The sequence below is a fragment of the Choloepus didactylus genome, chromosome 1, assembly GCF_015220235.1.
Source record: "Choloepus didactylus isolate mChoDid1 chromosome 1, mChoDid1.pri, whole genome shotgun sequence".
NCBI classification, from domain to species: Eukaryota; Metazoa; Chordata; class Mammalia; order Pilosa; family Megalonychidae; genus Choloepus; species Choloepus didactylus.
Genome location: NC_051307.1, coordinates 81,168,830 through 81,313,008, shown reverse-complemented (window position 1 = coordinate 81,313,008; position 144,179 = coordinate 81,168,830). Strand labels below are relative to the sequence as shown.

General features: G+C 37.9%; 1 pseudogene; it reads right to left on the bottom strand.

Annotated features, from left to right (window-relative positions):
* Positions 1-5,311: 5,311 nt before the first annotated feature.
* Positions 5,312-5,999, bottom strand: LOC119517117 (annotated as a pseudogene).
* Positions 6,000-144,179: the final 138,180 nt, after the last annotated feature.

Here is a 144,179-nt window from a genome sequence, read left to right as displayed (position 1 = left end):
TAATTATTTCTTGCAATAACTGCATACAGTGTTTGAGCTCTGCTTCTAATTTTAAAGTAAATGATGATAATGTTATATTGTTCTCTAGAGAGCAAAGCAAAGGAATGTAGTTAATTTTAGTACCAACATTTCCTTATTTTTTCTTTTCTTCCTGTGGTTCACCTCCTCAAGTAACATCTCAGCTACTCAGAAGTAGCACTTTGACTTATGAATCTACTTCTGATCTTTCAAAAGATCAATAAATCATAAATCTCTACATTAGCCTTTTTTTTTAATCCTTTCAAGTGAATGGAAATTGAAGCCAAACTCTGTTTGCAAGCATAAGCATTTTTGGAAGGTGAGAGGAAAGGAGCTGCTCAGTGTTAGATCTTACACAGTTAAACAACCTGCCACCTTGGCACAGGACACAGGGAAAATATTTCTTGCATTGGAACAGTTCATTTCCAACGTCATTGTCTTCTTCAGCCACACAGTGCCCAAACCCCCTCCACCAGGAGAGTCCTGGCCCCCTCACATAGCATAGAGCTCTATCACATTAAACCACTTTTAATCTCATAACTTATTTCTGGGCTCACTTACATACATGCAAAAGTGGTTTCTGTCCCAGGCAGGCATTCTGAGGTCTGATTCCTCTGTCCCTGAACATCAGACACTCTTGTCAATGAAGAGCCTCCAGAGGAATCATGTAGATCAACAGTCTCGGAAATTCCACTTTTATCTCAGTCGATTATCATGTGTGTTTTTTTTTTCTGTCAGCCCAGAGAGATGACAGTTAAGGAAAATGTAAAGTTAATGCTTATGGAAAATCAACTTAAAAACAGTTGAGTTTTTGGTAGTAAAAAGACACGTTTCTACCACTGTTTTCTCTCACGCCAAAGACCATAGAGGTTCCAGCAAATGTCGCTGGAAAATAAAATTCTCTTACATGATCTCATTTTTCTTTTGTCTTTTATTATGAAATACGGAATATGTTGTACTAGAACACTTGACTTCTCTCTCTTACTGCCAAAGCTCTGAAGCTTGGGACCTGTGTTAATTGTCTTCACATTTCTGCCTTCTCACTACCTGCAGTCTGTCCCTACCCCTTCCATGTGTGGAATTCTTTCTCAAGTGGCACCCATGACCTCCTATTTGTCAAATCCAATCTCTCCTTAGCCTTCATCCTCCTGACTCTTTATGGCTTCTGACACTCTTGAGCATCTGCTCCTTCTTAAAACTTGGTCTTCTCTTGGTTTCCATGACACTATACTCCCTTGTTCTCAAGCCTTGATGACTGTTTTTGCTTTATCTTCTTTGCTGGCTTTTCTTACTCCTTTCATGACCTAACTGAGGGTTCTCGCCAAAGCTATTGTCTTGGCCTTCTACTCTTCTTTATCTGCACTTTTATCATTGTTCCAGTTTGCTAATGCTGCCCATTATGCAAAATACCAGAAACGGATTGGCTTTTATAAGAGGGGGTTATTTGGTTACAAAGTTACAGTCTTAAGGTCATAAAGTGTCCAACAACAGGGTACCTTCACTGAAGGATGGCCACTGGCATCTGGAAAACCTGTTAGCTTGGAAAGCATATGGCTGGCATCTGCTTGCTCCCAGCTTCTGTATCAAGAAAGAGTTCCCCAAAGTGTTTCTCTTGGGGTATTTTGTCCTCTCTTAGCTGCAGCTGCTCTTCAAAATGTCACTCTCAGCTGTTCTCCAAAATGTCACTCTTAGCTGCTCTGAGCTCTGTCTGTCTGTGGACTCCTTTATACTACTCCAGTGATCCAATTAACACCCTCCCTGAATGGGCAGGGTAACACCTCCATGGAAATTATCCAATCAAAAGTCTCACTCACAGCTGATTGAGTCACATCTCCATGGAAACAATCAAAGAATTCCAAACTAATCAACACTAATACATCTGTCCCCACAAGATTGCATCAAAGAACATGGCGTTTTCTGGGGGACATAATATTTACAAACCAGTACAATCATCTTCTCCATCTTCAACTGACATCTCTTTATCTAGTCCCTAAATGCCAAATCAAACTACAGTATCTTAATTCACACTATGTACAGATCATATGGACTTGTATAACCTGACACCAACATTTCAAATTGATCTTAACTTCAATGAACTCAAACATTTCCTATTCATTTTCCCTTCTTTCCTCCCACTTGGGTACAATTCTTCATCTCCAACAGTCACTACCCACCCAAAACCAACCTACCAAACAATCTTGGCCAACTCCAGAGCATCCTGAAAATTGCCTCAGTTTAAGAACTTCTATGGCACTTTAGTGTCTGCTGCATTAAATGCAAACTCCTGTGCAAGGCTTTCAAAGTTTTCCACATACAACATTAATCTATCTAAATTTGGTTCCTATGACTCTCCAATAGGGGCCATCAGTGCTGGTCAAGAAAATTTCTTCACTCTGGACGTGTTCCTCCATCCTCCCCCCGCAGCAGTTCTACCTCTTCACTGTCTACCACTTGCCTCTGGGTAGAATGACATCTCTCAACTGATGTGCATAATCAATGAATCTATTGGCTAATTCTAACTTCTTGTAAGACACAAAGTTGTATGGCAACTAAGTAGACCCTGGCAATAATCAGCAGTTTTATAGACAGGCAGCATGTCCTCTATATGTAGTTAGAATCCATCAGAGTTGTGTTGAAACACCTGTTCTGCTAATTGCTAATGGTGTGAACTTGGGCTAGTTACTCTAAGCACCTGATTCTTCATCCGTAAAATGGGAATAATATACTGCCTACCTCATAGGGTCATTTTGAGGAATACATGAAATAATGCAAGTGAATCATTTAGTGCAGAGCCTGCCCCTTAATAAGTGCTCAATAAAGTTAGCTATTATCATTATAAAATGTCTCTGTCTTCACCCTGCTGAACCCAATTTCATAATTTGTTCAACACAACAATAAGAATGTATTGAAGACTGAAAATGTGCTAATACTTCATAATAATGAGTTGCTGGAGACTGAAGGGACATAAGGGGACATGGTAGCAGGCAGATGATAGCACCATGAAGTGAAGTCCTCTCTCTCTATTGCTCACCATGTGTCCAAGGTGGAGCATAGTGATTAGAACACGGATGGCTCTTCATACGTATGTGTTGGAAGAACTATACAACATCCTCAAATTTGGAATTTGAATGTAAGACATATTGAATTCCTCAAGTGAAGGCTTCCATTTAGTTAAGTTTCTGCAAAGCCAAGAAGACACCATTGAGAAACTGTTCTTGAACTCTTCCACATTATAGAAATACAAAGAGCTCCTTCCAACAGGTGACTGAGAGAATAGGAGGAATCATCGTGTTTATGGTTTGGTATCTTAATTTACCAGCTCTGCTTCCATCTTCCACTGCATAAATGATAAGCAGTTCTCCTTGAAAATAGTACAGCATCAATGCTTTTTAAATGATTATTAGTTTCAAGTAATCACTTTAAAAAGGACATTATGCTGACATAGAAATGTGATTGATTAAAAAAGTAAATGAATCCATACCACCCCATATATATTGAAATATCTTTTACTTGGAAATTGAGAAAATAATAGATGCCTTTTGCTTTTCTAATTGCATGCAGCCAGCATGCATTTCATAGGCATATAAGAAGGTCTGGTCCTTAGATAGAATTGTGACTTGAAACAAGTTTTGCTGATACCCTCCACATTTCTTTCTGGGTCCTTATCCCACATCTTAAACTCAACTCTCCATCTCACTATTTCATCTATTTCATTCAAAGGTGCAGCACTCAGGCAGGCAAAAATAAAAGCCCACCAATAGGGTGCCACATGCAGGACCACCCTCCTCCAAAATGTATCAGGGTTCAAGACCTCACTTTCTTTCCTTCCTGTTCTATCATGGCAAAACTCTTTAAACTGGGGTATGAATGACTGAGATGCTCAGTACTCTCAGAGGGGCATCTGTTTTTTTTTTTTTTTAAAAAAAAAAAACCTCTGCAATTGTTAGTTTATTAGTATTATCCAGGACTCAGATGTTCAGTATTCCTCCTGCAACCGTACATAAACAAATGCAATGAAAAGAATCCGAAAGTCAAATAATGTAACAAAACAGTACTCCATCACAAAATTGTGTAAAATTACAAGTATACTATTTTAACACACTGAGAGAACAGTACTCTCAAAAACCACAAAGTTGCCAAATTGTTCCCTAAGTTGCTAAGCAGCAAAAATGATCCCAGTGAATTCATTTGGGTTTTATAAAGAAAAAATGAATTCAGATTAATTGCGTAACAGGTACGGAGATGCAAAGTTCAAGAGTCTTCTTTCCTCGGGTCTATTTCATTCATAAAGGGGCAAATCACAATATATGAAAACATACCCTACCTTAAATATGGCACCATCATTTCAAAAGCTGGCCCAATTAAGTAAAAAATATTTAATTATAACAGAGAATCTCAAGTTATATTTACAGCCAGCACTTTCATAGAGCCCTCGGTGGCACTAACCTCAACAAAGGTTAGCATGGCAGTCTTGCATTTTAAGCTCACGCTTTTGGGGATACATTCTCAGATCTTCTTTAACGTGGGAACTACAACTATAACTGCCATTACGTGGTAATGGGAGTTAAAGACTTGTAGAATCCTCACGTGAAGTTTGGAATATACCTTTCTATTAGTCCTTTAAGGACAGACTTACGGAAGGTTTGACTAATAATCCCATCCTGTGAGTAGATTGGTTACTCTACACTTTGTAAATGTGGTAACTGTGCTATTCAAAGTTTCATTTCAACTTATCTAGGTTTCTGAGTTTCAGCTATGGATAAAAACTGTTACAATTCAATTTTATTACCCCCATCACTAGTATGCAGATGAAATCTTATCAGTGAGCTATATGAAAAGATGAACAGTCATACTATCATGTGATTCAAAATGGGCAAAAGCAAAAGACTAGCTTCCCCTAAAGAAGAATAATTTCAGACCTATGAAAAGGACAATAATACTAATAAAAAATTGTTTTTACTTAGAAGCATTCAGAATTTCAACAAAACAACTGCAATTTTATTTTTTGCAATTACAGAGGGGCATTCAGTTAACAGAACAATAATTATTTCAGATAAGCTGCATCAGGGAAAACTGAAGATGAAGAAACTGCCATCCCCGTATGTAACTAACTTGTGCTGTGCACCAACAAAAACCTCCTTTAAATTTCCATGCCAATTTACAACCTCCATACTGTACCAGGCAAGGTTAGTGGCTATCTAAAGACACAGTTGGTAGTGTGTTAACAATATAAAAAATGACACTTACAGCTTTAAAACAAATCTTACACAGCCTTACATTTCAATTTTTTTCTTTAGAAGGAGTGAGTTGTGTACAGGGGGTTTAAATGTTTTATAGACAAGAAAAAAAAAACTTCACTAGAACCAACGTATTCATCATAGTCATCTTCTTCTTGGTTTTCCTCCTCCTCCTCATCTCCTCTTCCTTCTCCTCCTTTCTTCTTGCTTTTCACAGCCTTGATGACTCCTTTTTTTTTTTTTTTTTTTTTTCCACACAAGGCTTTCCTTTAGCCCAGTATACAGTAATAGCCTTTTCATATTTCTCCTTCAGCTTATCAGCCTTCTTTTCACAACGCTGCTTGTCATCTGCACATCTCTCCCAGTTTCTTTGCAACATCGCCAATGGATAAGGCCAGGATGTTTGCCTTTGATTTTTGGGCAATACTCAGAACAAAACAAGAAAAAGGCCAAAGGAGGCCTCTTGGGCACATTGGGTTCCTTGAACTACTTTTTTGTTTCTCCTTTAGGAGGAATATAGGTTTTCATTTCTCTTTCATAAAGGGCCTTGTCTGCCTTGGCCATGTTTTCAAATTTTCCTTTCTGTTTAGCAGACATGGTCTTCTACCTCTCTGAGCACTTCTTAGAAAACTGAAAAGTTGACTGAAGCATCCGGGTGCTGCTTCTTGTGCTCCTTCTTGTTTGCACCAAGAACGCATATGATGATATTTTGCCTCTGGGCTTCTTAGGGTCGCCTTTGCCCATGTCTAGTTATTTTTCATCTGCGAGGCACAGTCACCCAGCACCTGTCTGGCTCACATCCACCATGGCACTGTCTCTGCGGAGCTCAGTGTACTGCAATGGCTGCGAGAGCAGAAGCTAGATGCAGCCTCGCATCTGCTTTTAATATATGGGCTGATTAACACACCTTGAACCTCTGATTTTCGAGCTGTCAGGATCTTACATTTGGATATCTCCTATAAAGCCTTCATAGTCAAATGATTCTTTAAAACTTAAAGATCAAAAGGAGGAGGTTCATGAACTCTCCTCCACTTTACCTATGCCTTGAATGGTAAGCAGATAATAACATTTTGTTTGGAGTCATTGTGGTGCCCCATTGCAGTGTTGGTGATCACTACTATAAACCACCCTCCTCTGCCACCGTCAGGGCACGGCAGTACATGCCATCCTGCTTTGTCTGTCCAATTTCATATGGGTTTCTGTTTTCAGGGAACTCTTCCAATACTATTATGCATAATTATTTTAAAAAATTATAAGACCCATCCCTTCCCTCAAGAAGGGTTAGTTAATTTTCCACTATCATTGTTCTAGGACAGGGTTTAGCAAACATTTTTTTAAAGGGTCCAGATAGTATATATTTTAGGCTTTGCAGAAAAAATCAAGGATATGATGTAGGTACTTAGATAACAAGAGAGAGAACACATTTCCATTCATTTTTTATTCATGCAATTAAAAACTTAATTGATGAATGCTAAAATTTGAATTTCATGTGATTTTTATGTGTCACAGAATATTATTCTTCTTTTGATTTCTTCCCAACCATCTAAAAATGTAAAAAACATTCTTAGCTTGTGGGCAATATAAAAACAGAGAGGGGAAGGGGAAGATCAGATCTGGCCTATGGACATAGTTTGTGGACATGTGTTTTAGGAAATAGATGGCAAAATTCATTAATCCAGGTGCTACTCTTCAAAAGGAAATAAAGCTATCGAATATCTTTGAATTGGGTACTCATGATCTGCTAGGCTCAGTAGATAACACACAGGTTATATTGGCCAGGATTCTCTTGAGTTCTTGCAAGTCACAAAAGCCTAACTTAAATAAGAGGAGTCAAAAAATGGAAGGTGTTGACTAAGTTAAGAGGGGCAGTACCAGCACTGATATTAGGGATGGCATCAAGTGGGACCTAAAACAATGTCAGGATTTTTTATCCCAGTCTTCTCTCAGATTTTCTCTGAGTGCAGATTTCATTTTCTGATACTGAAGATGGGTCTTTTCAACATGGTGTTGAATGTAGCTACAGGCAGCTTTAGGCTCATGTAATTCCAGCTGACCCATTAAAAAGGACAGGTTCACTACCTCAGGTTCAGTATATAAAATCCCAGGAGGATCTCTGTAGCAGATGCTGTCAATGCTTCAAACATATTCCCCTTAGGGTGAGGTCCATTTGCATGCACACATCCTCCAGCGTGCTGTCACTTTCCCAACAGCCCGCACCTGCATCTCTTTGTCAGTGGACTTGCCCTCTGGCAGGTGGAATATACTTGGCCTGCACACATAGATTGGCAGAAGTGCCTGGAAATCTATGTCCCTGGCAGATAGTCTTTAGACAATGACTGACACGTGTGGAACTAAACTATAGCTCCCTTATTCAACACTGAGATGCAACCTACACAGTTTTCTGTTTTTCCTATGGGACTGAGCCAAAAGCATCTGTGCAGAAAAGAACCTGTTTCTAGGGTTGGCCCTTGGGTGGTCACTGGGAACTTGGGTGTCAGGAGGGTTCCCTCCATTCCCTGATAAGAGTAGCTCGCTCACTGTGCCTCAGCTATTTGTACAAACAATCTGGTTGCTGCCGAACCCCTGCTTTCCTTCTGGGAGACTGGAATTTTTATACATGCTAGGCACAGGGTGCCTATGTGACCAGCCCTCAGTGCAAACCCTGGAAACTCAGAGTCTAGTGAGCTTCCCAGGTTGGCAACATTTCATATGTGTTGTCACAATTCATTACTGGAGGAGTTAAGTGTGTCTTATGTGACTCCACTGGGAGAAGACTTGGAATCTTGTTCCTGGTTTTCTCCAGGCTGTTCCCTATGTTCCTTCCCTCTTTGCTGGTTTTGCTTTGTATCCTTTTGCTATAATAAATCACAACCACGAGTATGACTATATGTTGAGAATGGCTAGTCCTTCCAGTGAACTGTTGAACTGCAGGTGGTCTTGGAGACCCTGGCACAGAGTCCTTCATGGGACTCTGATGCTGCTGCTCCCTTCCGTGGCTTTCTTTCCTTCCCAGGATCACTTCCACATTCTTCAACTCTCCTCTAGAATTTTTTGGGAACATTTCCTAATAAATTACTTTCATGCCACTCCTCATCTCAGGGACCACTTCTGAAGAACCCAATCTAAGATGGAGTCTGATTGTCCTGAGCCTTAACTAATTACTGTGATAGGAAAATGAGGTATTATAATTGTCTAAATCTTGACCAATTGCTCATTTCCATAGCCAGGGATAAAGGGTCTTAACCAGAAGCAGGAGGAAAGTGCCGGACAAACACAAATAGTAGATAAACCACAGATAATGTGACCTTTTCCTTCAGATCTAAAGGCATATGTGGTGACGTAACATATTCTTGAGGGAATATTTTCATCTGAAAATTCCTCACCTTCTTCTGAATTGTCATTTTTCACAAAGTGATAATTTATTACTTTACCAGCTATGGTATACACAATTAAAAATAATCAAGGCCTTGGAGAAATGAAGATGCTTGTCCCTTAGCAAATCTCACTCAGAGCTAAGGGACATGCTCTCACAGCGCTTCAGCCCTAACTCAAGTCCGTGCCTTGGAAAAATGATAAATTACTTTATATCACAAAATTTCAACTGAAACTCTGAACATTAAATCCAAAGACATATCAGATCTTACTTATCCAGCTAAAATTCTATCATGAGTTTACTGATCATCAAAAAACAGTAATTAGGTGAAATTTCATGCCCGCCCCATATCCATAAGCATTTTCTCAATAGCAGTTTCCCTTTGGTCCTCCAACAATCCATTCCAGGAACATCTGCCTTTGTTTTGTTTTGTTTTGTTTTGTTTTCCAACTAGGATTTCTTATACCCTTTTTAAAAATATGTATGATCATGAAAGAAATACATTAACACTGTAAACATTTCAAAAGAACAAGTATGTGTAAAGTGAAAGTAAAAGTCACCCATAATCTCACCTACTAGAGATAAGCAGTGTTAAGGTGTTTTAATGAATATATATGTATTTGCTTATTTGAAAAAAAGATCATAGCTACTAGCACTAACTTGTTAGTCACTTTTTCCCAATTTAAAAAATGTGTTATGAGCATTTCCCTAGGTCATAAAAATTTCAAAGAAATCCACCTCATTCTTTATAATGGCCACAAATTATTCCATGGTATGATCATCATCATTCATTTAACTAATTAATAATGGGTATTTAGGTGGTTTCTAATTTTTCTCTACCCAAACAACTCTGCAGCAAATACCACTATATATATTTATTTAAGGAATTTATATAAGGATAAATTCCTACATATTGATTGACTGAATCAAAGGATATGTACATTTAAATTTTTGAAAATCATCTCCAAATAGGCTTTGAGGAGGCCAGGCCCATTTTAGAGTACCAGAGTACCAATTTCCTTGTACCTTTACTGAAACTTAGTGTTTTGGGGTCTCTCAAAACTTTTTCAACCTGATAAGTAAAAAATATCTTATAGATAAGATTTGCATGTTTTGATTATTAGTGATTTTGAGCATCTTTTCAAAGGTTTATTGTTCATTGGTCTTCTTTAATATAGTGTTGTTTCATGAAATTTTCCCATTTTAAAATTAAGCTGTTCATTTTTTGCTAATAGAGTACTTCATATATTTTGTATGTTAACCCTTTACCTGTCAAATATTGCACAATATTTTTCCTATTTTCATTTTTCCTTTATTTTTTAATGCTGTTTTTATTCTGTTATCCAATTTGTTCATTTTTCTTACTTTGCTGTCATGTTAATAATAGTCTCCCCCAACCCCACGTTATAAATAGTTTCCCATTTTTATAACAAAGCCGGTACAATGCATGTATCTTTCTTTGCATGACTTTATTTCTTCTTTGAAGCTTCATCTTTAAAATGTGTCCCTTATCGTTAAATCCCACTTAATTATCACTTAGTCTAGCTATGTATGTTTCTTTTCCTTTTATCTTTGCTCAAACCTCCATTCTCATAAATTCCTTATCTGAATTTCACCTAATTTACCTAATTGGTCCCTCTCTATCCATCTAAGGCTTAGGGGAGCCAGCATGCTTTTTCAAGTGCAGATTCATTAGTTACATGCAGAGGATGAGTTCTGCCCTTTTCACATAATGCTTTCCTTTCCAACTAAATTAATGGGTTCCATGTTACCTGCCCAATCACACAAAAATTCCATTTTGCACTGATGTCTCTAGGTTTTATTTTTAATGAATCAGGTATGCCAAAAATGGAGGCACTGTCCTCTGTCTCCATTTCCCTCTTTACCTCAAGTAGGTTTCTCCTCCTGGCTTCCTGACTTCTATTAATGTTATCTAGTTTCTCATGCTTAAAGCTGTAAACATATCTTTGTCAGCTGTCTCTCCAAACTTCCATGCCTCGGCAATATCAAATCATCCCCCAAGTCCCGCACAATATCCCTTATCTTCATATCCACATTTTTATCCAATAATTCAGGTTCTCATCACTCATCCCTGAACTAGTACAAAAATCTAATGTCTACTATTCAGTTTATCCTACAACACGGATATAGATTGAGCCTTCTAAATTACAGCTTGGAAACTTCCAGTGGTTCCTCATTGCCAAAAAATAAAGTACAAATAGCTTACCTGGGCATTCCAGACAGTGGGTTCTTAGTCTTGGGTCCCTGAGGTAAAGACCAGAATGCATATAGTTATTTTTGAAACATTTCCTAAAGAACATAACTGTGATCTGAGAAGAGTGAAACCAGAAAGGAGGAATGCCAATTTAAGAACATGTTATTGAGTTGGTTACTGCTGTGGGCAACCGGGGCTTGCTCCTCTTGGGGCTCTCTGAGACGCCATGGAGAATAGGTCAGAGAAATCACAGAAATGTCTGTGATGGGCTAAAGTGTTGGCTATTTGTCTACCAACTCCCATTCTCTCATCTCCCACTGGTCAAGGGTTGCCCCATAGCATCATAATGGCTGAGCAGGTTCTGCAGGCAGTCCCATGAGGCATAGGAAACCCATGTTCATAATCTCTGCAGCGAGCAAAATGGGCTATCAGAGGGGGTTGTCCTATTCAGGACAGAAAAGTGTTGAAAAATTTTCCTAGGGCAAAATTTGATTTTTTCCTGGCCACTTTCATGACTGAACATATGGAGCTTATTTTATCGATGCTGGTGGGGTTCTTATAAGAGAGAGGGAGCACAAGAGAAGAAAGAGATGTGGGTAATGAGACGAGAAAAGATATGTTTTATTAGAAATGCCACAGGGAAGTTCAGATGGTGATGCTCATCTGGCAGGTTGAAATTAGGGCTTATGAACATGGTGTGACCTAGAACCAAAAATTAGGAGACCATCTGCAAGTATGTCTTTAAAAAAAGTCAGAAACATGGTTGAGATTATCAATGGAAATTGGAAGGAAAAGGAAGAAGCCAAATTTAAAAGTTATCTAAGTAACATTTATATTTAGAGTTTGGAAAGATGAAATACCAGGGAATGAGTCATAAGATAGATGAAAGAACTAGGGAAATCAAAAGAATATTGGTCACAGAAGTCAAGACAAAAAAGAATATTAAGAAGGAAGAGGCCAAGAATGTCAAAATTCTGCAAAGCTGCAGAGAGGCAAAAAAAAACTGAGTGTAAATAATTTTGCAGTTGTAGGTTGTCTATGCTGGTAAAACAAGTGGGGGTTGTTGAAGCAAATAACCTGATGACTCCATAAAATACTTACTGAATGCCTACCAAGTACTCAGCACTGTGCTACCTGTAACTTGATGCATCCTCTTAAGAAGTTTATATTGTATTTGGGAATGTAAGACTAGAACATAAGAAATCAAGTAACAATATACTAAAATTAAGTAATGTCTACTTAATATTTTATGGATTTAAAGAAAGTTGGTTGCATAGTGTCTAGTGTATAAAAGCTCCATAATTTTAAAGTACATTTGTATTTTGAGATAACTATAGATTCACATGCATTTGTGAGAAATCATGCAGAGATCCCATGTACCTTTTACTCAGGGTAAAACATCTTGCAAAATTATAATACATCTTGCAAAATTATAGTACAACAGCACAACTAGGATATTAACCTTGATACAATGTGCTGGTTTGCATATTTATGTCCCGCAGAAAATGCCTTATTATTTAATGCATTCTTGTGGGGGCAGACATATTAGCGTGGATTGGGTTGGAACCTATCGGTTCAGTGTACATGGAGATGTGACCCACCCAACTGTAGGTGATAACTCTGATTGGATAATTTCCATGGAGGCATGACCCCACCCATTCAGCATTAGCCTTATTTAGTTTACTGGAGCACTATATAAGCTCAGACAGAAGTTGCTCACAGTTAGCTGGAGCTGAGACAAACGCCAGCCACATGCCTTTCTAGCTAACAGAGGTTTTCTGGATGCCAATGGCATTTCTCCATTGAAGGTACCCTTTGCTGATGGACACTTTATGGCCTTAAGACTGTAACTGTGTAACCAAATAAACCCCCTTTTATAAATGCCAATCCATCTCTGGTGTTTTGCATTCCAGCAGCATTAGCAAACCAGAACAGATTTTGGTACCAGAGAAGTGAGGTGCTTTTGCTGCTGAGTTTGCAAATACCAAACATGTTAGAACAGCTTTTTAAATGGATAAGGGGAATATTCTGGAAGAATTGTGAGGAGCTTGACAGAAAAGGCCTAAACTGCTTTGAAGAGACTGTTTGTGGAAATACGGACTCTAAAGATACTTCTGAAGAGGACTTGAGCAGAAATGATGAATATGTTGTGAACTGGAAGAAAGGTGATCCTTGTTTTAAAGTGGCAGAGAATTTGGCAAAATTGAGTCCTGGTGTCAGATGGAAGGAAGAATTTGGGAGCGACAAGCTGGGATACTTGGCTGATGAGATTTTGAAACTAAAAGTTGTGGATATAGCATGGCTTCTCCTTGCAGCTTATAATAAAATTCAAGAGGACAGAGATAAGCTGAGAAATGAACTCTTGTATACAAAGAAACCAGAAACTGATAGTTTGGAAAATTCCAGGCTTCCAAAAATTGAGACCTCAGAAGCTATAGCCCCATGTGAGGATTTAACCAAACATGGAACCCAACCACCATTTCAGTAGAAGCCAAGATTGGTGATGACATTATCCAGAAAGGATTTGCGGAAAGTCCTATTGTCTGACGGCTTTGACCCCTGTGTGCTTCATGCGAAGCCAACAGAATTTTTGCGAGAGCTTTATAGATGGAGCTGCTGCTGTTCTGGACTAGAGGAGACAGACAAGGAACAAACTGAAGGAAAATCTTCTTCAAAGACAGAAACATGGAGGTTGAGGTCTGGAGTCAAGAGGTCTTGGGCTGGGAGAATGGAGTGGTCCACAGGAATGGAAAGGGTGAGTTTGCCCCAGAGGTCAAGGGTGGGCCTCCCACCTCGGTGCACAGGAAGAGTTTTGCCAACCCAGGCCTCAAAGAGGGTTGAGCACATTCCCAAGGAACTGGGGAGAGCCTGGCTGCCACCCCCCTGTTCTGAAGGGGTTGAGTGTGTGCCCCAGAGCTGGAAGAGAATCTGGGTGCTATCCTGATGTTTGAGGAGAGTGGGGCTGAGCAGGTGGTCTCCCCAACCTGTGGATATGTTGGAGTACTCACCCTAGTGTTTGGAGAGAAAAGGGCTGCCACAAAAGACTTGGAAAGGGTTGGACGCCCACCCTCTCAAGCCCCAAGAATACAACATCATTCTGTGAATGACTCTCAGACTTTGAAATCTAATGGAGTTTGCCCTGCAGGTTTTAGGAACTGTTTTGGTCCCTTATATCCTGTTTTCCTTTCAGTTTCCTCTTATGGCAATGGGAATGTTTACCCTATGACTGTCCCTCCTCTGTATATTGGAAGCAGATAACTTGTTCTAAGTTTCACATGTACCGAGCCAGAAGGTAATTTTGCTTTTGACAGGTCATGCTTGTAACTGATTTTGATGGGATCTTGTACTTACCTATTGTTACCGAAATGATTTCAGTTTTTGTGATAGTGTGATGGGATGAATGTATTTTGTATTTGGAAAGAATATGTTTTTCTAGTGTCCAGGGAGTGGAATGTGCCAGTTTGTATATTTATGTCCCCCAGAAAAAGCCATATTCTTTAATGCATTCTTGTGGGGGCAGACATATTAGCGTGGATTGGGTTGGAACCTATTGGTTCGGTGTCCATGGAGTTGTGACCCACCCAACTGTAGGTGATAACGCTGATTGGATACTTTCCATGAGGCATGGCCCTGCCCATTCAGTGAGGGCCTTGTTTAGTTTACAGGAGCACTATATAAGCTCAGACAGAAGGAGCTCACAGCTAGCTGGAGCTGAGACAGACATTTTGAAGATGGCCATTGGAAGCTGATGCAGACATTTTGGAGAACACCATTTTGAAACACAACCTGGGAGCAAGCAGATGCCAGCCACATGCCTTCCCAGCTAACAGAGGTTTTCTGGATGCCAGTGGCCTTTCTACAGTGAAGGTACTTTCTTGATGGACACTTTATGGCCTTAATACTGTAACTGTGTAACCAAATAAACCCCCTTTTATAAAAGCCAATCCATTTCTGGTGTTTTGCATCCCAGCAGCATTAGCAAATGAGAACATACAATAAAGATACAAAATTTTCCACAAGGATCCTCATTTTGCCCTTTTATTGCCACACACACTTCTCTCCTGAACCCACTACCTACTTAACCCCTGGCAACCACTATTCTCGTCTCCATTTCTATAATTTTGTCATTTTGAGAATGTTATAGCAATGGAATCATATAGTATGTACCCTTTGAGGACTGGCTTTTATCACTCAGCATAATTCCCTACAAATATTTCTGGGTTGTTGTATGTATCAATAGTGTATTGCTTTTTATTGCTGTGTAGTATTCTATGGTATGAATGTACCACATGTTGTTTAACCATTCATCTGCTGAAGGGCATCTAGGTTGTTTCCATTTTTTGTCTACTATGAATAAAGCTCCAATAAACATTCTTGTATAAGTTTTATATGAACGTAAGTCTTCATTTCTCTATGATAAATGTTCAGGTGCACAACTGCTGTGTTCTAAGGTAGAAGCATGTTTAGTATTTTAAGAAACTGCCAAGGTGATTAGCTTTTTTTACATTCCCAAAAGCAATGTACAAGTGATCCAGTTTCTCATATGAGAGAATATGTTGACAATAATTTGTATTTTAGTCATTCTGGTATGTATGTAATTATATCTCATGATTTTAATTTGCATTTTTCTAGTGGCTAACAATGTTGAATGTCTTTTCATATGCTTAGTCGACATTTGAAAAATCTTGTTCTGTGAAATGTCCTTTCATGTCTTTTGCTCATGTACTAATTGAATTATTTGCTTTCATACTGTTGAGTTTTGAAGATTCTTTATATATTCTAAATATTAGTCCTTCATTGGATATATGGTGTACAAATAGTTTCTCCCACTCTGCAGCTTGCTTTTATATCCTCTAAACGGTAGCCTTTGTAGAGCAAAACTTTTAATTTGATAAAGTACAATTTGTAGATTTTTTCCTAAGAATTCTTTGCCTACCCCTAGATCCTGAAGATTTTCTTGTAAGTTTATTTCTAAAAGTTTTATGGTTTTATGTTTAGTATTTAACTCCATGCTCCTTTTTTATGTCAAAAAAAGCTTTGAATATCATTTTTTCTTGTCCTTCAATTTTTTATTAGAGAAGTTGTAGGTTCTCAGAAGAATCATGCAGAAAATACAGAGTTCCCATATAGCACATGGCTTTCCCTATTATTAACACTTCACATTATTATAGTACTTCAGTTACAATTGATGAAACAATAGTTTACATTATGGTACACTGTGTTATACAGATCTATGTTTTTGTTTTGTTTTGTTTTGTTTTTAACTTTTATGCTGGTAAGATATATACAACCTAAATTGTCCCACGTTAACCACTTTCAAATATACAACAAGTGGTGGTAATTACATTCACAATGTTGTGCTACCATCACCACCATCCATTTCCAGAAGTTTTCCATCACCCCAAACAGAAATTCTATATGAATTAAACATTAACCCCAAATTCCCTATTCTCTCTCCAGCCCTTGGTAAACTGTATTCTAGTTTCTGACTCTATAAATTTGCTTATGCTAATTATTTCATATCAGTGAAGTCATACAATATTTGTCCCTTTGTGTCTGGATCATTTCACTCAACCTGATGTCTTCAGGATTCATCCATGCTGTTGAATGTATTAGAACTTCCTTACTTTTATGGCTGAATAATATTCCACTATATGTATTTACCACATTTTGTATGTCCATTCATCTCTTGAAAGACATTTGGTTTGCTACCATCTTGTGGCAATTGTGAATTATGCTGTTGTGACCATCAGTGTACAAATATCTCTTGGAGTTCCTGCTTTAATTCTTTTGGGTGCATACCAAAAAGGGAGAGTGTCAGGTAATATGGTAATTCTATACTTAACTTTCTATACTTAACTTTAATTCTATACTTAACTTTCTTTTTACCCCATTATCTGTTTCTTCTCCTTTGGGACACCCATAATGTGTATTTTGCTTTGCTTGATGTTGTCCCACAGGCATCTTAGTCTCTGCTCACTTTTTTAAACTCTTTTTTTTTCTCTGTTCCTTAGCCTGAATCATATCAATTACGTTATCTTCAGTTCACTGATTCTTTCTTTTGCCAGCTCCAATCTTCTATTGAACACTCCAGGGAATTTTTTATATCTCTATTGAGATTCTCATATTGTTTGTTCACTGTCTCCCTCATATCCTTCAGTTTTTCTCCATGTTTTCCTTTATCACCTTGAGCATATTTTTTAAAGCTTTTGTTTGGTTTGTCCAAAGTCTGGTCTTTTTCATTTATGGTTCTAGATAGTTTTCTTGTTCCTTTGTATATGCCATAATTTCCTGTTTCCTTGCACACTATATGTTTTAATATTTTAAGTGTTAACTCTGGAATTTAGTGCCCAACCTGTCTTTTTCTTAAATTTGTATCCATCTAGTGATACCTCAGAGATTTCTTTGAGTGCCAGGAGTTAATAAAAACAAACATACCAATGCAACAACACCTTCCATGGTTGTGGTGGTTTGAAGCTGTAGTACCTTAGAAAAGCATGTTCTCAATCCATTCCTGTGGGTGTGAACCCATTGTAAGCAGGACCTTTTGATGAAGCACTGCAGTTAAGGTGTGACCCACCTCAATCAGGATGGGTCTTAATCCTATTACTGGAGTTCTTTTATAGGAGAATGAAATTCAGACAAAAAGCAAGCCACAGAAGGAAGCAGCTGAAATCAATGAACCTGGGGGAGAGGGAGAGACCAGGAGACACTGCTGTGTGCCTTGCCATGTGACAGAGGAGCCAAGGTTCACCAGCAGCCAGTCTTTGGGAAGAAAGCATCATCTTGATAATGCCTTGATTTGGACATTTTCCTGGCCTCAAAATCATGGGAAAATAAATTTCCATTATTTAACCTGATCCATTTCATGGTATTTGCTTTAAGCAGCCTAGAAACTAAAACAATGGTCTTTAAAAATGGGCTCTGCCTTGTTTGGTGCTCTCCTTCAGAGTTTTGCCCTCCCATGAAGAGGGTCAACCTGAGATGAATGTGAAGTGCAGTGTCTTCCCTGTCTGATCTGAGCCTGCATGGAGCCAAGGGGTTCAAAGGCCCTCTCTACTGTCTTTGAAATAGACACTTACTCCCTCTGGGTGCTCTATTGTATGACTTAATTTAAGTAATCTTTTGCCCAATGCTGCTTCAGTTTAATTGTTTCTTATGATACTTTTGTTGCCTGCAAGCTGTTTCTCTGCCCTTAGGGCATATTCAAGGAAGGTGAACCAGAGACAAATTTCGTGGTTCAGTCTTTTAGGTTTTCTACCAATTAACTGGCACAGACACACAGGCACTCCAGTGTGTTTGTTGGGATTACTCTGCTCCCTCTGGAACAGGGTCAGGGACTCACAATGTGAGTGTAGACTGGCTCCACACTGCATCAGGGAGGGGCCAAGGGAGGGGCTATCAAGGGCATCTCAAGCTTTGCCCGCCATTTATCAGGCCTCTTTTTCTTGATTCAGCACTTGTCCAGTTACTACAATCCTTTTTGAGGAAGACGACTTTGCCAGCTTTTGCTAGTTGTTCAATGATCCTGTTGGGGGACAGCACCTTAGGACACCTGATGACACCTTCTTGGTCGACTGGACTAATTTTTTTACTCTTAAATGATGGAACAGATAAATGTTTGGCCAGAGCAGTAATAATAGCATTGTATTTTGTGATTACAGTATATGGATAAGTGAAATGAATGATAGTAATTTTATAATGGGAGGTAGGTGGTATTGAGAATACTCTGAATAAGTAGATTGTTATTTAAAACTGAACTTAGATTTGTTAATGTGTATTGTAGATTCTCGGGTAATCATTTAAAAAATTTTACAAGAAGTATAATCAATATGGTAAGAGAGAAGAGGTAATGAAATCATATAAAATGCTCAATTAAAACCAAAGCAGGCAGTAAAAGAGGAGAAGAAAGCAATAGAAACAAAGAAAAAATGCAAATAATAGAAAACAGTTACAAACATTCCAGATATCAACCTAACTATGTTAATAAGCACTTTAAATGTGAATGGTCTAAATATAACTATTAAAAGACAGAGATTGTTCAAGTATTTTAAAAGCAAGGCCTAACTATATGTTGTCTATATATACATATACTACTTATACTACATATACTACTCACTTAAATATGAAGACACAGGTTAAAAGAAAAATAGTGGAGAAATATCTAGTAAAAATAAAGTAAGACTGGCTATATTAATTTCAGATAAAGCAGACTTCAGAACAAGAAAAATTATCAGAGATGAAGAGGGAGATTACATAATGATAAAGAGATCTATTTTCCAAGAAGACAACAATCCTCAGTGCATATTCATCTAACAACACAGCATTAAAATATGTGAGGCAGATATTCTCACAAACATTGAGGACTGACAATTTGGTATGCCAGGTCCTTGATCTTGGGGCTCGCCCTTATGAGGCTTGCTACTGAAAAGGAGAGGCTAAGCCTACTTATAATTGTGCCTAAGAGTCTCTCCTGAAGAACTTCTTTGTTGCCCAGATGTGGCCTCTCTCTCTACCTAAGCCTAATCAGCACGTGAACTCACTGCCCTCCCCCTACATGGGACCTGACTCCCAAGAGGTGTAAAAATCCTTGGCAACACAGGTTATGACTTCTGGGGATGAGTCTGGACCCAGCATCAGGGGATTGAGAAAATCTTCTTGACCTAAAGGGGGAAGTGAAATGAAACAAAATAAAGTTTCAGTGGCTGAGAGATTTTAAATGGAGTTGAGAGGTCACTCTGGAAGGCATTCCTATGCACTATATAGATATCCCTTTTTAGGTTTTAGAGTATTGGAATAACTAAAAGGAAACTGTCAAACTGCAACCCAGTAGCCTTGATTCTTGAAGACAATTGTATAACTATGAAGATTACATGGTATGACAGTGTGATTGTGAAAAACTTGTAGTTCACACTCCCTTTATCCAGTGTATGGATGGATGAGTATAAAAATGGGGACAAAAACTAAATGAAAAATAGGGTGGGATGGGGGTCATAGAATGATTTGGGTGTTCTTTTTTACTTTAACTTTTTATTCTTATTTTTATTCTTTTTGGTGCAAGAAAAATGTTCAAAAATTGCAGTGATGAATGCACAACTGTATGACAGTAGTGTGAACAGTTGATTATATACCATGGATGATTGTATGGTATGTGAATATATCTCAATAAAACTGAATTTAAAAAATTAATATATCTAATGAAGTAAAATTTCCAGCTGTCTCATAAATTGCATAAATTTTTGTTTTACTTTGTAAAAAAAAAAAAATGTGAGGCAAAAACAGATAGAAATGCAAGGAGAAAAAGACAAATCCACTATCATATCTAAAGACGTCAATGTCCCTTTCAGTAATTGATATATCAAGCAGGCAGAAAATCAGTAAGGATAGATTTGACCTGAAGAGTACTATCAATCAACTTGATCTAATTGATGGTTTAGACTCTTCTATCCAACAACAGCAGAATACACATTCTTCTTAAGCTCACATGGAATATTTACCCAAATAGACTACATTATGGTCCATAAAACAAACCTCAACCAATCTACAATAAGAGAAATCATATAAGGTATGATCTCAGACCACAATAGAGTTAAACTAGAAATTGATAAGAGAAAGATAGCTGGAAATTCCCAAAATATTGGGTATTAAACAACACACCTCCAAATAACACATAATTCAAAGAAGAATTCTCAAGAGAAATTTAAGAAGTACTTTGAAATAAATGAAAATAAAGCTTATTAAAAGTTGTAGGATGCAGTGAAAACCATGCATAGAGGAAAACTTATAGTATTAAATACATCTATTATAAAAGAATAAATACCTAAAATCAATAATCTAAACTTCCACCTTAAGAAACATAAAGAACAGCAATTTAAGACTTCCTGGGAAGATGGTGGAATAGGGAGCTCCAGGACTCAGTCCTTCCACAAAACAACTATTAAACAGGCAGAAACTGTCTGACACAACTATTCTGAAACCACAGAGGCCAGAAGAGCACTGTACAGCATGGAGGGAGGAGCAGGAGGAAGAGGCTGATAAATTATGGCAGAGAACTGTAAACTGCTCTCTCTGTGTGGTGGCTACTGGGCCCATTGCACATTCTCACAGCAGGCTACCATGAGGTCCAGTCCCTAGCTGGCTACTTGTGACAGAAAGGGACATAAAAATCCTTTTCCCCAAGAACAGGGGTAGACAGAGACAATCACCTATCATGGCTTTCAACTAGTGAGCTCAGATCACTGGGTCCTGATTCTGAGGGAAGCTTTTGTTTTAACCCACCCCAGACAAAGGTGGTGGCAGCCATTGTTTCCATCTTCCCTGACAGGGATAGAGGCAGAGGATATTGAAAGATGCAGCACTTCCTCAGGGCCATGGGGGACAGTTAACTGAAAGGATGCATTTTCTGGCAGAGCAGGAAAGCTCAGATTTGGGAAGCCATAAGAGAAACTTTGGGGACCCTTCCTGACCCCCTCCATGGGACACTTTGTTGCTGTTCTGTGCCCCCTTCATAGGTATTTTGCTCTGATTTTGCGAGGAAAGACCAACATAGGAAAGTCCTCCACAAGGTGACCTTCTTACAAGTATTAGTCCTCCAGGTGAAAGCATCATGAAACAATGAAAGGGGAGTAAAAAGCTGTAGAGGCAGACAGTCTGGGGAAAAGGACTACTGGCTTCAAATACCCTGGAGAGGGATGTTTGTTCCCTGGAAAATATAAGGAACACAAAACAGGATAACTCTAAAATAACTAACAAGCAAAAGCCCAGGGCAATACAGAGGTCCTGAAAGACAGGAAAATCCCTGCATACTGCATTCATCTTGGCCAGACCTTCCTGATGGAGAGCTAAAGCTCAAGAAAATCTTTTTATTATCCCCAGCTGTTTACAAAACTAAAAAAACAGACATCCCAGTGAGTAAATCCCAGAGTCAACATTTTAAAATATTTAAATGTACAGTGTGCAACAAAAGACCACAAGACAAACAAAGAAATAGGAAGTGATGTTCCATCTAAAGGAAGAGGATAAAAATACAGAAAACACCAAAAAAGATAATGTGAAAGTGGACATATCATACAAAGACTCAAAAAAATGATCTTTCAGTTCTTCAGATTGAAAGGTAAGGACACTGACAGTGCTTCATAGCAGCATGAAGAAATTAAGACCTGCCATAAAGGAAACCATTTGGGTAATTATAAATACCAGTATTATTGTATTGCATTGTTTGGTATGTAACACCACTTCTTACTTCCTACAGATGGTAAAATGTAAATGCATTAAAAGTAAGGATTAAACTCTCCAGTCAAAAGGCAGAGATTGGCAGAATGGATAAAAAAAAGCATGACCCAACTATATGTTATCTCCAAGAGACTCACCTTAAAGTCAGTTATACAAATTGGTTTGAGGGTGAAAGAATGGAAAAAAAATATACTATGCAAGTACTAACTGAAAGAGAACTGGGGTGTCTATACCAATATCAGATAAAATAGTATTTAAGTCAAAAAAGTTATGAGTGACAAAGATGGTCATTACATACTGATAAAGGGAACAATTCAACAGGAAGAGTTAACAATTCTAAATATATACCCCTAAAAGCAGAGCCCCAAAATATATCCAGCAAATACTGACAACTTTAAGGGAAAAATTGGTAGTTCTACATTAATAGTAGGAGATTTTAATGGATGAAACATCTGGCCAGATCAATAAGGAAGAATAGGACTTGAAAGATACCCTAAACAAACTAGACCTAACAAATATATATAGAACACTGCACCTAACTAAAGCAGAATACACATTCTTCTTGAATGCTTACGGATCATCCCACATGGATAGGCCATATGTTAAGTCACAAAACAAGTCTCGATAAATTAAAAAATGTTGATATCATACATTGTATATTCTCTGACCACAATAGAATGAAGCTGGAAATCAATAACAGAGGGGGAAATGGATAATTCACAAATCATGGGAATTAAATAACATATTCCTAAACAAAAAAAATGGCTTAAAGAGGAAATCAGAAGCAAAATTAGGAAATAACTTGAGGTGAATGAAAATGAAAATAGAAAATACCAAGATTAATGGGATGTAATGAAGGTAGGGCTGACAGGGAAATTTTGGCTCTAAATGCTTACATTAAAAAAGAAGAAAGACTTCAAATCAGTGACCTAACCTCCAAACTGGGAGAACTAGAAAAAGAAGGGCAAACTAAACCCAGAGTGAGTAAGGGAAGGAAAAAATAAAGATTAGAGAGGAGATAAATGAAATAGAAAACTAAAAAAAAAAAAAAAAAAAAAAAATCAACAAAACCAAAATTTGATCCTTTGAGATCAATAAAATCAACAAGCCATTAGCTAAACTGGAAAAGAAAAATGAGAGGATAAAAGTAACAAAAAGCAGAAATGAAAAGGGATGCATATCTACCAAACCTCACTGAAATAAAAAGTACTATAAGTGGATACCATGAACTACTGTATGACAATAAATTAGATAACTTCGATGAAATAGACAAATTCTTAGAAAAACACAAACTACCTACATTGACTCAAGAAGAAATAGAAGATTGCAGCAAACAAATTACTAGCAAAGAGATTGAGTCAGTATTCAAAAACTTCCCAATAAAGAAAAGCCCAGGACCAGATGACTTCACAGGGGAATTCTACCAAACATTCCAAGGGAACTTAATTCAAATTCTGCTCAAATTCTTACCAAAAACTGAAGATGAGGGAACACTCCCTACCTCATTCTATGAGGCCAACATCACCCACATACCAAAGCTGGATAATGATACTACAAGAAAAGAAAACTACAGACCAATATCTCTTAAGAATATAGATGCACAAATCCTTAACAAGATACTAGCAAATGGAATCCAACAGCATATTAAAATAATTATTCATCATGATCAAGTGGTATTTATCCCTCTTATGCAAGGTTGGTTCCACATAAAATCAGTTAATGTAATACACCACATTAACAGAATGAAGGAAAAAATACCACATGATCATCTCAATCAATGCAGAAAAAGCTTTTGACAAAATGCAACACCGTTGCTTTATAAAAACACTTAGAATACAAGGATAGAAGGAAACTTCCTTAACATTATATAGGGCATATATAAAAAGCCCACAGCTAGCATCCTACTTAATGGTGAAAGACTGAAAGCTTTATCTCTGAGATCATGAACAAGGCAAGCATGCCCACTGTCACCATTGTTATTCCACATTGTACTGGAAGTTTCTGCTAGAGCAATTAGGCAAGAAAAAGAAATAAAAGGCATCCAAATTGGAAAGGAAAAGTAAAACTTTCCATGTTTGCAGATGACATGTTTCCATTTATGGAAAATTCTGAAATATTCACAATAAAGCTCCCAGAGCTAATAAATGAAACAAATATCTATGAATAAATCTAGCCAAGGGTATAAAGGACTTGTACACAGAAAACTACAAAACATTGCTAACAGAAATTAAAGAAGACCTAAACAAATGGAAGGATTTTCTGTGTTCCTGGATTGGAAGACTAAATATTGTTATGATGTCAGTCCTACCCAGTGCAATTTATAGGTTCAAGGCAATGCCAATCCAAATTCCAACAATCTTCTTTGCAGAAATGGAAAAGTCAATAGTCAAATTTATATGGAAGGGTAGGGGACCAGAATAGCTAAAGCCATCTTGAAAAGAAGAATGAAGTTGGGGGACTCACACTTCCTGATCTGAAAATTTATTACAAAGTCATAGGAATCAAAGCAGCATGGTACTGGCACAAGGACAGACATACAGACCAAAGGACCAGAACTGAGAGCTCAGAAAACCCTCACTTTTATGGCCAACTGATTTTTAACAAAGTGGCAAATACCACTCATTTGGAAAAGAAGCCTCTTCAACAAATGGTGCTATGAAATCTGGATCTCTATTTGTAAAAGAAAAAAAAAAAAAGAAAGAAGGAAAGAAGAGGAACCTTACTTCATACCATACACAAAAATTCAACTCAAAATGGACTGAAGACCTTCATATAAGAGCTAGAAGTATCAAAATCCTATAAGAAAACATAGGGAAGCACTTCAGGATCTTGTGTTTGGCAATGGTTTCTTAGACTTTACATGTCAAGCACAAACAACAAAAGAAAAAATATAGATAAATGGGACCTCATTAAAATTAAAAACTTTGGTGCAAAGAACTTTATCACGAAAGTAAAAAGACAACCTTCTTGGTTTGGTTTAAATTTATGTTCTTTTTTCTCATTATTTTTATTATTAGAGAAGTTGTGGGTTTTCAGAACAATCATGGGTGAAAAACGTGGGTGAAAATATTTGGAAATCGCATATCCAATAAAGGATTAATATTACATATATGAAAGAAATCCTTTAACTTAACAAAAAAGACAAATAACCTAATTTTAAAATGGGCCAAAGACTTGAACAGGCATATCTCCAAATAAGATATACAATTGACCAGAAAACACATGAAAAAATGCTCAACATCATTGCAAATCAAAACCATAATAAGATGTCATTTCACACCCACCAGAATAGTTAATGTTGAGAAAAAAGGAAAATAACAAGTGTTAGAGAGGACATGGATAAATAGGAACACTTATTCATTGCTGGTGGCAATGTAAAATTCTGCAGATCCTGTGGAAAACAATTTGGCAGTTCCCCAGAAAGGTAAGCATAGAATTACCATATGACCCAACAATCCCGCAAGTAGGTATATATCCAAATGTATTGAAAGCAGGAACTTTCTGCACACTGATGCCCATAGCTACATTATTCACAATTGCCAAAAGGTGGAAGCAACCCAAACATACATCAACCAATGAATGGATAAACAAAATGTCACATATACATACAATGGGATATCATTCAGCCTTAAAAATGAATGAAGTCCTGATACATGTGGCAATATGGATGATATTGTCTAGGTTCAACCTAGAAGACATCATGCTGAGTGAATAAGCCAGACACAAAAGGAAAAAATACTTTAGGATCTCACTTATTTGAAATAATTGCAGTAAGTAAACTCATAGAGTCTGAAACTAGAATATAGTTTACCAGAGGATGGGGTAGGGATAAGGAATGGAAAGTTAAGGCTTAAAATGTACAGGGTTCCTATTTGGAATGATGGAAATGTTTTGGTAAAGGATGGTAGTGATGGTGGCACAATGTCATGAACACAATTAACAGCACTGAAATACATACCTGAATATAATTAAAAGGGGAAATATTAGAAAATAAAATTAATATTAGAAAATGTTTTTTTAAATCCATGGAACTACACTATCCAAACTGTGAACCCTAAGCCAAACCATGTACTTTAAGTAATAGTACAATTATAAAAATGCGCTATCATCAATTTTAACAAATGTTCCACACCAATGCAATATGTTGGTAGTGGAGTGGTATATAGGAAACCTGCATTTTATGCATAATTGTTCTGAAAACCCACAACTTCTCTAATAATAAAATAATGAGAAAAAAGAACATAAATTTAAACCAAATGCAAGCAAAAGAAAAGAAATAATAAAAATTAGAATGGTATTAAATGACATTGAAAACAATATGGATACTTTGACAAAATTAAAAGCTGGTTATTTGAAAAGATCGATAATATTGATAGACATCTAACTTGGATAAAAAGAAAAAAATGAGAGAAGACACAAATTACCAATATAAAAGAGGGATCATCACTACTGATTCCACTGATATTACAAGGATAATAAAAGAATATTATGAATAACTCTTTGCCCAAAATTTGATAACTTAGGTGAAAAGGACCAATTCCTTGAAAGACACAAACTACCAAAACTCACACAAAGAGAAACTGATCTTAATAGGTATATGTATTAAAGATATTGAATCAATAATTAATAACCTTCCAAAAAAGAAAACATTAAGCCCAGATAGTCTCACTAGTAAATTCCACCAGACATGTAAGGAAGAAATGAAACCAATTCTCCTCATTCTTTTCAAAAAAGAAAGAAGCAGAGAGAATACTTACAAATTCATTCTATTCTATGAGGCCACCATTATCCTACTATAAAATCCAGATAAAGAACTTAACCAGAAATGAAAACTACAGACAAATATTTCTCATGAACATAGATGCAAATGTCCTCAACAAAATATTGGCAAATTGAATCCAACAATGTAGAAAAAGAATATTACACCAAAACTAAGTATAATTTATTCCAGAGATGCAAGCTTGGGTCAACATTCAAAAATCAATTAATGTAACCCACCACATCAATAGGCTAAAGATGAAAAATCATATCATCATATTTTTTAATATAGAAAAGGCATTTCATCAAATCCAACATCCATTCATGACAAAAAACTCTCAGAATAGTAGAAATAGAGGGGTAATTTCCTCAATTTGATAAGAAACACCTACAGAAAACTTACAGCCAACATCATACTTGATTTGAGAGAGTGAATACTTTCCCCCTAAGATCAAGAACAAGGCAAAGATGTTCCCTTTCACCACTCTTACTCAACATCATACTGGGAAATCCTAGCTATTCCAATAATACAAGAAAAAGATATTAAAGGTATTTAAATTTTGAAGAAAAAAATAAAAGTTGCAGGATACAAGGTTAATATTAAAAGTCAATTGATTTCCTACAAACCAGCAATAAACAATTGGAATTTGAAATTAAAACACAATTCCATTTATAATACCACCAAAATAATGAAATATTTAGGTAGAAATCTACAAAATTTGTATGAGATCTATATGCAGAAACTAAAAAACTCTGATGAAAGGAATCAAAGATCTAAATGAGGGATATTTCATATTCATAGATTGAGAGATTTAATATTGTTAAGATGTCAATTCTTCCCAACTGGTGTAGATTTAATGCAATCCCAATCAAAATCCCAGCAAGATATTTTGGAGACATCAACAAATTTATTCTAAAATTTATACGGAAAGGCAAATGGTCAAGAATAGCCAACAGAATACTGAAGACCGGATGGCTGACCCTATCCAACTTCAAGACTTACTTACTGTAAGACTACAGCAATCAAGACAGTGGTATTGTAATACTGTTGAAAGTATAGACATGTAGATCAATGGAACAGAATAGGGAGCCCAGAAATAGATCCACACAAATATGGTCAACTGATCTTTGATGAACACAGAAAAGCAAATCAATGGAGACAGGATAATCTATTAAAAACACATTGTTGCAACAATTGGGTGTCTGTATACAAAAAAAATGAATGAAGACACAGTCTTTACATCTTTCACAGAAATTAACTAAAAATGGATCATAGGCCTAAATGTAAACTGCAAAAAACTATAAAATTTCTAGAAGATAATGCAGGAGAAAATCTGGGTAACCTTGGGTTTGGCAATGAGTTTTGAGCTACAACACCAAAAGCATGTTCCTCAAAAAAAAAAAAAGATAATTTGGGCATTATTAAAATTAAAAACTGTTAATTAAAATAAACACTGTTCTGTTACCCTGCAAAAGACAATGTTAAGAGAATGAAAAGACAAGCCACACATTGGAAGACAATATTTTCAAAGCCCACATTTGATAAAGGAGTTGTATCCAAAATATACAAAGAACTCTTAAAATTCAATGATAAGAAAACAAACAACCCAATTAAAAATGGACAAAAGATCTTTACAGACACCTAATCAAAGAGGGCATACAAATGGAAAAGATTCACATGAAAAGATGCTCAACATCATATGTTATTAGGAAATTGCAAATTAAAACAATAATGAAATACCACTACACATTTATTACAGTGACTAAAATAAAATCTGATAATACCAAATGTGGACTAAGGTATTGAACAACAGAAAATATCATTCATTGCTAGAAGAAATACAAAAGTTTACTGTCACTTTGGAAGTTACTTCAGCAGTTTTTTTACAAAGTTTTAAACAGTCTTAATTTAGCAATCACATTCCTAGATATTTACATAACAGTTTTGAAAACTTATTATGTCCACATAACAACCTGTATGTGAATGTTAATGGCAGTTTTTTTAAATAAGAACTGGAGGCAACCAAGATGCCCTTCAAAAGGTGAATAAATAAACTACTGTTGTACGTACATATAGTGGAGTATTATTCAACAATGAAAAGAAATAGCTATCAAGCCATTAAAAGGCATGAATGAAACTTAAATATGTATTGTTAAGTGAAAGAAGTCTTTCTGGAAAAGCTACTTACTAAAGATTCCAAATATTTAACATTTTAGAAAAAGCGAAACTATAGATAGTAAAACCATCAGTGGTTGCCAGGAGTTCAGGGAGAGGGATGAAGAGACAAATAAGTGAGACACAGGATTTTTACGATAGTGAAACTATTCTATGTGATACTGTTATGGCAGATGCAAGGCAAAACCCACAGAACTTGAGAGCATGAAGAGTGACTTTAATTTATGCAAATGTAAAGAAATCATTTAGGAGATCAGGGGATCTCAAGAAGGAATGTGCTCTGTGATAAGAGACTCTAACTGTATTACAAATGTATGAAACAACCTCGCCGAAGGGGGTGGGAGGAAAAGTTGCTGACCTGAGTAACTTTGGAAACAAGTGGAATCTAAGACTAAAGCCAAAAAAGACTGCATTTAAGAACTGTACTCTAGTTATAAAGTTGTTTCCCTTACAGACATGAGTTAACAATTTTGAAACCACTCTACACATATACTGGAATTGAGTAATTAAATAAACGAATGGTGGACAGTGAAAGTGAGGTCTTTCACAGTTGAGAAAAAGTGGGGATTTACAGATAAGCAAGAGAGGATGCTAAAATGATCTATGTGATAACGGTATAGAGTTGGAGACATAATTATGAACTCACGTTTAACTTAATATAGATACATATGGATATGTTAAGATACACACATACATTTCTTGCTATGTCAGCTGAGAGGACAATGACACCCCAGTAGCAACAAGCGCACCTAGCTCCCAAGGCTCCTTGGAGAAATGAATCCTTCTAGGATTGGAGCAGGGAATATACATGATAAACCTGAACATTTAATAGGACCAGGGAGTAAAGAAGTGGTCAAACAAACAAAGCAAAAACAAATCTACATTGATGAGGGTATATCAAAGAGACATAGGAACCAACTGAAAGAGCTCCAAATGGCCAAATCTGGAACAATTTGAACAATAAAATAAAGTAACATTGAACTATAACCCAAAGTATAAGATAAATATCCATGAGTCCATACTGATGTAAATGAATGATTGAATAAATAAACAAACAGGGAGAAGAGACAAATCTCCCTTGCAGAAGAATTCCAACTAATGTATATAGATACTCCACCCTCAAGGAGAGGAACCACAAATCTCCACTCCTAAGTCTGTCTAAAGAATACAGGACAGTACATCAGACATAACAATGCCTTATGAAGATAAACCTGACAAACACTACCTCAGCCAGGTGCTCAAAGTCAACATCAACAGTGTTAAATCATGTTAACATTTTGTATCCTTTGTATGATGTGATGAAAATTACCCTTTACCTCTGTGGTTTTCCTCCCCAAAACCCATCAGTCTAATCATGAAGAAAAAAAAAAAAAAAACAGGTTAATTCCGATAGTGTGGCATACTATAAAAACTTGACCAGTACGCCTCTAAATTGTCAAGGTTACCAAAAACAATGAAAGTCTGAGAAATTGTAACAGCCAAAAGGAGCATAAGGAGACATGAAAACTAAACGGAATGTGGCACCGTGGGTGAGATCCTGGAACAGAAAAGGACATTAGGAAAAAATTAAGGAAATATGCATAAAATATAGACTTCAGTTAATAATACTGTATCAGTGCCGGCTCTTGAATTTTGGCAAACATACTATACTAATGGAATGTGTTAATAATAGGGAAAATTGAACATGGGGTATATGGGAAATCTCTTAAACCCCAGGACCAGTTTTGATGAAGAAAAGTCCTGTGTAGTAAAATAAACAGAAATGGATTTTTACCCAACTGTGCAAATCTTTGAATGCCTAATTTAGAAGTTTGGTCTTTTATCGAGAATTATAGTATTTATATTGCCAATTGATGCTCTCTAATACAAACAGATTAATAAAAATTTTTGTTGTGACTCAAATTTGGGACATCAAAAGAACATTATTGAATATAGAGTTATATCCTGGATTAGACTAAATAAATGGCTTATATTTTGGAGTGGATTAAAGAGATTTCTTTTTCCTCCAAAGTTAAAGGGAAAAAATTGCTTCTTAAGTTTTGGAAATCAAAATTAAATTTTGCAAACTACTATAAAGTCATATCAAGTAGTGTGTTCTATTACTAATATTTCATTTGTTTATCTGTACACTATAGTAAGAATATAATGTCTTTTTAATGAAACATCAGTCTAGCAAGGTATTATCCCAATTTCTCTTACTAAAAAAAACAAAAAAATAAAAAATACCAAACAATTTCCAAATGTTTACATATTATCTGGAAAAACAGTTACCATGGAAGTGATTATATAATGACTCACAACAGGACTTTCAAACATCTGGTTAAAGCACAGGTTTGAAGTCAGACAGAGGTGAGTTCTTAGACCTGGCTCTGCCTGTGTGACCTTGAGTGAGTTACTTAACCTATTTGCATCCCTTTTTCTCTTCTATAAATTGGCGATCATAGATTTTCCCTTAGTTTTCTAATAAAATTTAAATGAGAAAATATATATCTAGTACCACTGCATTTCAGGCACATGGTAAACCTTCAATAATGTCAGGTATTATTATTTTAAAATAATAATTATCAAGGCACCTCATTAAAGCCCTAAAATATTATTTACTATTTTTTACCATGTCCTTGTAAAAGTCATGGGTGATGACACTACCACATTTTATAAGCCCACTCGGGAAAGCTTTGCACATCTCAAGGCCTCAGCCAGGATTCTTGGATGGCCTCCTTTTCAGCTGGTCTTTATGATAAATAAAGGAATGCAACACTATTCTCTCCCATCTCATCCTGAAACTAAGACGCTGCTGCTGGATCTGCCTTACAAGATATAGTGTGAAGTGCAATTAATTAAGGAAAGGTTAAATGTACATTTGATTCCGAAAATATAAGGTGATAAAGTCCAAACTTGTTTTCAAAATGCAGCACCCCAGAAATAATGAAACCATGAGTGGTGTGAATGGAAGGAAATATCACACTAGATGATTCCCCACAGTCTTTGCCATTTTTTTGCCCAGGGAAAGATCGGGTTTCCAGAACCTGTGAATAAAACTGGAAAATCAATAAGAGAAGCATATATAGAACTGGAGGCATATTTACACCCTCTTTTTTAAATTTTTAATTTTTATTATTTAATGCAGTTTTATTGAGATATATTCACACACCGTACAAACCATCCAAAGTATATAATCACTGGCTCACAGTATCATCACACAGTTGTGCATACAACCCCATGATCCATTTTAGAATATTTTCATTACTTCAGAAAAGAAATAAAAATAAAAAAGAAGACCCAAATCCTCCCATACCCCTTTTACCCCCCCCATTTTTTTCTAATTAGAGAAGTTGTGAGTTTACAGAACAACCTTGCATTAAATACATGAGTCCCATACACATTCCCACCACCACCACTTGGATCAGTGGGGAAACTTTGTTACAATTGATGATAGCACCTTTTTTTGTAATTCTACTATTTTTTTTTAACAGTAGTTACATTTGTTACAATTGGTGAAAGATTATTAAAGTAGTACTATTAACTATTCTCCATAGTTTACATAGGGGTATTTTTTTCCCCATATTTCCAGACTATTATTATTCTACTCCCTTCCCCCTTTTATTGAGCATTTGAAATTCAGATTCTTTTCATCAAACACTTGGAAGATATTTGGTTCTTATAAAGCAGTGACAAACTCTGGGTTAGCATTTCTGGAAATGTATGTTTTCCATTTTTACTTACAGAGTGTCAACTGTACTTTAATCTTAGAAATGCATAGGAGCATGACTCTTTAGTGATGGGTCCGGAATACAAACATATTTGGTGGAAGCATAGACACAATAAAATAAGAGAAAAAATGAAGATGGATTCATATGTTAACTAAAGGAGTGAGAGGAGAATAGAGAAAAAATAGAGAAAAAATTGAAATGTATGAGACAATTATCTTTAAAAAAGGTAATTAAAGAGATACAACAAAAGTAAGAGTATGTAACAAAAGGCTTGACCTTGCCTGAGAGCTTGAGCACATATGTGTTGTGAGACATAAAATACCAGAGAGAGAAAAGAGGGTATGTGTGAATGGATACTGCATTCTTAAAATTGAAACAATAAATTATACCTGGGATGTCCCCAGAGACCTATAAATAGGAAACTGAAAGCATTTCCTTCTATTTATTTTATAAGTATAATAAACTTTATCAGCTTTTAGTATTGGAAACTTTTGTAATATTTATAGGCTGCTTACTTTCGATGTTATTCAGGAGATAGTATCAGGAGGCTAATGAAAAAGAAAATTGGGGTGAGGTTAGGGGACGTTTTCCTCTTGTCCAACAATCAAGATTTATCACAAGGATTTATCATTTTGCTTCCAGGCCCATTCACCAGTGCCAATATTAGGTACCCCATCTAGCCTGTGATATAATTGGGTTGGCCCCAGACACACTGCTTTCTGGCTCTATAGAAGGTCATTATAGATAGTCTCTTTGCACCAACACAAATAACAGCTGTGCTCTCAGCCTCCAATGAGGAAAAATTAATAGAGGAAAGACAGAGCAGAAAAGTGACTTGAGGTGACTCTTATGTTACACGTGGCCAGATCAATAAGGAAAGATTCTTCACAAAACCACCATCTATCAGCAGCTTTCAACTACTTGTCAATGGTAGCAATTGATGTGTTCTTGACCTTAAAAGCATACAGGTTTTATACTTAGAAGTGGTAAAGGACAGTTCACACAGGACTTAAATTTCTTTGTGTCATGCAAATCTCAAGTTGTGGCTCAAGGACCATAAATTTAAAAGCTAGGCACTCTCAAATAATAGTTACAAAATTCTTCCTAGTTCCCCCACATCTCTGTTTTCTCAAAAATGTTCTTGCCAAATACCAGGTACTTATGTGGCTTTCATAGATTCCCCCAAACATTTCAGGGGCTATATGGGTAGTGGCTCTTTCTACCCCTGAATCTTTAGAGAAACTTGTACAGATTGGTCGGCTATTTTCAGGTTTTCACCCATCAATGCTCTCTTGCTATTTTTTATCCCTATATCAAAATTGCTTTACAATTTTGTCTCAAGTTTTCTCTAAATCTGTCTCAAAATACCAATTGCTAATATTTTAATAAAGAAGAGTGTTTTAATAGATTTAGGAAATTCAAAACAATAGAAAACAACTTTTGTTTTAATTTTTTATAAAACTGCCAGGAATTTATAAAAAACAATTTGAAATGACACTTTAAAGTCTCATGTTCTTTGATAATCTGATTTGCAGAGAGTTAAGATTAAGCATAAAACAAAGAAAAGAGACTGTATCAGCATAAATAATAAATATGAATCCAATCATAAATCCAATCATGAGACTGAATCCAATGATGAGACAATTACAGAAGGAATCGATACAGAAACCTGACTTGATGCATGGAAAACATCTGGCAAGGACACGATGTACAACAAGCACACAGCCAGTGGTCAAACACAGGTCAGTTAATCTGTATAGGGGCAAAGATTGTACATGGCAGTTGTATAAGTAACTGTATTTCATACCTAAATCTTTTCTATGGTTTCCCAAATCTCACAACCTGGAGGAGAGACAGGCTATGCTGTTAGCCAGAGTAATGATTCCTAAAATCCTAGAAGGCAAGGACCAAGTCTGTGAAATACTCTTGTACCGCACCTAGAATTGCAATGAGAGAAATATATTTAATGGCATTTGTTTTGATCTCACTTTTGCTTTTTTGTTGTCTTTTTATTTTTGACAAACCACTGTCCATATTATCCCCCAGGGTCCACTTAAATAAAACAACTTGAGTAATGGTGAGAGTAGGAGATGCTGTTGTGTTCCCCACTCTTCTAGACCCATTGTGAGAACAGATCCCAGATCTCTGGCACATTGCAGAGTCCTCAAAACCCCCAGAAATTAGTATCTGTATTGGAATTTGGATCAGCTGTTATGCAGACTATTGAATTGGAGGGAAATCCCATTCATGCTTCTGCAGATCCCAGTCAGTCCTGGGAAGTCCACGGAGTCTGGGTTTGTTTAATTTCCCACTAGCATGAATGCTCCCAGAGGACTGAGATGTTTATGCTTTGTTCGGTGCTGTATGCCCAGTGCCTTGTGCTCAATAAATATTTGTTGAATAAATGAATAAACCCCACGAAATTTCTAGGATTTTATTAGAAGATTTACTTATGTCTCAGTTTCCTAGGGATCCTCAGAAGGCCCCAAGGTCATAGGGATGACAGGGTTGGGAAGGGAGTATCAGCGGGTGAAGCACTTACATGACTGGGTGAGTAGCAGGCATTATTAAGGATTCTGTAACAATATTACAGGTCCCTGGGAAGTAACAAACTGTATATATTTAATATATTATTAAATTTTGGTCCATATTGCATTTTATTCTCTTTTAGCTTTTGGCTAGGAAAGAACAAAGAGGGTACAATTTAGCAGGCTATAAGGAATAGCAAGGCATATAAAAAACAGTTCAGAAGTTCATTTTATGTTTTTTTTGTGATTGATAATATTAATAGATCTAAATAGTAGAGATGGTTTCAATGAAGCATCTTTTTGATGTGTGTCCGGCTTTCCCTGTAAAGTTATTTTGTTTTTGTCTTATTTTTATTTTCCCATTGTTAAAGACCACTGTTACTAAAATTACAACAGGCTGGGTCAAATTCAAATAAAGTAAATTCAATCAAATGTCACCAACACAGACTCTAAATCTGTGTAACTGAATGGAGAAAACTGTCTCTTGTTTGGGACTGATACTCCAAATGTAGCCATTATTACAAAGCCCTTAGCCATTTCATCTATCTGATAAAGTCTTCCTATTGAAACAGCAGCCACGAGCTGAATACTTCTTAGTGGTACCTGGTAGCTGTTCTCAGTCTGAAGGTTATCATGTTTTTCTTTTCATCTTGAAGCAGATGTGCTATTCCAATGAGATTCTTTGATCATCCATAAACCCATGTGGAGAACACAAAAGCATCCCCCAATCAACCTTTGTGATCTGAGACATACCAGCCCATCATAATCTAGCTGAGTGACACAAGACGTGTCAAAGTATTAACGATTCCAAGTTTGGAGTACACTTCATTGCAAGGAGAACTGATCTCCAGACATCTGCTCTTTTCAGTACAACTTTGACTCATGAGGGTTCCATACAGCTGGTGACATCACAGTGGAAAATGAGCACTCAGGAATATACAGGTCTTCAATGTACTCTCTTGGATCAACCTTAAATGTTATGAAACAAACAGTCCATTTGACTTTTCACCACATACATAGGCACAAAGTACAATGTTTTCATTACTGAAGGTCTATACATGTAAATTCTAAGTACTTTATGTAAGTTACTATACATAAATTTAAAGCATGTATAATAGGCTTATGGCTTTTTAACCACCACAATCAACACTGGATTACATTAAAGATGATTGTTATCTGATGATCTAATTAGGAAACATGAGATTTTTAAAAAAGTCTCTCTCTCTCTATTTGGTCATATACATATGAATATAAGACTGTTTAAGTCTATGGAGTTTAGATGATAAGTATCATCAAATATCCTGCAATAGGAAAAATAAAGAATGAGCCCCAATGTAAACAGCATTTAATTGGAATGAGGCTAACTTAATAAAACTGATAAATTCAGAAAGAAAGTTAAATAATTGCTTATTTGATGCTAAACAACAATTTAGAAGCAACTAGGTATTTGTATAAATTTTTCCTAATAAGATTTGCATCTAGTAATCCAAACATTTGACTTTTGAATTACATATTAGCATTTTAATAGTGATGGCTATCCTTGTTTGACAGTATGTAAGCAACAGCGAAGACCCCAAAAGGATCAGAACTTTGAGGCCAACAGGAAGTCGGGAAGAAATTGATCAGCAGGGAGGATGTTCAGGGTTCTCCACTCGGTGTTCTGCCTGCCCCATGGGAACTTTGTGTGGTTCTTCCCATCAGAGTTCCCTAGACACATGTGGTTCTTTGCCACGAAGCGTATAGCATTCTCATTTCCACCTCAGAGCATTATATTAGATGAGATCCTAGGGAGGACTTGGGAGTCTGGGGCCATTTTGGCTGAGGGAAATTGCAAATGCAGCTCCCAAGTCACATTTTGGAAGGAATGTCTCAGTCCATTTTATTAAGCAAAATTTCCCTTTCATCTATAAGTGATTAAATAAACATCCAAACAGTTGTACCTTTCTTTTGGCCCAGATAAGTCCACTATTTCTTTATACTCAATTTCTACAGTCCCAGGAAATCACTTCACCTAATCTTCAATTCTGTCTCCTCTCACCCAGCCTTTTTAAAGTGTTTGTTAGAACTGCCAAAGTAACTTTTTCAATTACTCTAACAATTATTTGCCATATTCCCAAGAAGAAGAAATGAAAGATGTATTTTAGAAGCCAGTGAGTATAGCAGGAAGATGCAGGAAGCTTTGCCATTTTTTATTTATTATTTGTGAAATAGCCACTTAGTGCAGAAACAGACTTAGAAAGGGGCATAAATCTTAGTCAAGAAGCTAATGACCTATGTCAGACAGACAGAGCAATTTAGACATAAAATACATTTGCAAAAAGGAGGATCTTACAACTCAGGTTGGAGTGGTGCCTTGGATTCCTTTCATTTTGGGAGGGATAGGAGAGGAAATACTTTACTGATGGAGAATCAATGTAGCTATTCACCAAGGAAATGAAGAATTGAGTTATCTAGAAAGACTGGAAACTCCTTGATGAATTTATGCATTTATTTGATTCATAAAATTTATCACAATTTTCCTGGTGATATGGTGATCATATCTTATCTCCCTACCCTGCTCCAGGGTACCCACCTTATATGTTGATCTTTCTAAAGGCAAGGACCAGTTCTTAGTCCTGTTGGAGTATATGGTACATAGTAGGCGCTCAGTAAATGCTTGTTGAATGAGTTCTTTCAAGGAAAATATGTGCTTGGAGAGACATGGAAAGTTCTGAACAATTAAAAGAAATTGATAAGGGGACAGGCTTAAGCAAGCAGAGTTAGATATCCTATGGAGAGGAAGCTAGCAAGGAGAAACCCAGCAAGGCACAAGGTAAGGAGGTGTTGCTCTATGCCTTCAAAATGTAATTTCCCTTGCCATATTTTTTTTTTTAATTCAGTTTTATTGAAATATATTCACAAACCATACAGTCATCCATGGTATACAATCAACTGTTCACAGTATGATCATATAGTTATGCGTTCATCACCACAATCTATTTCTGAACATTTTCTCCCTTGCCATATTTTGAAAAGATTTCAACAAAAATCGAAATTGCTTTTCAGTGATTATGTTGACACTGACTTGGAGTTCCTCATAAAGTTGGGATTGGACATGAACCATCCTGTTTTATTTGGGTCATGCATATACAATTAATTTACATTCTGAATGTTTCTTATTTTAAAGGTTATGTGATGAGATCCGAATAGCTACAGAAATATTTCCCCATTTCATGATCCAATAAGAATAGGATTGTATATGGTTCACCCCTGGGCAGATTATGAACAACAGGAGCCAGATTGGAGATGGGTGGGAAGAAGAGTTGCCAGGAGAGAAGAGAGGGCATAAAAAAGGAAAATGAAACAAAAATAGAAATAAAATTTTCTCTCTTCTCAGTGGTTCTCTATGCTAGCTATTCAGGTAGAAATTCAGCATAAGGAGCTAAGGCATGTGTCTAAATTACATGTTTAGCTCTTCTGTGATACACTAACACATCCAGATCCCTGCATACAAATTGAATGCAAACCGTTAGCCAGACTTCATTTGTTTTCTGGGGTGAACTCACAAATTAGGCTCTAGAGGTATATTTGTCTGTACTTTTATTCCTACCCTCAGAATAGACCAGAAAGCATAAGCAGCCTAAGGTATCCACAGCTAGATTGGGTATAAAGAGAAGGACATAATGATGACTAGAACAAAAGAGTCCCAGTAGTGGGAAGCAAGGTAGAATTGGATTGATTTCACTGGGGACTCACTGCTGGGCAAACATGTTAGCAACTTATCTTGTCTATTTCCTACAGTCCCATTTTTTAGAACTCTGGATTTGAAACCTGAATCTGTCTTCCAAGCCACCTGTCCGACTAATTTGCTGTATGAGGCAAGAAGCTAATTTGTAAAAATCCATCTGTATTTTAATAGTATGTCAAGGGAATTTTGGCTTACTGGGATACCAAATTCAGGTTCTCCTCAACAGGATTTTGACTAGAAATAACACCGTAACCATAGAAACACCCATTCAATGAATGGTCATGGGAGAAACTGCATCACAATACCATTCAGAAAAGAAAAAAGCAGGGAATTCCCTGCCAAATTTGATATAGAGAAGGATTTTTTTCAGCACAAAAGCACTCAGGAAAGTGCTTAGATAGAGGTTGTGGGTTTTTCTTTTCTGACCCTCACAACTAGACATCTTTCTACCTTTCATTCATTCAAGAAATATGTTTTGAATAGCAACCACATCCTGTTCTAGGCACTGCAGTAAACAAAGTAGACCAAGTCTCCATTGTCTAGTGAGGAGAAAAAAACTATAAATAAACACTTAGTATGTGAGGACAGGTTTGATACAAAGAAAAATAAAACAGGATAAGGTGATAGAGCATTGTGGTATTTCAAGGGGATGCTATTTATAACAGATGAAGTGAAAAGACCACTATAAAAAAGTGACATTTAAGCTACCTGAAGGAAGTGGGGAAACAAATCAAGCAGATTTCTAAGAGAAGGCATTCTGAGAAGGGGGAGCAGCACGTGCAAAGGCCCTGCAGTGGGTGTTGGAGCAAGTGAGGAGGCCTGTGATCCTGGAGGAGAGTAAATGAGGGTGAGAGAGTTGGTGGGCCATACAAAGGGCTTGGATTTTTACTTTGAGTTATAAAGGAATCCTTTGGAGAGATTAACCAGGAGTGTAATATGATCTGTCTTGAGTTTCAGAAAGATTATACCGGGTGTTTTGCAGAGACTAAATTGTAATGGGGATAACATGGGAAGCAAGAAGACCAGTTAGGGAGGCCGTTTCAAGAATCCAGGCAAGAGACAATGATGGCTTGGGGCAGGATGCTAATAGTAAACAAAGTGAGTAGTAGTAGGATTCTCAGTATGTTTTGAAGGCAGAGCTGCCAGAATTTGCCAATGAATCCAATGATGGTGTGAGAAAAAGAGAGGAGTCAAAGATGACCACAAGGTTTTCACCTAAGACACTGGAAGTTTAGAGTTACTATTTACTAAAACCAGGGAAGAAAACAAAGAGCAAGTTACTTTGGGTGAGGGGGACAGTGCCAAGTGAAGAATTAGGAGGTTGATTTAGACCAGTTACCTTCGACATGTGTATTAAATACCCAAGAGGAGAGAAAGAGTAGGTAGTTAGATATACAAGTCTGGAATTTAAGTGAAAGGCTGGAGCTAGAGATTAAAATTCAGGGGTCTTCAGCCTATGGATGATACTTAAAGTCCTGGGCTTAAATGAGATTGCCTAGGGAGGGCATGTTTAAGGCACATTTAGGAAGCTGTAACACTTAAGGGGACAACACCAAAGGAAGATCACTCTAAACATTTCATGGGATTTTCAATCAGGAGACCATAGTTCAAGGTCAAGTTCTATCATTTACTATCAGTGTATTCGTAATCTTGAGCAAGTCTATTAACCTTGATTTGCTCACCTGTGAAGGAGACTAATAATAATACTTTTCTGTGTCACAGTATTGTTTCAATAATCAAATGACATTCTGTATATTATTATTCATCTGCTACCTCCAAGTGGTAACCCCCAGAAATCCTGATTAACTGGGGAACCCTATTAGCTGGAGCTCTGTAACAATTCAGTGCATTTCATGATCATGTAAAAATACATATATACATGCACTTAAGTTGCATTTTATTTATTCATTGCTTTTAATTTTCCTTCCCCTATAGACCAGTGGCCTGTTCTTTGCACTAAATCTCTTCATATATATATCTCTTACTACAGCCTTAAATTGAATGAATTAATCTATAATGGTGAAATCTCAGACCATGTAGAAAGCATTGGAGGCATTAATTTGAAGACTTTCCTATTCTTCCTCAAATCATGCCCCAAATGTGATCTGTCAATGGATGAAAAGCACCTCTAAATTTGGTGGATGTAGCACTTCAGGCTAATAAGACATTATTGAAAAGTCTGTGCATAAATACAATACTAATTACCAACTATTTCCACTTTGTGATGCTAAATCATCTAGTATTGTAACTGGAAAAGACCTCCAACCCTGATACTCCCATTTCATTGTACGCATACCTCCATAACATCAATGCATACACATTCTTATTTCTTTCCACCCTAAACTATAAGTTCCTTGAGGGCAAGGACTAAGGTTTTTGTTTTACATTGTTTTGTTTTTCAATCCTCATCTTCCCAGTGACTGGCGCAGTTAATTATTGGCACGCAAATAAATAAATATTGATCAAATAAATTAATTTGCTCATTTTTTTTTGAGAGAAATGTTGAAGCTTAGAGAAGTAAAAGTACTACTGTTTTCCATAACATTGATAATATTTTGGATAAATACAGTAACTCTCTTCCCTGGCGCTTGTGACAGCCCTTGATGTGTCAACATGTCCAGACTACACTCTCCAGTTATTCAATTAAACACTAATCTAGGTGTTCTGTGAAAGTATTTTGTAGATGTGGTTAAATCCCATAATCAGTTGACTTTAAATAAGGGAGATAATCCTAAATAATCTGAGTGGGCCAGATTCGATCAGTTGACAGTCCTTAAAGCAGAGCTAAGACTTTCCTGATGAAGAAGAAATTCTGATTGTGGACACAGCTTCAGCCCATGCTCAAAAGTTACAGCCTGCCCTTCCTGACAGCCTGCCTTACCAATTTTGGACTTGCCTGGCCCATCTCTACCATCACATAAGCCAATTCTTTGCACTAAATCTCTTAATATATATATATCTCCTACTGGTTCTTCTCTGGTTGAATCCTGACTAATACCGTGCTGAGTTAAACTCTTTCAGTGTGAGCTACCAAAGGGAAATAAATATCATCAGTCACACATTAGAAATAACACTGACTCTTGTAGCCCACTCCTATTTTTTTAGACAAATATAAAATATGAAGTCAGAAAGAAAATCCAGCCATACCCTTGCAAATTACATGATTGATTACATGTACATTTAATAAGAAAGTCATGGGATAAGAGTGAAGTTTTTAAAACTGAAAACAGCAATGTCTCATTGTGAAAGAATCATCTTAATAACGGAAGACACAATTAGTGGTCTAGATTGTGTGAGTTATATCTTGTGGGACACTTACCTGCTCCCTCCCCCCAATATAGGATGCATAAGGAAGATTGGTCAGGGATAGAGAAAGAAAGCCTAGGCAGGTGTGAAGACTGGCGGATGCAATAGAGAGAACAATGGATTAGCAGCAAGAAAACTTGGGTTCTTACCCTGGCTTCTATTTCAGTTAGGTTCTTTCGATCACAAGGGAAAGGGTCACACTCAAATTATCTGGAGGAGAGAGGAGTTTGCTCTGACATCCAGGGCATTACTGGAACTGGAACCAGAACTGGAGAGATGGCAGCTTCAGGGAGTCCCTTTGATACCTGCTGCCTCTCTCAAGGACTGTTTGAATCTCTTTCTCAACGGGCCACTGCTCCCAGGTATTTCTTTATTTGTTAGTCTGTTTTGTAGACTTGAGTTTAAAATACTCTGAGTCTCTGCTTTCATTGCCAAGGATCTGTCTACCTCTGGGTTCACTGTGTAGTCTCTTTCAACTCTGCTTTCGCTATTAACTCTCCCATTCTCATATTTCCTAATTCAAATTCTGAAAAGAGAGAAGAGAGGGAATATGTTGGCCCAATATGCAGAAAGAGTTATTGATGTTAAAGGTTTTAATATAGATGATTGATCACCCACCCCACTCAAAAACAGCTGTGATTAGGAAGGTTAAAGGGGAAAACCCGCAGCCAAGGGCTATTGCTATCTAATATTTCTGAGCATTAGCAGTTTGACATTCCCTCAGCCGCTGGTTCTGAAACATTTGGCTGGGGGGAGGGGGCCCTTTTCTTATCTCTGGCCCATCCGTCTCTCTGTTGTCAGCCACTCTTTTCTCACCTACTCATATATCAATATGCCAAGAGTCTGTCCTGGTTCTTAGTCTCCTTTTAGAGAGATTCTTGAACAGACTTCAGGGTAATCAAAAGAAGCTCTTAAAACCATATGTGTACCAAGCATTACCTGAAAAAATACTTGTACTTCATTTCCAACACATATATTTTGTTTCAAACATATTATGGTTTTGCTATTGTCATTAAAATGTTGATGTTAAAAAGGGTCCTGCAAATGTAAAATTATTGAAAAGTTTATACATTTCCATTGTAATATCCTCATTCCCAATTCCATCTACCATCTGCATACTAGTGACTTCCAAATCTATACCCCATTTGTGAAATAAATATTAAAGAAAAAGTAGTATGTGCCAACAACAGACTATTGATTAGGGTTACCACAGTGGATACAATGTAATCTCTCCCTTAAGGAGCTCACAGACAAGTGGATAGAGTGACAGTAAACAACCAATTGTAGTAGAGTGTGGTAAGTCCCTAAATAGAAGGAAATATAGAAAGCTATAAGTATCAAAAAAACTTAAGGACTTGGATCATGGAGAACTTCTGAGGAAAAATGATAGCCAGGTGACATCCAAAGGATGAGCAGCTATTGGTAAGGCTGGTAGTTTTCAACCATCATTGGGTTTCAGAAGCATTAGGGAGCCTTTGAAAAATATAGACATTTGGGGCCCATACCCACAGATTCTGATTCCATTGTTCTGGGTGCTTTCCTAGCATTGTTAATTTTTGAAATCTCCCTAAATGATTCTAACTGGCAGCAAACGTTGAGAAGCACTGGCTTAGGTGAGGCTGAGGAGAATGGGGAAGGACCTCTGTGCAGAGTTATTAGCATGTACAAAAGCATGGAAGCAGGGAGAGAACTTATTTTACATCTAGTTGCTTTGAAAACAGAATCTGAGGCAGATATATGCATGCAGGTGGTTTATTAGGGACTGTTCTCAGGAACAGCAGCTGTAAAGGAATAAGAGAAACAGGATTGGGTAGAGGGAGAAACTCAACTGCAATGCAGTTGCAACAGGGACCTCAGACAGATGGGATCTCTGGAGCTGCGATATTCATTCAGATTTGTCTACATCAAGGCAAGAAGCCTGGATCTTTGTACTCCTGCATCAACAAGTTATCAGATGTGAACTGCCCCTAAGAGAGGGTGTAATCTCAAGCAAGTCACCTCCCTTAAGCCAAGCAAAATTACCAGAGATTTCCGGTAGATCATTTAAGCATCAAATTCATTCTTCCTGGCCCTGATTGCATAACAGCAACCCTACCTCTGTTCATGAATATCAGGATCAACTGTCCCTGGTAACACTATTTCCTTTGCTGGCTTGCTGGACTCTGGGCATAGGATATCTTAAGTGATCCTGCAGTAGCCATTGCTTAAAGTTTAGTGGGGTTCTTACTGGGTCTCCTGGTAAAATCATTCCCATTTTAGGATCCAGGACCTGGTCTAGAACCCACAGAGCCTAAACATGCATGGTTGAGAAAAATACATTCCTCAATTGAGTTACAGGGAGTGATGCTAAGTGAGGACATCCTGAACTCATTGGGGTGCACAGCACCATGTAATCATCTTTTACTTAAGGTAAATACTGCAGTCTGAAACATGGCACCTGATTCTTGCAGGGTATCATCTGCAAGCCAGCACCTCAGCTAAAGTCAATAAGTGGTTCTCACTCACCCTGGTCTCTGGTAGGGAGAGGGTCTGCTGAGAATTAAAGACAATGCACCTCTTTATGCTGCTGGGGAGCTGCATGCTGACAAGCACTACCTACTGGGCAAGATAGGAAAGGCACAGAGTCTAGAGGCATCACAGGAAAGTCTGACAGTCTGCTGGGTCTCATCCTCAAGGAAACTACATACTGATTACACCCTCCTCCTGGGATCTTGGCTTGTGTTGTCTTGGAAAATCTGATGGGGTAATTAAGGAAACCAGATGCCAAGACAGCAAAAAATTACAAGTCACACTAGGAAAAACAAAGATATGGCCCAATCAAAGGAAAGAACTTACACTTCAAATGAGATACAGGAGTTGAAACAATTAATTAAAGATGTTCACACTAATTATGCTGTTCTAATTTGTTAATGCTGCTGGAATGCAAAACACCAGAAATGGATTGGCTTTTATAAAAGGGGGTTTATTTGATTATTCAGTTACAGTCTTAAGGCCATAAAGTGTCCAAGGTAAGTCATCAACAATCGGGTACCTTCACTGGAGGATGGCCAATGGCATCTGGAAAACCTCTGTTAGCTGGGAAGGAACATGGCCAGTGTCTGCTTCAAGTTCTGGTTTCAAAATGGCTTTCTCCCAGGACGTTCCTCTCTAGGCCTCAGCTCCTCAAAAATGTCATTCTTAGTTGCTCTTGGGGTGTTTGTCTTCTCTTAGCTTCTCTGGAGCAAAAGTCTGCTTTCAAAGGCCATCTCCAAAATGTCTCTGTAAGCTGAAGCTCCTCTCTCAGTTTCTGTGCATTCTTCAAAGTGTCCCTCTTGGCTGTAGCAAGCTGGCTCCTTCTGTCTGAGCTTATATAGTGCCCCAGTAATCAAGGCCCATGCTGAATGGGTGGGGCCACACCTCCTTGGAAATTATCTCATCAGAGTTATCACCTACAGTTGGGTGGGGCACATCTCCATGGAAACACCAAAGAATTCCAATCTAATCAGCACTAAAATGTCTGCCCCACAAGATTGTATCACAGAATATGGCTTTTTCTGGGGGACATAATACATTCAAACCAGCACATATGCTAGATCAATTCAAAAATCAAATCAATCAGTTGAGGGAAGATATTGCAAAAGAGATGAAGGATATAAAGAAAACATTGGGTGAACATAAGGAAGGACTCAAAAGTTTGAAAAAACAATTGGCAGAACTTATGGGAATGAAAGGCACAATAGAAGAGATGAAAAACACAACAGAGACATATAACAGCAGATGTGACAAGGCAGAAGAAAGATTCATGAACTAGAGGACAGGACATCTGAAATCCTACACACAAAAGAACAGATAGGGAAAAGAATGGAAAAATATGAACAGGGTCTCAGGAAATTGATTGACAACATGAAGTGCATGAATATACATGTCATGGGTGTCCCAGAAGGAGAAGAGAGGGGAAAAGGGGAAGAAAGAATAATGGAAGAAATAATTATGGAAAATTTTCCATCTCTTATGAAAGACATAAAATTACAGATCCGAGAAGTGCAGCATACCCCAAATAGAATAACTCCAAGATATTTAATAATCAGATTATCAAATGTCAAAGATAAAGAGAAAATTCTGAAAGCAGCAAGAGAAAACAAATCCATCACACACAGGGGAAACTCAATAAGACTGTGTATAAATTTCTCAGTAGAAACTATGGAGGCAAAAACACAGTGGTATGATACATGTAAGATACTGAAAGAGAAAAACTGCCAACCAAGAATTCTATATCCAGCAAAGCTGTCCTTCAAAAGTGAGGGAGAATTTAAAATATTTTCAGACAGAAACAGAGAGTTTGTGAACCAGATACTTGCTTTACAAGAAATGCTAAAGGGAGCACTATAGGCAGATAGGAAAAGACAAGAGAGAGGTCTGGAGAAGAACATAGAAATGAAGACTATCAATAAGGGTAAAAAGAGAGAGAGAGAAAAAATAAGATATGACATATAAAATCAAAAAGACAAAATGGTAGGAAGTAAACATTAGGTTGAGTGTAATTAGCTAGAAACAAAAAGACAGATACTATATGGTCTCACTAATATGAACTAACATTGATGAGTGAACTTGGAGAGTTAAAGTTGAGAACACAGGTTATCAGGAGATAGAAAAAAGTTACAGATTGGGCATTTTATGCTGAAGGAGTACAGAAAGTTTAACAGGATTGATCGTATAGCTCCAGAAATGGATAGCACAATACTGTGTGATTGTAGCACAATACTGTAAGTACTCTTAACAAACATAAGTGTGAGTATGGTTGAAAGAGAAAGGCTAGGCACATATATGACACCAGAAGGAAAGAGAAGATAAAGACTGGAATTGTATAACTTAGGAAAACCTAGAGTGGTCAGTGATGGTGATCAAATGTACAAATATAGGAATGTTTTTATATGAGGGAGAACAAATGAATGTCAACATTGCAAGGTGTTGAAAATTGTGTGGTATATGGGAAAAATACAATCAATGCAAACTAGAGTCTATAGGTAACAGTAACATTGTAAGATGCTTTCATTAACTGTAACAATGGCAATATACCAAAGCTAAATGTCTGTAATAGGGGGATATTAGGGAGTGGTATGGGATTCTTGGTGGTGGTGTCATCTGACCTTTTCAGTGTATTTCATTTTATTTTATTTTAATTTTTCTTTTTTTTATTCTTCATTTTTTTTTCTCCTCTTCCTCTTTCTTTGCAGAAGAAAGGGAAATGGTGGTGAATGTATAACTGTGATTTTACCAGAAATCTTTGATTGTTTATTTAGGATCAATTGTATAGTATGTGAATAAAATGGTTTAAAAAATAAACAGAGGGATGCAAGTGCTGGAGAAAATGTGGAGAGAGGTATATACCTACTCCCTTTTGGTGGGGAAGTAGAATGGCACAGTCCCTCTGGAGGGCAGTGTGCTTGCTGCACAGGAAGCTAAGTATGGAGTTGCCATATGGTCCTGAAACCCTGTTATTGGGTATATACTTGGACGAACTGAGAGCAGGGACATGAAGTAACATTTGCATACTGTGTTTATGGTGGCAGTATGCATGATTTTCAATGGGTGGAGGGGGCCTAAGGGTACATTGACTGATAAACGGAATGGTGAACTGTGGCGTATACGTACAATGGAATACTGAGTGGCAGCTAGAAGAAATGAAGTTGTGAGGCATGCAACTAGGTGAACAGAACTTGAGGACAGTATGTTGAGTGAAATAAGCCAGAAATGAAAAGGCAAACATTATAATGCCTCACTAATGTGGACTAACTATAATGTGCAAACTCTGAGAATTGAATCTGAGAGCATAGGTTATCAGGAGAAGGCTTATTGTAAAGGTTCCTAGATTGTAATCTGTTACAGCAGTCATATCTATTCATAAGTTGTAACAGCTATTTCTAAATTCTGAGATGCTGAGCTGTATGTGTGTAATCTGGTCAGTCGTTGGAGGCGGGGAGTGGAGTCAATGCATGACTTCCAGGGAAGATGGGTGTGCTGGTTTGAATGTATTATGTCCCCCCAAATGCCATATCTTTGATGTAATCTTGTGTGGGGAGACATATTAGTGTTGATTAGATTGTAATTCCTCGAGTATTTCCATGGAGATGCGCCCCACCCAACTGTGGGTGATGACTCTGATTTGATAGTTTCCATGGAGGTGTGACCCCACCCATTCAGGGTTAGTCTGAATTAGTTCACTGGAGCACTATATAAGCTCAGACAGAAGGAGCCAGCTTGCTACAGCCAAGAGGGACACTTTGAAGAAAACACAGGAGCTACAGATGAGAGACAGTTTGAAGATGGCCATTGAAAGCAGACTTTTGCTCTGGAGAAGCTAAGAGAGGACAAATGCCCCAAGAGCAACTGAGAGTGACATTTTGAAGAGGAGCTGTGGCCAGGAGCGGAACATACTGAGAGAAAGCCATTTTGAAACTGAGAGGAGAGACAGCTGAGGAGATCAGGCAAAGGCATTTATTCTGAGAGTGGAAAGGAGCCCACCTGGACAGCACACAAAGTGGTGTCTGCACCAGCCATGGCAGGGAGAATGCACTATACACGTGTGGGAACCTGTGGAGGGAGGAGGAGGAGGAAGAAAAGTTTGCAGCAAAGAGTTTTTTAGTTGACATCAGTCCTGGATGGGGGTGTTAATCTCTTATTACCGGGGGCTGGTTTTTGCTCAAGGCCTCAGAGGCTGCTGCTGCACTCTGCATTTCTTGAGGAGGCTGGACTTATCAGAAACCAGAACTTGGAACAGACACCAGCCATGTGCCTTCCCAGCTAACGGAGGTTTTCTGGACGCTATTAGCCATCCTCCAGTGAAGTTACCCGATTGCTGATGTGTTACCTTGGACACTTTATGACCTTAAGATTGTAACTGTGTAACCAAATAAATCCCCCTTATAAAAGCCAATCCATTTCTGGTGTTTTGCATTCTGGCAGCATTAGCAAACTAGAACAATGGGGGAGTAGGGAGCTCCAGGACTCACTCCTCCTCCAAAATCACCTATTGGACAGGCAGAAAATGTCTAAAACAACTATTCTGGGGCTTCAGAGGCCAGGGGAGCACAATAATGGATGACATCAACTGGCTGAGTTGTTTGGTCTGCTTGGCTGCTTAGTACCTTTCTCTCGGTGAGTGCTCTCTAGTGGGCATTATCATAAGATATAAAGACATTCAGACTGTATGCCCACTGATACAGGTCATGGACATGCTGTTTTCCCAAATCTCCTTTTCCTGATTTTCAACCTTTCACTTTCCGTGCCCCCAAATAACCAATCAAGCAACAGATCACTTCCAGTAAGTTTCCTATTTATTTTTTTTATCTCTAGCCATTTCTTTTTTCCCTAAAAAGTGGAAAAAGAGGTGTGATTGTGTGATGCTCTGATCATTGGGAAATTCCCTTCATTGTTACCTCTCAGAGAGACCCCTGAATGGGGCAGCAGCAGAGCAATGTCAGTTTGAACTCAAATACAGAGTGCATTTGTCAGGTTTCTCTGGGGAAACAGAACCAAGAATCAAGAGGAGACATCAATAAGAGATTTATTATAGGAATTGGCTCATGTGACTGTGGGGATGGGCAAGTTCCAATTCCATAGGGCAGACTACAAGCTGGGAATTCCAGTGAAGGTTTTCAATGAATTCCCCAGGAGAAGCTGGCTGGCTGAAGAAGAGATGGAAATTCTCCCTTCTGACTGCTGAATCATCACTTTTCCTTTTAAGGCCTTCAACTGATTGGACGAGACTTCTCTCATTGTTGAAGGCTATTTTCTTAGTTAATTATAAATGAAATCAGCTGGAAATGCAATCATCTTACTGATGATTTAAATCTATGAACTATCCTCAAAGCAACAATCCAGCCAGTGCTTGCTTGACCAGACAACTGGACACCATAACCTAGCCAAGCTGACATGTGAACTTAACCATCACGCAGAGCCAACCCATCCATGAACTAGGCTTGTCCTTTTCCTTTATATCAGTTGGTCAAAAGGAACCTCTCTGTGGTCATAGTTGTGAGCTAAGGGAGGGGTACCATTCTAACAGTGGTATATGGCATGCAGGTCTATACAACCTGCCACTTGCTTATTTATGCCCTCTGGCTCTGCATATTCCCAGTCCTGTATAACACTCCCATTTTACAATGGATTGCTATTGGTTCAGCTTGACCTTATAACTTGGTGGGTCTAAAAGACCCCAGTTCATGATGGGTAGTTCTGGCTGCATGGTCAGTTAATGTTTTATGTCAGAAGTTTTTTTCTTTACCAGGGCCTCAATCTCAAAAGAAAGATCTGTGTGCTATACCATGGGATCTACTATAGTATGTGTTTTTGTGGAACTTTAAGTAGTTCAGTGGGATTAAAGTATAGAGTGTTTAAAAAAAAGGGGGGGGGTAGTATATGATCAGGCCAGATGGATAAGCATAAACCAGATCAGGAAGGGTCTTTATCTTGCAATGACAATCTCCAAAGGCTAGCAATGCCTAATATGTATGTAGAGATATGTGCAAGAGAAAGTTCTTGATATAGAGTTATCTTCTGTGTAAGACAGAGTTGAGGGTCATTAAGGAAGGCCAGATTACCTGAGTTTTAATTCCAGCTGCATCCTTACTTGAGGTGGGAATTTACCCATATTACCTAGAGTCTTCTGAACCTGTTTCCTCATCTATAAAACCCTCAGAATGTTGTGTTGAGGAACAAATGGGTGATTCATACAAAACATTTAAGTAGAGCTTGGTACACTGTAAGTATCCAATAAATGTTATCTATCCTTATCATTAGCATATAAATGGGAATTGAAGAATGGATGAAAGGATTATACAGAATTTATAAAGAGAAAAAATGGTGGGAACAGGCCTGCTTATTAATAATACATCAGGGAAAGAGAGTGGAATAGAGATCGGGAAAAAGTCTTGAAGAAAAATTGGAGACTAGATTCTTCCCCTGGGTTTCTAACCCTTTTTTTGTATTTTTCCTGGGTGTATCCTATCCACATGGATGTTCAAGAGGAACCTGAACCTCATTAACAATGCATCCAAATTCATTACCTTTCTCCAGAAACTTATTACTTCCCCTGTATTCTCCACCTTTGTGAATGACACTTTCACCTTCCTAGGCACACAAGTCAGCTCCAGACTCATATTTTAGAGATACTTCCTAAGACCTAAGAATTAAGCTTATAAGTTTTTAGCCTCATCTGCACTGCCTTCCCAACCTTATCAACCACCAAGTCATGTTATCCCACCTCCGAAATATTTTACAGAACTTTTACTTGCTCCCTATCACCTTTAGCTTTGACCATTAGCTAGTTTCTTTTCCAAAACCTTCACCTTGTCTAGCACTGCCAATATTATGCTTTTTTAAAGTGTTTATGTTGTGTACATTTATAAATAATCATGTCATGCCCATGCTTAAAACTCCTCAGTGGCTTTCCACTGAGTTGGTGTTTCTTTGTGGCTTGCAAGGACCTTGATAACCCATCATCCATAAGCCTGTGGAGCTGTACTCATGCCATCACGTCACAGTCACCGTATCCAAGCACATGCAACTATTGCAGTTGCCCAAAGTAGTTACAGCTCCCCTAACTTTATTTCACCTCTGTAGCCTTGTAGAAGCTATTCCCTCTCCTTAGAACACTCTTTTTCTCTCTTGTGCAGCTGGTAAAGTCCTACTTATTTTTTAAATTTCAGCTTCAGCTTAACTCCTAGACAGATGGGCTTTGATTTCCTCTACTCTTACCACACAGATAGCACATTTGGCTTTTTGTTGATTCCTTGCCTCTCTTAACAGAAACTTTAAAAACAATTCTGTGTGTACTTTCTTATAACAAAAGGAATATACATTCATTGTAGAAAATCCACAACTGAACTACCCAATACAGGAACCACTAGCCATATGTGGCTATTTAGCACTTGAAATGAGGCTACTTTGAATTAAGATGTGCCATGAGGAGAAAATATACATCATATTTCAAAGTTATAGAATAATAAAAAGAGTGTAAACAGATCATTAATAATGTTTACATTGATTACATGGATAAATAATAGTATTTGGGGTTAAATACAATATAAAAATTAATTTCTTATTTTTAGTTTTTAAAATATAGCCACTAGAAAATTTAAAGTTACTTATATATGGCTTGTATTATATTTATACTGGACAGTGAGAAGAAACAAATCTTCAAAAAGAAGAAAATAAAAATAATTTATAATTATACCACTTTAAAATGATTACTATTGATATTTCAGTACAGATATTTACAATGTTTTTGGTTATGTTGTATGTACTGTTTTGTACTTTTTTACCTCATCTATCACTGATACTTTTCTATGTCATTATAATTTATTAGTATTCCATCACATACATGGTACTTAACTGATCACTGTCGTTTCTAAAAAAGTTCCCAGATGACCACTTATGACACTATCTGTGCTTGTTTTCTATCTCCTTGACTAGACTATGAGCCCCTTAAGAGCAAAAATTGTCTGGTTTGCATATCTTAAGCATCTATTAAGGTATAGTCCAACAAATATACAATCAATGAAAGAATGAATGAATCAGTTGAATCAACTACATCACAAGAATATTATGTGATTACAACTAGAACATATACATATATAATATTATATTGTTATTATAATGAAAAGATGCTCCCCAACTCTGTGCATTATGATCATAACCCATTCCTTCTTCAATGAAAACTGTTCCTCCTAAGCATATTGCTATAACATATAAGTGCAATTATCAGAGCTGGGCTAGCAGTTGTCTGACAAACAATAGAAACTTATAGGAAAAGTAAATTGATAGATGCAGAGCTGGAAAGCAATATATATCATCTTCTATTTGAACTGGCAGTGGCATGACATTAGGGAAAAAATAATTCATTCCTACGGAGGCGGACCTGAGGCTAAGAACCCTGGAAAATAGAGCACGTAGCATATCCCAGGGAGAGCTGTCAAAAAGATCAGATTTGGAGAGTGAAAAGAAGAAAGTTTCAACAAGAAGTCAAAGACCTATGCCTGACAATTACTGTGCTGGTTTGAATCTGTTATGTCCCCCCACAAAAGCCATATTCTTTAATGCAATCTTTTTTTTAAATTCAATTTTATTGAGATATATTCACATACCATGCAGTCATACAAAATGTAAATTCAGTTGTTCACAGTAGCATTATATAGTTGTGTGTTCATCACCAAAATTAATCTTTGAACATTTTCATTACCACACACACAAAAATAATAAGAATAAAAATTAAAGTGAAAAAGAACAATTAAAATAAAAAAGAACACTGGGTGCCCTTTTTTTTTTTGCCCCCATTTTTCTACTCATCCATCAATATAATACAATCTTGTGGGGGTAGGTTTATTAGTTTGTTGATTAGGGTGGAACTTTGAGTGTTTCCATGGAGATGTGACTCATCCAACTGTGGGTTATAACTCTGATTGAATTATTTCCATGGAGGTGTGGCCCCACCCATTCAGGGTGGGTCTTGATTAGTTCACTGGACTATTTAAGAAAGAAGCTAAGGGCCGACACAGCCCCAGATTCTTGCTGACATTTTAGAGATGCTTGGAGATGCTGACAGAAGGATGTTTAGAGATGCCACGCTAAGATATGAAGCCCAGAGTTCACCCTGAAGCAGCTAACAGAGGACTCCCAGACACTTAGAGAGAAATGCCCTGGGAGAAAGAAGCAAGGATGCACAGGAGCTGGGAGAGAGGAGCCCAGAGATGTTTTGGAGAAAGCCATTTTGAAACACAACCCAGGAGCAAAGGACCAGCAGACACCAGCCACATGCCTTCCCAGCTGACAGAGGTGTTCCAGACACCATCAGCTGTTCTTCAGTGAAGGTATCCTCTTGTTGATGCCTTAGTTTGGACACTTTTATTGGCCTTAGGACTGTAAATTTGTAACCAAATAGACCCCCTTTATTAAAGCCAATCCATTTCTGGTATTTTGCCTAAAGGCAGTCTTAATGAACCAGGACACTTACCAAGAACAATTTACTGGTGACTCAGCAGTGTGATCCCAGGGCCTGCTACAGAGCCCAGAACATAGTGGGTGCTACATGACTATGCATTGCTTGAATGAATTAATACATATATTACTCAAAAGATTTTAAGTTCCATGTGAAAAGGACCAAGTCCACCTTGCAAAGGGCAGGGTCCCAGTGATTTGCATGGTCCCTAGCACATAACATGGGCTCACTATAACAGATGGAATAAATGAATGAATAAATGAAACACATAAAGGTAAAGATAGAAAAAAGGGAAGGAAGAAGGGAGGGAAGGAAGTGGGAGAGGGAAGGGGGGTTTGGATTAAGCCATGACACCCTAAATTACAAATTAAAGATAGGAACCTATAATTTAATTAGTTACATTGTGTATTTAAAATTTTTTTAATTAGAGAAATTGGTTTGTAGAAAAATCGTGTAGAAAATACAGCATTCCCGGCAAGATGGCAGACTGGTGAGCTGTATGTTTTAGTTACTCCTCCAGGAAAGTAGGTAAAAAGCCAGGAACTGCGTGGACTGGACACCACAGAGCAATCTGTCTTTGGGCATACTTCATACAACACTCATGAAAACGTGGAACTGCTGAGATCAGCGAAATCTGTAAGTTTTTGCGGCCAGGGGACCCGCGCCCCTCCCTGCCAGGCTCAGTCCCGGGGGAGGAGGGGCTGTCAGCTCCAGGAAGGAGAAGGGAGAATTGCAGTGGCTGCTCTTACCGGAAACTCATTCTACTGATTCAAACTCCAACCATAGATAGACTGAGGCCAGACACCAGAGACTCTGAGAGCAGCCAGCCCAGCAGAGAGGAGACAGGCATAGAAAAAAAACAACACGAAAAACTCCAAAATAAAAGCAGAGGATTTTTGGAGTTCTGGTGAACACAGAAAGGGGAAGGGCGGAGATCAGGCCTTGAGGCGCATATGCAAATCCCGAAGCAAGGCTGATCTCTCTGCCCTGGGCACTTTTCCTTAATGGCCCTGGTTGCTTTGTCTATTAGCATTTCAATAACCCATTAGATCTCTGAGGAGGGCCGTTTTTTTTTTTTTTTTTTTTTTTTTTTAAATCCTTTTTGCTTTTTCTAAAACAATTACTCTAAGAAGCTCAATACAGAAAGCTTCAAAGAATTGAAATTTGGGCACGTCAAGTCAAGAGCAGAACTAAGAGAGCTCTGAGACTAAAGGCAATAATCCAGTGGCTGAGAAAATTCACTAAACAACACAACTTCCCAAGAAAAGGGGGGTGTCCGCTCACAGCCACCATCCTGGTGGACAGGAAACACTCCTGCCCATCGCCAGCCCCATAGCCCAGAGCTGCCCCAGACAACCCAGTGTGACGGAAGTGCTTCAAATAACAGGCACACACCACAAAACTGGGCGTGGACATTAGCCTTCCCTGCAACCTCAGCTGAATGTCCCAGAGCTGGGAAGGGGGAGCAGTGTGAATTAACAGAGCCCCATTCAGCCATCACTTGAGCAGACTGGGAGCCTCCCAACACAGCCCAGCAGCCCAGAACTGCCCTGGGGGGACGGCACTCACCTGTGACATAGCACAGTCATCCCTCAACAGAGGACCCGGGGTGCACAGCCTGGAAGAGGGGCCCACTTGCAAGTCTCAGGAGCCATACGCCAATACCAAAGACTTGTGGGTCAGTGGCAGAGACAAACTGTGGCAGGACTGAACTGAAGGATTAGACTATTGCAGTAGCTTTAAAACTCTAGGATCATCAGGGAGATTTGATTGTTAGGGCCACCCCCCCTCCCCGACTGCCCAGAAACACGCCCCACATACAGGGCAGGCAACACCAACTACACACGCAAGCTTGGTACACCAATTGGGCCCCACAAGACTCACTCCCCCACTCACCAAAAAGGCTAAGCAGGGGAGATCTGGCTTGTGGAGAACAGGTGTCTCGTGGACGCCACCTGCTGGTTAGTTAGAGAAAGTGTACTCCACGAAGCTGTAGATCTGATAAATTAGAGATAAGGACTTCAACTGGTCTACAAACCCTAAAAGAACCCTATCAAGGTCAGCAAATGCCACGAGGCCAAAAACAACAGAAAATTATAAAGCATATGAAAAAACCAGACGATATGGATAACCCAAGCCCAAGCACCCAAATCAAAAGACCAGAAGAGACACACCTAGAGCAGCTACTCAAAGAACTAAAGATGAACAATGAGACCCTAGTACGGGATATGAAGGAAATCAAGAAGACCCTAGAAGAGCATAAAGAAGACATTGCAAGACTAAATAAAAAAATGGATGATCTTATGGAAATTAAAGAAACTGTTGACCAAATTAAAAAGATTCTGGACACTCATAGTACAAGACTAGAGGAAGTTGAACAACGAATCAGTGACCTGGAAGATGACAGAATGGAAAATGAAAACATAAAAGAAAGAATGGGGAAAAAAATTGAAAAACTCGAAATGGACATCAGGGATATGATAGATAATATGAAACGTCCGAATATAAGACTCATTGGTGTCCCAGAAGGGGAAGAAAAGGGTAAAGGTCTAGGAAGAGTATTCAAAGAAATTGTTGGGGAAAACTTCCCAAATCTTCTAAACAACATAAATACACAAATCATAAATGCTCAGCGAACTCCAAATAGAATAAATCCAAAAAAACCCACTCCGAGACATATACTGATCACACTGTCAAACATAGAAGAGAAGGAGCAAGTTCTGAAAGCAGCAAGAGAAAAGCAATTCACCACATACAAAGGAAACAGCATAAGACTAAGTAGTGACTACTCAGCAGCCACCATGGAGGCGAGAAGGCAGTGGCATGATATATTTAAAATTCTGAGTGAGAGGAATTTCCAGCCAAGAATACTTTATCCAGCAAAGCTCTCCTTCAAATTTGAGGGAGAGCTTAAATTTTTCACAGACAAAGAAATGCTGAGAGAATTTGCTAACAAGAGACCTGCCCTACTGGAGATACTAAAGGGAGCCCTACAGACAGAGAAACAAAGACAGGACAGAGAGACTTGGAGAAAGGTTCAGTACTAAAGAGATTCGGTATGGGTACAATAAAGGATATTAATAGAGAGAGGGAAAAATATGGCAAACATAATCCAAAGGATAAGATGGCCGATTCAAGAAATGCCTTCACGGTTTTAACGTTGAATGTAAATGGATTAAACTCCCCAATTAAAAGATATAGATTCGCAGAATGGATCAAAAAAAATGAACCATCAATATGTTGCATACAAGAGACTCATCTTAGACACAGGGACACAAAGAAACTGAAAGTGAAAGGATGGAAAAAAATATTTCATGCAAGCTACAGCCAAAAGAAAGCAGGTGTAGCAATATTAATCTCAGATAAAATAGACTTCAAATGCAGGGATGTTTTGAGAGACAAAGAAGGCCACTACATACTAATAAAAGGGGCAATTCAGCAAGAAGAAATAACAATCGTAAATGTCTATGCACCCAATCAAGGTGCCACAAAATACATGAGAGAAACATTGGCAAAACTAAAGGAAGCAATTGATGTTTCCACAATAATTGTGGGAGACTTCAACACATCACTCTCTCCTATAGATAGATCAACCAGACAGAAGACCAATAAGGAAATTGAAAACCTAAACAATCTGATAAATGAATTAGATTTAACAGACATCTACAGGACATTACATCCCAAATCACCAGGATACACATACTTTTCTAGTGCTCACGGAACTTTCTCCAGAATAGATCATATGCTGGGACATAAAACAAGCCTCAATAAATTTAAAAAGATTGAAATTATTCAAAGCACATTCTCTGACCACAATGGAATACAATTAGAAGTCAATAACCATCAGAGACTTAGAAAATTCACAAATACCTGGAGGTTAAACAACACACTCCTAAACAATCAGTGGGTTAAAGAAGAAATAGCAAGAGAAATTGCTAAATATATAGAGACGAATGAAAATGAGAACACAACATACCAAAACCTATGGGATGCAGCAAAAGCAGTGCTAAGGGGGAAATTTATAGCACTAAACGCATATATTAAAAAGGAAGAAAGAGCCAAAATCAAAGAACTAATGGATCAACTGAAGAAGCTAGAAAATGAACAGCAAACCAATCCTAAACCAAGTACAAGAAAAGAAATAACAAGGATTAAAGCAGAAATAAATGACATAGAGAACAAAAAAACAATAGAAAGGATAAATATCACCAAAAGTTGGTTCTTTGAGAAGATCAACAAGATTGACAAGCCCCTAGCTAGACTGACAAAATCAAAAAGAGAGAAGACCCATATAAACAAAATAATGAATGAAAAAGGTGACATAACTGCAGATCCTGAAGAAATTAAAAAAATTATAAGAGGATATTATGAACAACTGTATGGCAACAAACTGGATAATGTAGAAGAAATGGACAATTTCCTGGAAACATATGAACAACCTAGACTGACCAGAGAAGAAATAGAAGACCTCAACCAACCCATCACAAGCAAAGAGATCCAATCAGTCATCAAAAATCTTCCCACAAATAAATGCCCAGGGCCAGATGGCTTCACAGGGGAATTCTACCAAACTTTCCAGAAAGAACTGACACCAATCTTACTCAAACTCTTTCAAAACATTGAAAAAAATGGAACACTACCTAATTCATTTTATGAAGCTAACATCAATCTAATACCAAAACCAGGCCAAGATGCTACAAAAAAGGAAAACTACCGGCCAATCTCCCTAATGAATATAGATGCAAAAATCCTCAACAAAATACTTGCAAATCGAATCCAAAGACACATTAAAAAAATCATACACCATGACCAAGTGGGGTTCATTCCAGGCATGCAAGGATGGTTCAACATAAGAAAAACAATCAATGTATTACAACACATTAAAAACTCGAAAGGGAAAAATCAATTGATCATCTCAATAGATGCTGAAAAAGCATTTGACAAAATCCAACATCCGTTTTTGATAAAAACATTTCAAAAGGTAGGAATTGAAGGAAACTTCCTCAACATGATAAAGAGCATATATGAAAAACCCACAGCCAGCATAGTACTCAATGGTGAGAGACTGAAAGCCTTCCCTCTAAGATCAGGAACAAGACAAGGATGCCCGCTGTCACCACTGTTATTCAACATTGTGCTGGAAGTGCTAGCCAGGGCAATCCGGCAAGACAAAGAAATAAAAGGCATCCAAATTGGAAAAGAAGAAGTAAAACTGTCATTGTTTGCAGATGATATGATCTTATATCTAGAAAACCCTGAGAAATCAACGATACACCTACTAGAGCTAATAAACAAATTTAGCAAAGTAGCGGGATACAAGATTAATGCACATAAGTCAGTAATGTTTCTATATGCTAGAAATGAACAAACTGAAGAGACACTCAAGAAAAAGATACCATTTTCAATAGCAACTAAAAAAATCAAGTACCTAGGAATAAACTTAACCAAAGATGTAAAAGACCTATACAAAGAAAACTACATAACTCTACTAAAAGAAATAGAAGGGGACCTTAAAAGATGGAAAAATATTCCATGTTCATGGATAGGAAGGCTAAATGTCATTAAGATGTCAATTCTACCCAAACTCATCTACAGATTCAATGCAATCCCAATCAAAATTCCAACAACCTACTTTGCAGACTTGGAAAAGCTAGTTATCAAATTTATTTGGAAAGGGAAGATGCCTCGAATTGCTAAAGACACTTTAAAAAAGAAAAACGAAGTGGGAGGACTTACACTCCCTGACTTTGAAGCTTATTATAAAGCCACAGTTGCCAAAACAGCATGGTACTGGCACAAAGATAGACATATAGATCAATGGAATCGAATTGAGAATTCAGAGATAGACCCTCAGATCTATGGCCGACTGATCTTTGATAAGGCCCCCAAAGTCACCGAACTGAGCCATAATGGTCTTTTCAACAAATGGGGCTGGGAGAGTTGGATATCCATATCCAAAAGAATGAAAGAGGACCCCTACCTCACCCCCTACACAAAAATTAACTCAAAATGGACCAAAGATCTCAATATAAAAGAAAGTACCATTAAACTCCTAGAAGATAATGTAGGAAAACATCTTCAAGACCTTGTATTAGGAGGCCACTTCCTAGACTTTACACCCAAAGCACTAGCAACAAAAGAGAAAATAGATAAATGGGAACTCCTCAAGCTTAGAAGTTTCTGCACCTCAAAGGAATTTCTCAAAAAGGTAAAGAGGCAGCCAACTCAATGGGAAAAAATTTTTGGAAACCATGTATCTGACAAAAGACTGATATCTTGCATATACAAAGAAATCCTACAACTCAATGACAATAGTACAGACAGCCCAATTATAAAATGGGCAAAAGATATGAAAAGACAGTTCTCTGAAGAGGAAATACAAATGGCCAAGAAACACATGAAAAAATGTTCAGCTTCACTAGCTATTAGAGAGATGCAAATTAAGACCACAATGAGATACCATCTAACACCGGTTAGAATGGCTGCCATTAAACAAACAGGAAACTACAAATGCTGGAGGGGATGTGGAGAAATTGGAACTCTTATTCATTGTTGGTGGGACTGTATAATGGTTCAGCCACTCTGGAAGTCAGTCTGGCAGTTCCTTAGAAAACTAGAGATAGAGCTACCATTCGATCCAGCGATTGCACTTCTCGGGATATACCCGGAAGATCGGAAAGCAGTGACACGAACAGATATCTGCACGCCAATGTTCATAGCAGCATTATTCACAATTGCCAAGAGATGGAAACAACCCAAATGTCCATCAACAGATGAGTGGACAAATAAAATGTGGTATATACACACGATGGAATACTACGCGGCAGTAAGAAGGAACGATCTGGTGAAACATATGACAACATGGATGAACCTTGAAGACATAATGCTGAGCGAAATAAGCCAGGCACAAAAAGAGAAATATTATATGCTACCACTAATGTGAACTTTGAAAAATGTAAAACAAATGGTTTATAATGTAGAATGTAGGGGAACTAGCAGTAGAGAGCAATTAAGGAAGGGGGAACAATAATCCAAGAAGAACAGATAAGCTATTTAACGTTCTGGGGATGCCCAGAAATGACTATGGTCTGTTAATTTCTGATGGATGTAGTAGGAACAAGTTCACTGAAATGTTGCTATAGTATGTAACTTTCTTGGGGTAAAGTAGGAACATGTTGGAAGTTAAGCAGTTATCTTAGGTTAGTTGTCTTTTTCTTACTCCCTTGCTATGGTCTCTTTGAAATGTTCTTTTATTGTATGTTTGTTTTCTTTTTAACTTTTTTTTTCATACAGTTGATTTGAAAAAAGAAGGGAATGTTAAAAAAAAAAAAAAAGAAAAAAGACAAACAAGGAAAAAAAAAAAACAAAACAAAAACGATGTAGTGCCCCCTTGAGGAGCCTGTGGAGAATGCAGGGGTATTCGCCTACCCCACCTCCATGGTTGCTAACATGACCACAGACATAGGGGACTGGTGGTTTGATGGGTTGAGCCCTCTACCATAAGTTTTACCCTTGGGAAGACGGTTGCTGCAAAGGAGAGGCTAGGCCTCCCTGTATTTGTGCCTAAGAGTCTCCTCCTGAATGCCTCTTTGTTGCTCAGATGTGGCCCTCTCTCTCTGGCTAAGCCAACTTGAAAGGTGAAATCACTGCCCTCCCCCCTACGTGGGATCAGACACCCAGGGAAGTGAATCTCCCTGGCAACGTGGAATATGACTCCCGGGGAGGAATGTAGACCCGGCATCGTGGGATGGAGAACATCTTCTTGACCAAAAGGGGGATGTGAAAGGAAATGAAATAAGCTTCAGTGGCAGAGAGATTCCAAAACGAGCCGAGAGATCACTCTGGTGGGCACTCTTACGCACACTTCAGACAACCTTTTTTAGGTTCTAAAGAATTGGGGTAGCTGGTGGTGGATACCTGAAACTATTAAACTACAACCCAGAACCCATGAATCTCGAAGACAGTTGTATAAAAATGTAGCTTATGAGGGGTGACAGTGGGATTGGGAATGCCATAAGGACCAAACTCCACTTTGTCTAGTTTATGGATCGATGTGTAGAAAAGTAGGGGAAGCAAACAAACAGACAAAGGTACCTAGTGTTCTTTTTTACTTCAATTGCTCTTTTTCACTCTAATTATTATTCTTGTTATTTTTGTGTGTGTGCTAATGAAGGTGTCAGGGATTGATTTAGGTGATGAATGTACAACTATGTAATGGTACTGTAAACAATCGAAAGTACAATTTGTTTTGTATGACTGCGTGGTATGTGAATGTATCTCAATAAAATGATGATTAAAAAAAAAAAAAAAAAAAGAAAATACAGCATTCCCATATAGCACTGCTCCCCATTGTTAACACTTTGATTAGTGTTGCCCCTTTGTTAGAGCTGATGAAAAACTATTATAATTGTACTATTAACTATAGTCCATAGTTTACATTAAGGTCTGTTTTTTCCCCAGATACCACCCTATTATTAACACCTGGCATTAGTGTGGCACATTTGTTATAATTAATGAAAGAATATTTTCATAATTGCATTATTAACCATATATCCTGATTTTACCATGGATTATCTCACACCGTGGTGGAGTAACTTGTATTCTGCAGAGGTGCAGGAGTATGTGGGTGGTCTGATCTGAGGAAGATAGGTACAGGAGATTAATTGCACAAGTTCAAAGTTGTGCAGTCTGAAAATTGGTCCACTTGATCATTATGCAAGGTGAATACTATGTGAGGAGCTATTCTTTTATTTGCCGTTTTGTCTGGCTTTGGTTAAACTCACAGTTGCCCAAAAGTTGCTTGAGTGGCACAACAAGAAACTCACATGGACACTGAGGGATATTTTGAATTTTTGAGGAAAAGAGCAATATGTGACATCTGTCAGACACGAGCAAACTACCAGCTCTAGATAGTTCACAGTTTCAATGTTAGATTTTGCCACGTTGACTTTTGACACTAACAGAGCTTTGCAAAGCTGGGTGATGAAGAGCAAGCACAGTATGCAAATCAGTGTGGAACAGGAAATGAAGATAGCAATGTCCAACCTGAATGCGAGAACAGTGAGGCTGTGCAGAGCCCAACAGGACCATACATCCCATTGATAAGTAATTGTAGCTATTTAAGAATTAAATAGAAACATTGCTTTTCTTTCCATTTTAGTGTACTGCTTTTACAAATACCCATTAAGTTTTTAGGCCATAAATACTTAATTGTTTGGACCTCAGTACTTAATAAACCAAACAGTTAGGTATTCCCTATGGCCAGGGGGCACTGAAAATCATACTGTGACACAGAGAGTTTGGGAAATTCTGGATTAAGTTCTTTAAATGGTAGATTTTCAAGTCAGGACTCCTCAATGAAGGGGGGATGTGAAGACAATTTGAAAGGATTTCAATGGTGAGATTCCTCAATGATTAAGGTTATCTGGTCAAAAGTGAAAAAAAGGGAATTTTTCATTCCACTCCCTTATATCCAAATATCCCAGCTGGTATCAATCCTTTCCCCTTGTGGCATTTTCCATCTTTCCCTTTGTTGTAATTTTCTACTGTATATTTTAACTATATTTAAGTACCTATGCTGTTATTCTTGCAGGTAGAGCTTGGACTTTATTCACCTGGGTATTCTCTTAGTACCCAGCACTTAGTGCATGCTTGGGGAATGGAAAAAGGCAAAGGGATAGTCTCATAGTGGTCTCCGGGCTCTGTGATTGACACTTATACCAGAAATCATGACCAGCTATTCTTCATTTATTGTGAGAACAGACCCAGAAAAAAATAGATGTAAAGGAGTTGCTTAAAGGATTTGGTTCAGATAAAACAATTTCCTGACCACCAGAATGGTTCCCTAGGGAAGATTTTATAAACTGTTTTAAAAACAGTGTGGATTTTCAGCTGTGTTGAATGGTTTCAGTAGGGTACCACCTTATTCTGTTGGAAAGGCCAGGTGCAAATTAGAGCACTCTGAAATCTTTAAACCTCTATATGGTATGCTTTAATTTCTGGCATTGTTCTCAAGTCAACCAAAAGATTAATCCAGAACTGACCAAACTTCTACCCCTATTTATCCTTTATAAGGACCTATGAAATAAGGGCATATGTGGTGGGAGGGAGCTATTATTATATTACTATTTCCTTTCACAGTTGGAAAATTGAAGGCTGTTAAGCTTCTTGGCTGAGATCCCACAGCAGGATGGAGCCAGGACACACAACTCAGATCCTTGAACTCCTCGTGCCACTGGGCTCTGTAGCCACCAAGCTCATAGCATACTGGGACAAAAACAGGACACGATACAAAATGATAATCCTGTAACAGATGAAAGGAATCTTCAAGGTCATCTTTCTGGAATTATTGTTCAGGGACCAGGCCCCAGGTGTTGAGAAGAACAGTCATTACAAGCTTTATTTAGAAGAATGCAACAGGGATGCATTATCAGGTGACAAGGTGATGAGGTGGAGGACAGGACTGCACCTCAGCTCTGAGGTCAGCTCAAATCGAAGGGAGGTGACATGTTTGATTCTGTGGTGGGAGCAGAGAATCCTCAGTGGCTTCTCTCCAGAGTGAGGAAATTAGAGCTAAGGAGCTTCCAGTCTAAGGCAGCAACCTCTCTCCTGGGTCTTAAATTTTCCTGCTTTTTTGTGGCCTCTTTTTATGTAACTGTCATTTTAGGAAGGAAGGGTGGAAAAGCAGTCGTGGAAATCCCAGGTGTGTTAGATAATCTACAGATAAAACATAGATGGAAAAAGTGTAGGCATACACTAGTCCCGTGGGGGGAAGGGAGAGATTCACTGGAAAGTTGGATTGGCTGGAGGGACAAGGCAAAGGAAGGAGGAGGGATGTGACTGGCAGCAGCTATCAAACAGAAAGATTTATCTGTTTGCTTAGAACTGAGAAAGGAGGCAAGGTAAAAAAGGAAAGCTTGATAAATATAAATGTCAGCTACAAGCTTGATCTATAGAACAGAGAAAATAACCTTCAATAATTTTTTTTAAATAGTCACCAAGGCCTTTTATTGCCAGCAAGTTTTTTATTTTTGTTTTTGTTCTCCTAATTTCTCTATTTGGAGTGGAGAACTTGGAAAATGCTATGAATCAGAGCTTCCCTTTTAGGAGCACACTGCTAATAAGAATCATCTGGAGAGTTTGTTGAATTTTCAGATTTCTGGATCCATATACAAGGATTCTAATCCAATAGGTCTGGAGTGGGATGCAGAACTAGGCCATTTTTGTGAACTCCCTAGGTGACACTCATGTGAATGCTCCAAGGATCATATTTGGGAAACACAGTTCTACACAGTGTCCACCCCAACCTTAACCTGCTAGTCCAGGCTATCCAGAAAAAATAAATAGATGTTTGCTTGGCTGATCCAAATAAGAAACCCGGATAATAAGAGTAGGAGCAGTATAGACACTTCTCCTTTTCGCTTGAGGAGTTCTTCTAATCCAGGGATCTACATAGGATGGCAGAAGAGTTGCTTTAGTTTCCTTGAATGCTCAAGTAAATTCCATACAATGGGTTGACTTCAACAATGGGAATTTGTTAGCTCATGGTGTTGAGGCTAAGCAAAGTCCAAATCAATCCATCACCAAGGCAATGCTTTCTTCACAAAGACTGGTGTTCTAGGGGTGGCTTGTCAGTGATCTTTGATCCTGAGCTCCTCTGTCATGTAGCAATGCACATGGTGGCCTCTCCTGGCCTCTCCCAGGCTCTCTCTTCTTTTCCAGCTTCCCTTGACCTTCAGTTTCTTGCTTCCTGTGACTCTCTCTCTGCCTGAATTTTGTTCTTCTTACAAAGGACTCCAGTAATGGGATTAAGACCCATCCTGATTGAGATGGACCACACCTTACCTAAAAGTCCTACTTACACGAAAGCATAGGTTATCAGGAGAGAGAAAGAGGGGACAGAATGGGCAATCGTTGTTTACGGAGTACAGAATGTTCAATAAAGTTGACTGTAAAGGTCCGGAAATGAATGGTACAATACTGGGTGAGGGTAGCACAATACTGTAAGTGTAATTAACAAAGCTGAGTGTGAGTATGGTCGAAAAAGGAAAGCTAGAGTTGTGTATGTCACCAGAAGGAAAACTAGAGGATAAAAACCAGACTGTATAACTTAGCAAAATCTAGAGTGACAACGATGGTGGTTAACTGTATAAATATCAGAAAGTTCTTACATGAACTAGAACAAACGTATGTCACTACTACAAGGTGTTAATAATAGGGTAGTCTATAGAAATAAAATACAATTAATACAAACTAAGGTCTATAGTTAACAGTAACATTTTAATAGTTTTATATTAATTGTAATAAAAATGTCAGTAATAGGGGAATATAAGGGGTATAGGATTATTTTGTTCAGAAGAAATGAGAATGTTCTCATATTAACTGTAGTGGTGAATATATGACTATGTGATTATACCAAGAGCCAGTGATTGCACACTTAGGATGGATTGTATAGTTGTGAATAAAACTGTTAAATAATAATAATAATTATGGGGGGGAAGAAGTATAGGATGTTTTGGGTTTTCTTTTTTATTTTTATTTCTTTTTTGGAGTAATGAAAATGTGATGAATGCACAACTGTATAATGATACTGTGATGATACTGTGTATCCTTAGATGAATTATCTGTTATGCAAATATATCTCAATAAAATTGAATTTATTTTAAAAAGTCTTACTTACAATGGGTTCACACCCATAGGAATGTATTAAGTTTAAGAACATGTTTTTTTGGGGATACATACAGCTACAAAGCACCATAGGAGTCTTAAAGAAATGTTCTACATTGCAGAATTAACTAGATGCAATTTACTGACTGTTGCCTTAAGTATAATGGCAATTACAAATAATATGTGGTACAACTACAATTTGACTCATGTGCTCACTACTCATATCCCACTTCATAAAAATTCATGAATCCTTAGCCATTGGTGGGTGGGGCAAAGTCTTTGAATGGAATCTCTCCTAATTTTATTGTTTTTTTCTTCAAAACAGTTCCTATCTCTGACTTTGTTCTTGAAGTTTGAGACAAAAATAATGAATAAATGAATAAACAAGCAATTAAATAATTACTATATAAGGTGGTGATAAGGGACTTTGCCAATTTTATTCATTCCAAGTACACAGAAGCATGCTTGGAACATAGTGGGTGCTAGGTGAATGTTTTAAAATAAATAAATGAATGGTGACTGCCCTTCAACACTGCCCCATCATCTTTTTTTTCCCATAACACAGCTGAGACCAGGCTATAACCGTTAACAAGACTGGAGGCCTGGGGGCAATGGAGAGGGAGAACCCTTGCTACAATCCTGGCTTCTCTACTAACTGTGGGGCCCAAGCACCAAGATCTGTCCTAAGGGTCCTTCTGTCCAACTCCTGGCTAATCTCCATGTGACATGATCCAGTTGACCACCTCCCCAAGGTATTTCCATCTCTCAAATTTGTAGCCAACCAATCTCTTAGACTCAAATAGAAAACTTGTCCATCAACCAAATCTTCATTTCAGCTAAATATTAGCTTTTCCCCCAGGATGACTGAAAATGTATGTATCATTTTTTTTTTTTTTTTTTTTTTTTAGAAAACCTTTCTTCTAAACCTAGGAATAGAGTCCAACTCTATCATCCCCCAAAGAAAAAAAATCTCGATAATCAGACACCACCTATTGCTTGGGTCATTTAGTCTTAGATAAAATCATAGCTGAAATGCCAGTAATATAGTTCAGATTTTATGTGCCAAGTACAGTACAGTTCATTTCCAGTGTTTAATTTGGGGTGAAGTGGCAGGTGTTCAGGACAATAGATTCCTTGTCCTCCTGATCTTTCAAGCAACTGCTCAAAGAACAATGCATACAATTCTGTGAGAACATGCAATAATATATAGGCATAGGAAAGTCTAAACTTAGACTTAGAGAATCATTTTAAAACATTTCTCTAGGGGAAATTGTTCCGGTTTGCTAATGCTGCCAGAATGCAAAATACCAAAAATGGATTATCTTTTATACAGGGGGTTTATTTGGTTACAAAGTTACAGTCTTAAGACCATTAAGTGTCCAAAGTAAGGCATCAACAATAGGGTACCTTCACTGGAAAAAAGCTATTGGCATCCAGAAAACCTCTGTTAGCTCGGAAGCCACGTGGCTGGCATCTGCTTGCTCCCAAGTTGCACTTCAAAATGGCGTTCTCCAAAATGTCAGCTTTCAATGGCTGTCTTCAAAATGTCTGTTTTAGCTGTAGCTTCTCTGAAGCCCTTCTATTTCTGAGCTTTTATAGGGCCCCAGTAATTAAATTAAGAACCAAACAGAATGGGTGGGGCCACATCTCCATGGAAACAATCCCATCAACAGGTCACACCCTAATCAAAGGTGTTACTAGGTACATCTCAGTGGAAACAATCAAAAGGTTCAATCAACACTAATACATCTGTGCCCGCAAGATTGCATTAAAGAACATGGCTTTTTCTGGGGGACATAATATATCCAAACTGGCAAAGAAATCTTCTGCAGGGGTGAGTTCTACTAAAGGATACCCTCAACAGAACTCTTTCCATCTCCATCTGAAGCTTTAGCATTCAGATTTTCCTCAGCTACACAAAATGTTTCAAATTTGCATAAACAAAAAGCCATACCAAATGGCTCTTTCACAAACAAAAGAATAGCCTGATTCAAAGTTAATTCCTATTTCTATCTTAGAAGGTTGAAATGATTGATAATTTCTTAAATAGGAGGTTTTATTTTTTCACTTTCAAAAAAAAAAATTAAAGCCTACTCCGTACCCTGTTAAAGGTATAATCCCAGCTCCAAGCCCCAGACCACTTTCTTCATTTCCCAAAAGTACCTGAAATTGCCGCATCCCTAAACAAAAAAGGATATTAGGATAGATTTTAATTTCTGTCTTTTTAAAATAACCATACAGGAAAGCTCTTTTATTTGGTGACTAACATTAATATTGCATTAGCAGGTAGATAAGGAAAACCTGATTCAGAGTTGACCGCTTTATAATCCAGAGTTGTAAGAGTTAGACAATAACTATCAAAACTACCCAAATATAATCAGCTACAGGGGCACACTATTGATCTGGGATCTTAAGGTCCTGACTATCTTTGTGCATCCAAATGCTTCACGTTTGGAATAGGCATTAGAAGTCTCATGTGAGACCATTCAATTTTGCATTAAAAAATGCTACCGTATCTCTCATTGTTCCGGGTGGTAATGGAGGAGGAAACTTTCTCTTTAATCCAAATCCCCTCCCGTATACTTCACCATTTCTTTCCCCTTTTCTTCAGCAAAACTTCTTGAAAAGAAAATTGTCCTTACTTTTTGTATCTCCTTATTCCTATCTATTTCTTCTTCAACTCATTCCAATCTAATTTCCAACCAACCATTCCTCTGAACCTCCTCTTACTAAGGTTGCCAGTGTTGTTAAATCCCATGGTTACTTCTCTCTACACATCTAACTTGACCTCGTAGCAACATTCAGTCAAGTTTTACTATTACCTTTCTGATGGCTTGATACCATAATCTCTGTGCTTTCCTCTAACTTTAGGGATTTTCCTTATCAGACTCTCTACTGCTGTCTCCTCCCCTGCCTTACCTCCTTTAAATGTGGGAATATTTCAGTGCTCTGCACTTTTCTACTTACATCTCCCCAAGTGATCTCATCCAGTCCTGTAATTTAATCCCAATTAATCAAAAATTTGCTTCTCCAGATCTTACCTTTGCCCTGTAATACGTCATGTATTCAACTTCCTACTTAAACATAGCATAACCAAATGAAACTCTTGATGCCCCTAAATATTATATTTCCATGTCTTCCCTCTATTCACCCAGTCACTCAAGCCCCAAACCTAGCTGTTTCCCTTGATTATCCCCCTTTTCCTTATTGCCCATATCCAACCTATCAACCTCCCCTACCTCCACCCTATTCAAGCTACCAGCCCCTCTCACCTACACTGCTGCAATAGCCTCTTACTTCACACTTTGCTTCTACCCTTGTCCCCTACAATCCGTTTTCCTCAAAGCTTCAGAGTGAATACTTTTAAAACAGGTGTCAGGTCATGTCCCTCTCTTGCTTTGCACTGGTTTCCAAGCTCCTCCTTTTGGTCTTCAAGGCTCTGTGTGATTTTGCCCTTCCTTTAATCCCTCTTGCTTCCTTGCCACAGCCATATTGGTCTTTTAAATTTTCTCCCAAACCCCAAACTCATTTCGACCTTAGGATTTTCAACCTTTCTTTTCTCTGCCTAGAACAACCTTCCTCTGTCTCTTCAGGTGATCTGCTCGTTCTTACCTTTAGATCTTGGTCCTTTGACACTTCCTCTAAAAAGCCTTTCCAGGCCTCCCTAGCTAAGGTGTTCCTCATTCATCCCAGATACCCAGGTAGCCATCTCGGATGCTTTATTTTCTTTGTAGCACCTAGCATGACCTGAAATCTTGTTATTTGTTTACTATTTATCTACTCCCCACCCCACTAGATTGTACGCTCCATGAAGGCAGTGACCTTTTATCTCTAGTGTTTAGGACAGTGTCCGGATGATTAAATATTTGTTAAATTAAAGGCTTTTAGGATGATTATACATAACAGGTATTAGAGACAAAGCAATAGGATTGTTGGAGATGAATGAAGAATACAGGGGATAATACACCCTTTGACAACTCAAGTGTCTGCAGCACTGGAAGTCCAGGGAAAGAGTCTTCTGGGCAGAAAATTAGTGTTCCCACTTTTTCGCTCTGTTTCCTTAGTATTAGCTCTTGTCTTGGGCCACCAAGCTCACAAAATGACTGTAGCAGAACCAGACACTTTCTCCTCTCTCATTTGCATCCAATGGGAACAGAGTGCTGGGAACTCAAAGTAAAAATCTCACTCTATCTCATCAACTTTGACCATGTCATAGGCCCATCTTTGACCCAATCACCATGATCAGAGAGATGGCTGTATGATAATTAGCTGAGGCCCGGTTGCTCTACTCTCGAGGTCAGGGCTGAGACACCACCTAAAGTAAAATTGGGGACAGTGAAGTAAGTGTGGCTCAGAGAGTGGAAGTGATTGTTTCACTCATTCATCAGCATTTATTGAGAAGCAGCCCTGGGCCTGGCATTCTTCTTTGTGCAGGAGATACCATGGTGAACAAAGCACACAGAATCCCTTAAATGGTAGCAAAACGCCCAAGATTACAAAGCCACGTGATTACTTTACAGCTGTATCTTGGGTAACCTCCTTGTTTTCTGGAAATGGAAGATGTGGCCAGGGTGACTCTTTTCCACACCACAGTAGAGAGGAACTATTCAGCAGAGCCAACAGATCTCCTCATTTGTAAGTCTTGCATGATGTGACTCCCTGCTGCAAAAAGCTGCAATCACCCAGAGCAACCGTAACCTTTCCCCTGAACTCAAAGGGTGTCGGCTGCTGAAACCGTTTGTCTTTGTCTAATATCCAGGCATATGCATGGATGGAAAGGAGACTACGAGGGCAGAAGCATGGATGATAGGGTCATGGCTTCCTCTAGACACCAGAGAAACTAAGCCTGTGCCCTCCTGACAGAGTAGCATTCAATGCATTTTAATATAATGCTACTCTTTGCAGATATCTCACTTTCAGGAAACAGTGAAACAGTGAAGCATCAGGAAGAAAGAGTGCTGATGGGGTGAGAGGTGGTTGAGTAAAAGTTTAGGAAAGAGAGCTGATAAACATTTATTTTCCAAGGCGATATGAAAACACATTGAGAATAAGTAGCTTACTTGAGAAAACTCAAAGTCAAAATGAAGTATGAATTATTGATTTTCAGTGAGCCAGGAACTAATATTTGATTTTATCCCCACCTCATGCTCTCTGATTTTGACAGTAATTCGACAGTCTTTTTAATGTCCAGAAGTCTACCCTTCAAAGAAAACCTAATATTTTCATTGTATTTTTCTTTCTCAACCTCAATCTCTTATTTTTTCTCACTCTCTTTCATCCTCTCTTCCCCCTCCCATTCTCTTTCTCTCATTTTCGTGCTCCTCGTCGTCTTTCCCCTCCTTTTTGCTTTAGGCTGTATCTTAGCAACAGCTATTTCAATTAAAAGAAAATGGGAAGGGCCACCAGTGTTGCCAAGGTTACCAGTATTTCCTGCTACCGCCTGAGGAAGTAGCCAGTGAGTTAATCATAACGTAAACAGATGCAAAGATACCTTCTGTGGCTACTCGGACTCTCTCCTCAACATCCAGAGACAACGAGCAAGACTTCTATACCAAAAAGTTTTACGAAAGTCTCACAGTGCCATTGATGTTAGCATTTCATGAGAATCTATTCTACAGCCCAGATATTTATGGAAAAGTTTAAGGAAATATAAAATGGTAATGATGACAAGGATCAGATTTTAACATCATTTGAGAGGGAAGTGATTATATTCATTTGCTGTACTATCAGATTTCCAATAACAATTGGAATCAGTAATGTAGTTGGCCAATGGAGCCCTACTGTAATAATGACTCAACATCAGATACTTTTGCCTTTTAAAAATATAATGACCATAGCAATTTGTACTGGATGGCATCATTTAGGTGCTATATCCAATTGAAAATATGAAAATATTTTTCAAAATTTCTTCAAACTATTCTTACCATTATAAACAGTAAAAAATCCATTCAGCAGAATCTTTTCTGTTAATAACCAAAAGACAGCATTAGTGTCCAGGAACTATTTCAATGACTGCCTGACCTAGGTCCAAAATCACAAACATGGGGCCCAGAAGACCCAGGATCAGTCTCCATGTGTGACTCTAGTTTTGAACTCACATTCCTAGACCAGTCAGGTTAAAGATCTTACAATTTTCCTAATATCCTACCTCCTTGCAATGGCACACCACCTTACAAAACCCTTATACTTTATTTCCTTCCCACAGTGGCTCTGTAAGGGTGTACTTTCCCTAGTTTATAGCCAATCAAACAATCAAACTGAAAACAAGGGAGTTTGAGTGATGTAAGTCGCAAAGGACCCAGCACCAGGTCTTCTGACTTCTATTCATTCCTAGCTCATTGCACAGCACTTTCCTTCCACCAGATGGAAGATGAAATGGTACCCAAGCATGACTTCCTTCCCTTCCCTTCTCTCTCTATTCTCTTACCAGTATCTCCTGGGAGTATTTCCTTAATAAATCACTTGCACATAAACCTTCCTTCTACTTCTGGAGAACCTGACCTAAAAATGACTACAGCTCCTATCAGGATGCTGTTTCTCTATGGATCCTGCCCTTATTATTTCTTCCCCTTAACCCTTCAGGCCTGGGGTTGGTAAAATACTCATTGTAGCTAATCCCTAGGTGCTTTAACAGCCTTGGTGGTTCCCTTAAATCTGCTCACACTCATGTTTGTAAGTAGCTTTTTCAGTCAAGTCTCATGAGATATCTTAATTGGTTTCTATTTCATGCAGGTTGACATAGTTGATAGAACCTCCTAAATGATCTTGCCACTTTTAACTTGCATCCCTTCAATCCATTCTTCATACAGTGGCTGAGGATTGGTTTTTTAAAACATCTTAATTAGATTATACATCTACTTGAAAACCATCTTGAAAACCATCAGTGGATCATATCATGCACAGACAATGTCCGAGATACCTGCCATGATACCGGAGGTCTTTCATGCTTCAGCTGGTATCATCACCCTCAACTCTGATCACTTCCTTCGTAAGATCCTTATTCTGCAGCAATATCAAATGTCATGTAATTCTCATCACAGACCTGGTCGCTTCTCTGTGCTTTGACTCAACTCACACTGCTCCCAAATTGTCACATGCACTCTGCTCCTCTAAACATAGATAACTGATTCCCACAATTTCAGCAAAGTGTCACCTCTCCAGGAAGCCTGGGAATTCCTGGATGATCAGGATTATTGATTTTAAAAAAATTTTATACCCTCAGTTTGTTGAATGCATGGTATTTTAAGGAGTAAAAATAGCTGCTACTGTGCTCACTTTGACAGAGCCTAAATTTTTATTGGAGATGCCTTTGAAAAGTGTCCCAATAATGTTAATAATGCCATTTATTTGTGTCTACTATGTACCAGATATGTAATATGTGTTATTATTTAATCTTCACAAAAATACAAGGTATTATTATTTTCTTTTAAAGATGAGAAAAATAAGGCTCAGAGGAATAAGAAATGTTCTTTAGGTCACAGCTAATAAGAGGTGGATCTGGGATTTGAATCCTTCCATGCCTGTCTTGCGTCCAAAGCCCAGGCTCTCCCCCTTACAGAGAAGCAGCTGTGTCATAATGTAAACTAAAATAGTACCTGTGATCTCATGGGAGCAAGGCCTACTCAATCTAAATTTCCAGGCTCCTGGTCAATAAGCAAAAAGGGATACTTAATGGTTTCATATATCCATGTTCATATTAGAGTCACACAAATTCAACTGCATAATCAATACTTTATATGTGCACCTACTTCCAGCTATTTACAGGGGAAAGTATTTTGTTTTGGAGCATTCTACTGAAAAAATGGTACAACTGGAGACAGATATTTATACAGGACAAATAAATCCTTGCTGCATTCTATATATGATAAAAAAACTCATGGAACATTACCTCCCTGTGAGAACTAGTGCTACAGCTTGCGTTCCTGTGAATGTGCTTCTCTTTAGGACTCAGCAAGGCCCTGATCACATGCTGATCACACACACAGAGCCAGATTCAGACAATTAAAGTCATGATTTGTTTCTGCTACCATCAGAACTTGATAACTAAACTGTAGCAGTAGTTAATGTGGCATTTTGTAAGCAACAGTGAATTACCCATGGTTAGTGACTAATAATAAATTAGCATGGTTATACTCACCACACACACACACACACACACACACACACACACACACACACACACAGCACAGTCTACAAATGGGAGATCATGCTGCAAGCATGAAAGAGACAAAGTTTGAATCAGGTTATGCAAAATCACAAAATGAACTACTTAAGAAGACTGAACTGCCTCCTTACGATTTTTGCCTAGTTCCAGGGTCACCTTCACCACTGCACAATGTGACTTCTACCACATTAGTATGACTCCTCTCTGCACCCTCCCAGCTCACCCCCATGTTGCCCACAACTTTCCTGGTCTGACTACTAAAGTCCCCATCCTAGACAGCCAGTTGCAATGACTGTGGTGGGAAAAAAAATGGCCTCCCCAAAGATGTTCATGTCTTAATCCCCAGAATGTGTAAATATGTTATCTTACATGGCAACAGGAATGTTGCAGATGTGATTAAATTAAGGCCCTTCAGATGGGAGTTTTATCCTGGGTTATTTGGGTGGACACCATCTAGTCACATGGGTCCTTAAAATTGGAGAACTATTCCTGCCTCTAGTCAGAGTTAGATGAGATGTGACTGTGGAAGAATGGTCACAGAGATGCACCATTGCTGGCTTTGAAGATGAAAGCAAGAGCCCATGAGCCAGGGAATGTGGGCAGCTTCTAGAAACCGGTAAAAGCAAGGTAACCTCCCAGAGCCTCCAGAAAGAAACACAGCCCTGCCAACACCTGGATTTTGGCCCAGTGAGAATCATGCCAATCTTCTGACATATGGAATTGTAAGATAATAAATTAGCATTGCTTGAAGCACTAACTAAAACATGCAACTCATTCCAGTTTGCCCAGGATTGTCCTGTTTTAAAACTGTAAATCTTGCATCCTGGGAATCTCTTCAGTCTCAGAGAAACCAGGCAATTGGTCATCCTACCTGCAATTCTTATCCCCTAGCATTGGCAGAATTCCCCATTGGTATCTAGGTACCCTTTAGCTGAAACTACTTGGCATCCCAAAAGATGCCCTAAAACAGTGGTTCTCAAGCATAAGCATGCATTAGAATCACCTGAAGGACTTGTTAAAACTCAGATTGCATTTCAATTCAGAAGGTCTGGAGTGGAACCTGAGAATTTGCATTTCAAACTGTTCTTGGAGTACTGGTCTAGGAACCATACTTTTAAACTTCTGTTCTAAAAGTCAAAAACTTCTAGAACAATCTCAGATAGGATTTCCTCTGTTCATCTACATGCTAGGCATATATAAAACTGAGACGGGTTTTTGGACAGGTACCAATTATCAGACCACAAGCAAGCTATAGTAAGGAACAGAACTCTGAAATCTCCTTGAACTGCTAGAGCACTCAAGTGAAAGTACTGTGATGTAATAGAAAAGGTCTGAGCCCCTTCATTCCTCTTATAAGCTTCTGGGCCATTGACAAGTTATCTAGTACTTTGATTCTCAGAATTGGTGTTATCCATGTAAGGTACCTGGCATAGTGTCTGGCACATGACATAAGCTCAATGAATGCAAGAAGCCTGGCCTTTCCAAAATGTCATCCACTGAATTCATACAACCTAATGAGAACTTGGAAGCCAACAGCTGGACATTGGCCTTGGCCTTTTCAAACTTGGTATGAGGCTTTGAAACGTTGGCTAAACGATTTACACTCAGCAATATTCCCTACACATTCCGATAGTGTCAATTTCCTAGTTATATTGATTATATTATTTATTTATTTATTTATTTTATGCAATTTTACTCAGATATATTCACATACCATACAATCATTCAAAATGTAGAATCAATTGTTCACATTATCCTCAAATAATTGGGCATTCATCACCACAATCAATTTTTATAACATTTTCATTACTCCAAAAAATAAAAATAAAAATAAAAATAAGAATTAAAAAAAAGAAAAAAAGAACACCCAAAACATCTCATCCCCTCCTACCCCCCACCCCCATTATTCATTTAATTTTTGTCCCCATTTTTCTACGCTTCTGTCCATACCCTGGATGAAGGGAATGTGAGCCACTAGATTTTCACAATCACCCAGTCACACTGTATAAGCCATATGGTTATATGCTCTTCAAGAATCAAGGATTGCAGTTCATCAGTTTCAGGTATTTCCTTCTAGCTATTCTAACACACTAAAAACTAAAAAGGGATATCTATATAATGCTTATGAATAACCTCCAGAATGTCCTCTCTTAGCCACTGAAACTTTATTTTGTTTCATTTCTCTTCAACTCTTTGGTCCAGAAAGTTTTCTCAATACTATGATGCCAGGTCCAGGCTTGTTTTGGTTTTCTAGGTCTGCTGTTATGCAAAATAAAATGGATTTGCTTTTATAGAAATGATTTATTAGGTTACAGATTTACAGTTCTAAGGCCATAAAAGTTTCCATACTAAGGCATCAATAAGAAGATACTTTAAATAAAGAACAGCCGATGGCATCTGGAATACCTCTGTCAGCTGGAAAGTCATGTGTCTGGCCCTTTGCTCCTGGGTTGTGTTTCAAAAGGGCTTTCTCCAAAATGTCTCTGGGCTTCTGTCTTCACTCCTCTCTCAGCTCCTAAGCATCCTTGCTTCTTTCTCCCAAGGCATTTCTTTTTAAGCATCTGAGGATCCTCTCATAGCTTCTCCAGGGCAAACTATGGGCTTCATATCTTAGCTTAGCATCTCCAAACGTCATCCCATCTGCATCTCCAAGCATCTCCAAGTGTCTGCTGTTCCTTGTCAGCTCTTGAGTTCTCCTAAGTATTCCAGTGAACTAATCAAGACCACCCTGAATGAGCAGGGTCCACACCTCCATGGAAATAATTTAATCAAAGGTCTCAGCCACAGTTGGGTGAGTCACATCTCCATAGAACAGTCAATGAAAAGGTTCCATCCTAATCAAAAGACTAATAAGTCTGCCCCCAAAGATTGCATTAAAGAACATGGTTTTTCTGGAGGACATAATAGATTCAAACCAACACAAGACTCATCCCCGAGAGTCATGTCCCACGTAGTGGGGTAGTCAGCAAATCCACCTGCTGAGTTGGCTTAGAGAAAAAGGTCACATTTGAGCAACAAAGGACGTTCTCTGGGGGTAACTCTTAGGCACAATTACAAGTAGGCTTAGCCACTCCTTTGCAGTAACACACTTCATAAGGGCAAACCCCAAGATCGAGGGTCAGCCTGCTAAACTGGTAGTCCCCAATGCTTGCAAGAATATCAGGAATTCCTCAGGTGAAGAAGTTTAATATCTCCACATTTTCCTCCAGTTCCTCAAGGGGGCTTTGCACATACTTTTTTATTCTCTGCCTCAATTACTCTGGGATATATCGGGACTTCACACCAGCCTGTACAAACCAACCAGATCTCACTCCCTATTCAAGGTTCCATGTAATTATGGTGTTTGAATAAACTGACCATACAAGTTAAATTACATAGTGTGTTACAGAATATATAGATTTTGCACCAAATAAACATATCTTCCTTTGGTCCTACAGAGAAGTTGACGTTTTAAAACACAGTAAATATAATTCTTTACCCTGTAGTCTGATTCCCTTAGTCCTAACCAAGTTCATTTCATTCATAACTAATTGAAGTCTTCTGTCTTTTTCACCTTATTTAATAGTTTCTGTACTGGGTAATGCTGACATTCATAGCTGCCTAACTTTGGCTCTGAATCTCAGGTGTCACACAGATAAGCAAAGTTCCAGGGACTGACCAGGATATACACAAACAGCTCAGCATCTCAGAATTCAGAAATAACCATTACAACTCATGAATAGTTTTGACTGATGTAAGAGCTTACAATCTAGAAACCTTACAATAAGCCTTCTCCTGATAACCTATGCTTTCAGATTAAATTGTCAAAGTTTGTGCATTATAGTTAGTCCATATGAGTGAGACATTAAACTGTTTTTCATTTTGTTTCTTATTTCACTCAACATACTCTCCTCAAGGTCCTTTCACCTAGTTGTATACTTCACAACTTCATTCTTTCTTGCCACCACTCAATATTCCATTGTATGTATATGCCAAGTTAACCATTCCATTTATCAGTTGATGTACCCTCAGGCCACCTCCATCCATAGAAAATCATGAATACTGCTGCTATAAACACTTTGTGCAAATGTCCATTCATAGTCATGCTCTCAGTTCTTCCAAGTATACACCTGTGCCAATTTGAATGTATTATGTCCCCCCAAATGCCATTAACTTTGATGTAATCTTGTGTGGGCAGACCTATCAGTGTTAATTAGATTGTAATTCTTTGAGTGTTTCCATGTAATGTGCCCCACCCAACTGTGGTTGTTGACTCTGGATAATTTCCATGGAGGTGTTGGCCTGCCCTTCAGGGTGGGTCTTGATCAGTGGAGCCATATAAATGAGCTGACGGGCAGAGGAAACTTACTGCAGCTGTGAGTGACATTTTGAAAAGGAGCTACAGCCAAGAGGGACACTTTGAAGAAAGCACAGGAGCTGCAGATGAGAGACAGTTTGAATATGGCTGTTGAAAGCAGACTTGTGCTCCAGAGAAGCTAAGAGAGTATAAATACCCCAAGTGCAACTAAGAGGGACATTTTTGAGGAACTGCAGCTTAGAGAGGAATGTCCTGGGAGAAAGCCATTTTGAAACCAGTACTTTGGAGCAGATGCCAGCCACGTGCCTTCCCAGCTAACAGAGGTTTTCCGGACACCATTGGCCATCCTCCAGTGAAGGTACCCAATTGCTGATGTGTTACCTTGGACACTTTATGTCCTTAAGACTAACTGTGTAACCAAATAAACTCCCTTTATAAAAGCTAATCCATTTCTGGTGTTTTGCGTTCTGGCAGCATTAGCAAACTAGAACAATACCCAATAACAAGGTTGCAGGACCATATGACAACCCCATACTTAGCTTTCTGTGGAACCACCACAATGCCCTCCAGAGCTGCTGCACCATTCTACTTCCCCACCAACAGTAAATAGGATTATACCCCACCAACAGAAAATAGGTATATTTTCTCCAGCACTTGTATCCCTTTATTTTTTAAACACAGTTTTATTCACAGACAATGAATCCATCGTAAGTAAACAATTCAATGATTCCTGGTATAATCACATAGCTATACATTCACCACCACAATCTTTATGAGGACATTTTGCTTTCTTCCACAAAGAAAGAGGTGGAGGAGACAAAAAATGAAGAATAAAAAAATAAAAGATACAAGAAAAATAAAAATAAAATAAAATAAAATACACTGAAAAGGTCAGATGACAACAACGACACCAAGAATCCCATACCACTCTCTTATATCCCCCTTTTCTACACATTTAGCTTTGGTATGTTGCCTTTTTTATAATTAATGGGAGCACCTTACAATTTTACTGTTACCTATAGGCTTTAGTTTGCATTGATTGTATTTTCCACCTATTCCATACAATTTGCAACACCTTGCAATGTTGACATTCATTTGTTCTCCCTCATGTAAAAAAATTCTTATATTTGTACATTTAATCACCATCATTGACCACTCTAGATTTTGCTAAGTTATGCAATCTCAGTCTTTATCTTCTGTCTTTCCTTCTGGTGTCATGCATGCCCCTAGCCTTCCTCTTTCAACCATACTCATACTCATCTTTGTTCAAGTACTTATAGTATTGTTCTACCATCACACAGTATTGTGCTATCCATTTCTGGATCTATACAATCAATCCTGTTGAACATTCTTTACTCCTTCTGCATCAATAGCCCAATTTCTAACTTCTTTCTACCTCCTGATAACTTGTGTTCTCAACTTTAACTCTCAAAGTTAGTTTATATTAGTGAAACTGTATAGTATTTGCCTTTTGTTTCTGGCTAATTTCACTCAATGTAATATCTACTGTCTACCATTTTGTCTTTTGGAGTTTGTATGTGATATCTTATTTTATTTTTATTTTTTCCTCTCTTTTTTTTACCCTTAATGATAGTCTTCATTTCTACACTCTTCTCCAAATCTCTCTCCTGTCTTTTCCTATCTGCCTGTAGTGCTCCCTTTAGTCCTTCTTGTAGAGGAGGTATCTTGTTCACAGACTCTCTCAGTGTCTGTCTGAAAATATTTTAAACTCTCCCTCATTTTTGAAGGACAGTTTTGCCAGATATAGAATTCTTGGTTGGCAGTTTTTTTCTTTCAGTGTCTTAAATATATCATACCACTGTCTTCTTCCCTCCATGATTTCTGCTGAGAAATCCACGCATAGTCTTTTTAAGCTTCCCTTGTATGTGATGGATCACTATTCTTTTTCAGCCTTCAGAATTCTTTTTGTCTTTGACCTTTGTTAATCTGATTAGTTTGTATCTTGGAGTCGGTCTATTTGGATTTATTCTGTTTTGATTATGTTGTACTTCCTGGATCTGTAATTTTATGTCTTTCATAAGACATGGGAAATTTTCAGTGATTATTTCCTCCATTGGTCTTTCTTCCCTTTTCCCTTTTCTTCTCCTTCTGAGACATGCATGACACATATATTCATGCACTTCATGTTGTCATTCAATTCCCTGAGGCCCTGCTCATATTTTTCAATTCTTTTCCCTGTCTGTTCTTTTGTGTGTGGGATTTCAGATATCCTGTCTTCTAGTTCATGAATCCTTTCTTCTACCTCTTCAAATCTGCTGTTGTATGTCTCTGTTGTGTTTTTCATCACTTCTACTGTGACTTTCATTCCCATAAATTCTGCCAATTGTTTTTTCAAACTTTTAAGTTTTTCCCTATGTTCACCCATTGTCTTCTTTATATCCATCATCTCTTTTGCCATATCTTCCCTCAATTCATTGATTTGATTTTTGAATTCATTTAGCATATTTTTGAACATCTTTAATTATCTGTTTCAACTCCTGTATTTCATTTGAAATGTAAGTTCTTTCCTTTGACTGGGCCATATCTTTGTTTTTCCTATTGTGACTTGTAATTATTTTTGTCTAGGCATCTGGATCTGGTTTCCTTGATTACCCCAATAAAATTTTCTCAGACCAGACAGGCTCAGGTCTCAGTAGGAGGGTATAATCAGTATCAAGTTTTCCTGAGGATGAGACACAGAAGATTGTCAGATTTTCCTGTGAGGCCTCTAGACTCTCAGCTTTTCCTATCCTGTCCAGTAGCCGGCACTTGTCAGCCTGCAGCTCCCCACCAGGGTAAAGATGTGCAGTGCCTTTAATTCTCAGCAGACCCTGCTCCCTCTGGGGACCAAGGGTGAGTCAGAAGCCAAACTTAAGCTGTTTCTATCTCCCTCCCCCAGGTCCTGGGGTCTGAATTCTCTGAGGGGGGCCCACCACTTGAGCTGGGCCCATTCCTCCCTTTTCTTAGGGAAGAATTGCCCATTGGGGACTTATCTCCTTCATTTGACTTCTTCCTTTGTCTCTCTGACCATCTGAACTCCACCCTTACCTAGGTCAGTGCTGACAATTGAAAATGCCTAGACTTTCTCAGATGAGTTACTTAAAACAAAAGAAAAAGAAATAAAAAGGAAAGAAATCCCCTTTTCAAAGCCAGTCTCTAGCCCTCCAGTTTTTCCAGTCAAAAGCCAATGGTGGTACCAGGTTCTATGTGCCCCTTTTCTTGGGACACAGTCCTTTTCCAGTATTCTAAGCTCAGCCAACTCTAAAAGCCTGTTTTTGTTTTTTATTATTATTAATTTTTCCCATCAGCCCCACCACTTCTCTGCTGGGAGAGACTTCAGGTTTCCTTTCCTGCTTGCTTCCAGTTTATGTGTGCACATGGCTTGTATTCAGTAGTCCAAATTTGTTAATGAAAACTGCAATTGGAGCTTGGTTGAGCTACCTTCCCTTTATCCTAGTAGAGACTCTTTTTCCAACAGGGAAGTGTTTCAGCTCAGATTGCCATGCCAATGGGGCAGAGGCACCAGCTCCACAGTTTGGGCACTTTACTTACAGTTCTTATGCTGAGATGCCGGTCATTCCACCCATTCCAGACTGATGTGTGATGTGTGTCAGGTCATGGATGTCCCCCAAACAGTTTTTCTGGACTATTTACTAGTTGTTCCTGGATATTTACTAGTTGCTCTAGGAGACTAACTAAATTCCACAACTCCCTATGCTGCCATCTTGCCCCATCTGCAATTATTTTATTTTCATTCAAAACCATGTTTGAAGCAACTTTCCAAACAGGTGCCATAGTCCATTTTAATTCTAGGATTCATTCATTCACTTATTTATTCAACAAATGTGTATTAAGCACCTACACAGTAGGCCAGACACTTTTGTATGTGCTGATATTACGTCAGGTAAGAAGACAGAAAAGATCCCCTCTCCCACAGAACTTATGTTTTAGTGATGTGAAACAGAAAAGAAAGGAAGGTAAAGGAGAGTAGAGAAGAGAGAAGAAGAGGAAAGGAAGACAACTTCTGTACAAGTATTATAATGAAATAAATCTGCTGTGGGTTTGCTTTATCATAACAGGGGATCAGAGAAGACTGCTATAAGGAGGTAACCTTTGAATTAAGATAAGAATAACTAAGGAAAAATCACTGCAAACAGAGAAACACAGCTAATGTAGGCTAGAACAGGAATGAGCTTGGCACAAATAGAGGGGAGCCTGGGGAAGGTCAATGTGGTTGGATCATAGAGACCAATTGAGAGAAGCATGAGAAATAAGGATTCTGTGATTCTATGAAGTTGTATATCTTGTGGTGGCTCTGATTCAGTCCCAGCAGGGAGCCTTATAAAAGCAGAAATTACCCAATTTTACAGTGTATTTCTTATAGATAGTTAGTTTCTTATGTCTGTTATTCTAATGGCTAATTTGATTTCTGCTAGTAGTGGATGTTTGTTGTTATTGTCAGTCCAACATCACTTTTTCCCCCTTTTTAAGAAGGAATAGTTCTCTTCCCATCCCCCCATCTGTTTCTATGTAGGATGAGGTTCTATTCAGAGTATCTCCATAGGCACAGGAGAGGATAAATAATATAAGCAAAACCAATCAGAAACTTTTCCTTGGATTTTTCTAGCTGAAATTTATAGGAAACAGTTCTTTTCCCTTGCAAATCATAAAGATATTCTGAGGGAGTTTAAAACCATGGCTTCAAACTCATGGGGAAGATTGGTCCAAAGAGTGAAAGGAGAGAAGCAGAAATGAGAGATGCAGAGACAGGGAAATACAGAAGGTTCTGAGGTCTTCATTTCCCTGGTTCGGGGTCACTGGACCAACTCTACTCCCACTCTTCACACTGTTCAGTTATCTGAGCCAAAATATTCTCCTATGGTTTAAGATATCTTGAGTTTCTGTCATTTGCAACCAAGAACCTTGACTGATACATAATCAATGGCCTCATTCTAAACCTGTGTTATGGATAGTTGTATGCCCCCGAAATATATGTTGAAGTACCTCAGAGTGTGACCTTATTTGGAAATAGGGTCATTACAAATGGAATTAGACAAGCTAAAATTAGGTCATACTGGAATATTATAGGCCATTAATCCAATGTGGCTAATGTCTATATAAGAGGAAATTTGGACACAGACAGAGGAAAGAATGTCACATGATGATTGAGGCAGAGAGAAAATGTCATGGATTAATGGCAAGCCACTGCCAGAAGCCAGGAGAAAGGCATGGAAGAGATTCTCCCTTATAGGTTTAAGAGGAGGCATAGCCGTACCCACACCTTGATTTCAGACTTCCAGCCTGCAGAACTCCGAGGCAATAAATTACTGTTGTTTTAAGCCACCCAGTTGATGGTACTTTGTTATGGCCGCCCTAATAATTTAAGACCACCTGTGTGTTTCCTGATTCCTGTCTTCTTTTCTGATTCTTGCCTATAGCCTCCCCAAACATCCAGCCTCTGTCATCCTGTGGCTTCTCTTGGTTTTCCTAATCTTGGGAAAGGAGTATGGAATGATCAATAAATAACTGAGCTTTAAAGAAACATATTTGAATCTGAACTCTGGCTTGCTTCAGACTAACTACCTGGCCTAGGCCAGGTTCCTTCACCAATCTGAGTCCCAGTTGTTTAACCTATAAGGGAAGGAAATAGTACTAGTGCTTACCCAAGAGTATAGCCTTCCTAAACTAGTGGAGGGGGGGGTTAAGTGAGATAGCGAAAGTAAGTCACTTAGCACCATTCCTGCTGCATAATTGGTCTTCAATACATGGGAGCCTTCAATTTAATTTGGCATCCCATTGCTACTAGTGCCACCTAACTTCACTCTGTTTTTGCCTTCTGCTGCTGACCAAACAATAAAATTGCTTCATTCCCCATTTTTTTTTCCTCACTGATGTCTATTGGCTGATTTATAAGTCCAAAATCTATAGAAGAAAAATAGGGCTGTGTGATGATGCTGATCTAAATAAAACCAAGGCATGTGACCCTCGTACTGGTAGTGTGTACTTCAGATCACTGATGCTAAGTGCAACATATGTGTCACTGCTATGACATGAGAAAGTGTGAGACTGGACACAGACAGTTTTACAAACTGATAGGTTTTTGGAACACAGCTACAAAGCTGTCTACTATTGTGAGTATTGACGAGATTATATATGCAAAGTGTTGGGGACGATTAAGGTAGCATGTATAAAATCCACCCTCAGCGATGCCGGAGATATGCAACATGACCGCTAGGGCTGATGCAATAGCGGCTTAAGTTGCCCTCAGCCTTCTACGGAAGTGATAGCCGTTCGCGCCTAAGATTCGCGCCTAGAGTGCTAGCTTTACTACCTGCCTTCTACCCCAGCAACAGTAGCCACCAATCCTGTGCTAGCCTTACATCTGCCATCCGCCCTAGCAACAGCAGCAGCCAATCCTAGACCGCCACCCGCCTTTGCAGCCACCAATCCTAGGTCGCCACCCGTTCGTACTAGCCACTCCCTCTACCTTAGAGTATATATACCCTGCCTCTTCAATAAAGTTTTGCAGCTTGATCAGAACTCCTGTCTTGCTGTCATTCTTCATGTCTCTTGTCCCATACCATTCTTCCCTCGCAGGAGCTGGAGCCTCGGTTGATCGTCCCACGGGCCGGGACAGCAAAGCATTTGATTTTCTTGGAAGACAGGTATGAGCAAATTACAAAGTACGATAATTGTTGAATATGTGTGGGAATGAAAAATGAAGAAGCAAGGATACATACTTTTGACACTTTTAAAAAATTTAATTCTTGCTATATATTTTTACTTTTTCATTAGAGCAGTTGTTAATTAAAAAAAAACATGCAAAAAGTACAGAGTTCCCATATTACTCCCAACACACACAGTTTTCCCTATTATTATTTTGTATTAGTGTAGTATCTTTGTTACAAATCATGAAACATTATTATTATAATTATTTTTTAAACTATAAACCACAGTTTACATTTGGGTTCACTCAGAGTGTTAGTTCTTTTTTAGTAACATATATACAACCTAAAATCAATCTTTTTAGTCACTTTCAAGTATACAACTCGGTGATGTTAAATACATTCACAATATTGTGCTACCATCACCACCGTCCATTATCAAAACTCTTCTATCACCCTAAACAAACACTCTGTACCAACTGAGCAATAACTACACATTCTCCATCCCCATCCTATTTCTGGTAACCTGTATTCTATTACCTGTCTATGAATTTGCATATTTTAATTATTTCATATAGGTGAGTGTTTCAGTTTGCTAAAGCTGCCAGAATGCAATATACCAGAAATGAGATGGCTTTTTCAATGGGGATTTATTAGGTTACAAATTTACAGTTCTAAGGCCATGAAAATGTCCAAATTAAGGCATCAAGAGGTAGATACCTTCTCTGAAGAAAGGCTAATGGCATCCAGGGTTCCTCTGTCACATGGGAAGGCAAATGGCAATGTCTGTTGGCCCTTCTCCTGGGTTCTGGTCTCAAAATGGCTCTGTCAGTTTCAGTGGGTCCTTTTTGCTTCTCTTGCAGTGTTTTCTTCCTTTGCTTCTGTAGTGGTTTGTATATATCATGTCCCCCAGAAAAAGCCATGATCTTTGATGCAATCTTGTGGGGGCAGACATATTAGTGGGGATTATGTTGGAATTTTTGGATTAGATTTTTCCATAGAAATGCACCCCGCCCAACTGTGGGTGATAACTCTGATTGGATTATTTCCATGGAGATGTGGCCCCGCCCATTCAGCATGGGCCTTGACTAGTTTACTGGAGCACTATAAAAGCTCAGACAGAAGGAGCAGGCTTGCTACAGCCAAGAGGGATACTTTGAAGAATGCACAGAAGCTGAGAGAGTAGCTGAGATGAGAGATAGTTTGAAGACAGCCATTGAAAGCAGACTTTTGCTCTGGAGAAGCTAAGAGAGGAGAAACACCCTAAGAGCAACTGAGAGTGACATTTTGGAGAGAAGCTGAAGCCTAGAGAGGAACCTCCTGGGGGAAAGCCATTTTGAAACCAGAACTTTGGAGCAGATGCCAGCCACATGCTTTCCCAGCTAACAGAGGTTTTCCAGACACCATTTACTGTCCCCCAGAGAAGGTACCCGATTGTTGATGCATTACCTTAGACACTTTATGGCCTTAAGATTGAAACTTACAACCCAATAAACCCCCTTTATAAAAGCCAATCCATTTCTGGTGTTTTGCATTCCAGCAGCATTAGCAAACTAGAACAGCTTCTCTCTCAGCTTTCTCCAAAATGTCTCTGATTTTTATCCTCTCCTGGAGGACTCCACCAAGGAGATTAAGACCCACCTTGAATGGATGGGTCACATCTCCATTGAAACAACCTAATCAAAAGGTCCCACCCATAATAGGTCTGCTCCCACAAGGTTGGATTAAAAGAACATAGGCTTTTCTGGGGTACATAATAGATTCAAACCAGCACAATGAGATCATACAATATTCTTCCTTTTGTGTCTGGTTTATTTCACTCAACATGATGAATCCAAGGTTCATGCAAGTTTAGCATATATCGGACCTTCATTCCTTTCTCTGGATGAATAATGTTCCATTGTGTATATATATCATATTTTGTTTATCCATTCATCTATTGATAGACACTTGGTTGCCTCCATCTTTTGGCAATTGTAAATAATGCCAGTATGAACATCAGTGTGTGAATATCTGCTAGAGTCCCTGTTTTCAATTCTTTTGGGCTATACCTAGAAATGGGATTGCCTGGTCATATGGTAATTCTATACTTAACTTTCTCAGGAACCGCCAAACTGTTTTACATGCCCACCAACAATGTGTGAGGGTTCCTGTTTCTCCACATCCTCAACAGTCCTTATTTTCCATTTTAAAAAAAATAATAGCCATTCTAGTGGGTATGAAATGGTATCTCATTGTGGTCTTTTGGCACATTTTACATTCTGCCTTGTATTGCAATTATTTTCCCTTTCAGACTGTAAGCTCCTTGAGAACAGAGATTCTGCCTTACAAATTGTTATATCCCTCATAATCAGCGTCAAATAGGTTTTCAACAAATGTTGGTTAAATGAATGTTGAATGAATAATTGGAATACATGTTTAATAGCAAAGCATCTTTTTTGTGCATGTAGAATAAAGAATAAACAAGAAAGGAGGCACATGGTATTGTAAGAACAGAACAAGTTTTGGGTTCAAATCCAAGCTTTTCCATTGACCAATTATATGAACTTGGGTCACTATTTGACAACACGGATCATTTATTTTTCATCTAAAAAATGGGAAACCATATCATTGTGATGGAGATTATATATGAAAATTCCAGCACTGCTCCATAAATGATAATATAATTATTAGTAGAAACCTGCACATAAGTCAATTATGTCCCCATCACTGAGTTGTTTCCTCCTGTGGACAAGGTTACCTCTCTGAATGACATAGCCAGATGTTCCGTTAAAATTAGCTGTTTCTCTCTTGTATAAATGAACAGTGTTGCTCCTTAAAGCATTTTTCTTTCTCTTATTTTAAATGTAATTAAACTAACCTTCCAGGCCAAGAAAGCAAAAAGACTTCACACGCACTGTACTACAACTGGGCATATCTCCTCCTTTGCTCAGACATTCAAGATGGCTGCTGCATTCCCTTGGCTCTTTCTTTACTTATGAGGCTTTTCTGGAATTGATTTTGTTCTTAAGAACCACTAAAGACCCTTAATGAAACACAGCAGGAGTTCTTTAAATTTATCACAGTTAAAATACACATAGGAGGCAAATAAATTGTTTGTGACTCCAGCTGAGGAAGAAACAGGAATGAAGACACAGATAATTATCCACAAATCATGAGCCAGCCCCAGGAGACACCAAACCTTCAAGACATTTTTGCTTTACCTTAAATAGGGGAGCAAGGAGATGCTACCCCTTATCTCCCCATAATGTATACTCCACAAAACCACTGCAGACCTCAACAAATCATTCAGTTCTTTACTCCAAGTTAGTTTCTGTAAAGTTTTGAAGACCCTTTAGATGGAAACAACAAGGCTTTGAGAAGATGGGTGGGTGAAAGATGGAGGGCTTTCAGCAGCCTGGACTCAGGCACAATTCATAATAATAATAAAAAAGAAATCATGCATCATTAGGTCAACCTCTCCAGCATAATGTCTTTTCTGTACCTCCTTATGACAAAAAGAAATCACTTTCTTTAGCCTTGAATTATCACATAAAATGTTCTCTAATATAATCTTAGTGCCCCAGAAACTAGACCACAGGTGAGGAGGGAACCTGACTACTCTATCAATAAAACACATAAAACCAAAATTAATCTGGATGAAATGAGAAAGGGAACTCTGGATTCTGCCTCTAGATCAATTTTCCAAAAGTCATTCTCCCATGAATGAACAATTGGCCAAATGACCAAGAACATACTTGCTACCTGGTTTTCATTTAGTCTTCACGACAGTGCTTTAAGAAATGTTCAATTTGCCTCTGTCCTTGTTCCCTGCTGCTTCATGTGGAGACAGACAGGCAGACATGAAGTTATTTGGAAACCTTTGTGAGCTGCAGTAGTGATAAAGGACCTTTCCGATAGGTGAGAGTTGTGTGCCCTGAGTTACCATAGACACTGGTGCAATCATCATGGGTACAAGCATTTCATCTTAGAGATAGATATTTGTTTCCAGTGCAAACTGTGGGTACCACCCCCTTCCATTTTGGTCACCTCTGCTTTCCAAGCTCCCAGGGCTCTTCTGCTATCCTTTGGTGCCCAGGAATCCCAACCACAGGTATCCATCTGGATTCTACCTCCTTGCCATAATTGCCCATTTCACTACACCACTTTCCCACAATATCCTTCTCTCTTCAGAAACTCATTATCTGTTTAACAAGGTAAAAGCTAGTTAAACTGAAAAACCAAGTGTATTATTCCCTCCGGGAGGCATATTTATATTTTAGTGAGTGGTGTACGGAATACTAGCCTAAGAATATGAAAATACTAAATAGTCTCCACTTATTGTACATGTAATACACACCAGGCTCCAAGAGGCACTTTGCATTCATTATTTCTATGCTGTGATACAATCATAGAAGGTATATATTGTATTCACCATTTTACAGAATGAGGGAGTTAAAATACTTTGCCTGAGGCGACAGACCCAGTAACTGACAAAGCTGGAATGTTATACTGGGTCTCTCTGGTTCGATCGAGTAAATCTAATGCAAGACTTTAGGTCCTAAAAATAATAAACAACAATCATAGAGCACTTTAAATGCCAGAGCAGGAGAGTTATTTTGGGGGTACATAGGGCTGTCAATGACCTTTACATTGCACCTTATTGTAGCTTCGCTTTTCCACCTACACATATAAGCAGGCCTGCCCTACAGAAAAACCCTCATCTAGACTAAACATTTTACTGTTCATCCATTCCACCCTGAGTTAAATAAATCTAAAGAGGTGTCTTGATTTCAATTCCCTGCAGGTCTTGGACACAGGGTCTCTCCGCTTTCTCCAGTTCAGAAATGGGAATCTAACAGAAGGCTTGTTTCCATATCTCCCAGTGGCACATCTGAAGAGAGGACAGTCCTCAAAAGATTGAGCAGTCAGCTGAAAGGGAGAATTCCACTGTAGCTGAAGACCAACCCTGCTGAGCCAAAGGTGCAGCCCTCTATAGCTGTGATGATGGCCAGGGAACCAAAGAAAAGCCCAGCTTGGTCTGTGAAGGGAAGCAAGATGAGATTGTGGTAAGAATGTGGACTTGAATAAAAATGTTCAAAAATTGATTGTGGTGATGAATGCACAACTATATGGTGATACCGTGAACCACTGATTTTACACTTTGGATGATTATATGGTATATGAATATATCTCAATAAAATTGCATTTAAAAAAAAAGAACATGGACTTGGTGCATAATCATGATGAAAGATATGGGCCAAGAATAGCAGCATATTCCAAATTTTAAGTAATCTCTAAAGAAGAGAAATTGGGAAGTTCTATTTTACCCTTTATTATGAATATATATTCTCACATCCCTAGTATAGCAGAATTTATTGTACCCAAAACAACAAGCATAAGAATATTTCTTTTGACAATGTACCCTGGAAAAATCAAAGAAGGGTACATCCCCACATCCCCCCACCGTCCATATCTTTGCAACCTACACACATGCACACACACACACATACATACACACATGCACTCACTCCCTGTCCTCATCCCACCCTTGTCAACTGGAATTTATTGAACACCTTTTCCATGTAAGGCCCTATGCTTGGTAATTGTGAAGGATACAGAGATACTATCTTGCCCCTTAAGGAGCTTACACTTTGGTGGTGTTTCCTAGACCCATTCATTCATAGGGCAGAAAGTAAAGAACTTTCAGTTGAATTGCATTTGAATCACTTTGGATTCTTGTAAGTCTTTCAAAGTCAAAACCTTTTTCAAGACTCCCACTGCAAAGTCTATGCATCTAAAAGTAGCAATCACTAACATTCAGGCACCATGTACCCTACTGACCACTTTGTGTGCATTCTTTACTTCAACTCTCACAGTGACCCTCTAAGAGAGGTCACTATCCCTGGGGATATGTATGGGGAAACTGAGGTCTAGAAAGGATAAATAATCAGTGGTAGGGCTGGGAGATGCACAAAAGTCTGACTCCAATGCCTATGCTAATATCCAGTCCAATCTACTGCCTCTCACTTGCTTCATACCAGAATCTGGGATCATCTTTGTGACACTAGTGCAGAACAGGTACTCTGGGCTTCCCTGAGGAGTATTACAGTGACATCATAGAGAATGTGATTATTCTCCCTTATATTCAAGCAGGGAAATTTTTGGCCTTTTATCTAATAAATCTAATGAGATGATAATGATGAAGGTTATGGCCAAGAATTGCAAAGTGGATGGGAACCTATTTTCTAAGGCAATAGTAAAATAGACTCCTGAAGCAGGTAGGGTTGCCATATGGAAGATGACATGGCATGGCTTGTTTTGGGAGAGCTGTCACAACACAGTGGAAGGCATCTTTTCTTGAGTCCCAAATCTTCCAGTTACTGATTGGGTGGCCTTGGACAAGTTACAGCCTCTTAAAGTCTCAGTCTCCTCATCTATGAAATGTCCATCAAAATGCCTACCTCAAGTCTGCTGGAGAATTCAATAGATTAATATATGTGAAAGCCATGAGAAAAGAGCAAGTGCTCTTGTAAAACAGATTATTTTAAGTTCTGATTTATGTCTTGTTTCACAGTGATTTCCTTTAAATAAAATTCTCTCTGTTCTATTTCCCTGCCTCACATTTTGCCATTCTCGCAGAAAGCCACTGTTTTCAATGTCCAAAAAAGAGTAACTTCTTTATAATAAACCAAGCAAGTGGCTAAGAAAAAAGTTTCATGAAAGGGAGACTAGGATGCTTAAGTCAACAGCTAGCGCCATCTATGACAGATATTCTTAGCAGCACTTTCTCACCATGGGCTTCGGGAATCCTGCTGGGATGGAGGGCTAATCCTGTTGTTTACTCTAGGTTTTCATCATCTCTGCAGGCTGGCGTTCAGGCAAAGCAAACTCGACTGGTGCCTTGAGGCACGGCGGGGGGGGGGGGGGGGGGGGGTACAGATGCCTAATTACCATGCTTCTGATTTCCCTCTGCAAGGTTGGCACCAGAGCCTGTGCTCAGCCATCCCAAAGTCTCCAGGGACCCTTGCTCTTGGAAAGCCTCAGCCACCCCTCCCCAACACACACCTGAGAACACAGACAATGGCTGTGAGCACTAACCCTGCCTCACCCACCACCATCACCAGATGAAGGCAGACAGGAAAGCCGAGCCATGAGAATAAGGGGCATGGTAAGGCACTGGTCTGCACAGAACACTGCGAGGAGGCTTTGCCTAGGCTTGTTTTAAATATTCTCATCACATGTACTTTCTACCACAGCACTGACTGGTTTTCCCTGGTGAGCAGATCCCATTTTCATATTTCTTCTCATTGCTTTTAGAGAGCTTTACATGAAAAAAGCACCCCTCCCCCCCACCCTGCCTGGTATTACTCTGGAGAACATTCCTGACTAAGGCTTTTTCGAGCCTCTATTCCCAGCCCGCCTCCATCGATTGCTCGGAGAAACTATATGGTGAAATTTCAGAAAAAGCGATTTGGCTGCTTTAGCAGGGAAATCACTTCAAAAGCATCTGCTTCCACCCACCCCCTCCCTCCAGCCTGCGAAACCAGGAAATGAAGGCACATTCTGCAGGGCAGACACATGGAGGAGTAAATCAACACTCTAGAGACTGCAGCCAGGGGCACTCGGTGGCGTCAGCACCCAGCCGCAGCCCATTAAATGGAGCTGGTTTAACCAAATCACCCGGGTATTCCTCTGGGCTTCTGTTCCTAAGGGCTCCATTTACTCCGGGTGCCTGTCCACCGCATCTTTCCCTCTGGTATCCACAGATTTTATCCATATGGTTTCCTCTCCTCTTTCACGAAATGTTGACCCTGCTTAATAAGAAGCTCCACCCCAGTGTCGTGGCACCTGCTACTAGCACCACATCAATCAATAGCTGTGTTGGTTCTGACCACATACAACAGTGCCTGTTTGCTTTTACTTTTTCGTTCCTTTTCTTTTCTTTCCTTTCCTCTCTGCCATGCTCCCTCCTTCTTAGAAAGGGTAGAGGTTAGGAAGAAAAGAGAAACTGCAACATCTTGTAAATCACATCTATTCACTGAACACCTTTGGGGTGACTCAGAAGAGATCAGAAACCAGCTGGGTTGGAAGGAAAGCTGGGGATCATTCCATCCAACCACTTTCTTTGATAGAAAAGATTCTGAGTTTAAGTCGTGTGGCCAAAGTCACTGCACTAGTTAATAGCATTGAATAGCTGAAAATAAACCCCAGTTCTCTTGGTGGATGGTCCATTATTCTTTCTGTTAGCACAATAACAATTATCTTAGAAAAATAACAGGTATAGGTCCACACCTGAGGAAGAATGTAGCACTTCTACACCACTCATAAAGTTGAAGGACAACAAAGCATTCAATAACAAACTCATAAACTCATACCACGGTTTTGACTTGTTGCTAAAAGTAGATACATTTAACATTTTAAAATATTACTGGTTTCCTAAGCCAAATGAACACATAGCCCACTTTTCCTGTGTGAGTCTCCATTTTTGATGCCATATTTGTGTTGGAAGATATGTTCAGAAGATTCCCAGCCTGTGTTCTAGGATACTGTAGGGCCTGCTACAACTAAGCAAAAACTTTAACATGCCTGAAAAATTTTCTGTGAATTATCAGCCCTAAAATAAGTAAAATGATCTTAATTCAGCACCTGGATTAATGACAGAGCTGGCCTGGGGGCATTGCAATGAAGTCTCCAGGAGTAAAATGAGGAAAAGCAGAAATAACCTATTGTTCTTCTTAGTTTGAAAACAGGACATGACAACTTATCTTTCTGTAACAGATCTTACAGTCCCTCCTCTGAATACCCATAATATCCTGTATGGACCTGATTTTGTACCAACCCTGTTGGATTAAGATTATACTTTAGGTCTCTGCATCTCCCATTAACCATGAGTTCCTTGAAATCAGACACTGTGCTTAATCATTTGAGTGCATGGCATGCAATCAGCACTGAATGAATATTTGCCAAATACATAAGTAACTGAATGAGTGAATGAATGAATGAATGAATGACCAATGTTGTGGTCCCTTCCTCATTCTTTCCTCAAAATAATTTACTCCTTGAAGACTTATAAGACTCAAGGATCTCATGGGAGTCTAGGGCAGAGAGAGACTTAAAGAATTATCTAGTGTGATCCCAACTCATTTTACTTATTAGGGGAAAAAAAAGAGTCAGAGATGGAAGGACTGGGACCTTATGCTGTCAAAATTATCATGTTTTGGTGGGGTTAAGTGCTTAAAAGGAGTAAGATGTAAAGTTTTATCAGTCATTAATTCTGTGACCTCCCCTAGGTAAGGGTTCTTAGCTCTTTCCTCTTATGTTTTAAACCTCCCCACTTAAACCTACAAATATTTTTTCTGTTCTGAACCTTGTCATAAAACTGGAGAAATAGAACCCAATGTTATACACATAGGCCCCACCCTATAGAATAAAGGCCATCAGCTCTGGATCCTTCCGCTCCCGTGAACAGGGATGGAGCACAGCTGGAAGGCCTGCCTCAAGTCTTATTAACAGGGAGATAATCTGATCAGAGGCCAGGCTTAACTGAGGCTGACTACATTTCCTCAGGGTTTTTTACAGTCTCTGAGGAGGAGGGGAGTCAGGATGCAGATCAGAAATATAAGTGCTTTTACTGAGGCATCCCTAAATTTGTAATTCAATCCAGCAAGGAATAAAAGATGGAGTTGGTTTCTGGGCTGGGGCTGAACGCCACAGAATTACTGGGTTCCCTAGACGTGGTGACTTCAAAGGGGTAAGGGGACGTGGATCTAGGGCAGGGTAAAAAGCATCAAATAAATTCTCTGTCACTCTGGAGTAAGAGGTGCCTCTTGGGAAATAGGGAAGATTGTATCACCAGTTTGATGAGCAGAAGGAGCTGGGGATGGGACTAGCTGGGATAATCCTATACACTATGTCTTTCTCCACCTCCTGCTATTGTTTCTACTACTGCTGCTTAACAAATATTCTATTAAACCCAAAGCAGGAGGGACTATCATAGAAATATTATAATCAGGCTTGTTATTATTTTTATTTTTGAAATCTTACCAAACTCCAGAAATGTGCTCTGCATACAAATCTCTTTTTATTGTTAGGATTAATAACATGCCTCTGAGGCACTCAAAAGATGTGCCAGCATAGAATTAACAGTTGGTCCCTGACAGCAGATCTCAGAGCGCAGGTAGGCTTAAAATAAAGCAGAGGTCAGGCATATCAGGGGAGTGTGAGCACTCAGCATTAGAAATTAAGGAATTAAGAGACTGAAAGATGAAAGGGGAATAGTAGCAAAGCATCAAGACTCCTACTTCTGGTGTCAATTAATCTGGGAAGAAATTAGAGGAAATTAAATCTGGTGAATAAACCCTGATGGAACGTGGGTGAGGAAAAGGCAAGTAAAGAGGGTAAAGAAAGAAGAGTATTTTCGATATACAGGATAGAGGATTTATTTTTTTTTTAAATTTTACAAAAAGACAAGACTTTTCTTGGCAGAATTTAAGCACTTCCCCATCCCGCAATGGGAGAACTCGGACTCTTTTTACTCCTAGATCATCAGTCTAAAAATGCCCTAGCAAATCACAATGCAAATACACAAAAATGTTAAACATTGAAATTTAAGACTTAGATTTTGGGCTAGTTTAATGTGAGAAACCAGCTAGGGATGATTTTGTATCCAAACTGTCATTTTGATAAAGAATTAAGTGGAAATAACTTGATTACCTGATTATCAAACCCAAGAGATGACACATTTTCTACACCAGACCAAAGGTAGACCATAAAACCGGAGGTACTCTCTCTCTAAGCCAACACTACAGGTAAATTCACCACCCACCCCCCTATGTGGGACATGACTCCCAGGGGTGTAAATCTCCCTGGCAATGCAGGACGTGATTCCTGGGGATGAGCCTAGACCTGGCATTGTGGGATTGAGAAAGCTTCCTGACTAAAAGGGGGAAGAGAAATGAAACAAAAGCAAGTTTCAGTGGCTGAGATTTCAAATGGAGTCGAGAGGTCATTCTGAAGGTTATTTTTACACATTATTTAAAGAACCCTTTTTAGTTTTTAGTATATTAGAATAGCTAGAAGGAAATACCCGAAACTGTTGAACTGCAATCCAATGTCCTTGATTCTTAAAGACAATTGTATAACTACATAGCTTATATGGTGTGACTGTGTGATTGTGAAAACATTGTATCTCACACTCCCTTTGTCCAGTGTATGGACAGATGAGTAGAAGAAAGGGGGACAAAAAGTAAATGAATAGTTGGGGGAAAGAAGTATGAGATGTTTAGAGTGTTCTTTTTTACTTATTTTAATTTTTATTCTTATTTTCATTTTTATTTCCTGGAATAATGAAAATGTTCAAAGAATTGATTGTGGTGACAAATGCACAACTATATGATGATACTGTGAACAATTGATTGTATACTTTGAATGACTGTATGGTCTGTGAATATATTGCAATAAAATTCCATTAAAAAAAAAACCAGAGGTACTGAAATCTCTCTGCCTATGGTATCTTGGAGTTGGAGGGAGACCTTAACTGTTTCCATCCAATGTAACCAAAACGGCATAAGGTACAATTATCTCACCTTTACTTAGGCAGGATGTGATATCAGAACTATCCAGAATATTCATCTAAATACCACAAATCAAGTATAATAAAGTAATTACACCTAAAATTTGAATGACTTTTTACATTCTTCAAAGTGTTTTCATGGACCTCTTGGCTTCTTGCAGTTACTGTGTGAGACAAGCATGGCAGTACGATTATGTTCATTTTGCCATTTTATATCTTTTCTTTTAATGTCACATTAATAGTGGGAAAAGTCAAATAGGCAAATATGGGAACTAGATTTGCTAACTTGTTCTGTAACAGAAAACCTCGAATTCCATTTAACACATGGGCTTTTGGTGTCCAAGCCATGTTTTATTCATAGTGGAAAGAGGGTCCATGATGACAGTTCATCCTGGGAAAGAAGACTCTCACCACATCTGCCTCTGTCACCTTTGGTCAGTTCAGGCAGATCACTGCAACTAAATATAGCCAGAGGAGCCAATGAGGACCATTAGTGTGCCAGTCCAGGAATTATGCTATAACCACAATTACCCTTCATTAATGGGCTTTTGTACAATCAAATGGCAGGCCCTTAAGCAAAGATAGGCACAAAGGAGAGAAACAGCTTGACTCACCCTTTTTCTATCTCATGTGCCACCAGACAGAACCAGATTTCCTAAACGAATCAATTTAAAGAGTCAATTGCCTCTCAATCACCCAGTATGATGCCTATTGCATTTAGAAAGCTCTCTGAAATGCTTCAGTAAGAGAAGTTTCCTTAGATCTTTAACATGAGTAAAAAACCCTTAAGAGAACCCTAAATATGTGCCATATATTTCATATTGCCTACTTCTAGCGAGTAGAAATTTGGGGACATTTTTCTTTTCTATAAATTACATGGTTCGTAGTATTTCATTTTTTGAAAACTATCTGTTAATATTGTAACCAGAAAAATATCAATACAGATTAGACAGAGAAAATACAGATTCTTGTCCAACAATATCATTTTAGAACTAAAACTCAAAGTCAGAGAGATAATTTGGTTTGCTAAAAGTTACATGGCTAGTTTTTGGGAAAACTAAGTTGACCAGAGCTATTGAAGCTTTTCCTCAGCATTACTGAGTTTAGAGACTGGCAGACAACTCTAAATAACCTTTTTGCTCTAATAGCCCATGCTTCTAAGAGGTGGAAGGTGCTTTGGAAATCACTGTACTCAACATGCGGGTCAATTGTTCATGGACCAAAACAAAACACATTTGTGAGTGAAAGCGGCATGTTATTGAAAAATTCTTCTTGGACATCAGGATAAACCAGAACCCCTGGACACATTGAGTTGTGTGGCAATCCTGTCCTTGACAGTGTTGGAAATAATGCTGTAATAAATGCTCACATGATTGTGGAGGAGAAAGAATTTATTCACGATCTTGCAAGAACAGACGCACAGCCAGAAATGTGACAGGCACTCCAAACAAGAGAACATAGCAAAATTTATATCCTAGGCCTAACAGGCAAGTCCCTCCCCTGTTTCTCCATTGACTGGATACTCCAGAGGGTACAGTCTATCCAAGAGAGCTAACTAGCCTGCCTTTGGGATTTTGAATTGTGTAGCCTATCAGAAAGAGTTAACTAGTTTAAATCTCTCACTGAGAGTTCCAACCTCTGATTATACCCCATGACCCTTTACATTCCAGTATCCCTGGTTATTTTTCCCATATAAGGCTGGCGCTGGTTCTAGGCTTACATCACAGCTCTCTCTCTCTCCTTCCTTTTACCACGGAGCCTGTTTAAGCCAGTTCTGCCGCCGAGTCTCCATTTTCCCTATTCCATGTTGCCTTTATGTGAAAGCTAAACTTAACCCTTTCTTACAATAGATGATACGTTTTCAGACCTCCCCTGACATTTCAAACCTTCAAACTTTATATCCAGCTGCCAAAATTTCTGACAGTAAAAGATAGGTGGCACTAAGGGAAATAAACTTAAGCCTATTGTATCTCTAGTCCTTTTTTTTTTTTTTTAACAGTTTTGGAGATGTATGAAATAGAGGAACAAAATTTAAGCAGCTTTCACTCTTTCTGTTAAATGAATAATTGAGGCCAGAATCAGAGTAAAACATTAAATGAGCCTAGAATATCATAAAATGCTGTAAGGTTTGAAGAAGCAAAAACAGTGGTTGGGAAAATTCTGGTTAGAATAGAAAGGGAGGGAGGAGAACTGATCTATGAGCTATCTAGCCACATTTGTTTATTTTATTTAGATTTACATTTTAGATTAATTTCTACATAATATAGAGATATTATTTACATTAACAAAATCACAAAAATGATAGTTCAGGCAACAGAGGAAATGGATGCCACTGATAAAATATCAAAGTAAATAGCCTTCACTGTGGCAAGAGAAGCGCTGAAATTTAAAGATGCCATGCAGATATCACTTCCATATTTCCTAGCTTGCAGGCAGTTAAATTCCCAGCCATGATAATGCATATCAATGGGAGGTTGGAAGTTAAATAAATATAATTTGAGCAAGTCAATTCTCTGTGGTATGCTCTATTATGGATAAAAACGAACTGAAATGATTAGTCATTGTAGAAACAAGGTTTTGATCACATAATAATAATAAGATGTAGCTTTCAAACATCATTTATACAGCATGAAACACTATACAAAAGCAATAAAAGATATCGAATCATTAGGTTCTGTTAGTAGCCCTGGGATGAAGATATTATATTATTGTCCCCATTTTGCAAGTGAGACAACTGTGGCCCAGGCAATAAAATTATTTGCTTATTGTTTTACCTTTACTGGAAGCATTGGAACTAGAAACCATTTCTCTGATCCCCCATCCCCCTCTTAATCCAGCATTCTTTTTACTTGAATCCTTAGGGAAAAAATTGACCTCAAAAAACCTGTGGGTTTCATGACTTCCAAACAATCATTTTGGCCAAAGTCCATCTCTTTGTTGTTTTTTGTTTCAAATCCCCCTGGGGATAATTCATCTCACTCAGCTCCTACCCTATTTACCATCTGACCTGCCATGCTCTCTGAAAATTGCAACTGTGTTTTACCTTTGGAGTAACCAAATTCAATTATAGTTTCTGCCTTTGTGTTTCCTCAGCCTTTTTTCCTGCACAAATTGATGGTGACAGCAGTGATACCAATTCAATTACGTACCATCTTCTGGTTCCCAGTAATGATTCTGAGTAGGTAAACAGGGACCAGCTAGAAACAGGAACGACCCTGAATTAAAAGGAAAGGATAAGTAGCAAAAGCCAGAATTAGAAATCCATTTTCACTTACTGGGAAAACTTAAGCCAACTTCTCTCACAGAATAAGCAGGGTAAATTTTGGAAAGAAAAAAGGAAAAGAGTAAATTGGTCGACATATGAAAGAGGATTTCTAGAAAGGACTAGAGAGCTTCATGATTATATTGCCAGGTGAGCAGTATCTTATAGGCACCAAATAAAATAACATCCTATCAGATAACTGGGTTTTGTAACAAATATGACATAGGAGAATAGATTATTTTTGACATTTCAATATTTATGCATTGAGCTCTTCCCATGTAGCAGTGTATTCTAGATTAGAGTGGGATACTGCAGAGAACAAAATAACAAACACCCTGCCTCCAGGGTGGTTACATTCCAGAGAAGACAGATGAATATTTTAAGTCTTGTGAAGGAAATAAAGGAGGCCTAAGGGATGGATAGGAATATGGAGGGGGCATGGTATTTAGGTAGAGGGACCAGGGAAGAGGGACTCTCTGAGGAGGTGACATTTAAAAAAAAAGAATGGAGGCACAAACATTTAACAAATGCTACCAAATTCATTGATGGCCAAACAGTAATGCTATTTAATTTAATATTTTACTAGCACAGACTTTAAAGGTTACTATTTTTATAACTGTCACCTAGCCTGGAAATGACTAAAAGAAGCTGAAATGCTAAACTGAATCCTCTACAAAATGAAGCCAGTTGACAAAATCAAATGATTTATTTTTCTTCCATGACAATCCATTAGAAAGTCAAACCTCAATAGTTTTCCTCTCCCTCTTGTTTGCATGTTATCTGATTGCCCACTCTTGGCTAGCCATTTACCTTTTTGTGTGATACAAACTTTTCTGTTTTACACTGAAAAAGTCTAAATGATCAATAATTTGCTCTCCCCCCACCCAAATCAGACTTTTAAAGTTGCACTAATAAACCAGTTTTACTACAGATTTAAGTCAATTCAACAAATATTTGTGGTATAAATATTATTAGCAAGATAGTGTGGTAAGCACAAAATAGGAGAAAAAGATGAGTAAGACACCATCTGTACTCTTAGAAAATAGAGTACTGTTTATTAGATGAACTAAATACACAAATAACCATAATATGAGAAAGAATTGGATTTCTCTCTCAAAGAGAAGAGCAATGTCTTAAAGTTTGGAGAAGCATAGATGAGGAACACAAATGATTTCAGGGAGGAGATAGGATTTGAGATGAGCCTTTCAAGCAGGGTAGGAAAAGAACCAGAAGGAAAAAGAGAACCAGATGGCAGTTCAGACTAAAGGAGCACTATAAATATATTAATGAGGACAGAAAGAGAGAAGGGATGTTCAGAGAACGGAAAATTCTCTAGTTTGCTTAAAATGCAGATCATTAGGAGAAAAGAAGTGATAAATAGGTTGGTCAGTGATAAATGGGCAACATTCTGAAGAACTTGGAAGGCAGGGAGGCAATGGAGAGCCATCAAAGTATTTTGAGTTGGGTTTGTCTATCAGTGTGTCCAGTATGGGTTGGGAAGGAGAAGACATGAGATTGGAGGCCAGCTAGAATGTACTTCTAATGTACAATGGAGAGGTAATGAAAGTCTGAATACAGTGATGGCATTCGGAACAATGAGTTTGGAAGAGAAACACAGCCTTATGGAAGGACCATTAATGTAACCTGCAACTGATTATGTGGGGCAAGATAGAGGGAAGTGTGAGATTGCTTTGAGAAAATAATTGTACCTTTGGAAGAAAATTATTAAGAAAAGGAATTTAAGAGTTCAGTTTTATAAATATTAAGGTATCTCTAGGATATTCAGGTGAAGAGGAGAAGGTGAAAATTTGGGATTGGACATTGAAAGAGATTTTGGTAGAGGAAAACATTTAAGAGGTGATAGTTAAGGCCATGGGAGGTAAATCAGAACATTAAAAATAATTATGGAAAGAAAAGAGTAGATTGCAGGGATTCCAATTTTAGGGGAAATTTTTCCCTTAAGGATAGCAGGAAAGAGAACCAGAAGAGGAAAGAATAAGGAATTGTTAGATACAGGATCATAACTTAGTTAAGGAAAACAAGAGGGTGATGTTTCAAGAAAAAAAGGAGGAGAGTGAATAGCATAAGATGTGATATTGAGATTAAGGTGGACTAGAACTGAGGGAAAAAAAAAACATAGGATTTACTACTTAGGGATAGAAGAAAGCTCATTTAGAGTAAGGGAGATGTAAGCATATGTGTAGACAAAAGTGCCTACTTTGTCCCAACACCATGCAAGGTACATTTATGTTTTATTATTTAATTCCTACCTCAATACTTTGAGAAAGTATGTGCATTAAAAATAAAATAGATAAATAAATAAATAAATAAGGAGCAGGTTGGTTAAACAAGTTGCCCCAAGACATCTAAATCAGCAACAGCCCTGAAAATGGAAGAAAAAATCATTAGAAATGGTGCAAAGTGCAGGAGGCATGGGTAACAGTTAAATAATTGAAATGACCCAATATGCACCTAATCTAGGTTGAAGATGGAGGCTGATGAGCCCTGAGCAGAGATAATAAGAAAGAGGAAGAGTTAGAAGTCTGGAGCTCATAAGGACAAAGAGCAGGTTGTGGGACAAAAGGAAACGAAGGACAAGAAGTTGTGATCATAATCGTTAATTGTTAATTTGAATAAGGCAACAAGAGTTGAGGAATTAAAGAAGTCTGAAGTTAGGGTATTTACTACAAAGCACCAACCACGTGAAGGACTAAATCACAAGAAACATGTTAGCCAATGAATGAATGAATGAATGAATGGACGGATGAATGTGATTCATGTACTGAGTTTGGAGGTAGAAGGGTATCCTGGATATGAGGTGATTTCTGCAACAAGGAAAGAAAGACAGCATAATCAAATGGAAGAACCTTAATGAAATATACATTACCATGTGAAAGGGCACTAAAAGTGGCCACAGGGAAGGCAAGGATATGACTTCTTTTCCTATTTGTGAGAGACAAGGGGAGTGAAAACACTGACCTGGCTTCATTGGAGAGGGTTGGAAGAGAAATGAGGAAAAATTGCAAAGGTAGGCCAAGTCTTTGAGGGAAAGTTTGAGGACAAAAGGCAATTCATCCACAAAGGACACAGAGGAAGGAACAGGTTGAGGAGTGGATAGAACCTATGAGGGGCGTTTAGATGCTCAGGGCTGAACTGAATAGGGCTGCAGGTATTGAGAAAGAGGACTCACATCCAGGGCTAGGTCCAAAACAAGAATTAGAGATGCAGGGTCAGGAGGTAGGCTAGAGTGACTTTTCAGCAACAGAGCAGGATAAGTACCAAGTACACAGTGATTAATGCAGGCAGTTGTAGAAATAGATGCCCCAATTTTTTTCCAATAGCAGCAATAGGGTAAGGGGAGCTGGTGTTTCATAAACCTGCCTCTTCATATTGATAAGGATTCATACTTCCTGCTGATGTAGGAAGGGGGATAGATAAAAAACGTGAAGAGAATCACACAGCTGTTTGCCGTTGGCTATTTTAACAGGGAACAAGACAACTGTTTTGGACCTCAGCTTAGGTCTTTTTCTAAATTATGTCACCATTAATATTTTTCATCATTGAATTTATTGCACATAGGATTATATTTACATTTATTTCTTTGTTTATTATCTGGGCCTCCCCACAAAATACAAACTAAGTGAGGTAAGGAAATTTGATTAATTCAAACTAAATCCCTAGCACTTAGAACAGTGCTAGTATACAGTTGGTATTCTATAAATATTGTTTGGCAATTGATTGAATGAATCAATCAATAAATGAATATTAGCCAAACAATAGGTAGTAGTAATACAAAAATGAATAAGATACAGTCTCTGCCTTCAGTGATCTCATGAACCAGAAGGAGAAAACAGGTAAACCAATAATTTAATTCTGTGGGAGATAAAAAGAGAGCATAATCAATTCTATTTCCATGGAGATCACCATAGAAGACATTGCAGACTAGAAAAACTGTTCTCCCAAATATAGTGCTTTTACCCCAGGAGACACAAATTAATCCATGAAAGTGAAAATAAAACTTTAAAACTTCTAATTTTTTTTTATTTCTACTCTGTGTAGCTTTCATAATGTACATAAATAATATGTATATACTAGTATTAGTATATAATTTTGAATTAATGAATAAACATACCTAAATTTGAGTGGCATGGTTTTAATTTTTGGCTCCTAGGGTGCACAATGAAAATGATTAGTCTTCACTGGACTAGAGAATTAGTCTTGAGCTTCATCTTGAATGATAACTACAAATATGCCTTCCAGGCAGAAATAAAGACAGGGTACTCCAGAATGAAAGTAACAGCTTGGATCCATGAAAACCTGAATGGCATTCTGGAACCTATAAGACATTTCATATGTGTGGGAAATCTGATGAGCAAAGGGAAACAAGGCTGGAAAGTTTTTCTACTGGAAAAGGGAGATTATGAATAGAATTACAAGCAAAGAAATAGAAAGATGATATTTTCATTTTAATTAGATTCTTTACATCAATGGAGGATGAATTTGAAGGATAAAGAATGGAGATTTGAACACCAATTTAATGAGTATTATAATTATTTGGGTAAGAGATGTCTAGGTCCTAAACAAGGACCATGTTAGCAGATAAAGAAAAGGAGATAGATTTGGAACATATTAAGAGGTAAAACATTTGGAACATATTTAGAGGTAAAAATCAGCAAGTCTTGGTGATAATTAAATATAGGTTGCATATCACTTTGAATGAGGTTCAACTGTGTGAACAGTGACCTGAAAAATAATTTCTTATATAAGACAGAAATCTATTTCTCTTACACATAATAGAAGTCAGTTTAGGACCAGCTCCACCATCATCTTCATCACTGGGGACCCATCTCCTGCCATCTCTCCACTATGTCATCCCTAGTATGCCCCTTATATTTCATGATTGAAGATGGCTGCTAAAGCCTTAATCATCACCTCCATCATACAGGCAGCAGAACAGAGAAAGGGCAAAAATAGTTTGTGCCCCCAGTCTTTAAAGACTTCCTAGAAGATTTCTGCCTTCACTTCAATGGCCAGAACTTAAGCACATAGCTAGGCCTAATTGCAAGGAAGGCAGGGAAATACAGTCTTCATTCCACGTGGCAAGGTACCAGAATAAACCAGAATAAATTTTGGTTTTGTTATTAAAAAGAAGAGAGCAAATACTGATGGCAGCTAGTATTCTCTTTTAGGTGGTGACACCAACCTAATGAGAGACTGTAAAAGTAAGAGGCAGTTTAGAGGGGAAAATGATGAGCTCAATTGGTAATAATGGGTTTGTAGTACTTGCAAGACTTTCATAAGTAGAAACATCCCACAAGCAATTAGACATAGGAGAATGGCCTAGAATTATTTATAGATGCCATCAATACATAAGCTAAGATGACAAAGAAAGAGTATATACAATGAGAACTGTGAGCTAAGGATGGAAGCCTGGTTGATGGGCAGGGTGGAAGGGGATTGCCAACATTTGAAAGGCTCAAAAACAAAGAACCTATGAAGGTCTTAGTTTCCTACTGCTGCTGTAACAAATTACCACAAACTGGGTAACTTAAAACAACAGATATTTATTGTCTCACAGTTTTGGCGGCTGGACATACAAAATCAAGGTGTCAGCAGGACTGTGCTCCCACTGAAACCTGTAGAGATGAATCCTTCTTTGTCCTTCCTTAGCTTTTGGCAGTTATTAGCAATCATTGATGTTTCTTGGCTTGTGGAAGCATAACTCAATCTCTGCCTCTGTCTTCACATGGCTGTCTTCCCTCTGTGGCTGTTTCTTCTCTTCTTTTTTATTTATTTATTTATTTATTTATTTTTTAATCTTCATTTTATTGAGATATATTCACATACCATGCAGTCATAAAAAACAAATCGTACATTCGATTGTTCACAGTACCATTACATAGTTGTACATTCATCACCTAAATCAATCCCTGACACCTTCATTAGCACACACACAAAAATAACAAGAATAATAATTAGAGTGAAAAAGAGCAATTGAAGTAAAAAAGAACACTGGGTACCTTTGTCTGTTTGTTTCCTTCCCCTATTTTTCTACTCATCCATCCATAAACTAGACAAAGTGGAGTGTGGTCCTTATGGCTTTCCCAATCCCATTGTCACCCCTCATAAGCTACATTTTTATACAACTGACTTCGAGATTCATGGGTTCTGGGTTGTAGTTTGATAGTTTCAGGTATCCACCACCAGCTACCCCAATTCTTTAGAACCTAAAAAGGGTTGTCTAAATTGTGCGTTAAGAATGCCTACCAGAGTGACCTCTCGGCTCCTTTTGGAATCTCTCTGCTACTGAAGCTTATTTCATTTCCTTTCACATCCCCCTTTTGGTCAAGAAGATGTTCTCCATCCCACGATGCCAGGTCCAGATTCCTCCCCAGGCATCATATTCCACGTTGCCATGGGTATTTACACCCCTGGGTGTCAGATCCCATGTAGAGGGAGGGCAGTGATTTCATCTTCCAAGTTGGCTTAGCTAGAGAGAGAGGGCCACATCTGAGCAACAAAGAGGCATTCAGGAGGAGACACTTAGGCACAATTAGAAGCAGGCCTAGCCTCTCCTTTGCAGTAACCATCTTCCCAAGGGCAAGTCCCGTGATTGAGGGCTCAGCCCATCAAACCACCAGTCCCCTATGTCTGTGGTCGTGTTAGCAACCATTGATGTAGGGTAGGCCAATACCCCTGCACTCTCCACAGGCTACTCAAGGGGGCACTACATATTTTTTTCCTTGTTTTTTTTTTTTTTTTTTTTTTTAACCTGTTCTTCCTTTCTAAATCAACTGTATGGAAAAAAAAAAATTAAAAAAAAAAAGCAAAACATACAATAAAAGAACATTTCAAAGAGAACATAACAAGGGAGTAAGAAAAAGACAACTAACCTAAGATAACTGCTTAACTTCCAACATGTTCCTACTTTACCGCAAGAAAGTTACATAATATAGCAACATTTCTGTGAAATTGCTCCTACTATATCCATCAGAAATTAACAGACCATAGTCATTCCTGGGCATCCCCAGAACGTTAAATAGCTTATCTGTTCTTTGTGGGTTACTGTTTCCCCTTCCTTAATTGCTCTCTATTGCTAGTTCCCCTACATTCTACATTATAAACCATTTGTTTTACATTTTTCAAAGTTCACATTAGTGGTAGCATATAATATTTCTCTTTCTGTGCCTGGCTTATTTCGCTCAGCATTATGTCTTCAAGGTTCATCCATGTTGTCATATGTTTCACGAGGTCGTTCCTTCTTACTGCCGTGTAGTATTCCATCGTGTGTATATACCACATTTTATTTATCCACTCATCTGTTGAAGGACATTTGGGTTGTTTCCATCTCTTAGCAATTGTGAATAATGCTGCTATGAACATTGGCATGCAGATATCTGTTCGTGTCACTGCTTTCCGATCTTCCAGGTATATACCGAGAAGTGCAATTGCTGGATCGAATGGTAACTCTATTTCTAGTTTTCTAAGGAACTGCCAGACCGACTTCCAGAGTGGCTGAACCATTATACAGTCCCACCAACAATGAATAAGAGTTCCAATTTCTCCACATCCCCTCCAGCATTTGTAGTTTCCTGTTTGTTTAATGGCAGTCACTCTAATAGGTGTTAGATGGTATCTCATTGTGGTCTTAATTTGCATCTCTCTAATAGCTAGTGAAGCTGAACATTTTTCATGTGTTTCTTGGCCATTTGTATTTCCTCCTCAGAGAACTGTCTTTTCATATCTTTTGCCCATTTTATAATTGGGCTGTCTGTACTATTGTCATTGAGTTGTAGGATTTCTTTATATATGCAAGATATCAGTCTTTTATCAGATACATGGTTTCCAAAAATTTTTCCCATTGAGTTGGCTGCCTCTTTACCTTTTTGAGAAATTCCTTTGAGGTGCAGAAACTTCTAAGCTTGAGGAGTTCCCATTTATCTATTTTTTCTTTTGTTGCTTGTGCTTTGGGTGTCAAGTCTAGGAAGTGGCCGCCTAATACAAGGTCTTGAAGATGTTTTCCTACATTATCTTCTAGGAGTTTTATGGTACTTTCTTTTATATTGAGATCTTTCGTCCATTTTGAGTTAATTTTTGTGTAGGGTGTGAGGTAGGGGTCCTCTTTCATTCATTTGGATATGGATATCCAACTCTTCCAGCCCCATTTGTTGAATAGACTATTATGACTCAGTTCAGTGACTTTGGGGGCCTTATCAAAGATCAGTCGGCCATAGATCTGAGGGTCTATCTTTGAATTTTCAATTCGATTCCATTGATCTATATGGCTATCTTTGTGCCAGTACCATGCTGTTTTGACAGCTGTGGCTTTATAATAAGCTTCAAAGTCAGGGAGTGTAAGTCCTCCCACTTCGTTTTTCTTTTTTAGAGTGTCTTTAGCAATTCGAGGCATCTTCCCTTTCCAAATAAATTTAATAACTAGCTTTTCCAAGTCTGCAAAGTAGGTTGTTGGAATTTTGATTGGGATTGCATTGAATCTGTAGATAAGTTTGGGTAGAATTGACATCTTAATGACATTTAGCCTTCCTAACCATGAACATGGAATATTTTTCCATATTACAAGGTCCCCTTCTATTTCTTTTAGTAGAGTTACGAAGTTTTCTTTGTATAGGTCTTTTACATCTTTGGTTAAGGTTATTCCTAGGTACTTGATTTTTTTAGTTGCTGTTGAAAATGGTATCTTTTTCTTGAGTGTCTCTTCAGTTTGTTCACTTCTAGCATATAGAAACATTACTGACTTATGTGCATTAATCTTGTATCCCGCTACTTTGCTAAATTTGTTTATTAGCTCTAGTAGCTGTATCGTCGATTTCTTAGGGTTTTCCAGATATAAGATCATATCATCTGCAAACAATGACAGTTTTACTTCTTCTTTTCCAATTTGGATGCCTTTTATTTCTTTGTCTTGCCGGATTGCCCTGGCTAGCACTTCCAGCACAATGTTGAATAACAGTGGTGACAGCGGGCATCCTTGTCTTGTTCCTGATCTTAGAGGGAAGGCTTTCAGTCTCTCACCATTGAGTACTATGCTGGCTGTGGGTTTTTCATATATGCTCTTTATCAAATTGAGGAAGTTTCCTTCAATTCCTACCTTTTGAAGTGTTTTTATCAAAAAGAGATGTTGGATTTTGTCAAATGCTTTTTCAGCATCTATTGAGATGGTCATTTGATTTTTCCCTTTTGAATTTTTAATGTGTTGTAATATGTTGATTGATTTTCTTATGTTGAACCATCCTTGCATGCCTGGAATGAACCCCACTTGGTCATGGTGTATGATTTTTTTAATGTGTCTTTGGATTCGATTTGCAAGTATTTTGTTGAGGATTTTTGCATCTATATTCATTAGGGAGATTGGCTGGTAGTTTTCCTTTTTTGTTGCATCTTTGCCTGGTTTTGGTATTAGATTGATGTTAGCTTCATAAAATGAGTTAGGTAGTGTTCCATTTTCTTCAATGTTTTGAAAGAGTTTGAGTAAGACTGGTGTCAGTTCTTTCTGGAAAGTTTGGTAGAATTCCCCTGTGAAGCCATCTGGCCCTGGGCATTTATTTGTGGGAAGATTTTTGATGACTGATTGGATCTCTTTGCTTGTGATGGGTTGGTTGAGGTCTTCTATCTCTTCTCTGGTCAGTCTAGGTTGTTCACATGTTTCCAGGAAATTGTCCATTTCCTCTACATTATCCAGTTTGTTGCCATACAGTTGTTCATAGCATCCTCTTATAATTTTTTTAATTTCTTCAGGATCTGCAGTTATGTCACCTTTTTCATTCATTATTTTGTTTATATGGGTCTTCTCTCTTTTTGATTTTGCCAGTCTATCTAGACGCTTGTCAATCTTGTTGATCTTCTCAAAGAACCAACTTTTGGTGATATTTATCCTCTCTATTGTTTTTTTGTTCTCTATGTCATTTATTTCTGCTTTAATCCTTGCTCTTGACTTGACCTGCCCAAACTGCAAGTCTTTGAAGCTTTCTGTATTGGGCTTCTTAGAGTAATTGTTTTAGAAAAAGAAAAAAGGATTAAAAAAAAAAAAAAAAAAAGAAAGAAAAGATAAGGGCCCTCCTCAGAGATCTAATGGGTTATTGAAATGCTAAGAGACAAAGCAACCAGGGCCATTAAGGAAAGGTCCACAGGGCAGAGAGATCAGCTTTTCTTCGGGATTTGCATATGCGCCTCAGGGCCCTTCCCCTTTCTATGTTCACCAGAACTCCAAAAATCCTCCGCTTTTATTTTGGAGTTTTTCGTGTTTTTTTTTTCTATGCCTGTCTCCTCTCTGCTGGGCTGGCTGCTCTCAGATTCTCTGGTGTCTGGTCTCAGTCTATCTATGGTTGGAGTTTGGATCAGTAGAATGAGTTTCCGATAAGGGCTGCCACTGCAGTTCTCCCTTCTCCTTCCCGGAGCTGACAGCCCCTCCTCCCACGGGACTGAGCCTGGCAGGGAGGGGCGCGGGTCCCCTGGCCGCAAAAACTTACAGATTTTGCTGATCTCAGCAGTTCCACGTTTTCATGAGTGTTGTATGAAGTATGCCCAAAGTCAGATTGCTCTGTGGTGTCCAGTCCATGCAGTTCCTGGCTTTCTACCTACTTTCCTGGAGGAGTAACTAAAACATACAGCTCACCAGTCTGCCATCTTGCCCCGCCTCCTCTTCTCTTCTTATAAGACACCAGTCATACTGGGTTAGGGGCTTGCTCTACTCTTGTATGACCTCATTTTAAATTAACCAGTTCCATCTGCAGCAACCCTATTTCCAAATAAGGTCATATTTTGAGGTATTGGGGTTCAGGACTTTAACGTATCTTTTTAGGGAGAAAATTTTACCCATAACAGAGAAATGGAAGCAATGGTCAAAGTTTCCAGGAGATTATGCTGTGCCATAATCTCAAATACCTAAATTTGGGTTCCATAATCTAAAGGACAGAATGACCATCTCTGTGAAATACGGCAGAGAGATGCAATAAAATATGAGGACTGACAGAAAAATAAATAGCAGTTGAACATCACAATCAGAAATCACTGCTAACAGTAATGAGAGAAGTTTCACTGGAGAGTAAATCAGACCCAATGAAGTGGCCATGATGATTGTAGACCAATGTTTCTCAAACTTTGATGGGCATACTAATCACCTGGGGATTTGTTTAAAATGAAGATTATGAGGAAGATTCTTCATTTCAAGATTCTCCACATCTTACAAGTTTGTAAGCAGTGACCCTGCTGCTGGTCTGCAGACCAAACTCTGAGTAGAAAGGCTGTAGACAAATAATTCTCAAATATTAGTGCCTATCAGGATCACCTGGAGGACATGCTAAAACAGATTCCTGGGCTCCTCCCACAGTTTCTGATTTAGTAGCTCTGGGATGGCACCTGGAAATTTACATTTTTAAAAAGTTCTCATATGATACTGCTGCTGAAATTAGGAATCACATATGGAGAACCACTGCTATGCCTACTTATTTTGATAACAAATCAGAGAGAGGCTGAGGCATAGCTAGAGAGGCATGGTATCAAGAAAGGGGGCATTTGCTATTTTTACCTTCATTTTATTGTTGGGGATAGTAGTTCAATGCAGTCACTCTCTCATTAGATTAAACACAAATGTCCACTAGAAGCTAGCTTGGTTTATATTCTCAAGTTTTCTCCCTCCATGTTTTCCCCAAACTAGCCTGCATCATAGACACACCACAATTATTATTCAGCTAACCATCTGTACCTAGTTTCACAGTCTGTGAGTAAAATCAATATGTAATACAAAGAAATGAAAATATTCTAGCATCTCTAGCCAGAATAGTCTTCCCATCTTAAAAGGATGTTTTCTTCTTAGTTGGAAAAATCAACCTACTCCATTCAATCTCTTGTTTGTTTTCTATGCCAAAATTATCAGGTTACCTACTGATTACCAGATCTGGCCAATTAGTCTGATTATCTCATCACATATTTTCAACTTCTCCAGCTGTGAGAGTTACGTTTATGTTGACTCTTTCAATAAAGAATTCCCCAAACTGTGACAAATGATGAGTAAAGTGATAACTGCCCACAAGCAATTTAACCTGAATACTTATTTAGAGCAGTGTAAGTGGTACAACTGAGCCATGGGATAGAATTCAGAATGCATTGTGGTGGTGTATTCTGAGACTGTGAGGAAGTCCACAGCTCCTGACACATGTAAATGAAATTGGCGCTAATTTCCAATTGAATCCCGTATTTATCATGGGTTTCAAATATATATCTATATGAAAATGAATAGGATTACTTTGGGAAAATGCTAAATGTTATCCTTAAACAAAGATTTATTGATGCCTGTCATGGAGACACAAGTATGGGAAGAACAAGCAGGCAAAGAAGTAGGATTCAAAAATAAGACAAGCACCCTCAAAAAATTTTTGAATAATCTAGCATTGGCTATCCATTATTCTTACTTCCTCAGGGAAAGAGTGACACAAAAGAGGCATTCGTGGTTTTGTACACTTCTCATCTGTGCTCAGTGACAGCAGGTTAGGAGATAAATCAAAGAAATCTCAGATAGCTCTAGCTTCTTCCATATGATTTCCAGGTCTTTAGTAGTTGGGCATCTCATAGGCAAAGTGGCTGTGTTCCAAAGATCCCCCAAAATAAAAAAGACAACCTGCTCTTTTAAGTCTTTAATGTGGGCCACATTTTTAGGCATGGCTACTTCAGAATATTGTCCAAAGAAAATCACCTAAGAATACCCATGGAGAAAGAAAAAAAAAAAAAATACTCAATATATTGGAAAGCTAAAAGCATCTTTATCATCGAGACCATGCCTACGTTAGCAAGATGGTTGGCAACCACCCTATTCCTTGTTCAAAGCCTCCCATCTCTGCAGGCCTCCAACCTGTCCCCTCCAGCTTGTTCTCTGATCAGTCGGATTTTCTGTGTCTTTGCTTAAAGGTCATATAATCCTAACAGCTGCAAAACATACCAAAGGGGGATTAACTAGCCTGATTCCAATGTACTGGCTGAAAAACTGACTCAGAATGAGATTCTCAGATTAGCAGTGCACATAATCATCCCATACTCCAGGAAATTCAGACACCTCTGTAACCTTTCCTGAAAAAGAGGCTATCGATATTTTCTCAAAGCTCCCGGGAAGAATAAATAAACAGTGGTGAAGTGCTCAAAATTCCCAGATGGAGGTGTTCAATTTCAGCCATGAGTATTCTAAAGACAAATACAAGGACTGAAATCCATTCAGTGACACAATGTCTGTTAATTTTCCAAAGAATACATCTATGATCAGTGCAGGAAGAGACCAAATGTGGATAATTTTTTTAAAAGAGATAATTTGTTAAATTAACTGATTAATTAGAGTAAACACATAAACCACAGCTGGTTTCCAGTCATTTGGACAAATCTGTGAACATGGCTGGATCAGCCAGTTTGAAGGGTGGTGTAGATGTGAGGAGTGTGCACCATGTTTATTTGTGCTTAAATAGAAACACAGATAGCTAATCCAAGCAAGTACTTCCTCCACAGAAAGAAACTGCAAATAACCCATCCCCTGGCTGCCAACTAAAGGCTTATTTTAGACAGAGTAAGTAGGAACAGGCTGTCTGTCCAGTCCAGGAGAATTTAGAGGGGGTCTTCACACACCAGGCACTCATTAGCATGTCTACTCAGTCTCTCACCCATGTAACAGCTGCAAACAGACAATAGTGGGAAACTGCCACAGAGAAGGAAAAAAGCATACTGGAAAAGGCTGTTAATTAAGAAAAGATGCAGGGGGTGTTTTCTTTAGAAAGAAATGCAACTCCTGGACAGAAGAAAAGGTTTTTGTAACATCGAGTTTTAAGAAAAAACAACTCAAAGCAAAGAAATCATAGAAAAATATTTTATTCTCTTGAGAAAGTTGAAACCACACTTGTTTGCTCTTTGAGCATTTATTGAGCACTTACTAGATACAATGCACCATGCTGAGTTCTATGGAGGGGATAAAAATATAATAAGACAATTCCCACCCTTAGAAAATTGACATTTAATTGTGAGGATAAAATATTTACACCAACAACTGCAATGCAAAACCATAAGTTCAGCTACTTCTAAAATGGACTATACCAGCTATACCATAGACGGCACAGCCCTAGTTGAACTTAAAAAAGTGACAGGCTAAGATGCCACCCTTAACTTTGGAAGGAAAGGAATGTTAAATGTAGATTGTAGTCAGGTCGATTGCCTTTTTTTCACTTTTCTTTCATTAAAATTCATCAGCTCAGAGACGTGCCCCTCCATATATTAGCAGCCCATTCCTATCACCCATTAATATATCATTCACCCAGCAGAGAATTCAAAGCCACTAGCTGGAGTGGATGAAAGAGTTATCAGGAATATTATGCGATGCATGCCTGAGAGCAGAAACATAAACCAGGTAATGGCCAATACAAAGCAAATAGAGCTAAGGAAATCAAGGCAAAGGGATCGTCAAAGAATTAAAAATCAAATCACATTTGAAGTGAAACTGAGAATAGAAACAATTTACAGAGTAATCAGTGCTACCCTCAATCACCACCCTATATGATAGTAGTATTTTCATTTTACAGAAGAAACTTAATCTTGAGCAGTTTCATAAACTTGCTGTAGAGCACAGATAGCAAATTGCTGAGTCAGAATTGAAACTTATTAGCCAGTGAGCTAACCATTCGCCATAAGGGCTCCCACTACACGGAACCTCCAAATATAGAGTGGTAGCAATGGGCTTCTGAGTCTCCATTCTACATCCATGTTTCTTCTCATACCACAAGTTTTAAGTTGGGCAATGCTTTAGTATATTTCTCCTGGAAACAAAGTCACAGTCCTACATATCAGCCCATATCAGACACAGACACTGCTGTGCACCATTATTTTCTCCCCCACCTGACTCAGTTATGTCTCCTTCACTGGACAGGCCAGATTGACTTAAGAAAAAGAAAGCTCAGCAATAGAACCAAGCTTACACCTTCCAGAACAGAGTCCCTTCTTCAGAGCTAGTTTAGCACAACCAGCCAATGTCTACCTGCTCCTTTGGTTTCTGCAAGAAAGAGATCAGGGACCAAGGTTCATGCAGTTCCTCAATTCAGGTGAAAAGTCGCTTAGGAGAATGGAGGTGAGGAGTTGGGGCACAGGAACCAATGACTACCTTTGACCAGCTAAGACATTCAAGGTTTGGGACTGAGTAAAAAGCATGATGAGAAATCTCCTCGTTTCTCACATTTCCTGTGGCTGGCTCTGAAATGGATCTGTTTAAATGAGTGGATGTGCATAAGTGTTAATTGTTTGAAAGGAGCAACTCAGTCTTTTATTCCCTGTTGCTTTTAATCTCCACGCTGAGTTTTCTTCCTAACAGACCCAGAGAGTGTATCAAAGTAAGACACAAAAAGGGAAGGCTCCAGTGGGGAGCGGAGATGTGCTCAATGCAGACACCATTAATAAATCACTGATAGTTAAGATATAGATTGGATGATGGGCGGCAGATGGGAAGGAGATACGTCAAATTGCTTTTCTCATATAGATTATTGGATTAACAAGGATGCAGCAGGCAAGTGGCAAACTGGTGTAACAAATTGCTATCATAAAAAAAAAAAAAGTTGTACTTATCCCAGGATGGTAATAAGGCGCTGTCGGCCATTAGCCTTCTGGAGAGGTGCTTGAAATGGTTATATCCCTCTGAGATGGGAATACAGAGAATATTCTCCATACTCCTCCCCCTCTCCTTTCTTCTGTACCCAAGAACATCCTGATGAGGGGTGGGGGAAGGGAGAAAGCCAGACGGTAGAGACTAATTAATTAATGTATGTGGCTATTAGCAGGCTCACTCCAAGGCCAGTAAGTGATATGTGGAGGTGCATATCACACCATTTGGACAACCAATATGGAGAAACTGCCTTCTTTTATTGCCATCCCCTAACCCTCACGCCACAACTTTTTATTTTGAAAAATGACAAACCTATATAAAAGTTGCAGTAGTAAAATGAATACTAGATCCTACCTACTTAGATTCATAATTCTTAATATTTTGCCACATCTATTTTCTCTCTCATTTTCTTTCTCTCTTTTTTGGAGAAATTTTAAGTGGCAGACATCAAGATGCTTTACTACTAAATACTTTAGTATATTTCTCCTGGAAACAAAGTCACGGTCCTACATATCCACAATACAATTTATCACACTTAGAAAAATTTAACCTGGATACGTACTATTACATAATATACATTCCATGTTCAAAATTCCCAAATTATCCCAACAATACCTTTCATAGATTTTTGTGTGCTTGTGAGTCTAAGATCCAAACAAGAATTATGTATTGCATTTCATTATCATGTCCCTTTGGTTACCTTTAATCTACAACTAGGTTAAAGGCTAGCATTAAAAAAAAAAAATGTTAACACATTGGTATTTTTGAAGAGTTAAGATCAGTTTTGAAGAATGTTTCTCAATTTAGATATCCCTCTCATGATTAGATTAAAGTTAAACATTTTTGACAGGATGTTGTGTCCTTCTGAGTGGCATATGTTAACAGTTTGTCAAACTTGATGCTAAGTTTGATCATTTGGGTAAAGGCAGTGTTGCCAGATTTCTCCATTGTAATCATACCATGTTCCCTCTATAATTAATAAATAACTTGAAATCGGGTGATTTAAAAAACCAATATTTTACACAATAGTTTTAGAAGGCCTCAATGATTTTTTCTTGAATCAGTTATTACCATAATGCTTGATAGCCTTATAAAATCATCATTTTGCATTCTTTCTACATTGATTAGTAACTATTCTTCTGTAGAAATGAACTTTCCTTTCAGATGGCAGAATAGAAAGCTCCAGGAATCAATCCCTCTACCAAAACAGGTATTGAACTGGCAGGAACTGTTGGAATCAACTATTTTGAAACTCCAGAGTCTAGTGGAACAGGGTGCAGCATCCAAGGAGGAGCAGAGAGAAGAGGCTGGTAAATTTTGGTGTAAATACCAATGAGTCTCACCCTCCCTGCAGTGCCTATGATGCCCCATCCCATAGCCCCATGGCAGGCAGCAGTGGGGACTGAAGATTAGGCTCCTGGAGCAGCTTGCTGGTGCCAGGGTGGGACGTAAGGAACTAGTCCTCCAAAATCTGGAGGTGGGGGTTGGTCTGATCACTGATCTCTGCATTTGATTAGCTACTTCAGATACTGCGGGCTGGCTCTAAGGGTGGCCATTGTCCCAACCCTTTTCAAGCAAAAGTGGCAGAGGAATCCTAAAGATAGGAACCTTCCTCAAAACTACAGAAAACAGTTAAAGGGCTTCAGTAACAGGGTAAGTTCTGAATCAAGAAAATGCAGCTTCAAAATCCATAGAAGAGGCTTCCAGTGCTCTTGTTGGATTCCCCCACCCTCTCCGTAACATGTGGTGGAGACAACCTACCCTCCCATTGTGGTTCCCTGGCCCTGATCCAGAGGAGCGGAGTGGGCACTGTATGCATGTTGGGATGCATGTATGTCAGTGCTAATCTATCAGGTGGAAGTCTGGGAGATTGAACCAGGGAAGTTTTTTTCATATTTGCCCTCCCAGAGAAGCAGATTGCAGATGGCGGGGACAGGATGAGAAACAATTAAGTCAAAGTGGCCTGGGACAAAGGACTACCTGCATTAAATCACACAAGAGAGCACCCAGGAGGAGTCGAGGGAGAATTTACTCAAGCTCCTATAAACTGTAAGTGAGGAATTTCTAAAACCAAAAGCAAGCACAAGCCCAGGAAAAGAAGGGGTGACATGGCTACACTCAAGTGCAGATAAGACAGAGAGGACCCTGCACATCACATTTGCTTCCAGCTTGATAGGAGTGCTAATCTCTGAAGAACATCACCAGCCAAAGCAGAGGGAATTTACAAAGACTGAGAAAGGTAATTTTGCTTTGGTTTGTTTGTTTAGATTAGCTCCTGGCATTAAAGAAAATTTCTGTCATGTCACTTTAAATATAAAAAAGTACAGTGAGCAAAAACCAAAAAGATTGTAAGACAAGCTAAGAAACAGGAAATAATGTTTCATCCAAAGGAACAAGATAAAAATCCAGAAACCATCAACCAACAAGAGGGACCAGGCTTTGGATTTACTGAATGTTTCAGTTTGCTAAAGCTGCTGAAATGCGATATACCAGAAATAGTTTGGCTTTTAACGATGGGGATTTATTAAGTTACAAGTTAAAATTCTAAGATCTTGAAAATGTCCAAATTAAGGCATCAAAAAGAGTATACCTTCTCTGAAGAAAGTCTGCTGGCATCCAGGGTTCCTCTGTCAGATAGCAAGGCACGTGGCCAGCATATGTTGGTCCTTCACTCCCAGGTTAAGTCACTTTCAGCTTCTGATTCCAGTGGCTTTCTCTCTGAGCATCTGTGGATTCTCTATTAGCATCTCTGGGGCATTTCTCTCACTGAGTTCTCTCCAAATGTCTCTGCCTTTTATCCTTTCATAAAGTACTCCAGTAAAGGATTAAGACCCACCTTGAATGAGCTGGATCACATCTCAATTGAAACAACCTAATCAAAAGGTCCCACCCAAAATAGGTCTGTACCCAAAAGAATATATTAGAAGAACATGGCCTTTTCTGGGATACATAACTCAAAACTACCACACTGGACAAAGACTTTAAAAAATGATCTTCAATATGACTAAGGAAATAAAAGAAAACATGGAAAAAGAACTAAAGGATAAAAAGAAAGAACAACATGGGCCTCTCTTTGAGATTCTCAATAGGAACCAAACAGAAATATTGGAGTTGAACACATTAACTGATATGAAAATTCCCTAGACAGTTTCAGCAGCAGATTGGAGGGGCAGAGGAATGAATTAGTGATCTTGAAGACAAGGCAATTGAAATTATTCAGGCAAAAGGGCAGAAATAAAAAAGAATTAAAAATTCCAATATACATATTATGTGAGCCCCAGAAGGAAAAGAAAGAGAGAAAGGGGCAGAACAAATATTCAAAGAAATAATGTCAGAAAACTGCTCAAATATAATGAAAGGCATGAATAGGCACTGTTATTACTTAGGGTTCTCAAGGGAAACAGAATCAACAAGAGATATCTAAATATAAGATTTTATAAAAGTATCTTATGCAACTGTGGGGATGCACAAGTCCAAATTCTGGAGCGCAGGCAGCAAACTGGCAACTCCAATGAATGTGCTTAATGAACTCCTCAGGCAGCAAACTGGCAGGTTCGGTGAACTCCTCAGGAAACTTAGTTGGCTAGCAGAAGAAGAAGTGAAGATCCTCTATCTATCTCTCTTAAAAGTCTTCATCTGATTGGATTAAATTCTTTCATTGATGTAATCAGTCAAGGGTGCAGTTAATTGACTGAGGATTTAATAAACCAGCCTTCTGGTTTATTAACAATCCACAAAATGTCCTTGCAATAATGGTTAGGCCAGTGCTTGCTTGACCAGACACCTGAACACCACCACCTGGCCAAGTTGACACAAGAACCTAACCATCACATGCACATTCAATTGGATGAAACTCCAACAGGATAAACTCGAAGAGAACCATGACCAGACACAGTGCAGTCAAACTTTCCAATGCCAAGGACATGGAGAGCATTCTGGAGGCTGAAGAGAAAAGCAATGAGTTAGGTACAAGGTAATCCCAAAAAAATTCAATGCCAATGTTTCATCAGAAATCAAGGAGACAAGAAGGCATTATTAACAAAATATTTACAGTGCTGAAATAAAACAATCGTCAATCAAGAAGTTTATGTCTGTAAAGAATTTCTTTCAAAAATGAAGGAGAGATTAAGGCATTCTGAAACAAAAAAAGAAAAAGAAAAAGACGAAGAAAAGGGAGTTAATTACCACTATACCTGGTCCAACAAGCAATGCTAAAGGGCCTTCTTCAAACTGAAAGGAAAGGACACTGAACAGTGGATCAAAGTGGCATAAAAAAATAAAGACTTTCAGTAAAGGAAACCATATTAATACCAGTAGTATTATATTGTATTTTTTGGTATGTAACTCCACTTCTTACTTCCTACAGGTGCTAAAATGCAAATGTATAAAAAGTAATGACAAATCTATGGTTTTTGACATACCGTGTGCAAAGATACAATTTGCAACAAATACAAAAATTGGGGAAGAGAGGAGAATAGGAACATTGTATGAGTATGCTATTGAAGTTAAATTGGTATCAAATTAAATAGAATTATTATAGATTTAGGATGTTAAATTTTAACCACATGGTAACTACAAGGAAAACATCTTGAAAATATATTCAGAAAGAAATGAGAAGGGATTCAAAATGGTACAATATAAAAAAAATTTTTTTTTAATAAATTTGAAAGTAGGAATTAATGGAAGAATTGAGGGTCAAAAAAGGTATAAACTTACAAAGACTAAATAGAAAGCTGGCAGAAAAAGTCAGGCATTATCAGTAGTTACTTTAAATGTAAATGGATTGAACTCTCCAGTCAAAAAGCAGAGATTGGTAGAATAGACAAGAAAGCATGACTCAACCATATGCTGTTTACAAAGACTCACCTTAAATTCAAAAACATAAGTAGGTTGAAAGTGAAAGGATGGAAAAAATGTATGCTGTGAAAGTAAGAATCAAAAGAGAGCTGAGGTAGCTATACTAATATCTATATAAAATAGATATTTATAAAGTCTATAAAACAGACTTTAAGGCAAAAACTGTTATGAGGGAAAAAGAAACATTATACACTGATAGAAGGGTCAATTCAACAAAAAGACATAGCAGTTATGCATATAAATGCACCTAACAGCAGAGCCCCAAAATATATGAAGCAAATATTGACAGATTTGAAGAGAGAAATAGATGGTTCTATATTAATAGTAGGATACTTCAATTCACCTTTTTTTAGTAATGGATAGAGTATCTAGACAGAAGTTCAATAAAGAAATAGAAGACTTGAAATATACTCTGTACCAAGTAGAATATTGTGAATTCTGCTGCTGTTGGTTGAAACACTTCATCCAATAGCAGGAGAATACATGTTATTCTCTAGAGCACGTGGGCCATTCTCCAGGATAGACCACATAGTAGGTCATAAAACAAGTCTCAATAAATTAAAAAATATTGAAGTCATACAACGTATCATCTCTGACCACAATGGAATGAAACTAGAAATCAGTAACAGAGGGAGAAATGGAAAACTAACAAATATATGGAAATTAAACAACATACGCAAACATGAATGGTCAAAGAAAAAATCACAGGGGAAATTAAGAAATCTTTTGAGGCAAATAAAAATGAAAATACAATGCGCTAACACTTATGGGGTGCAGAGAGGGTAGTGCTGAGAGGGAAATTTATAGCTCTAAACACACTAAAAAAGAAGAAGTATCTCATATCAGAAACCTAACTTCACAAGCAGTGGATCTAGAGAAAGAAGAGCAAACTAAACCCCAAGTAAGTGGAAGAAAGGAAATAAAAAAGGGGATAAATAAAATAGAGAACAAAAAAATAGAATCAACAAAACCAAAAGGTAGTTCTTTGAAAATATAAATAAAATTGACTAATCTTTAGTGACAAAGAAAAAAAAGAGAACACAAATAACTAAAATCAGAAATGAAAAGAGGGATATTATTATCAACACACTGAAATAAAAAGAACTATAATGAGATACTATGAACCACTGTATGCCAACAAATTAGATAACCTAGATGAAATGCACAAATTTCTAGAAACATGCAAACTACCTACCCTGACTCAAGAATAAATAGAAGATACCACCTGTTTCAGTTTGCTAATGCTGCCAGAATGCAAAACACCAGAAATGGATTGGCTTTTACAGAAGGGGGTTTATTTGGCTACACAGTTACAGTCTTAAGGCCATAAAGTGTCCAAGGTAACCCATAAACAATCGAGTACCTTCACTGGAGGATGGTCAATGGTGTCTGGAAAACCTCTGTTAGCTGGGAAGGCACATGGCTAGCATTTGCTCCAGGGTTCTGGTTTCAAAATGGCTTTCTAACAGGACATCACTCTCCATTGCTCCTGGAGAGTTTGTCCTCTCTTAGCTTCTCTGGAGCAAAAGTCTGTTTTCAAAGGCCATCTCCAAAATGTCTCTGTAAGCTGAAGCTCCTCTCTCAGCTCCTGTGCATTCTTCAGTGTCCCTCTTGGATGTAGCAAGCTCACTCCTTCTGTCTGAGCTTATATAATGCTCCAGTAAACTAATCAAGGCCCATGCTGAATGGGTGAAGCCACACCTCCATGGGAATTACCCCATGAAAGATCTCACCCATAGTTGAGTGATCACATCTCCACAGAAACATCCAATCAAAAGTCTCCACCCAATCAACAATAGGTTTCCTGCCCACACAAGACTGCATCAAAGATAATGGCATTTTGGGGGAACATAATACGTTCAAACCAGCACACCACCAAACCAATAACTAATAAAGAGATTGCAACAGTAATAATAATTTAAAAAAAAACATCCCCCCCAAAAAATGCCGAGGAACAGATGGCTTCACAGTTGAATTTTCATGGAAGGATAAGGGGCCCAAATAGCCAAAGCCATCTTGAAAAAAAAGAATGAAGTAGGAGGACTCACAATTCCTGATCTCAAAACATATTACTAAGTCACAGCAATCAAAACAGCATGGTAAAACAAAAACAAAAACAAAAAAAAAACGGCATGGTACTATGATACTGTCTCAAAGACAGACATATAGACCAAGGGAACCCAGTTGAGAATTCAGAAATCAACCTTCACAATGATGGCCAAATGCTTTTTGACTAGGATGACAAGTTCACTTATTGGAAAAGACATAGATTCTTTGACTAATGGATCTGGCAAAACTGTATGTCCTGTGCAAAAGAATGAAGGTGGACCCATACTTCATACCATATACAAAAATCAACTGAAAAAGGATCATGTGCATCACTATAAGAACCAGAATTATAAAACTCCTAGAAGAAAACACAGGGAAGTATCTTCAGGATCTTGTGTTAGGTAATGGTTTCTTAGACTACACCCAAAGTACAAGGAACAAAAGAAAAAATAGATAAATGGGACCTCATCAAAATTTAAAACTTTTGTAACTCAAAGGACTTTATGATAAAAGTAAATTAACTTACTCAATTTGAGAAAATATTTGGATACCACACACCCAAAAAGAGTTTAATATCCAGAATATAAAATCTTACAACTCTTCAACAAAAAGACAAACAACCCAATTTAAAAATGGGCAAAAGACTTGAACACACATCTCTCTTAAGAAGATATACAAATGGCCAAAAAACACATGAAAAGTTTCTCTACATCATTAGCCATTAGGGGATTGGAAATCAAACCATTTAACACCCATGAGAATGCTTCTTTTTTTTTTTAAATGGAAAATTACAAGTGTTGTAGACGATAAGGAGAAATAGGAACACTCATTCATTGTTGGTGGGAATGTAAAATGGTGCAGCTGCTGTGGAAGACAGTTTGGCAGCTTCTCAGAAAGTTAAGTACAGAATTTCCATATGACCCAGCAATTCCATTTCTAGATATATACCCCAAAGAATTGAAAGCAGGGATTCTAACAGATATTTGCTCACCAATGTTCATGTGGCATTATTCACAGCAGTGAAAAGATAGAAGCCACCCATATCCCTCCACTGATGAGGGGATAAATAAAATGTGATAATAGAACACAATGAAATATAATTCTGCCATAAAAAAAAGGAATGAATTTCTCATACATATGACAACATGGATGAACTTTGAAGATATCATGTGGGTGAAATAAGAGAGATACAATATGGCAAATATATGATCTCACTGATATGAAATAATTCAGGTAAGCAAACTCATAGAGTCAGAAACTAGAATATAGGTTACCAGGGTCTAGGGTGGAGGTGCAGAATGGGGAGGTAATGCTTAAATTGTACAAACTTTCTATTTGGGTGGTGGAAAAGTTTTGGTAATGGAGAGTGGTGATGGTAGCACAACACTGTGCCTGTAATTAACAGAATTGAATTTTGTATTTGAATGTGGTTAAAAGGGTGAATTTTAGGTTGGATATATGTTACTAGAATAAAAATTTTAGAAAAAACAAAAAATAAAACAGTCCTCTACAGCATAAAGAATGAACCCTAATATAAAACCATGGACTATAGTTAACAGTACAATTATAAACATGCTCTTTCATCAATGTAACAAATGTGCTACACCAATGCAACTTGAAATAATAGGGTAGCATATGGGAAGTCTGGATTTTATGCATATTTTTTTCCATAAACCTACAACTTCTCTAAGAAGTATTCTTTTTTAAAAAGGAATATGAGAGACATTAGAATAAAATATTTCACTTAAAGTAATATATGTCTAATTATAGTTCTAATGACCCCCTGAATCCAAACAAGTAAGGATGCTTATTAAAAGTTCTTATTTCAAGTTCCCCCTCCAGACTGACTAAATAAAACTCTCTGTGGGGTAGAGCTCAGAAATCTGAATTTTAAAACTCCCAGATGATTCCACGGACCTTCAGAGGAACCTAGGCTGTATGAGTGGAGTAAGTGATTAGGAAAGTCACAAAGTGACCTATTTTCATGGCAAAGTCCATTAATGTGAGCATCTGAGGCTGCTTTTCCTCTGAAAGCATGGATATTTGGTGAGAAATTGTTTTCTTTTGGAGTAAACAATGAGCCTGTTTCCCATGCTAGGGTGAACTGTGAGTAAACTCTCTCCTATCTCTAAGAGGAATCACAGAACTAGATGGAGTATATGAGAACCATATTATCCCTTTCTCTAACCGCAAATCCCAAGGTAGAGTTTCTTAGGGGACACAGCAGCCTTTCAAATATTCCTTTTCCATTCGGTGCTACATTTCAGCCAATGGAAACCCCTATCATCTCCAGGGAAAACAGGTGGGTGGTAATTTCAAGGATAGCAAAACCCTCACATTCCAAGTGTTTCTGTAATCTTCCCTAACCCTTTCACATACTCTCCAAAAATCCTGTGATTTTAAGATTCTTAAGGACACACTATCTCTTCTACAATTAATTGTTTTCTTAAAAAAATGCAAGATGTTCTTGGGGGCAGGTAGGGAAAATGAGGCATCTACTCCAGCTGAGAAATATCAAGATGCAAAGAAATGGTGAGGATGAAAGGGCAACTGGCTGGATTTCTGGGAGAGCTCTTTACAGTACTATGAAGTAGGTAAACCTTGCCTTTAATAACTCCCTTTTAATAGTCAGCCTTTATTGAGTACCTACTATGTGCCAAGGGCTTTGCTATGTGCTTTACCTACTTTAACTCATTTAATCTTTACTACAACTCCTATCACCATCCCTCTCTTACAGGTGAATAAACTGCAACTTAAAGATGTTGTTACTTGCCCAATTCATATACCCAAACAAGAGCCAAATCTACACTGCTCTAATCAGAACCCAAGCTCTTAATGGCTCCACAACTGAAAAGGGCCTTGAGAAACACAATTCCTTATGAGCACTTACCTAGGAACTGAGTGTCTGGGGCTGTTGACCACATACCTGCCTAAGTATCTCCACGTAATACTCAACAGATTCTGCCCCAAATTCCAAAGAGGCAGGGATTCAGGAAAATTAATTTTTGCACTGTGGTTTTAATATTTTTGTTTTCTCCCTCTTTATTGTTTTAATATTTTAATGGGTTCCCTCTTTGTTGTTTTAATATTCTAATGTGCTCCACTTTTTTCCCAGAAGCATTTGAGTTCCAAAAGAGAGTAATGTATTAACTCAAAGGAAAAAGTCTCTAATTGCAGAAATTTCCATACAGGGATCCAATGAATATTGGAAAGATGCAGTATCCTGATTATATCTCTTCTCCTATTATGAGGAGGATTTTGCTCAGGGAGTGCTCTCTGACATAAAGCTGTGTAAAGTGGGAACCAGGCCCAGCTCTCTAAAACTGGGTTGGCAGAAATAAGGTGAGAAAACGGGGCATACACGCCAGCCAGCATACATGGCAAGGGGCCCTCCCAGGCATCAGAAATTCAGGAGAACCATAGAAACCATATGTGTGAGAATCTCTGGCAGAGGAGGGATAAAATATCAGAATCATCTCCACATGGAGGTAGATCCCAGGAGCTGTGATGTGATGGTGCTTCCCAGGGCCCCTGCTGTCTAGCGTGTAGCAGTGGGAGCTCCTTCTGAACCCTACCAGCTAGTTAGGCAAGAACCTCTGTTCTCGCCCCATCCCCTCCTGGCCACTCCTGGCCATCTCAGCTTGCATGGGCTGACTAGCAATTGCCTGAATATCTGTCAGCTTCATGAGGACAGGGTAGATGTTATTTAGTTTATCTTTCCTAATAACAGTCTGTTGTATTGAAGGAACAATAGAGAATGAAGTCAAATTTCCAGGTTGGAGAAACCCAATTTGTATTCCAGATGAAATGTGTCAGCATGTAGCTCTAGTTCTTTTTAGTATTGTTTGCTATTTATTCAATCATTAAGGAGACAACAAGTTGGGATAAGCTTTAGTATCAACCAAAAAGATAAACATTTGAAAGAGTATCTTCACTCTAAGGTTAGTAAAACCCTAGACTGGATTACTGTACTCAAACCCTCCAAGTCATTCTCAAATAAAAGTCTATCTTTTATTTAAGTATTTTCTGCAACAAACATCCAAGGAAACAAACTTACTTTTGGGCCACAGTCCTATTTCATAGTCCATAGCCTCTGAGGTAGTCATTAGTATATGGCTTTCTTATTTAGCCATGTTATGTAGAAAGTCTGTCTCCCTATAGAGTGAGAAATGCCATACAGGTAAATTATTTATTGTATTCAGCTAAGCAACTGATTCCAGCTTAGCAAGACATGATTCAGAACAGTGAATATTACAAATCTGGCCTTTTTGATTCTTGGGCCAATTCACAGTCTGGGTTCTCAGGGATGCTGCATCTTGTTAAGATCCATGTATAATCCCTGCTTCCGTAGACAGCTAGGCAAGTTTCCTTGAGTTTCATACCTAAAAATCTTTCGACGAGTCTCCCTCGAGTCATTGTCTTCCTACTCACACATGCTGATTATTATCATATTCATTCATCCCTTTTCCTTCGTGTTCTGTTACCAGTCAGGTTCATTACAAAATTCACATTTAGAAACCCAAATTTCCATTAGTGTGCTTTAGATAACTCAGTGGACAGGACAGCAATTCACAACTAATGGGGAAATAGGAAAATTCATCAGTATGGTGGCATTCTTCAAATCTCCACCTTTGGCCCAACTTTATCTTGGACCATATTACTATTCCACTCAGGCTCCATGACTGATCTCATCTACTCCTATGACCTTGATTATTAATCATTTACCATTAATTCATTGATTTATTCAATTCTATACCTATATCTAGTCTCTATATCTTCAACCTACACTTACCTCCTGAGTTCCTGATTTGAGCATCCAACTACTTGGATGCTTTACTACAATTCATCTGCATCCTCTCTACCATTACTTTTTTCACCTTCTTTGTTTTCTTTCTAAGTGAATGTCATAGCCTTCTCAGTTATTTAATTCAGAAACTAAACAGTCATATTCCTTATTTTCTTCTTTCTACCTATATCAAAAAACATCAGTTTCAATCAGGTATACCTCCTTAATAGCTTTCAAATCCACCTTCTTCTCCCCATCCTCAACTTCATTATTTTAAATCATTATTATAGTAATCTCCCACCAGCACTCCCTGCTTCCAAACTTGCCTGTATCTGATCCATTCTTGTCCTGCCACCGTGTAATCATTCATCCAGCCATTCATTTAACAAACACTTCCTAGGGGCTACTCTCTGCCTTCGTCTGCTCTTAGATCTGGACTTTGCCTTGGACACAGAATGATTCTATTAAAATGCAAATTTGATCACGTGATTCTCTTATTTAAAATGCTTTATTATTTCTCTAGTGTCCAGAGTCCTCAGAAAAAAATCCAAACTCCGTAGTACAGCTTACTGTGATCTCCATGCCATGGCCCCTATCTGCCTTGTCACTGTCATTTCTTTCTTTTCCTCCTTATCTCTGCGTCCATTCTATTTTCCAGCTGTTTTCAGCCATTTGTAATTCTTGCACTGTTCCATGCTCCGACTTACCTCCTGGCATTGGCTCTAGCATCTCTCACTGACTGCAATGTCCATTCCTCCATTTCAAGGCCTAACTCATAATTGTTATACAAGATTCACTGCTGATGCTTTCTCCTCTGAGAAGCTTTCTTTGACCCTCTCTTACTGCCCCATCTGATTTTAGCATTTCTATTTGCACCCATAATGTCCTGTTCTTACCTCTGACATAATCCTTACCATGCTATTTATTTTTGTTATTTTACCTGACAGTCTTCCTAGACAGTGGCCACTTTACAGGAACATGCCTTATTTGTTTTAGCATCTTTGGTGCTTAGGACATAATAGGTGCTTAAAAAACATCTGTCAATTTAATTGCTGGATAGTTGGAAGGATGTCCATGAAAGGAGATTGTGAACACAACTTCACTGATTAAAAAGAAAAAGGAAACATACAACTTTCAAGTATAGTTTATGATCAGTAAGAGATGTGAGCAAAAGTTGATGAAAGAAGTGAAGCCATTTGATATCTCTTATCTTTTCAATTAAAAAGAATGTCATAGCTCTCTTATGGGAAAGGAGGAAGGGTGAGGGGAGTGGTGATTCAAAGCCACTAAGGGCACTAAGAAAATAATTTGTGACCTATCTTCACTGAAGTCTGAAGCAATCAGAAAATGCAAGGCATGGGTGTTATAATAGCCTGAGGGGAAGATGGTATTGATGTTGTTATTGCTTCATATATATTGAGAATGAAGGGAAGTGACCAAGTTATGAGGGAGAGACAATAACTTTACCCAGATAATGATCGGTAGGGCTTGGTGCCTCCTAGAAACCTGATTATAGATTTTTGTTATATTAAGTTGGCAGTGCTGAGTGTAGTGCACCTGCTTTCCACTTCTTGCCCAGACTAACAATTTAATTTTACATACTGGAGGCTGCCATTCAATAGAAGCACCTGATTAAGTGAGCACTGAACAAAACTAGATAATGATATGGCACCCAAATGAGTCAGTAAGAATTCAACCAAAGCAGTCTAAACTTTAGGAAAGTTATTTTCAACAACCAATGATGTGAAATGAAGAGAGGTAGGAAGCATAATGTCATCAGTGTTAAATAAGACTGTATAGGTTTAGATAGGAAATCCTTACTAAAAGGGTCAGAAATTGCATCAAACTTTGGCATGAGATCAGTACACCATGCTGATTTCAATAAGTTGATTCTGAAGACCCATTAAACTATACAGCTGAAAAGGACCTGTGAGATCATTTATAGACGGAGAAACCAAAACACAAAGATGTTAAGAAAGGGTTTACTTGGAAATTACTTTGCAAGTTCTCCTTCTACAGTACAGATTAGCCAAAATTATCTCCTTCCATTTCAAATGCTCTATTCCTAGTTTAGCCAGGTATGACTGCCCAGTGTAAAAATGTTTCAGCTTAGAAAGAGCTGTTTTTCTGACTACAATACAATGGCTACACTTCAAGAACTGTTACTTTCTTGTAATTTCCATAATATCTTTATAAATACTACAGATTAATGTCAGTTTAATAGGCTGTGCGTGTGTGTGTGTGTGTGTGTGTGTGTGTGTGTGTGTGTACAATTCAATGTTATTCCCCTTGACTTTGGGAGAGTTTTACCTCTAAATTTTTTAACCTAGTTAGCCTTTGTTACTGAGAAAGAATAGCCAATAAAAAAGAGCTAACCACATAAATATAAGGACTTGTAAAGGTCACAGTGAAATGAAGTTATGGAAAAGAAGTCTCTAAGGCAACAAAGTAATACCCTCCCCAGAACTTCTAAGAGACAGATAAGATTCCCAAAGAAAATACCTTGGAGCCAGAGGTCAATGTATGCAGCTAATAAAAAATTTCAGACCTATTCTTCTTCTCTTAGGCCATAGGAATATGCTTGTAAATAACTGAGAAAGAAAGGCTTTCTTCCTAGTTTTCTTCTTTTTAAAATTATACAAGCTTACCTAATTTTGTGATGTTTCACAGAAATTGCATTTTTGACAAATTGAAGGTTTGTGGCGACCCTGCATTGAGAAGTCTATTGGCATCATTTTTCCAACAACATGTGCTCCTTTCATGTCTCTGTGTCACATTTTGTTAATTCTCATAATATTTCAAAATTTTCCATTATTAGTATATATGTTTTGGTGATCTGTGATCTGTGATCTTTGATACTACTATCGTAATTGGTTTGGAGTGCCATGTACTGCACCCACAGACAGCGAACTTAGTCGATAAATGTGTGTGCTCTGACTGCTCCACTGGCCAGCTGTTCCCTCATGTCTCTCCCTCTCCTAGAGCCTCCCTATTCCATGAGATGCAACAAAATTGAAATTAAGCCTGTTAATAACCCTACAATGGCCTCTAAATGTTCAAGTGAAAGGAAGAGCTGTATGTCTCTCACCCTAAATGAAAAGCTGGAAATGATTAAGCTTGGTGAGAAAGACAAGTCAGAAGCTGAGAAAGGTCAAATACTAGACCTCTTGCACCAGTTAGCCAAGTTGTGAATGAAAAGAAAAAGTTCTTAAAAGAAATTAAAAGTGCTTCTCCAGTGAGCAAAACAGTAAAACAGCCTTATTGCTGATATGGAGAAAGTTTAAGTGGCATGGATAGAAGGTCAAATCAGCCACAACATTCCCTTAAGCCAAAGTCTAATCCAGAGCAAAGCCATAAGTCTCTAATTCTATGAAGGCTGAGAAATGTAAGGAAGCTGCAGAACAAAAGTTTGAAACTAGCAGAAGGTAGATTGACTGATTTCGGTGTTTAATTTGCAACTTCAGACTACTGAGGGCCCAACTCTGAGAGCAGCCATTGTTCAAACCTGCCCCCAAAAAAGGCCACTGAGGAGATTCAAAGCCACTATGTTCCCTCAGGGCTGTGGGGGACAGTTAGCTGAAAGTCTGCATTTGGGGGGTAGGCCAAGAAAGCACAGATCTGGGAACTGTGGAAGAAATTCCTACTGCCCTTCCTGATCCCCTCCCCAGGGCAGTTTGGAGCCTATTTGCACCCCCTTGCAGATCCCTGGCCATGTTCTGACTGGGAAAGACTGACTTGGGAAACTCTTCTCTGGCATGACCTCCCTCCCAGAATTTGCCCTCCAGGCAAAAGTATCTTGAGACAAGGAAAGGAGTGTAAGAAACTACAGAGTTAGACAGTCTGGGGTAAAAACTTGCCTGCTTTAAACACCTGGAAGCGAGAGGTCTGCATTCAAGCTCCTATAAACAGGGGAACTCCAAAACAACTAACAAGCAAAAGCCCAGAACAAGACACGGGACCAGAAAAAGACAGGGAGAACCCTGCAGTTTATATCCGCATTGAGAGATGGGACAACTGACCCTCAAGAAAATCTTGTCTTATTACCAGCTGGTTAAAAAATCAAGAAACAGACATTTCAGAGAATGAATTCCAGAGTTAAAATTTTAAAATCTTAATGTATACAGTGTAAAAATAAAAAAAGAGTGCAAGACAAACAAAGATACAGGAATGATAACCCATCCAAAGGAAAAGGATAAAAATTCAGAGAACACTAATGAATAAGATATACCAAATGTGGACACACCAGATGAAGACTTTTAAAAAATGATCTTCAAAATGCTCAAGTAGATGAAGGAAAATACAGAGAAAGAACTAAATGGTACCAGGAAAACAATAAATGAGTAATATGAGAATCTTAGTAAAAAGATAGAAATTTTTAAAAGTAACCAAACAGAACTACTGAGTTGAAGACCACAATAATTGAAATGAAAATTCCCTAGACAGTTTCAACAGCAGACTGGAGTTGGCAAAAGACAGAATCTGTGAACTAGAAGAGAAGAAAATTGAAATGGGTCAGGCTCAGGAGCAGAAAGAAAAAAGAATTATAAAAAGTGAAAATAGCCTACAAAACCCCTTGAACACCATCAAGTGTAACAATATACACATTATAGGAGTTCCAGAAAGAGAAGAAAGAGCAGAAAGAATATTCAAAGAAATAATGACAGAGAACTTAGCAGACTTACCAAAAAAAAGTGAATATGCACATACAAAAAGCCCAGAGAACAACAAACAGTATAAATATGAAGAAAAATACAGAATATATATTGATCACATTATTGAATGTAAAGTACAAGGAGAAAGTTCTGAAAACTGCAAAAGAAAAGCAATGTGTTATATAAAAGGGAGTACCAATTAGATTGAGTGCTGATTTTTCATCAGAAGCCATAGAGGCAAGAAGGCAGCGCATTGAAATATTTAAAGTGCAGAAATAAAACAATTGCTAATAAAGTATTTTATGTCTGGTGAGACTTTTTTTCAAAGATGAGAGAGAGATTAAGACATTCACAGATAAACAGAAGTTGAGGGCATTCATTTTCACTAGATCTGCCCTACAAGCAATGCTAAAGGGAGTCATCAGACTGAAAGCGAAGGACACTAATCAGTGGCTCAAAGTGGAATAAAGGAATAAAGCCTTCTGATAAAGGTAACCATTTGGGTAGTTATAAACATCAGTACTATTATATTGTATTTTTGGTATGTACCTCAGCTTCTTACTTCCCACAGGTGCTAAAATGCAAATACATCAAAGTAATGATAAATCTATGGTTTTGAATATACAATGTACAAAGATATAAGTGGTAGCAAGTACAAAAAAAGGGTGGGGGAATGGAGAGATATAAGAAAAGTGTATTTATCAAAGTCAAGTTGGTAATAAACCAAATAGGATTATTCTATATTTAGGATGTTAATTTTTAACCCAATGGTAACCACAAGCAAAATACATGAAAAATATATTCAGATAGAAATGAGAAGGCACTCAGCATGGTACAACACAAAAAAATCAAATAAATATAAAAGTCAGCATTAACAGAAGAATTGAGGGACAAAAAATTATAGACTTACAAAGTCTAAATAGTAAAATGATAGAAGAAATTCTTGCATTATCAGTAATGACTTTAAATGTAAATAGATTAAACTTTCCAGTCAAAAGGCAGAGATTGGCAGAGTGGATAAATAAAAATATGGCCCAACTCTATGCTCTCTGCAAGAGACTCACCTTCAATTGAAAGACACAAGTAGGTTGAAATCAAAAGGATGGAAAAAAATATACCATGCAAGTAGCAACCAAAAGACAGCTGAGGTAGTAGATATACTAATATCAGATAAAATACTTTATAAGTAAAAAACAGTTATGAGAGGCAAAGAAGAACATTATACACTGATAAAAGGGATAAATTCAACAAGAAAACATACAATTATAAATATATATGCACCCAAGAGCAGAACCCCAAAATATATGAAAAAAAGTACTCACAGATTTAATACTCACAGATTTAACTCACAATAATGGATAGAACATCCAGACAGAAGATCAATAGGTAAAAACAAGACTTTAATGGAACTCTAAACCAACTGGACCTAACAGACATCTATAGAGCACTTCACCCAACACACTTTTCTTGAGGACACATGGATCATTCTCCAGCCTAGACCATATCATAGGTCAAAACCAAATCTCAATAAATTTATAATACTGAAATCATACAATGTATCTTCAACTACTATGGAATGAAGCTAAAAATCAATAAAAGAGGAAGAAATGGAAAAGTCATGAAAATATCTAAATTAAACAACATACACCTGTAAAACCAATGGGTTAAAGAGGAAATCACAAAGGAAATTAGGAAATATCTTGAGGAAAATGAAAGTTAAAAACAAAATATACCAAAACTCATGGGATGCAGCAAAGGCAGCGCTGAAAGGGAAATTTATAGCTCTAAATGACTACATTAAAATAGAAGAAAGATTTCAAATCTAACCCTAAAACTGGAAGAACTAGAAAAAAGATGAGCAAACTAAACCCAAAGCAAGCAGAAGGAAGTAAATAACAAAGATGAGAGTGGCGCTAAATGAAATAGAGGGAATCAACAAAACCAAAAGTTGATTCTAGGAAAATATTAATAAAGTTGACAAATCTTTAGCTAGACTGACAAAAACAGAGGGAGGACACATATAACTAAAATCAGAAATGAAAAGGGGGGCATTACTATGGACCCACTGGAATAAAAATGATTGTAAGAGGATACAATGAACACTTGACCACAATAAATTAGATAACCTAGTTGAAATGGACAAATTCTTAGTAACACACAAACTATCTACACCGACTCAAGAAGAAACAGAATATCTCAACAAGTCAATATTCAAAAACATCCCAACAAAGAGAAGTTCACTACTAGATTACTTTACAGGGGACTTTTACAAAACTTTCCAAAAAGAATTAACAACAATTCTTCTCAAACTCTTCCAAAAAATTTAAGTGGAGATAATACTTTCTAATTCATTCTACGTGGCCAACATCACCCTCAGACCACCCCAGGTAAATATACCACAAGAAAATAATGTTACAGATCAATATCTCTTATGAATATATATGCCACAATCCTTCACAAAAAAACTAGAAGCCAAATGCAACAACACATTAGAAGAATTATACACCATGATCAAGTGAGATTTATCCCTGGTATACAAGGGTGATTTGACATAAGAAAAGGAATTAATGTAACACACATTAACAGAATGAAGGGGAAAAAAACACATGATCATCTCAATTGATGCAGCACCCCTTCTCAATGAAAACATTTAGAAAACTAGGAATAGAAGGAAATTTCCTCAACATAATAAAGGGCAAAAAAAATATTTAAAAATATTAAAAAATTGTTAAAAATAAAAAAAGAAATAAAAAAAACACCCAAACATCCTATATCCCTTATCACCCCTATTATTTATCTATATATTGTCATTATTTTATTACTCATCTGCCCATACACTGGTTAAAGGGAGTGTCAGTCACCAGGTTTTCACAGTCACACAATAAAAGCTATATAGTTATACAATTAACATCAAGAATCAAGTCTACTGGATTACCATTCAACTGATTCAGGTATTTCCTTCTAGCTATTCTAATATACTAGAAACTAAAAAGGAATATCTATGTAACGCCTACAAATAACCTCCAAATTGACCTCTTGACTCTATTTGAAACTCAACCAATGAAACTTTATTTTGTTTCATTTATTTTCCCCCTTTTGGCCAAGACAGCATTCTCAATCCCACAGTGCCAGGGCCAGACTCATCCCTGGAAGTCCTGTCCTCCTTGCCAGGGAGACTTACACCCCTGGGGGTCATATGCTACATAGGGCAGAGGGTAGTGAATTTATTTGCAGAGTTGGTTGAAAGAGGCCACATCTGAGCAACGAAAGAGATTCTCTGGGGGTGACTCTTAGGCATAATTATAAGTAAGCTGAGATTCTCCTTTGCAAGAATAAGTTTCATAAGGGCAAGCCCCAAGATCAAGGTCTTGGCTTGTTAAATTGGGATTCCCTAATGCTTGTGGGAATATCAGGAAAGTCCCAGGTAAGGAAGTTTAATATTTCCACATTTTCCCCCAGTACTTCAAGGGGACTTTTTTACTTGCAAATACTTTGTAATTTTTTAATTTTGTATTTATTAATGCATTTTTTTATTTTTAAATGCAATTCATATTTTAAAATTAAGGTATGTACATTGATTTTTAGATATAATGCTATTGCACACTTAATTGATAATAATATAGTGTAAACATAACATTTATATGCACTGGGAAACCAAAAAACTTGTTGAGATATTTGCTTTATTGTGGTGGTCTGGAACTGAACCCACAGTATCTCTGAGGTATGTGTGTAGTCCTCAGAGAAGGATCCAGGCTAACCCTCTGCAAACTGGAGAGCCCAGGATATCAAGTGTCCATAGACAGTAGGACACACAGAGGTAATCCTGATCAGCCAAAGCTTCAGGGGATTCCTCAAGCTAGAAAAGGCTATTTGGATTTCAATTTCTGCTGTCTGTCCAGGATGTGTCCTTTCTGCTGAATCCCAAGAAACTTTGCCAGTTTGGACAGTAACTGTTTGTAGTATGGACTTCTGCCCAGGGAAGCTGGATGGCTTCCAACTTCTGCTTCATAGAGAACAATCTACAGTCCTGAGAAATTGGCTTCTGGTTGTGACCCACACAAAACGAAATTTTAAGAGAAGTTTAAACTGAGAAAAAGTAGCCTTTGCAAAAGTTACCAGTAGCATGGATAGAAAAAAAATGGACTATCAGACGATTTGAAGAGGTTCAAATTGGATCAAACATAGAAAAGGCGTGGGGAGATAGTAGGTAGGGTGGTACAGAAAGAATTGAGAGTTACCTTGATAACCTCCCAGATCTGCCATTTTATCTCTTTACTCACTCTTGATACTTTAATGAAGTAATTGACAAAAGTTTATTAAGCATCAACTAAATGCAAGGTATTGTGTTAGACATTCTGTGTAAATCTAAAAAGGTTTAAAAACAATACTTGCTCTCAAAGAGGTTATTATATAGTTGGATAGAAAAGTCAAGTAGGCAAGCAAAACAGAATATGATAAATGCCCAATGAATTCTACATAGTAAAATTAAGTGTAATAAGATCCCAGGTAGGAAAGAATTTACCAGAGATTAGGTGGTTCAAGAAAAACACCAGAACTTAAGCTAGGATTGACAGAAGGTATGATAGAGGCTGCCAGTTGCCACTCGAAACCTATTCTCCTCTTTTTGCTTAGTAATAGAAACTTGATTCTATTGTGTTGTGTGGACATACAGAAAGGCTACTTACAGGACACAAATCAGCAGGTTCATATATCAGTTTTACATTTTCACATTTTCTTCTTTTTTCTGACCTTGAACTTTAACATGATGTGCCATCCATCTTGATCCCAAAGGTAAACTTGAAGAGAGAAATCACACTCTAGAATGGTGTATCAAGAAGACAGGAGCAGGAGAAATTTCCTTCTATGATGGACTGAAGAGGTCTATGAATACTCGTGCCAAAAATAATTATAAAACTGAACAATTTTGTGAAAACCAATCATTTGGGGACAATGGAAATTGACCACAGACAAAAATTAATTATTCATGAAGAATTTTTATTTTTTTATTCAGATAAAAGCAGCAGGAGTCTATGGCTTTTGCCCCCAGGGTCATTCCAATTTCTCCACCGCACTACCCCCAGCTCTTTCAGCAAAGACAGCAGCATTTCCCCTACAGAGCTGGCCAGGAAAGTCATCATGTATTCTGCTAGAGGGAATAGGCTTCATTTAGATCAACAGGCAAAAACCCATGAAGACACTGGCAATAAAAGTAATGAACTTGATAGGAAACAGAGAAAACCCATAGCTCTGAAAGCTTGAGGCTGCAATCCTAGTTGGGGAGAGCAGTGGACCAGCCAGTAATGAAATGAGGAGATCATGGAAATTAGAGAACTATAGAAGGGCTAGATAAGCTCTCTGCATATCCTTTGCTGATTAGAAAACTACGTACATATACAGGGGGGATGTGAAACAGTTGAGCTAAAAGTGGAAGCCAAGGTAGAACTGAGCACTAGTTGAACTTTGAATGTGCTTCCCAATTTACACATAGATTTATGGGCAGGGGTAGAGGCCTTAAAAGTTCAAGGGATTTAAGAATAACCATTCCCCCAAACACTGGCTAAATACTAAGCTATGCAGACAAGGAGGCAACCACTAGGTAGACAGGCTAAAAAAGAAAAACAAAAGCAAAAATAGCAGAGCTATTAGTGGCTGAACATCATGGGAGAGACAGATTAAATCAAGTTAAGCTACTAAAAAATAGACTTAGGGAAAGAAAACAGAGTTCAGAGTTGCTAAAATATATATGTAAGTCATTCAGATTTCAACAACTACAACAAAATATATATGATATGTGCAAAGAAACAAAAGTTCGACTACCTTTCAGGGGAAAAGAGCAGTCAATTTAATCTGCTGCTGAGTGGACCCAGATGTTGGATTTAGCAGAAAAAGATTCCAAAAAATGCTATTAAAAACATATTCAATGAATTAAAGGAAATCATATTCAAAAGTTGAAGGAAAACATGATGACAATGACTTAACAAACAGGGAATCTCAATACAGAAATAGAACATAAAAAAAAGAAAAAACCATACACTGCTGGTAGGAGTGTAAAATGTGCAGTCACTTTGGAAAACAGTCAGCAATTCCTCAAAAAGTTTAACATAAAATTTCCATATGACCCAACAATTCCACTGCTAGATATATACCCACATATATGTCCACACAGAAACTTGTACATGAATGTTAGTAATAGCATACTCATAATAGCAAAGGGCGAACAATCCAAATGGCCTTCAATTGATGAATGGATAAATAAAATGTGGTATATTCACCCAAGGTGATATTATTCAAAAATAAAAAGGAACAAAGTAGTGAAACATGGATGAAATTTGAAAATAGTATGCTAAGTGAAAGCCAGTCACCAAAGATCACATATGATTACATTTATATTAAATGTCCATAATAGGCAAAGTAAAAAAGACAGAAAGTATATTAATGGGTGCTTGGGGCTGGGGAGTGGAGTTGGGGGAGAATGGCAAGTGGCTGCTAATGGAAATGGGTTTCTTTTGGGGGTAATGAAAATGTTCTAAAATTGATCATGGTAATGGTTTCACAGCTTTGTGAATATACTAAAAGTCACTGAGTTGTACACTTTAAATAGGTGAATTGGATGCATGTGAATTGTATTTCAATAACTCTGTTACCAAAAAAAGACCCAAATGGAAATTCTAAAATTGAAAATTACAAATGAATATAACATAAATGAAAAAATGACCAAATTGGCTGAATAGCAAATTTGAGATGGCAAAAGAATCTATGAACTTGAGGCTAGATCAATGGAAACTATCCAAGATGAAGAACAGAGAGAATACAGAATGACTAACAATGAACAAAGCATCATATAGCTGTGGGATAACATCAACCACACTAATATACATGTAATGGGAGTCCCAGAAAAGAAGAAAGAGAAAAGGGCAGAAAAATTGGGTCATAAATTTCCCAAATTTTATGGAAAATATTAATATATAAAATAAAAAAGCCCAATGAACCCAAAACAAGATAAATACAAAGAGATCCACACCTAGAAATATAACACTCAAACTGATGAATGACAGAGACAAAAGAAAATCTTTAAAGCAGTAAGAGAAAAATAACTTATCACATACAGGAGAACATCATCATACTTAATGTCAGGCATCTCATCAGAAACAACCAAAGCCAGAAATCAATGGAATGATATATTCAAAGAGCTGAAAGGAAAAAAATACTGTCAAGCAAGAATTCTACATCTAGAAACACTATCCTTCAAAAATGAATGTAAAATAAAGATATTTCCAGATTAAAAAAAAATTAATATGCTGCTAGAAGACCTTCCCTACAAGAAATACTAAGGGAAGTCCTTTAAACTGAAAGAAAATGACATCAGACAGTTACTTGAATCCATAGGGAAAAATGAAGAACATCAGAAATGATAAATATGTGGGCCAATATTTTTAAAACAAGTATAAAGATTTTTCTCTTTTTTTCTCTTAATTACCTTAAAAACAACATAACACTGAATAAAGTAATAACTATAAAATTGCACTGCTAGTTAGTTTTACAACCTATATAGATATACAATAATAGCATACAGGAGGATGAAGAAAATGCAGCATAACCAGAAAAAAAAGCGCTCTTTTACCAGAATTGACATGAAATAGATTACGATAAATTAATATATGTATTCTACTCCATAAAGCAACAACTAAAAAAAATACTCAAAAATATAGTTAAAAAATCAACAGGAGAATTAAAATGAGGCTCTGGAAAATACTCAACACAGAAGAATGCACAAAATGAGGAACAGAGGAGCAAAAGAGACACAAGACATAGGAAAAAAAAGAAAAATGATAGATGTAAATACAAATATAATAATAGCTACACTGAATATGAAAGGATTAATCTTTCCAATCAAAGGGTGAGACTGTCAAACTGGATTAAAAACTCAAGCCCCATTATATGTAATCTGTAAGTGGCACACTTTAGATTCAAAGACACAAATAGGAAGAAAACAAAATGATGGAAAAAGACATATAATACAAACAGTAATAGTAAGAAAGCTGGGATGACTTAATTAATGTCAGACAAAGTAGAATTTAAGACAAGAAATATTACTAAAAACAAACATATAAAGAAGGGCATTTCATAATAATAAAAGGGTCAATACTTCAGGAATATATGAGATACCAATACACTCCTACTTGAATGGTGGGAATGTAAAATAGTATAGCCGCTTGGCAAAATGATTTGCTAATTTCTTAAAAAGATACACATATGAGCCAGCAGGACCACTTCTAGGTATCTATTCAAGATATCCACCCAAGAAAAATGAAAATTTATGTGCACACAAAGACTAGTATGAGAATGTTCAGAGAAGCTTTATTTACAATAGAAATTTCTGGAAACAATCTGAATGTCCATCAACTGGTGAAAAGATAAATAAGATATATCCATGCAATAGAATACTATACAGTAATAAAAGGGAATAAACTACCAATGCATGCAATAATGTGGATGAATCTCAAAGACATTATACTAAGTGAAAGAAGCCAGACACCAAAGGCCATATATTATAATATTCCATTTATGAAATTTTTAGAAAAGGCAAATCCAGAAAGCAGATCAGTATTTGCCCCAGGCTAAGAGTGGGAACTGGCAGCAAATGGCACAAGCAAACTTTTAGACTGATAGAAATACTCTTAAACTGAACTGTGGTAATAGTTCACTTTTATATTGTAAGTTGAACACTTACATTGGGTAAATTATATGCTGTGTAAATTAAACCTCAATAAAGCAGTTTTTTTTAAGGTAGGAGCAGCCTGGGTTTTTCATCAACCACTTCTGGATTTTTTTAAAAGAGAAAATAATCTCTAGTGCATTTAAACCACTTTTACTATTTTATTTATCTTAAATGCGGCTGGACCCTATTCTAAATGATACAGCTATAACATTTCAAGAGATAGATGTATCAGAGCAGGGCATTCCAGGCAAGGAAAACTGCATGCAAAAGTTATACAGAAGGGGAAGTGCATGAGGCATGTTTGAGAAATAGTAAGCAAATCACTCTATTATAATGGAGGAGCATTTAGTGGACCAAAGTTAAACAAAGAATGAAATAAAAGATGGGGACAGATATGGAAAGTCTTTGAATGTTTGGCTTTTGTCGTGGATGCAGGTATAATTTGGGATTATAATCAAGAATTACTCAATTCCTGGTTAAAGGCCCAATAACATAACAGAGAATTTTTTGAGATCCCTCCATTCTAAGATCCATGCTTCCCTATGGTGAATATAGATGATTAGCTTCATATTTTGAGCCTGAGCTCTAAGATGGAACTTGAATGGTGAGCAAGAATTATACAGGTAAAGAAGAAAGAGTATAGTACTTCAAATACTATATGGGATGAGAACAATATCTATAGAGGCATGCCAATGGTAATACAGCTGGCATTACTTTGCTTAATGTCTTTGATTTCCATTCTAATTTCTAAATTAAACAAACACTGCAGCTTTACATATCAAGTAAATATAATTCAAAGAATCCAAAAAAAAAAAAATGTTTTTGTCATGGTCCCTGCAACCAGGATTTCTACCTCTAGCACTTAAAGTGATGGGATCACTAAAGATTAGGCAACAGAATCTTTTAAACATCATGGACCCAATGGACTTCTTCAAATCAAAATGCAAGGTTATAACCTTCCCTATGACCCAAATACCACAGGTTCTGGGAAGGCAATGAAACTATCTCACTTAGGAGAGGTCTCACCCATTGAAGACCTTCACCATTTATAGCCTAATTTTTTTATCTTCTTTCACTATAAGGCAGCTGCACAGTTGTACTAGTGCTTCATCCCTTTGGTACTTTCTCACACACAGCAAGGAGGTACTGTAATAACCAGTAAACAAAGGGAGCACTAGAATAAGTAGGGAATCCGTACCCTTTCAAGATTAAAAGCCTAGACCAAAGGTTTCCAAAATTGTGGTATTGACCAATTATAAAAAGAAATATTTCTCAAAATAGGGAAGGACAACCCTTAATATATTTTCAATATAAAAATTGAGAAAAAATTCATCCTCCATGATCATTTCATAAAAGTGAACATTTTATCGTTAAAAAATAAGAAGATATAATCTCATAAGTATGATAGATAAATTGAATGAAACTAACACTAAGAAAAATACCCATATCCTTATTTTTCACTGAAAATGAAAATTTCATATGTACCAGTAACAATGTTTTCAGTCAGCAAAAGTTTACTCACAAATATTTGGAAATTATTACCCCAAGTTTTAGAAATTTTATTTTAGTAGTGTTTCCCAAAATGTGACATTTAAGATAATTTTGAGTGGTATGTGAGCTGATTTGGAGTGGTATACGAGAAGTTTTCACATTATGCCCAGACATAGCACTAAATAACATTGAATCACATAGTGACAAAAATTATCATGTCCTTTTCCATTTTCCTTCAGCTCTTCTTATGGAGGCAGAGAGTCAATTTGGTATTGGTCTTTATTTGTGATCCAACACCAAGGTAATCTCCCATTTAATAAAGAGGAAGATGTATCAATGTCAGTGTCTGACAAAAATGCAGTTAAGTGTATTTAGTTAGAACTTAACCTTGTTTTGTTTCCATGATATTGTTATTTACAGTTACCTTTCTATTATGGTGAAAGATTTTCTACTTAAAATACTGATATAAAGTTTCTTCTAAAAGAGATTTATTTAAGACTTCTTTCAACATTAACCTACATAAGGAAATACATTAAGTAGATAATCATGAGGTGGTACACGAATACAGCAAATCTTGAGAAAGCATTACATAAATTACTACAACAAACCTTTTGTTTGGAAACTTACTATGTGAGGGCCATAGTTACCCTGTAAGGGCTGCATCCTGGAAACCTGGGCAGCCAGTCAGAATGAAATAACATCATTCAGTCAGATCATCTTGTCTAGCCTTGGAGTTCTCTTTGGTACAGCTCCTGGCCTTGCTTTTCCTAACTCCCATTGCCCTGATCTCATTAACCTGACCTTAAATCCTGTCTAGTCATGACCAAGATGGCCTTAAATTCCCTGTAGTGTGATGAAACTTTAGATAGGCTTCTCCCTGACTCCAGGCCCCTGACCTCCCTCTCCCCACAGCCCTGGGAGTCTCCTAAGCAGGTAGTTCCTTACCTCCCTTTTCCTCCCTCCTTACAGACTCCAGGTGGCCTAATTACTGCCAAGGAAAACATTCAGAACCAAGCGGTCCCAAATGCAACCTTAATAAATCACTAACCCATCCCAGTGATCAGCCACCCTTATTATCTTCCAGTGCTTTTCCTCCAACCCACTCCAGCCCCAAAAACTTTGCCGT